The following is a 144,179-nucleotide window of genomic DNA, read 5'->3' as shown; positions in this document are numbered from 1 at the left end:
GCAGCTTGCTATAGTATAATAACAGAAAATCAAGTCTCGGAGGCCATGGGTTCACATGCCATTTTTGCTACTTATTCTCTGTGTGACTCTGAGTTACTTTCTGGGGTTCAGTTCCCTAGTCTTTAAAATAAAAGGATTGGATTAGTTTATTTTAAAGGTTCCTTTTGGCTCCAAATTCTATGTGTTAGGTCTCCTGTCCCTAGTCTGGGTTTACCAGGAACACTGGAATAGAAGTCTCAAGAACTTGGATTTGATGCAGGCTTAACCACTAAGTGGCTATATGACATTCAGCGAGACATTCTGGCTTTCTGTCTCTACTATAAAAAATGAGATAAATGATCTCTAAGTTTCCTCCCAGGTCTAACATTCTCTAAGTCTGTCTAAATTAGCTGAAAATGCTAGGACATAAAACAGAAACACTAGCAAGCTTTAGACTGAGCTGAAAACAGACTATAGGTCCTTATGTCAGAGGTGGACCTAGGATAAAGGTGAGAGATGGTGATCCCCCTGGTAATGGGAATTCAGGAGAGGTGTTAAGTGCCTCAAAAGGTCTGAGGCCAGGGGAAAACCAGGCAAGGCCCTCTGCCCTCATTCCTTCCTGCTCCCAGTTCCCACAGGGGTCTATGCCATCTGCCTAAGCCGGAAAGGAGAGTTTTCAGCTCTGAGGCAAAAGCTCAGGGAGAGACTGGAGCCAGCCCTGAGGATTTAGCCTTCTGCCACTGGGCACTTGGGCATAGGACAGCTTGTTCGAGAAATCACATGGTCCCATGGAATGAGGACCCACTGGAAAGGCTGGAGGTGGGGGAGCCACATTGCCCCTGAGCCATCCTTCAGAACAGACATTCTGCTGTCTGTCACTGTTTGCTGAATTGGGAAAGTTCACCTATTCCCAGGTGGTTAGGGAAATCTCCACTGGACTTGAAATCAGGAGATCTAAATTCTTGAAATTCTGATTCTTGTCATCACTGTGAACAAATTACTTAGGCTTCCTCTACCTCAGTCTTCCCATTTGCAAAAGAGAGATAAATATGCTTCTAACTCCTACCACATATATTGTTGTAAAGAAATTGCTTTGTAAACATTAAAGTGTTAAATACATGTAAATTGTATTATTGCTTATTGTTATTATTTCCAAATGGAATAAGCTGTGATAGTAAGAAAGTGCTCCAGTTGAAGACAGAATGGAAGAGTTGATTTCATATTTTTGCAAATCTTTCCAAATCCTTTGGGGTCCTCAGTCTCTGAGTGCCCATTCATAGTCCAGAACCAATCATTCCTGTCTCCCCATCTCCCTCCTTACTACCCACTCTGGGAACTAACTGCAGAAAACCTCCAGAAAGCAGTCCCAAGCCAAGAGTGCCAAGGTGGGCATGAAGGAGCAACTGGAGAATGTATCTGTGGGTATTTCTGAGGAAGTGGACAGTCAAGGCCATGGCATGTAATTCTATGATCTAGAAACATTCTTTGTATTCCAACTTATACCATCACTTATGGACTGACAGAAATTTGCTCAGATTACTGATGGCTGTAATATATTACACACACACACACACACACACACACACACACACACACACACACACACACACACATTTCTTACCTATCCTGTAAGTTATGTAGTTTCTGTCTCAGTTTCTTCAACTGCAAAATGGGGATCATAATAGCACCTAATTTCCAAGGTTGTTGTGAAGATCACATGCTATAGGATTTGTAAAGCATTTAGCAATAATGATTGACATATACTACTGCCTTAATGAATATTTGTTTTCTATTTCCTCCCCTCCTAGAGATCAAAGTGCTACATTGGAGTCCAAGGACCTGAGCTCAAACACTGGGTCTGCCACTTACTAACCATATGACCCTGAATATAATTTACCTTCTTTGGATCTAAGTTTTCTTATCTGGAAAATGAAGGGTTGGATGACATCCAATCAATTCCATTCTAGTTGAGTAATTTTGTGATCTTCTCCTGGATGTCCTATCAGATGCCACTCAGCTTATCCAAACTGGAGCTCATCATTTCCTTCCCTAAATTCATCGCCACTGCAAATTTAACTTTCTTTCCCTTGAGAGTACTACCCAAGTGGACAAATTCAGAACCATCCTTGATTCTTCTTTCTCCTTTACCATTTCCTACTCTGTTCTCCTCCTACCTATCTCACTGCTCCTTTTTATTTGCTTTTGCTGGATCTTCATCCAAGTCACAGTTGCTAAGTGTTCTATATCTTTTTCTTTTCTCCCTCAACCTATTTCATTTGGTGAAGAGGAAAGAGCCAAGATGGTAAAGTAAAGTAGGAACTCACCTGAAGTTTCGCAAATTAATCCCCAAACAACTATAAAATAATGTTTCAAAATATCTGAAACAGGAGGACCAACAAAGGGATGGGGTGAAACAATTTTCCAGCCCAGAACAACTTTGAAGGTCAGCCGGAAAGGTCTGTCTCACTGAGGTAAAAGGGGAATGTGGTTCACTGTAGATGGTGCCCAGGTAAACCAGAAGCAGGCTACATTCCAGCAAGTCAACAGTGAGGCCCAATCCCTTGGACAGGCCAGCAACAAGGCTCTATGCAAAAGCAAAAGCAGTGTCCCTCACTCCAGGAGCAAAGTCCAACTTAGAAACTAGACTGAGAAAATGAACAAACAACAGCAACAACAAAAAGAATGTGCCTATAGAAAGTTATTATGGAGACAGGAAAGATAAAAACACAAACTCAGAATACAACAATGTCAAAATGACGACATGCAAAGTCTAAAAAAATTTTGGTCTTAGACCTCAAAAGAACTACTGGAGGAACACTAAAAAAATAGTTTAAAGATTAAATAAGAGAGGTAGAAGAAAGATTGGGAAAAGAAATGAAGAGATGAAAGAGAATCATTAAAAAAAGAATCAACAGCTTGGTAAAAGAAGTATAAAAAATGGAAAAAAGATGTATAAAAATTCACTGAAAAAAAGAACTCCTTAAAATGCATAAACTGATCAAAAGGAAAGGGAGGTAGAGAAATTCACTGAAGAAAATAATTCTTTAAAAATTGAACTTGAGTAAGTGGAAGCTAATGATTCCATGAGACATCAAGAAACAATAAAACTAAATATAAAAAAATTAAAATATCTCATTGGAAAAATACATGACTTAGAAAATAAATCAAGAAAATATAATTGAGAATTATTGGACTATTTGAAATCCGTGTTCAAAAAAAGATCCTGGACATCATATTTCAAGAAATTATCAAGTAAAACTTCTAACTCCTACAACTAGAGGTAAAATAGAATCCACCAATTATCTTCTTTTCAAGGTATTGTTTTCTTCTTTTTTTGCATTTGGTCTATTGTAGTTTTTAATAAATTGATTTCTTCAGTGGATATTTTCCTTTGCATTTGGCCAGTTATATTTTTTTTAACAATTGTTTTCTTCAGTCAATTTTTTTCCTTTCTTTTCCAAGCTATTGACTCTCTTTTTCATACCTCTCATTTTCTCACTTTTCTTCTATCTCTCTTATTTGTCTTTTAAAGTCTTTTATGAGCATTTCCAAGAAGCCTCTTTGGGCTTGACACCAATTCATAAGACTCTTTGAGATTTCCTCTGTGACATTTTGTCCTCATGATTTTGTGGTGTTGATGTCTTGGTCTTCCCTGTCAGCATATGGTTATGGTTCTTGCTCATTTTCTTCCTTTATCTTTTTTTCCTCTTTTGTGCCCTTTACAGTCAAGCTCCTCAGGTAAAGGGATGCTGTCCCAAGCTTTCCATGCAGTTCTAAGCATTAGCTTTGAGCAAAGGGTCCTTTGTGTTTGGTGTCTTGCTCACAGCAGAAGGTAGCCCTACCTGCTTTCTGTAGGTGCCTAGCTGGCAGTTTGCCTTCTGAACTGTGACTGTAGGCTTGCCCTACTGGTCTGCTCTGCTACTGAACCAGGGCAGAGGGGCTCAGTTATTGATTTTCTGTGATTAAGTCCTTCTCATTGGCTTTTCCAGACATCATCTGAGCTAGGATGAGCACCCCTTTCACCTCAGTGACACTGACCTTTCTTGAGCTGGTGAGTGGTTTCATTCTTTCAGACACTGTTCAGAGGCTTGATTTCATGTGGTTTTTGAGGGTAAATTGGAGAGTTCAAGCAACTTCCTGGTTTTATTCCATCATCTTGGCTTTGTCCCCAGAACTCCCTCACCAATCATCTCTTGAAAGAGATTCCTAAATGAAAACTCTTAGAAATATTATAATCAAGTTCTAGAGTTTCCAATTAAAGGTAGAAAATTTGCAAGTTATCAGAAATAAATAATTCAAATATCATGCAACCACAGTCAAGATTACCTAAGATTTAGCAGCTTCTACATCAAAGGATCAGAGGGCTTAGAAGATGATATTTCAGAAAGCAAAGGAATTAGGATTACATCCAAGAATCACCTACCCAGCAAAACTGAGCATAATCCTTGAGGAGAAAAAGTGGATATTTAATGAAATTGAGGACTTGTAAGCATTTATGATGAAAAGACCAAAGCTGAATAGAAAATTGACTTTCAAATATGGCTCAAGAGAAGCATAAAAAGTAGAGAAGAAAGAACACATAAGGGATTCAATAATATTAATCTGCTAACATTTCTAAACAGAAAGGTAAACACTTGCAAGACCTAAGAACTTTATCACTATTAAGGCAGTTAGTAGTATACCTAGTCAGAGAGTATAGGTATAAATTGACTTTGATAGGATGATATCCAAAAAATAAAATTAAGAGGCAAGAAAAAAAACACACTGGGAGAAGAGAGAAGAAAGAGGTTGTATCACAAGAAGAGGCGTGACAGACCTGTTTTAGTAGAGGGAAATTTGAGGGAGCAAACAACACTTGAACATTACTCATCATAATTGGCTCAAAGAAGGAATAACATAAACATTCAATTGCATATGGAAATTTATAGAAAAGTGGGAGAGGTGGGGAATAAGAGAAATAGGAGGTTGTTTGAAAGAAGGGAGGGTAGATTGTATAAGGTTGTTGTTAGGAGCAAAACACTTTTGAAGAGGGACAGAGTAAAAGAGCAGGAGAAACAGACACAGAGAGAGAGAGAGAGAGAGAGAGAGAGAGAGAGAGAGAGAGAGAGAGAGAGAGAGAGAGAGAGAGAGGACAGAGAGACAGAGACAGAGACAGAGACAGAGAGAGAGAGAGAGACAGAGACAGAGAGAGAGACAGAGACAGAGACAGAGAGAGCAGGGAACAATAAGATGGAAGAAAATACACAGTAATTATAACTGTAAATGTGAATGGGATACAACTCACTAATAAACCTGAAATGGATAGAAGAGTGAATTTTAAAAACATAATCCTATAACATATTGTTTACAAGAAATATATTTGATGCTGAGAGAAATACACAGCATGTAGATAAGGAGCTGGAACAGAATCTATTATGCTTCAGCTGAAGTAAAGAAAGCAGATGTAGTAATCATGATCTCAGATAAATCAAAAGCAAAAATCAATCTAACTAAAAGAGAAAAAACATTTTGCTTAAAGGTACCATAGACCACAAATAATAATCAATATTAAATATATATGCACCAAATGGTATAGCATCCAAAATGTTAAAGAAGAAGTTAAATGATTTAGAGAGGAAATAGTAAAACTATATTAGTGGAGGTCTCAACTTTCCCCTCTTAGATTTAGATAAATCTAACAAAAATAAACAAGAATGAAGTTAAAGAGGTAAACAGATTTTTAGAAATGTTAGAATTGATAGATCTTTGGAGAAAACTATATGGGAATAGAAAGGAATCTATCTTTCTTAGTGGCATACGGCATCTAAATAAAAAGTAACCATTTATTAGGGCATAAAAACTTCATAATCAATTATAAAAAAGCAGAAATGTTCAATGTTCAGATCATAATGCAAAAAAAAATACATTCAGTAAACAGCCATAGAAAGTTAGATTAAAAATTAATTAGCAACCAAATAATCTAATCTTAAAGAATGAGTGGGTCAAAGAACAAACCATTGAAACTATCATGATAGCATGAAGTAACATATCAAAATTTATGGAATGAAGTCAAAGCAATACTGAGGGGAAATTTATATCTCTAAACATATACATTAAGAAATTAGAGAAAGAACAAATCAATGAATTAGGCATACAGTTAAAAAAAAACTAGAAAAAGAACAAATTAAACATCCCCAATTAAATATCAAATTGGAAAGCCTGAAAATCAAAGGACACATCAATAAAATTGAAAATAAGAAAATCATTGAACCAATAAATAAAAGTAGAGGCTGGTTTTGTGAAAATAACAATAAAATTGGTAAACCATTGGTTAATTTGATTTTTAAAAAAGAAAGAAGAAAGCCAAATTAACAATATCAAAAATGAAACGGGTGAATTCACCACCAATGAAAAGGAAATTAAAGCAATTATTAGAAGCTATTTTACCCAATTACATGCCAATAAAACACAATCTAAGTGAAATGGATGTTTATAAATATATAAAACACTGAGATGAATAGAAGAGAAAATAGAATAAACAACCCCTTTTTAGAAAAAAGAAAGTGAACAAACTATCAATGAACTCATTAAGAAAAAAAAAAACCCAGAGCCAGATGGATTCAAGTGAATTCTACCAAACATTTAAAGAACAATAAATACTAATACTACATAAATTATTTGGGAAAATAATCTAAGAAAGAGTCCTACTAAACTTCTTCTATACCACAAAGATATTGGACTGATATTCTAAACCAGGAAAAGCAAAAACAGGAAAAAAAAAAAAAACAATAGACTAATTTCCCTATTTTGATGCAAAAATTTTAAATAAAGTATTATTTCATTTGGTGATTTTATCATCTTCCATGGAATCAATTATCATCTCTATACAATAGATTCTCAAATCTACTTATTCAGCCTTAATGTCTCTGCTGACCTCTAGTCTCCATATCCATTTTCCTAATAGACATCTCAAACTGAATGTTCTGTAGCATGGGGGGAGGCGGGGAATGAGAAGAGGATAGACTGCAATGGCAAAAGACTTGTGTTTAACAGACCAATCAACAGGCTATTATAATAGTCTAGGTATGAGAAGATAAAGGTCTGAACCAACATGGTAGCAAAGACAGAGGAGAAAAGAGAGCATATAGCATATATGAGAGGTGTTAAGAAGATAGAAATCTATAGAATTCAACATACCTTGACAATAGATTAGCTAGATGGTGAGAGAGAGAGACAAAGGAATTAGAGATGACACTGAAGTTGTGAACCTTTGACAACTCAGAGAATAGTGTTTGCCATGGTTGGTAATAAGAAAGTTTGGAAGGACAGAGGGTTTGTGGGAAAAGATTTGGACTTCAGTTTGGGACAAGCTGAGTTTAAGAGGTCTTACAGAACATTCAGCTTGAGCTGTGCTTCTTTGACTATTTGTTGTTTGCATGAAGTCTCTTCCATTAGTAGTCTCCTTCAGGGAAGGGATAATCTTTTGCCTTTCTTTGTATCCTTAGGACTTAGTACCTTGCCTTGCATATAAGACACTTATTAAAACAAATTTTTATTAATTTTATAATTATAATTTTTGACTGTACATATGCATGAGTAATTTTTTTTACAACATTATCCCTTGTATTCATTTTTCCAAATTTTCCCCTCCCTCCCTCTACTCCCTCCCCTAGATGACAGGCAGTCCCGTACATATTAAATGTGATTAAAACAATTTATTAATTGACTGTTAAGTCTTGTCAGTGTTACTTCCATGATATCTCTCCCACTTATCATCTTTCTACACAAAATTTTCCCTGCCTGGCTTAAGCTCTCATCACTTTTCACCTGGATTATTTCAAAAATCTGTTATTTGGTTTCCCTGCTTCCAGTTTTTCTCCTCTCTAAACCATTTTCCATATGGCTGCCAAAATGGCCCTACCACGTCACTTCTTAATTCAAATAACCCTTTAGCAGTTTGCCCCCACAAAAACCTTCAGACTGGCACCTAAGACCCTCCACATCTGGTTTTGGACTGCCTTCCCATTTCATGCTATTCCACTTTGGTCTCTCCGAACACTCTAGCCAAATTAGATCACTAAGTTATTTCCCAAGCTCTCATCTCTTGCCTCTTGTGTATTAACACCACTTTCCTTCAAGCCTAAAATACATTCCCTCCTCATCTCCGCTTTTCAGAATCTTTGTCTTCCTTCAAGCCAGAACTCAGGTGGTACCTCCTCAAACCTTTCATGTTATTCTCAAGTTTTAATTGTTTTTTCCTCCATGATTGGATTTCAAAGAATCAATGGCTTTAGAGGAGAAGAAATCATTCAATTTTAATGGGTCTTAGTTCAAGCAGTAAAATGAGGGGCGGGGTCATACCAGAGAGTTTCTAAAGGTATCTTCCAACTATAAGTATACAATCCCATGATTTTCAGTATCTGAGGTTCCTTATTTGTTTATCTGAACAAATGAATCAGCATTTATTGTGTTCACTATGTTCTAAGAATTTGTAAAAGATAAAATGGAAGAAGTATTATGTGCCTGGGACTACTTTAATAACTTGTTATAATCATCTAATTCTTATAACTATGCTAAGTAGATGCTGTCATTATCCTCATTTTACAGATGATGAAACTGAGATAGAGTGACCTGTCCAGGGTCACACAACTAGTGTCTAAAGCAAGATTTAAACTCAGATCTTTCTGACTCCTGGCCTAAGCTCCATTCACTGTCACCTACCTGGCTCTAGCTGTTAAATGCTAGAACTACAAGTAAAAAAATCAAGCTTATATTCTAATAGGGGGAAGGCAGCACATAGAAGGGATCTGGAAAGCAGGAGGTGGAGAGTATGCATGGAAATGACGTGGGGCATAAACTGGGCAAGATAAATTGGAAGGTGATCTGTTCGAACCAGGGGTGATTCTGTGGGCAGGTTACAGGTTGCCAGGAGGTAAGTATGAGATAGATAAGGGCAATGATCAAAGTGCAGGCAGCATGATTTGGAAATGATAGCCGTGAGGTTTAGCTCTCCAGTTATTTGTGAAGTACTGTATCCCCCTCCCCAACATGTAATCTCCTCAAGAACAGAGATAATTTGGGTTTCGTCTTTGTATACTCCCTGAACCCAGGATAGTACCGTACATAATGCAGGTGCTTCCTAAATGTTTGTTCAGTGGAGTTGGTGGCACCTGGGACTGTGGGTATTTTTTATTGTGGTCATGGCTGGGACTGTGGTCATGTCTGTGGCAGTGGCTGTGGCTGTGGCCGGAATTGTGGATGTGGTCAGAGTTGGTCACCGTGGTTCTAGTTTTAGCTGCAGCTTTGGGGTTGCCTGTGGTTGAGGTTACCTTTTTGTGTGTCATTGTGTCTGGGGGTGTGATTACAAATTCACAGTTGTATCTCTACTCTTGTATCCCATCAGCTTTCCAAAATGACAGTAAAACTCCCAAATCCAGTGTCAAATGAGCATTTCAGGCCAAGAGAAGGCCCTTGGCTGTGGGGCATTTCACCCTTTTCTAAAAGATCAATATTATCTTCCATTCATTTTCTGCCAGGTGCCTGAGAGCAAAATAGCCCAAAGGCTTTGGGAGGACTGGGGAGAGCAGTGGGGCAAGTTCAGAGATGCTGATGGGAGCAGAAGTTTGATTCATCTTAAAGGGTTGGGAGAGGGGAAAGAGTGGAGCAGGGAGCTCTTGGATTGGGGAAGGCTGAAGGAGAAATGTTCACCAGCATGTGTGGGCATATGTGGGTATAGGGATGGGGATGGGGGTAGAAGGTGTCATAAGAGTATGGACAGGTCCCTGCCAGGCCACCAGGGGATATTGATGAGATTTCTGCTGAGAAGTGACAGAGCTTGTGGGGATATCGTAATGAAGACAGATGATCCTAGACCCAGCTCTGATCTCCATACAGAAGGAGGGAGACGCATAACCCAGCCACCACCCCACCAAGCAGCTGCTGCACCCTCTCTCCCACTGGTACTTAGCTCTTTCACTGAGCTAAGTCCTTTCCTCTCTCCCTTTCCCACCTCTCTTCTCTTTCTACTGCTTCCTCTGTCTCTCTGCCTTATTCACTTTCTCCCTCCTCAGTACTTCTCTTCTCCTTCCTTTTCTTCACTCTATACTCCCATGCACACCCCACTTTGCTGTTTCTCTTTTTCGCTCTTTCTTTCCCCAAGCTTTTGATTTCTTATTTCAGCCAAGTCTGTTTTCTTCACACTCTATTTTTTGTTCTGTTTCCCGGGATGGTGATTTCCCTAGTTCAGCATCCTGCCCTTCCCTGGGGGCTTTCCTGGCCTGTTTGGGAGACAGGCCTGGGAGGAAGATTGCCCTGGAAAAAAGACTGAACAGCAGCCAGCTCCCATTAATCAGTCAAGAAGTAAGGAGTAAACAGCCAATACTGGAAAGGCAAAGGCCTAGACCCAGGCACTGATCTGGTTCTGAAAAGGAACTGGGGGTGAGGGTGAGGATGATAGTGGGGGAAAAAATGGAAGCACATACAAATAATGAATATTTGTGTGTGCATCAAACCAGAACACTGCTGAAGGGACCAGATACTGTAATTATCTCTAAAGGAGAGGAGAATTTCACTGGAGAAAGGCTGGGAAATGGATGAAATCAGTTAAACATGCAGAATTCATGAGCCTGGTTAATTAAAAACCTTAAGTAAGAATCACAAAATCACAGCATTTGAGAGTAGGAAGAGATGCCAGTGGCCATCTAATCCACCCTAGTCATGAAGGGAAGCCCCAATGCAGCATCCCCAACAAGAAAGAAAATGTAGTGTTTTTTTAAGAAGACATATACTGAAGAATATAAACTCTTTTAAAGAGTAACTGTTTCATTGTTTTGTTTGTTGTCGTATTCTCAATGCCCACAACATTATCTGAAACATAGTAATAAGTCACAAATGATTGTTCATTTCATTCAATGATCAGTAAAGCATTTATTAAGAATCTACTGGCACAGTGTTTAACCCCTGTGTTAAGTGCTTGGGATAGAAGCCCCCAAATCATACAATTTCTGCCTTTAAGTCAACAAGCATTTATTAAGCCCCTACCATGTGGCAGGCACTATGCAAAGCACTAGGGATACAAACAGAAGCAAAAAGATAGTCCCTCTCCTCAAAAAGCTTACCCAATTCTGAGGGGGGAAAGAGAACACAAACTTGGAACTGAAAAAGGAAAGGAAAGACAGGGTAGTCATAGGCAGAGAATTCAAAATGCAGCTTGGGAAGAATGGTTGATCTGAGATCCTTTCTCTAAATGGACTCAGAGAATGGCCCAATTCCATCTCCATAAGAGAACTAAGGACTAATGTTCACAGAGAAGCAAAGAAAAGACACATAGAAGATTAAAGCACCATACTAGGGAAGGAGGAGAGTACAAACAACTGAGGGCATCAGAAAGGACCTCTTGAAGAAGATGATACTGGAAAGGAGCTAGAGCAGAAGGGAGGAGTAAGAACTTTTCTGGCATGGGCAATAACAAAGGTACAGATGAATTAGACCCAGTGGGCCTCAAACTTTCAAATAGGGGGCCAGTTCACTGTCCCTCACACTGTTGGAGGGCAGGACTATAGTACAAACAAAAACTCACACTCTGTCTCCGCCCCCTCAGTCCATTGAACACAATCTGGAGGACCTCATAAACATCCTCAGTGGGTTTGAGAACCCCTGAATTAGAGAGTCAGAGGAAAAGTCATTGGGGCAGTGTTAGGGTTCTGACAAAGTGGTAACAGGGTTATTAGCATGGTACTTAGCTGTTCTCTAGTTTAGAGTTCACACTTTCCCCCCTTTACGAGTTCACACCTCCTCCCCCCCCCCCCTTTAAGAGTTCACACCTTTCAAAGAGCCTATAAAAGGACAAGCCCACTGGAAGCTCCAGGAGATTCAGAGCAGGATTCAGTGGGGAGATTCACTGGACCAGGAAACCCACAATCCCACCCTCTTGGAGTCTGATCTATTCCGACTTGTACTTTGGGGCTGGCTGGACACACTGGGAGGACATTGACAGGCTGAAGCTGGCTAGAGGCTGGAGGACAAATCTTTGGATTCGGACACACTCCAAGCGAGCTCTTGGGAACCAAGGACAGAGAAAGGCCTCTAGTAAAGCTCACAGGGCCCAGGAAAAGATTCAGGACTTTGAAAGACAAAATCAAAGATCTGGACTTTCACTCCTGCTTGCAGGAAAGTGGGCAGACTCTTGTTTGCCATTAGCCTGAAGACCCGGTGAGCCTTAGAAGCTAGTTGCTGAAGCAAGTAGAGATCATTTCATCACACTGCATTCATGGAAAACAGACTCCAATTGGATAGTGGTTTGGCACCCCAAAACATTGCTTCTGTGCATCTTCAGGCCTCGGTGCTAAAAGAACTACAGCCACGGACAGTATCCCACATCACAGAAGTGGAGGAGTTTCAAATCAAAGCAGAAATGTTGGAGCCTTGGAGAGATAGGGATGACCAAAAGATTCAAAAGGAGGAGTATCATCGGAAGAAAGGCAATGCTTGTCAGCAAGAAGCCACCAATGCATGGGAAAAAGGAGCTGGATTGGATGAATACCATCACTTCCATCTTTCCAGCTGCCAGGAGTGTTTGGGACTAGAAAGCAGCACCACTGAAGCTGTCAGATTGGCATCTGCAGAAGACCTTGCAGATCTTCCTCATGGTTTCAGCAGCAGCCAAGAAGGCAGTGTTAAGCCAACTTGCCAACCTGGACGAAGGAGAAGAGTCAATATTCCCGAGAAGCCACCGAACATTTTACTCTTTGTGGGCTCTGACTCTCAGAAAGGACAGCAGAGATTCCAGCAGCTCCATTCCCTTCTGATGGATTGTATTGACACTGATTGTTATGTCATCTACCAGCTGAAGGAGAAAAATGTGCTCAGCCATCCATGGCTGCATCACTGTTTATTGTTGATCATTGCCACAGAAGAGCCTATTTCTGAAGCAGTTTCCCAAAAGTTCATCTTGTACCTGTCCCAAGGTGGGAAGGTTTTGGGGCTATCTTCCTCCTTCACATTTGGTGGCCTACAGCTGAAAAGCAAAGAGGAACTGAAGAAGAGCATCCAGACATTGGTTTTTTCCAAGGCTGATGACAGTGAAATGAAACTGAATGTAGTGACAAGTGGGATCCTATTTGAAGAAGGCCCTGGACAGCTGCCTACCCATCCTGGAAAGCTAGAGGGTTACTTAGAAAACGTGCATCGAGACAGGATGATTGTTCACCTGCCTTGTGGAACAAACGGAGGAGAAGCAATTCTCTGTCAGGTGCACTTGGAAATGTCTCCCAGCACTTTGATAGAAGCTCCAGCTGCCTTTAATTTGCTGAAATCAAGCCATTTCACCCGATTGGAAGTCCTGAAGGAGATCCTGAGGGTCCTTGGCCTAAGGTGTGAATTAAAGAAAATTCCTCCCCTGACTCCTCTCTATTTGCTCACAGCTGATGAGGAAGTCCGAACTTCTTTTATGCAGTGGCTGGCAAGAAATGTGGGACCCGAAGGAGTAATGCAATTCAGCAAGCTGACCCTTCAGTTTGTTTCATCCCATCCACCAGAATTGGAAGTGACCCCATCTCATATGCCAGTTATCACTGCCACAGAGGATTTTGCCCCAGAACATTTTCACCTGGAGCTCTATCAAAAACATTTGCACACAAAGCAACTGGGAAAGGTCATTCTGTTTGCTGAAGTGACTTCATCCACAATGGATCTTCTGGACGGCTTGATGGTTGAGGTGCCACCAGACCTGGGTTTAGTAGCGATTGCAGCCCAGCAAACTCAAGGAAAAGGTCGTGATGGCAATGTCTGGCTTAGTCCTATGGGATGTTCTCTTTCCACCTTACACCTCCACATCCCCCTAGATTCTCATCTGGGTCAGAGAATCCCATTTGTTCAACACTTGATGTCTTTGGCAGTGGTGGAGGCAGTTCGATCCATTCCTGACTATCAGGACATCAATTTAAGAGTCAAGTGGCCCAATGATATCTACTATAGTGATCAAATGAAGCTTGGGGGCGTGTTGGTCAACTCAACGCTTATGGGATCAACTTGTCATATTCTTATTGGCTGTGGAGTTAATGTGAATAACAGTCACCCTACTCTTTGCCTCAATGATCTCATCATAGAATATAATAAGAAACACAACCAAAACCTCAGTCTGTTACGTGTGGATTATCTTGTGGCAAGAACAATAACTGTGCTGGAGAGCCTACTGGATGCCTTTCAGGACAAAGGACCTAATGCCATTCTTCCTCTCTATTACAAATACTGGATACACAGCGGTCAGCAAGTCCGTCTGGGAAACGACGAGGGCCCACTGGGATGGATTGTTGGGATTGACGATTCTGGCTTCCTTCAAGTCCATCGAGAAGGAGGGGATGTTATGACTGTGCATCCAGACGGCAACTCTTTGGACATGCTGAAAAACCTCATCATCCCCAAGAATTAATTCAACTGTCCTGAGCAAGAGAGCAGAGTGGGCCATATCGAAGTGAGTTTCATTTCAGGCAAAAGTGCATAGCCACTTGCAAATACATTCCTGCTTTATTTCTTAGCTCTTTCCTACCATTCATCAGAAAGTTCTGTTTGGGATTGGGGATGCTTGAGGTTTTTTCCCTTAATGACTTTTCTCATGCCTTTTTGTTACTTTTTGTTTACTAGGGATTTCTCTCTTTTTAAGAAGAGTGGCCTGAACAAGAAAATGGTATTTACACACATATATTGTATCTAGGTTATATTGTAACACATGTAAAATGTATGGGATTGCCTGTCATCAGAGGGAGGGGGGGATAATTTGGAAAAATGAATACAAGGGATAATATTATAAAAAAATATATAATAAAAATTAAAAAAAAAAAAAGAAGAGTGGCCTGCCTTTCCCTTTTTAGACGGAACTTGGTGTATGTTGATACCTGGAGCTCTTTTATGCCAACAGGACAGGGAAATTTAGGTGTTTCACAGTAGTTAAACCCTCATTATTGCTCCCTTTGAAAAGGGAAAAAAATCAGCTCCCCTTCTTGAGTCATTGCTCAGTTATGTGGGATGGTAATATCCTTTCGACTCAAGCAGGGAGATATTTTGCAAAAAAAACAAAAAAAAAACAAAAAAAAAACACAAACCAAAACAAACAACAACAACAACAACAAAAAATGCTGTGTTTTTCCAATAGAGCAGTAATGAACTGAATCAGCTGCACCCAGCGAAACAACTCTGAGATGACTATGAACCACTACATAGAATTCCCAATCCCTATATTTTTGTCTGCTTACATTTTGGATTTCTTTCACAGGCTAATTGTACACTGTTTCAAAGTTCGATTCTTTTTGTACAGCAAAATAACTGTTTGGACATGTATACATATATTGTATTTAACTTATCCTTTAACCTATTTAACATGTATTGGTCAACCTGCCATCTGGGGGAAGGGATGGGGGGAAGGAGGGGAAAAGTTGGAACAAAAGGTTTTGCATTTGTAAATGCTGAAAAATTACCTATGCATAAAATTTTTGTAAAAATTAATGAAATTAATTTTTAAAAATTTAAAAAGTTGAATGAATTTTTAAGCTCAAATGCAAGATCATTAAAGAATGAAATTTAGTAGTGTTGGTGTTGGGTAACCTGAGATGGAGACACCAAGAGGGGAGATTATCTGATAATGCCATAGTTGTATCTACAGAGTATGTCTTAACTGCAGAATTTTTTAAGCTATTAAAGTTATAGGCTAGTATAGCTGAAGAGTGGAATGGATGAGAGGATATAATGAGCAATGAGCCTGAAAGAATACTTAGTCAATAAACATTTGACACAGATTTCAAGACTGGATATCTGGGACTTTCATGAGTTATAGAGAATAGGAAAGTTAGGAAGATGGTACAGTTTTAGGGAAAAGATAATGAGTTCAGTTCTGAGATGTTGAGTTTAAGATCTTCAATGGACAGTTGGAGATGGGAGACTGGAAATCAGCAGAGAGGTTAAATCAATTAATTATCCAGAGTTCCTGAGGCAGGGTTTGAACATAGGCCTTTCTGATTCCAAGTCCATTGCATCATCCCCTATATAATTTTGAATCAAATTGAATTTTAGCTCTGCTAAACTCAAGGAAAGGCAAAAGACATTCCTTACCCTCAATAGCTCAGTCTAATGGAGAAAACAAAAAGCAAATCATTATGTACAAACCAGATACAAACAGGATAAATTGGAAGAATTCAACAGAGGGAAGATACTAATATTAACATCAGGAAAGACTTTCTGCAGATGGTAAGATTTCAGCTGCAATTTAAAGGAAACCAGGGAAGCCAGGCAGCAGAGATAAGGAGGGAGAGCATTCTACCTTTAGTGGAAATGCCTGGAACTAAGAGATGAGGACTGTGAAAGAAAGAGCTACAGTGTCACTGATTTCCATGTGTCAGGGTGTGAAATATAAGAAGACGGGAAAAGGGGAAAGATTATGAAAGACTTTGGATCCCAAACAAAGGATTCTTTGTTTTATCCTTGAGGTAATAGGGAACCACTGGAGTTTATTTAGTAAGGGAGGTGAGAAGGGAGAGAAGAGGGAATATTCGAGAGATGTTACAAAGGTAAATAAATAGGATTTGGCAATAAATTAGAAATGGGGGTATTGTCATGGATGTGTCATGGATGAAACCTAGATTTCAAGACTGGATATCTGGGACTTTCATGAGTTATAGAGAATAGGGAAGTTAGGAAGATGGTACAGTTTTAAGGAAAAGATAATGAGTTCAGTTCTGAGATGTTGAGTTTAAGATCTTCAATAGACAGTTGGAGATGGGAGACTGGAAATCAGCAGAGAGGTTAAATCAATTAATTATCCAGAGTTCCTGAGGCAGGGTTTGAACATAGGCCTTTCTGATTCCAAGTCCATTGCATCATCCCCTATATAACTTTGAATCAAACTGAATTTTATTCTTCCTTCAGGGTCCAATTCAAGTCTCATCTACTTCATGAAAATTTCCAGAAATTGCTCCAACCCACACTGAGCTCCTTCTTCTCCGAATTTCTTCTGTACTTAAAGTAAGAACCAGATGATTTCTTCAGTTTTATGTGATTGCTCCATTTTATGAGTTTTGGCTTCCGAACTAGATTGTCAAGTCTATAAAGGGCCAGAACCATGCCCTAGTCTTCTGTATTATCCATAGGGTCTACAATGGGAACCTTAGAAATATTTCATAAGTACTCTGCTTATGAAAATGTGATAAAAGAAGTGATCAGGTATTCTAAGACTAGGGTCAATGAATTATTGTAATTTTTCTGTTACTAATTGTTTTTCAATATAGCAGGTTTCCTATGGACTTTATTTTATGGATCAAAGCATTATTCTGAGAGAAGAGCCATAAATTTAACCAGAAGGGGTACCATGACACACAAAAAAATGAAGACAATCTTTTTTTCAGCTCAGGCATTTTATGATTCTTGTACTTTTTTTCCCCCCTGAGGCTGGGGTTAAGTGACTTGCCTAGGGTCACACAGCTAGGAAGTGTTAAGTGTCTGAGACCAGATTTGAACTCCTGAATTCAAGGCTGGTGCTCTATCCACTGTGCCACCTAGCTGCCCCCATTCTTGTACTTTTTAATGTCTGGAGTAATAAGGAAAGATACGATCCCTAACTCCAGAACCTTTTCTCCCAACTCTCACCCCATGTTGTGTGCTGGGAGGTACTAGACAGTTAGTCCAGATCCATAATCTCTCCATCATAGGCTAATCCAAAGAACAACAAGATGGAATCCTAAAAGCAGGATTTCGATTCTGATTCTGTCATTTTTTTATATTATATATTCTTGATCAAGTCATAGGATGCCAGAATTGGAAGGGATCAACATTATAGACTTATCTTATCCAATTGGTTCATTTAAGAAATAATAAAACTTCCCACACAAAGGTAGAAAGTGACTTGCCTATAGCCACACAATTTAAGGCATTTCTGGCTTTGAGATCAGCTCTCTAACCATGATATTAGAGGTGTACAGGACAAGATCCAGATCTAATTTTGACAACAACAATCCCAAGTACGGCCTAAACTAGATTAAAATAGAATTGGGGACAATTTTAGAAAATAAATAAAAATACAACAAAACATAAATAACATTACATTTTAAAACTCGATAATGCAATTCACAGGGATATTTATGTATGGATTAATGATCCCCATTTTTCTAGTCAAGTTTGATGGCACTATATCATCCCATTCTGCTATAAGTAATAGTTATAGTAGTTTTATTTTTGTTGTTATCATTCAATTTCCTGAAGTACAAGAACTTAAAGCAGCAAGATATCCTGAGAGAGAGCCAGTAGGCATTATGTGCCAGGCAAGCCATCACCTTGGTTACTATTTCTCCTAGCCCTTAATGAACCATAAACATAAGAACCTTGGAAAAATCAGGACCCCACAAACTTCTATACTTGCTTCCAGCCCAGTCCTACTCCTAATTCCCAGGGAAGAAGAAATCATCTTATAAAGAAGGGATTCACCTTCCTCATCAAAACCAGCAGCTTCAGACCAATTGCTACTAAGGCAGATGAGCACAAGAGCCTTGGAAGTAGCAATTCACTCCTTTTTCCAGCTCAGCCCCCACATCCCTCATCTGGGGAAGCAACTTCTGTGAGGAAGAGTCCAGCCATTTCTACCAGTCATCACCCACAGGGCAAGCCTAGCTTAGCTGAAGTTGCCAGACCCTCTGGGAGAGACAGGAGGCAGCACAGGCCAAACAAATCAAACTACCACCACCTTGACAACCATCTCCCCTCAGAATCCGTGGAGACAACTCAACCCCAAAATCTTGTTAAGGCAATTCTTCCAGCCCAGTGTCCTCATCCATCATCCTGGGAGGCAACCCCGGTGGAGATGCAGCCTGACAATTGCTCCTGAAGCTACAGTCAATAAACATTTATTCACCACCTACAATGCACCAGAGGAGCAGATAAGCTGACACGCTGGACAGAGCTCTGGGTCTGTAGTCAGGAAAACCTAAATTCAAATCCAGCCTCAGTTATTAACTGTGTGATCCTGGGCAAGTTACTTAGCCCTGTTTGCCTCAATTTTGTCATCTGTAAAATGATCTGGAAAAGGAAGTAGCAAACTACTCTAGGATCATTGCTAAGAAAACTCCAATTGGGGTCATAAAGAGTCAGACATGAATGAAAATGACTTTATAACAACTGTGTGTCAGGGCCAATACTAAGTGCTAGGGATACAAAGAGTAAAAAAAAAACAAACCAGTTTCTGAAGATCTGCCAAAATAAATTGTTGCCATCAAAGGTATTGGTACCTTCAAATGGTTCATCATCAGATGATTTTACCAGCAGAATTGGCATAAAGAAGCATTATCATCTACTTTTGCTACTATACTCTCAGGACCATGGTCACTTTCTCTTCTTGCCTCACATGAAGCACCCCTTCTGTGTTGTCGGCCATTAATAGAATGTAAGCTCCTCATGAGTATGGATTGTTTTATTATTCTGCTCTTATTCCCAGTTCTCCAACAACAGCTTTGTTCAGTCGTGTCCTATTCTTTGTGACCTATTGGGCCCAGTCCTTCTTTCCTCTACTATCTCTCAAAGTCTGTCCAGGCTAATGATCATTGTTTCCATGACACTATTCATCCATCTCATCCTCTGCTGTCCCCATTCTCCTTTTGCCTTCAATACTTTTCACATCAAGGCAGCTAGACATAGCAGCAGTAGATAGAGCACCAGTCCTGAAGTCAGGAGGACCTGAGTTCAAGTTTGGTCTCAGACACTCAACACATCTCAGCTGTGTGACCCTGGGCAAGTCACTTAACCCCAATTGCTTCAGGGGGGAAAAGACCTTTTTATATCATCAGCATCATCATCCATGCTTTTTTCACTCAGTTCCTTGGTCTGTTATTCTAAGGTGCCCCCTGGCCTTTCAGCATTGCCTCCCCACTATGTACCTATGTACCTAACCAAACTAGATGGTTATCTTTTACTGAAACAGCTAGGTTCAGTAGACAGACCTCTGGACCTGAAATCAGGAAAACCTGAGTTTAAATCCTGCTTCAGTCTTGTGACTCTGAACAAGTCATTTCACTGGTCTGCCTCAGATTCCTCATCTATAAAATGGGAAAAATAATAATGCATACATGTCAGGGTTGTTGTAAGAATTGAATAGTATTTTTCCAAATCATAAGGGGCTAGCTAAATACTAGCTATTATTATTATTATTCCCTGAAGCTCCTTCTCCTCCTCCTCCCATTTCTACTCCTTTTCCTCCTTTTGGCCTTTCTCAAATTCTGGTCTAGCAAAGGTTGTGACCAATCCCATGTCCAGCTCTCCTCCCTTTTAAATTTCAGTGGTACCTCTTTCATCAATCTCTTCCTCTCCCCAAATGAAATTCCTCCTCCTTCTTCTCTTCTTTCTTTTCCTCCTTTTCTCCTCTTCCTCCTCCTCTTTCTCCTTCTCCTTTTCCTCCTCCTCCTCCTCTCCCTTCAGGGTCTCACAACACTTTAGGTTTATCATCTGCATTTATAATATTCTAATTTGCTTTGTAGTTATTTTTATGCCTACCTTATTACTCTACTATAGCTAAAAAGGGCCCTTGGAGCACATCTAGTCCTCCCCTTTCATTTGACAAAGGAGGAAACTGAGACTCCTCCTTTTCATCATCTTAAGCAAGGGTGATCTGTATTTTTCAGTGTTCAGTCTGCCACCTTCTCTCTCATCCCAATGAGAAAAAAATTTTGATTTCTCTTTCCCCTGCTCAGCCAGCGGGCTCCCAACTTCCAACTCATCAGATTTTCAGGGCCTCAGGGTGTCAGCGTATCTGGGAAATGATGAGCAAGAGAGCAGAGACACTGCTTTCCCTGCGCTCGGCCCCACTTGTAAGCCTCCTGGGGCCAATTGCATTTTAAAAAAGAGAAATAAAATATCAGAGCAAATCCAAAAACAACATGTTTTTTTGCTTCCCACTTAAATCCAAAGCCCTCCTTTGGGCAATGCTGGGAGCTATGCAGATGAGGTAAGGAGAAACCATTTGAGGTCCTGCTGAGTAGGTAAGAGTAGAAGGACCCAGGCTGGTCCAGCAGTACCTCCTTCTCCCCATTTAAAACTTTGAGTGGGGCAGGATGATATGAACTGTTGTGATTTAATTCATCATTCAGCAGTTAATTTATTTCTGTGTTAATAAGAAGGACTATAAATAGAGTTGACTATTCCCTGAAGGGGAACAGAGGAGCTTCCCGGTTTTGTCGATAATAGCTGATGTTTACATGATGCTTTAAGGTTTATGAAGCACTTCACAACGATGGATTCATTTGATCCTCAGAAAGAAAAGCCTAAGAGAGAGGTTCTGGGGGTATCAATATCCCCATTTTACAGATGAAAAAACTGAGGCTCAGAAAAGTCTGCCATGGTCAGATGGAAGCAGAATCAAATTCTCACTTGATTACATGTCCAGAAATCTTTCACTTGCCACCTGAAATCACCACGGATTCCTAGCAGGGGTAAAGGAACACCCTGTCTAACAAGGTCTAGGGAGAAGAGAGATGGAAATTCAGTATGTGTGCCGAAAGAGTTCTTATTGCTTGGCAGGAGGCAGAAATAGACCCAGACCACTGGAGATATTCTAATGAGTGACAGGTACTAGAGTTTTCTAGTTGGGAGGGAAGATAAATGGAATTAGTGTCCTATTCTGAAATGTCAGTACCCAGAGGGTAACAGGAACTAGCATCTTTAGCAGGTTTGTTTCTACTTTGCATGAGCCAGCATCAGCTGGCTCCCAGATGCAAGAGTGCAGGAACAGAGCTAAGGAAGCAAAGCTAAGGAATTCTATTCTATAATAGCAATAGGGATGCCCTCCCTTAAGTGTAGTTCAGAGCCTGTGTCTCCTCTTCCTTTTCCATGCTCTCTCCCACTCCCAGCCAGGAATACAGTTCCTCACTCTGACTGAGGCAACTAGGTGAGTCAGGAAAACCTGAGTTCAAATCTACCTCTGATGCTTACTAGCTATGTGACTCTGGACAAGTCATTTCAAGTCTGTCTCAGTTTCTTCAACTATAAAATGGGAATAATAACATCTACCTCCCTGTTATGAGGATCAAATGAGGAAATATTTGTAAATTACTTAGCACAGTACCTAGCATATAGTAGGCTAAGCATAAATGGTTATTCAAAGGGAAAGAGTTTATCTGATTATACAAAGGATTTATGATTACAGCGAACTCCCAACAAGAGAACTCCTTTTGCCAACAGAGATCACAGTTCTATGGCAAGTTGTCTAAGACAATTTCTAGGACATTGCCTGGGTTACTTGAAGGTTAAGTGGCTTACCCAGGATATCACAAGATACTATCAAAAATGTAATTAGAACCCAGGATTTACTCATTACAATCCTAGGTCTTTAGCTATTAAGAAAAGAACAAGCTGGCTTTCTTTTTTGAATTATAACAAAGGAATCCTATGATTGAATGATACCCCCAAAAAGCATCTGATAATTATTAACAAATCTAGTAATAAAATAATAAATAAATCCCATCCTAATATTTTTAGGTTGAGAAATTGAGGCCTATAGGAGGAACTCAATCAGTTAGTATTAAGAAGATCTTGGATTTGTATCCAGGACCAGTGATTTCCAATCTAGGTCTCCTTGCAATTCACCAGTTTCTAGTTTTACCTGATATACTAACTGTTATTGGGCATGGTTCTAGAAGGCATAATAAACAGAAAATCATAGGAGAAACTAGTTGGTCTGAGAGGATGAGGAGTTTTGTCTAGGACAGGGAAAGGAAAGAGTAAGGGCTGTTTTTCCCAGACTGGACTCAATATCCAATGCCTTATAATTCTTTGTATCCTCAGAGTCTAGCTTAGTGTTCTACCTGCAGTAAATTTTAGTAATAGCTAATATTTGCATAGTGTTTTATGGTTTGCAAAGGCATTTTACCTATAATATAGTTAGTGTATTATGTGTTATCTTCCCTATTGCCTTGAGGATCAACATATAAGGATATATTTTATACTTACTATATTATAGATAATTTACCATGTTATATTATGTACAGTATGCTTAATACATATTATACATAATATAACATAGTAACATAGTAAATACTGTATTTTGTGTAATATATGTAAAAGATGTTTTTCTAACCATGAAACAGTATATACATGTCAGCTACTATTACATATTATATGTAATAATATACACAATATGTAACATGTAATATTACATGTAATAATATGCAATATTCTTATATAGCAATGTTATATTATATATTATATATACTATTTCTCTAGTATATATATATATATATATATATATATCATATATCTCTCTTTTATATATGTGTTTGCATGTATTTACAGATATATGTGGGTGGATGTGTGTGTGTATATGTGTGTGTATTGTATGTAAAATCTCATTTAACTCTCATAACAGCTAAAGGAAGCATTATTATTATTATCCTAGCCCCATAGATTGAATACTGGACATGAAGTGAGGAAGACCTGAGTTCAAATCCAGCTTTAGACACTTACTAGCAATCTTGTCTCAGTTTCCTTGCCTGTTAAAGATGGAGAAGGAATTGGCAAATGATGTTATGAAGAGTATGAAATGATTGAACAATGAAATTATTTCCTCATTTTACCAAAGAGGACCTGACACTGAAAAAGTTTATCTATTCATGTAACAGTAATTGTGTTAGGATTCTTACAAGGTGCTAAGTCACTGAAATGGATAAGAGACAATAATTATCTAATTTAGCATAGTTCCGTATGATTGATCTGATCCTGCAAGGAGATGTAATGGGCCAAAACTTGAGACAAGGTAATATAATTAGTTCACACCTTTAAAGGAGTTCATATCTTTAAAGGAGTTCACTCATTGGTTCACACATTAGACTTCACACCTTTACAGAGATATATAGGGAGGAAAGGAAAATCCTGCTGTTGAACTTTGGGAGATTCACAACTAGGATTGATTTCTGGGTGATTCACAAGGCAGAAACCCACAATCCCACACTCTGGGAGGAAGATTTAAGATTCATTCCATTTTCCACCTTTGTGCTGGCTCGAGGCTGAAGCTGGAAGAGATAAAGGACTAGAGGCAAGACCCAGAAGGCCTCCAGAAAACTACCTGAGCCCCAAGTGAAGGAAATAAGATTTTGGAAGAGCCAGTAAAGGATCTGGACTTTAACTCCTGGCTGCATTTGGGGTGATTAAACTGAACTGAACTAAGGCTGCTCCCAGAAGCTCCCCAAGAGATCTGCTCACAGAGAACGATTATAATTTAGAGAAGAGAACATTACATAGTTGTCTAACCAGTAAATACTTGGCACGTATCACTTATAGAGTCTTATAATTTAGATCAAGTCCATTTAAGTCTAACTTTTGAATTTTGTAAATGAGGAAACTGAGGCACAGAGATTAAAAAAAAAGATTTATTCAAGATCACAAAGGTAGGAGCAGATGGAGATTTAAATCTTGGTTCTTAGACTTCAAACCAGGACTCTTTCCACTATAACATATTGTCTCTATATCTCAGTTTTTCTTTAAATAATCAAATTATAATTTCTTTGATAGAAAACAATAGCATCCTCTTCTTTTCCTTCTGTATCCTTTCAACATTGATGATCTCATCAGGTCCTGCGACTTCAATTCTGAGTTCTACATTTTCCCCCAGCCTTTCCCCTGAGTTCTAGGAACAAGTCACCAATTGACTACTGAATATTTTGAAATAGCTGTCCCATGTTGTTCAGCCATATTTTTTAAAAATTTATTTATTTTTAATTTTTTATAATTATAACATTTTCTTTGACAGTACATATGCATAGGTAATTTTTTTTTTACAACATTATCCCTTTCCCTTCTGTTCCAAATTTTTCCCCTCCTTCCCTCCACCCCCTCCCCTAGATGGCAGGCATTCCCATACATATTAAATATCTTATAGTATATCCTAGGTACTGTTCAGCCATATGTGATTCTTCATAGCCCAATTTGGGATTTTCTTAGCAAAGACACTGGAGTAGCTTGTCATTTTTTTCTCCAGCTCATTTTATAGAGAAGGAAACTGAGGCAAACAGGGTTAATGACTTGCAAGGGTTACATAGCTAGCAAGTGTTTGAGGCCAGATTTGGATTCAGGTCTTCCTGACTCCAGACCCAGCACCCCATTCACTCAGATACCTAGCTGCCTCCTACATCCCATAGGTATCTGTTACTCAATATGGATAAAACAGAATTCTTGATCTTACCCTTAGAACCTCATCTTCTCCCCACACCCAAACTTTCCTACTTCTATTAAGAGTACCACCATCCTTCTAGGCAACTAGGTAATGAAGTAGAGAGAGCCCTGTACTCAGATCTGTACTCAGGAAGACCTCGAGTTCAAATATGATCTCAAATGTGATCATATGTGATCACACATACTAGCTGTGTGACCCTGTGCAAGTCATTTAATCCTGCTCACCTCAGATTCCTCATCTGTAAAGTGAGGGTAAAATAAGAGCACTGACCTCCCAGGATTGTCATGAGGATCAAATGAGATAGTAATTGTAAAGCACTTAGCCCATAGTATATATGTTAGCTAGTAGTATCAGTCACCCAGGTCCAAACCTTGGAGTTATCCCTTTTGCCTCATTCTTCCTCATAATATATATATGGAATCAGTTGACAAGTCTTCTTGTTTTACTTTGACATCTTTCACATCAATTCCTTTCTCTCTGGTCATATAGCCATCACCCCAATTTCAGCCCTTCTTTAACTCTTAGCTGGACTATTACAATAACTTTCTAATTATTCTCCCTACTTCAAGTCTTTCCCCTCCCCCATTCTATCCTTGACATAACTGCCAAAGTGATTTTCCTAAAGTACAGGTCTGGCCAGGTCACACTCCTGCTCAGTGATGTCCAATGATTCCCTATTGCCTTGAGGATCAAGTACAAATTTCTGTATGTGGCCTTTAAAACCTTCCCAACATAGGAGAAGGAAACAGGCATACTTTTATAAGCATTTTTCTGCATCGGATCATTTCTTTACAGTCACATAATTGACATATCCCCCGCATAAAATCCTACAAAATTCCTTAATAGAGAAATGAAATCACATTTGAAAAAAAATAATTAAAAAAAACTTTTCCCAACTTGGTTCCAACCTGCCTTTTCTGCTTTTTTAGCATTATCCTCCTCCTTACAATCTACAGTCCCAGCCAACTTATAGAAAGTATAATATACATGTATATGTTGTTTCCCCCAATAGAGTGAAAGTTTCTTGAGGATAGGGACCATTTCCCTTTTGCCTGGTACAGTGTCTGGCATATAGCAGATCTTAATAAATGCTTGTTGATTGATTTATTATTATACTGTTGTGTAAATGTGGGTGGCAGGAGATGGAGTTAAGGGAATAAAGAGGGCATACTCCCAAGACAAGATATAACTGCAAAAAAGACCCCCTTCCCCACTCTCTCTCAGATGGCAATTGCTTTCTCATTCCCTGGATAGCCCAGCTCCTCTTTCCTATCCTTCATGAAGGAAAAGAGGTGGTCAGTGAGTCCAAATAGTAACTTTTTAGACTCTTAGATGATTGCCATTCTGGACCTGGATCCTGGTTCCTTTGTCCTTCCCACCTTTGTTTCTTCCTCAAGATCAATCATCCCAATTCTTTGACCTTTTCTTCATAGCTGATTTCTGGTCCCTCTTTGCCTCCTTTTTTCCCCTCTGGGAATTTGTGGGGTTTTGTGTCTCTTATCTTGCCTCTTTAAGCAAGTCACTGGCCCATTTGCCCTCCTCTTCATGCACTGGGTTTAGGGCCTCTTTCTCCATCCACCTACAGTTTGTCCCATTAAAAAATGTGCCTTTCCAATCTCCCACTGGGAAAGGTAACCCAAGTCTCTGATTCTTTTCTCCATTCCCCACCCACCTTCAGGGTTGTCTCTCTGGCCATGAGGCGTGTCTAAAGAGGCCTTGCCTGGCCTTTGTGCTGCTCAGAGAGCCTCCTATTGTGCTGCAAGATGAATGGTCTTACTGTCCCAAGCCGAGCCCTCAATACCTGGAGAGTAACAAGAGAGAGCTCGATCCCCTCTGCAGGCTTGCACCTGCTCCACACCAGGTGTTCTCAGTTTTCCTTGGGGGCCTCTGGATGGTTGGGGACACAGCCAGTCCTCAGGAAGAATGCTAAGGAAGCAAAGCCAGGAGTTTGAGTTCCTGGCTCTCATAACACCCTCCTGGTTTGGTTAGAATACACTTGGGGTCTGGTCCAGATCCTTTGGTTCTGTTCCTATTTCCATGACCCTCTCCCTGCCATCTCAGCTACAAAATTGGTTCCCTTCTGTGTGACAAAGAGCTACAAGCTTAGAATATTGTAGCTGAAAGATACCTCCAGACACCCTCTGATCCCTATCTGTGCTTACAAGCAAACTGGAAAATTGGTGTTCAAATCTTCTGAGTCAAGAAGCTAAGCTCCTTTTTCTTAGAAATCTCCAAAAGAGGCTCCACTATATTCCTCCATAATTCATGGCAGCCTCCTAAACTGTGGTAGTTTTGGTGGGCTTTCCCCCCTCTTTTTTCTTCTTTCTATATTTCTTTCTCTCTCCTTTCTCGCTCCCTCTTTCTTTCTTTCTCTTTTTCTTCTTTTCTCTTTTTCTTTCTACTCTTCCCCTCTTCACTCTCTCCCTTCTTCCTTCCTTCCTTTCTTCCCTCCCTCCCTCCCTTCCTTATCTGCCTTCCTTCCCTCTTTTCTTTATTTCTTTCTTTTTTTTCATTTCTGAACTCATTTCTTTTTTTTTTCCTACAGTGCTTATGGTAGTAAGCAGTGTTTGTTGAAGGCTTCACTGTGTGCGGAGTCATATAAGTGACAGTGTATAAGGAGAGTTGGAAAACAGTTTAAAATACCCAAAGGCTTCTTGCCAATGTCAGTGGAAAGTTCAGTAGAAGTTGAGACCAAGGTTCTGGAGCTGTTTCTGCCACGGACTAAAATCCATGACCTTTGAACTAGTTACTTAATTTCTCCAACCCTAGTTTCTACATATATTAATGGATGGAATCATATAGATCTATAAAAAGGACATAATAAATTTCAGTTAAAAGCCAGTGACAATAAAGATGAAATTTTCAAGTTTATAAATCACCTGAAATCTATCTGTGGACCTATAAAATCTATAATAATAATAATAAGCATACTAATGCTTTATAAATTGTTTTCCCTCACAACAATCTTGGGAGATAGATGCTATTATTATCTCCATTTAAAGATAAGGAAATTGAGACTGAGATTAAACTGAGATTTGCCCAGAGTTACACAAATAGTAAATATCTGAAACAGGATTTGAATTCAGGCTTTACTAATTGCAGTTCCATACTCTTTCCATTATGCCTCTTAATATCATTAATAATAATAATATATGTGTATATATATACATAAATATGTATATACATATACACACATAATATGTATGGATGTGTATATATATATACATATATATAGGCATGTAGATGATAAATGTAAATGCATAAAACAGGAAGATGTGTCTCACAATATAGTTTGCCACTGTCCTGGTTGATATTCTGTGCAAGCCAAAGAGATTCCGTCTAGATAGGTCTTCTAAATCTGAAGTCTTATAGTTTATTAAGTCTTATAGTTTATAAACATAGATGAGAAAAAAATATTCTTTATATTTCTTTATTGTCACTGCTTTTTAACAAATTTGTTATGTCCTTCAACTATGAAAGTAGGCAATTAAGATTATTCTGTGAAGGAGTACCTCAGCTTCTCCAGACTCACTCTCTCTCTCTCTCTCTCTCTCTCTCTCTCTCTCTCTCTCTCTCTCTCTCTCTCTCTCTCTCTCTCTCTCTCTCTCACACACACACACACACACACACACACACACACAGTTACTCCTGCACCAAGTAGTAGAAGATTCCAAATGTTCGCTTGCAAATGACATTGTTAAGGAGTGAATAAAGTTTTGGAATTTTATAGCGGTTGCTGAGTTAAATCAATAATTGCTTAAGGTAATTTTGTTTAACTATTCACACAGGAAAAATCAAGTGGATAAAGAGTGTGTATTATTCAGACTATGACATGAAGTTTGTAGGGACAAGAATTGTTTAGTCAAAGTATATATTTTACACAAAAACTGAAAATGGACAATGAACTAGACCTAGAATTGAATAGAAAAAAGAAAGCTGCCTGAACTGCATTTGGGAAATGGGTGACTTTTTTTAATGACCTCAAGCTTCTCCTGGAATAAAAGCTCACTTTAAAAATATCAATATTTATCTAGTGTTATTATATATCTATGAATCATGGAAAACTATATATAGTCTTGAAGTGTTGAAATAAAAAATCACCCAAACAGCAACGGAGAAACATGTGATAGGTGTGAGACAGCTGCAATAAGGGATGGACAAGGAGAAAAAAAATGTAAAGGATGTTACCCCAAAAATAGGGACAAGTACTGGACCTGTGATTTCACTGGTATGGGAAACTTCCTCAAGCATGTTCTCAGCCACTTAAAGTCTCTTTAGAGAGTTGCCCAAGTGGATCACTCACTGGGGATTGAGGATGATCAGAAACAAATAAGTGTCCATCTGCATCTTTGGCAATCACAGAACCATTTGAGTGTGTGCATATGTATAGATTAACATACAAAAACACATCTACATGTATACATATCTATGCTGCCTTAAGGCTTTGCAATGCATAGAGGCTGCCTGCCATAATGGACAGAGTTCTGGGATTGGAATGAAAATTACTTGAGTTCAAATCCTGTCTCTCACAGGATTCCTGGCTGTTATCCTGGAGAAGTTACTAAACCTCTATGTGCCTCGGGCAATGCCGTAGGATTTATCCACTAATCACAGACAATTTGGAGGAAAGGAATTCCCTATACTGACATACTTTCTATTTGCAAAAGACTTTCCTAACAGTAATTGTTTCAGGTAGACGTTGCATATATTATTATTCTCATTTGGGCCATGAGGAAACCAACGCTCTGGACTCTCTTAGCCAGTCAATGAGCATTTATTTAAGTATTTTCAGCTAGATGGTGCCGGGAATAGAGTGCTGGGTTAGAATAGGCAATACATCTTCCTGAGTTCAAACCTGGCCTCAGACGCTAAGGATGCTGGACAAATCACTTAACCCTGTTTGCCTCAGTTTCCTCAAGTGTAAAAGGTGCTGGGAAAGGAAATAGCAAACCATTCCAGTATCTCTCAGCCAAGAAAACCCCAAATGAGGTCATGAAGAACTGGGCATGACTGAAATGGAACAACAACAAAAAGCACTAAATCTCAGGTCCTATGCTAAGCCCTGTAGATGCAAAGAAAGGCAGAAAACAAAATCCCTGCCTTCAAGGAGCTAACATCCCAGTCAACATCATACAGACTGGATGGAATCCAGGGAATCTGCAAATAGCAGCTGAAGACCAAGAAAGTTCTCTTGAAGAAGGTGGGATTTGAGCTATCTTGAAGAAAGGAAGAGAAAATAAGAGCTGAAAAAGGAGAGGGAATTTTAGGCATAAGAGACAGTCAGTGCTGAGGCAGTCAGAAGATGAGAAGGCATGTGCTGGGAAGTTAGCATGGATGAATTGTAAAGTGTGTAGAGGAAAGTAAAGTGTAAAAACTGGATTAGCAGTCCAACCGTTAGTAGGGGGTTGTGTGTAGGGTGGATGAGAGAACCGAAAGAAAACCTCTGTCTCTTGAGTTCATCCACTTCTATCTATTCTGTATTGATGTGAGGAATTAAGAATAATTGTAGAAATGTTTTGAAAAAATGGAACTAATAAAAATGAAACTAAATGAAAGCCGGAAAATGGAACTAACGTTGGTAAGGTGATCTATTGGAGTACTTATGACCACAGAACAGGTTTACTAGGTTTGCCATTGTGGGTGGCAGGCAGTCGGGGAATAGGATTTCCCAATCCATGAAGTTGTATCTTCCTCATTTGTAGTTCCTCTAAATCCTTTCTCAGTTCCACAGTGGCTCAGAGCTAATTAGGGTTCAGGGCAAGGAGTACAACAGGTTTTCTTAAAAGAAGAGACCCAGCTCTATGTAAATGACTACTGTCCCCTTTAAAACAAAGTTTGGCCACCTTAAAAAAGAAAGAAAAGAATAGTATGACTCCGACAAAGAGCCGCGGTTGAAGGGCGATAAAGTTGAACGAGGCGGGAGTGGGAGAGAGAAGGAGCTCGCTCCCAGCAGGGGTGATGAGCCGGGGCCCGGAGCCGGTGAGGGCGTGTCCCCTAGTTTGGGGCATTATGGGTTTTCGGGAGATGAGAAGGTTGGAGAAGTTGTGGTTGGAGGCCTGGAGAGAGGGGATCTGCTCGCTGAGCATCTCTTTGTTTTGTTGTCTACGCTGAGGGACGGAGGCAGACAGTGAAAAGTGATGATCAGTAGGAGGGGGGACTGTGACTGATTTCTACCGGTGCCCATTAATTCCTCGCCTTTGCCGATGTGAATCTGTTCAAAGTGACTGGTTCCTGAGGGCGGTGACTTTAGCCGGAGAAGGTGAAATCCCGAGCCCCCAGACCTCTCCTTCCTTGCCTCTCCATCCCAAGGACAGTGAGAATGGGAAAGGGAGGTAGGAGGTGGGCGAGCGGGGTACACGGGTGGGAATGACCGTGTGGGGAGGTCGGGAGCCGGGACCTATCCGGGAGAGGGTCGTTTAAAAGCCACATAGTGTCCGAGGTCTGGAGCGGAGGCCCGGGGCTCGGGGGTCCCAGCGCAGAGCCCGGAGCTGTGCAGTGAATGCAAACAGCGTGTTGTTGGTGCGCGCTTTCCATCCCCAGCGCCGCCGAAGGTTCCCTCGGCCACAGCCCAATGAGGAGAGAGGAGATAATTTATTCTCTAATCCCGCATTCAGATTCCGGGCTCCACCACCCCGGCGATGTGGGAGGGAAGCTTCTAGTCCTGGATCTGCCCCGCCCCCCCACCCCTCTCCAACCCAAAGGACCGTCCACCCTCCGCTTTTCCCGCTCCCCACCCCCACCCACCATACCCCGCCCCTTCCCTCGCAGGCGCGCGCACGAAACCACATACATGCACACACACACACACACACACACACACACACACACACACACACACACACACACACACACATTTCCTGACAATTAGGGAGCACACCTAGCCAACCCCGCGTTCAGCCGAGCAGCTTTTGTCTGCTGTCTGGTTTGGTCCGAGGGCCGAGGCTCTGTTAAGTTGCTTTGGAGAAGCTCTCTTTAGGAATGCCGGCTTGGCTGAAGTCTCGAAATTAACACGGCCGCCGGGAACCTGAGAGTGGCGGGAGGGAGGGAGGAGGGGGGCGGCGACGGAGGGAGACTCGGGGAGCTAAAGGGGTGAGGAAGTCGGGGGGCAGAGGTGATACACGGGGGGAGGGGATGAAAAAGAGAAGAAGAAAAAGAAAAGTAAGGCAGTTTTTTTTCCCCCTTTCCTTTGTTATAATCCAGTCTTTTAAAAAATGTGTGGAGTGAGATGAGGAGGGGAGGGGGCTGGTATATATGAGGGAGGGAGGGGGGAGGGAAGGAGGTGGTGTTTGATGAGGGAGGGATGAAGGTGGGATATGAGGAGGAGGTGAGGTGGCTTTGGCTGAATTCGAGTTGAATTGGATTTTTGCTTTTTCTCTAATTGACTGGGACTTCGGAACTGCGGGCGGGTTGCGAGCCCACTGTTGTCTGGGTCCAGAGAGTATCGGGGTACGAGTTGGCTCTGAGAGAAGGTGCAGGGTGGGTCTGAACTGGGGGAGATTGTGGGGACTGAGGCGGGGTACGTGGTGTGGATCGAAAACACCTGGGGGGAGCTTGCTCCCCGGGACTCTCGAGCTGCTGTGTGGTGGGAAACTAGAGCGGTTGTGTAGGGTTTCCAGCAGTAGTTGCCACATACGGAGATGGAAGCCGGAGGGGGATGTGTTGTGGAGCCCTTTTTACCAGCAGGGTGATTGGGGTGGTGAGGGCTGGAGGGAGGCGAGAAGGAAGGCGGAGGGAGAGAGACTGAATCTGTCTAAATGCCAATTCCCTGAAGTTCAGCGCATCGCTTGTCATTTCATACCTTAATACATATTTATGTCTGAACTGAAATAGGTTTCATAATTAACTCCCAGAGTCATCCGCAGAGGTTAAAGGGACCCCAAAGATTTGTGCATTGATTGGGTACCACTGCTGTGTGTGCGTGTGCGCGCGCGTGTGTGTGTGCCCCGTGCTAACCCATTGAGAAGAATAATTATTTTTCTCGACTGGAAGCTACAGCAGAAAATCAGACAAGGGAGAGAGAGCAGAGAAGGGGAGGAGAGAGAGAGAGAGAGAGAGAGAGAGAGAGAGAGAGAGAGAGAGAGAGAGAGAGAGAGAGAGAGAGAGAGAGAGAGAGAGAGAGAGAGAGAGAGAGAGAGAGAGAGAGAGAGAGAGGGAGAAGAGACAAAGGGAGCGAGTGCAAGAGAGAGAAGAGACGACTTAGCATCAGAAACTGTGAGTATCGAGAGAAAACAAGCAGAAAGTGCTGAGAGTCAGGGACTTACCAGTTGAGATTGGGCCGGGGAGGGGAGGGGGAAAGAGGCTAGAAATGACTCTGTGCAGTTGGGGTTTGACTGAGAAAAGGGGAGAGGCGTGAGAGGGTAAAAGGGAATTGGGGATAAGGCGCTCTGAGGCTGTTGATTAGCCCCTCTAGTGCTAGCCCAAATTTCTCTTCAGCTTGCCAGTGGGAGCCGGGAACCTTCTCCCTTCACATTGTCTTTGTTTCCCTTTAAGATTTCTTTGCTAGTGGAATTCAGAGGGCAGTGTGGGAGCGGAGGTAACTGAGTCTCCCCCGGTGAGACAAGTAGCCATGTTTCGGGATGCCGTTGCTCAGCTGGTCTCTACCTTTGCCCCTCAGGGAGGCGGGTGGTGTTGGTGCTGGGTAAGGTATATGGACTTGCTTGTTGATAGGGGATGTGGACAAGACTTTTAGAGAGACTTGCATATAAGCTTCTTTCAAGAAAGGAAAAAGTAGAGATGTCCTTTCTCCAGGGACAGTCAATCAGGTGGTCTCCAGGGATATTGAGAGAGCACTAACAATTTTGTAACCATGCTTAGTTACAAAATTAATTAACTAGGGCTACATAGCAGGCAGCAATATCATGGAGGAGGGACGGAACACAAATGTTCTTCTTGTTGCCTCATCCTAATGTGTCTTAGCCCGGCTATAAGTGCCCAGTCCTCTTCTCCAGCTCCATCCCAACCCCAACCCCAAATATGCTTCATTACATCTCTGGCATTTCAGAGTACTCCCTATTTCAGTATACCTAAAGGGAGGTTTTAGAAAGTTGAGTTTGGGGGTTTCCCCAAAGAAAAAAGAAGCAAGAATACCTGAATGGGTAGAAGTTTGGGATTTAGTAAGGGAAATGAGGACTGGGACTGGCCTACCCCTCTTCCAGAGAATGAGAGTTCATTACCTAGCCTACTACTGACTACATTACCTTGCCTGACTACTGCTGGGCAAAAATTGGCTGGTCATCAGTTCTTTGTCTTTAGCAAGATTACCTGAAGGAGGTGCTCTGGAGCCCAGAAGGAAGAAAATTGTACTTGCCTCAGCCCTGGGTTTCTGTTTTGCTATTGATTTCTTTGCTCTGGGCTCCTCAGAAGCTAGGGATAAGAGAAGGGGCTTTGTTCTTGCAGTTTCTCTGAGGGTGTGACCATATTCTTCCTCACTCAAGAAAGACTAATTTGGATTTGTAGGAGAGATGTCAAACTCTCTGGAGAAGAGGCTTCCACAGCACTCATTTATCCCCTTTATTTTCTGATTCAGGCAGAGGTCTGCCCTTCCCCCAATCGGGAAGTTCTTTCTTATATCTAATTTGAATCCTTCCTGCTGTCTCTGCCTCTGATCCACTCAGATATATTGCAAAAAGTAGGTGCAGAGAGCACTAAAGACTAGAAAGTCCTGACTCTTCTGTCTAGCACATCATAGGGGTGGGGGAGGAAAGAAAACCCCCAAAGTGGATAGGGTTCGTCTGTCTCCTTAGATCAATTCTAACTTCCAGTCAGTCCACCATAACTGAGATTTCATTAGAATGGGGAAAACACCTAGCATGTAAATATGTCTCTCACAGATACAGTTCATCAAATCATCTATAAATTATAGTTTTAGAAAATTGTGACGGCCATTGAGACATTCAGTGATTTGCCCAGATCAAACATTCAAAATATCATCCTGAGGCTGAACTTGAATCCTACCTATTCCATGACTAGCTTTCTATCCATCAGCCCATATTTCTTCCAGATCTGGAGCATAAAGCCACCCAGAACTTATTCCTTAGAGCTTAGAATTCCAAGTTTTCTGGGAAGTCAACTTTGGGGCTCCTTTTTTCCAGAGATAATCCTTAGGACTGCAGTTCCAGGAAAGAAAATGGAATTATGCCCCCAGGGGAGAGGTAGTCAATGCCAAATGAGGCAGAATAACCATGACAAATCATCCTTAGGAGAGTCTCTGCTCAGCTTCCCTACCCACCTTTACTTCTGTCTTCTTCCCAAGGCAGTTTTCTTTTTAATGTTTCTTCCTTAACTTACCCATGTCAACTTCCCCCTGTGGAAAAGAACCCTCTGGGAAGACTTTCAGGCATTCAAGTAAGAATGAAAACCATTCAAGATTACAAGCATTTTATTTTGGGGGGGGGGAGTTCAGGGAGTAGGTGGCATCTTGATGTGTCTGGATATGGGGGCATTAAGAGAAAAGGAAAAAAACCAGGAGAAGAGAGGAGAGTCTGAAAATGGGGTACAGAGATGAGACAACAGATATTGTAAATATTTTAATTTATTTTTACCCAGATGAATGATAACGATATGCAAAAAGTCAAAGACTTTGGGTTTGTTGTTGGATTTTGTTTTGTTTTGTTTTGTTTTTAACCAATAGCTTGGAACTTCTAGGTAACAAAACTGTCTGGGGAAGAATGGAGGAGACAGACCAATGCCAGAGTGACTCCCACTACCATCCTGGAAAAATAGATTAAGGAATAAATAACAAACCAAGTACAGGACTAGAATAGTCTGGGCTGTACAGAATCCCTTAGTTTCTACCTTCCATTTTTTTTTTCTTTCTCTGAGTCTCTTTTTGCCTGCCTTTATCCCCTTTGGGGAAATCTCTTGGCCTTCCCTTCTCCTAAAGAATTCAGTAGCTCTGTTAGCTTTCTGGGTCAGATCAAGCCAGGTATCCTTGTGGGGAATCAGATTGGTAACTTGCCCCTTTGTCCTAGGAAAACTCAGAATCAGGGTGGAGAAGAGGAAGAAGTGCTCATGTAGAAAGGCTTGTTTGATGCTTCCTAGTTTCCTAGAACCCCATTATGGTTCCTAATCAACAGGGGCGTTGAGGAATTCTTCCTCCAGAGATTGTCTTAGATTGTCAGGAAGAATCTTTTTGAATTATTTTCTCCTTAAGGTACTAGTAAGAACCAGAGCATTAGGAAATTTTAAATAGTAGAGGATATTAACCCAATCTAGGCATAGGCACCTTGGTTTACCTTGTCCAGGGTTTTTAAATCATAATGAAGTCCATCTAGTTCCAGTTCATCCTTGGGAATTCACAGGAAATGAACTCTTAAGATTCATCCTAAATGACATCTCCAAACTGAGAGAAAGACAAACAGCACCAACTTGGGCACCTTCTATTATCTCTATGGGGTTGAATCAGAGTCAATTGACTTTCAGGGATTGTTGAGATTTTTACTCTGTCCACCCTTTCTACCACTATTAGCATTAACAAATTCTCTTTCTCTGAATTCTCAGGGCTGGGGAAGAAAGGCTTTAGTATACTTCTGGGCCTTCGTGAGTAAACTATCTCTTGTCACTCCATTCCCTCCCTACCCTCCCTTTGTTTCCTCAGTTTCCATCCAAATAATTTTTAGGTTTCTATCTTAAAGATATTTTTAAAAGGAAAAGAAGTTATATGTACAAAAATATTTTCATTTATTTAATAGATGTTTAGTGCTGTAAGATACTGACTATCTCTCATCTGACATCCCTGAGATAAAATCCTACTAGATTAAATCCTACTAGATTAATGCTACACAATCTATCCCTATGTGCCCCCAGCCCCATATCCTTAGGAGAGACAGTCAGATGTTGGTCTTTGTCACTGAAGTAGAGAGAGCTACCAGGTTAATGCATTCCGGAAGAAATACAGAGGAAAGGATCCAGTTAAGACTTTGAATCACAGAATCTTAGAGTTGTAAGGCACCTTAGAGTAGAGCTTCTTAAACTTTTTCCACTTAGGATACCTTTTCGAGAGAGAAAATTTTACGTAACTACAAATGTGTATGTATGTATGTATGTGTATATATATATATACATATATATATATATATACATATATATATACATATATATAAAACAGGTACACAAATCAAACATTTATTGATAATAAATCATAATTTTGCAACACGCATATTCAGTGATGAATGACTATATGGGATTATGAATCACAGTTTAAGAAGCTAGGTCTTAGAAGATATCTCATACAATCCCCATCCCATGTAGGAATCCCTTCTATGATATCTCTGACAGGGGCCTTTCCTTGCAGACTCCCAGTGATGTTCACTACTTCTTGAGGAAGTCTGCTTGTAATGGATAAAGCACTGGACTGGGAGTTAGGTGCCTGGATTAAAATGTTACTAAAGACATTACCTGGGATAATTATGTCTCCTTTCAAGGGATCAATGTGCTTATCTATAGAATGGGGATAATATTCAGACTAATTACCTTTGTAAATCTTAAACTGCCATACAAGTATGAGGTACTTTGGTAATTTTTAGTGGTTAGAGACTTCTTTCCTTTCAGTGAGTCAAAATCTGTCATCATATACATTTCCTTTATGAGACATGAGAGCTTCGTGTCTGGGAAGAATTTAAGGCTCATTACACTTCTTGTTTCTTTCTCCTTCAGAGATAGATTCCCTCTCTCAGAGCCCCTTCCCCATTCTTGCTTACTCTCCCATTTGGATGACTGGAGTCATTTCTAGTCCTGCTTCATTTGAGATAGGCTTGGGGGTGGGATGAAGGAGCAAGTGTTTTTCAAACTCTAAAGCACTATATGTATGAGCCATCATCAGGAATAATGACAATCAGTACATCTAAGGGCACACTATATCTTAGAGACAAGAAAGCAGGTTACCCACTGAGGCTAGCAAAGGTGAGGTGGAGGACAGCTCCCAGAGAGCTCCAGCCAAGGGCACTTCCCAGACTCTTATTAAAGGATCTTGGGGTTTTCCTATGAAAGAGGATTTAGCTTTAAGGCTGGATCTGAGGGTGCTGGGGATTGACTGCTCTCTGTAGGGTCAGACATAGTCATGATCTTTCTTAGCAGGGGGGAGGAATAGGGGAGGAAGATCACCACTTAGAGTTGTCTTCACAGTCCCTGCTTTGCCATCAGGAAAAAATAACAGCAGTATGAGGTCAGGATCACTATAGCCCTTCCCCACTCCCTTGTTCTGTCTTCTCATTCTCTCCATCTCCCTTCCTGTTTGCTTCTTATTTTTCAATTCCCCTTCTCTACCTCTGTACCTCATATTTACCAGTCTAAATTTTTCTCCTATTTTCTTTTCTAGATATTTTCCTCTGGCAAGCTTTCCTCTTGCTGCTTTTCATCCTTATTTTTCCTGCTTTCCTCTTGCTTGTCTAGGTTTGCTCTTTCTCAAGCTTTATCTATCTAGCTTACTCCTTTTCTATTTTCTCTCTACCTCCCTTTCTATTTTTCTCATTCCCTCCTTCCTCCTTTCCTTTGTCTTCCATCTCCTTTTTTTTCCCTTCTGAGCTGCTCTCTTTCAATCCAGTTTTCTCTGAGCTATCCACACAACAAGCCACACTCCTTCCCTTTCCCCTCCCATCCTTCCTAAGGCAACAGGACTGGGGTTGGACCAGTAGACAGGGCAGTCTGCTATCTCATTAGAGGCCTGAGAATGTGTAGTCATGGAGAACAATAAGAACAAACAGGAGGGAAGAATGGGGCCTCTGTCAAGGCAAGAGAAATTTCCTAAATCCCTGTGTTTAGGCTGAATGGGAGCACCTGAGAGATTGGGAGAAGGAGGAGGAGGGAAGGACAGAGCTGGGAGATGTGGGGAGCAGGCATCCAGGGCCCTCTGTAGTCAGCCAAGATAGAGACCATGGGCATCTGTTAGGATTTCAGGGAAAATACTCAGAATTCTGTCTTTCTATCTCTAGATAGAAAGTGAGAAAGTGGGGATGTGATTCAGGAAATCTGAACAGGGAATGTGCAATCCACAAAGCTGAGAGCTTGCTAAGGGATAAGAAAGAGAAGGAGAGATATAAGTGATCCTGAGATCACTTTCCTATAATTGGTGCCTGTGAGATTTTTTTGAGCTATGTCTCCCAGTCTCCCATTTTCTATTACCAGCTGTGGTTGGGAATCTAGAGATTAATTGGAGTTCCAAGATGGACATGAGGTCAGAGAAAATCATTGTGAACCAAGAAGCAGTGGGGATTAAGCAGACAAGTCATTGAATGGTTTTTGTGAGTATGAACTGTGATCTTAATTGGAGAATCTTCACTTTAACCATGACTTTTGGAAGAAGTAGAGGATACTTTTCCACTGGGATTAGGCTTGAATAACTTCCCTCTGCCAAAGCAGTTCAAGGTCCTCAGATCTAGAAAGAGCACTTGTTGCCCAAGTCCATCTGGTCTCAGGACAGAAAAAAAGAAGCAGCTGCCCATCAAAGGTGCACCTGGCAAATCAGAACCTTGACTTTACTCTTGTCTGAGTGCCATTTCCATTTGCTCAAATACTCCCTTTGGGGAGAAAAGCTCCTGTTTTGTCTCATTTTCCAATTTCAGAATGTCCTAAGATTCAAAGCCAGAGTTCAATAGATTTTTCAAGATGCTTAGTCACACTGAGAGGAAGGGAAGGAACAGATAGAGATGGGAGGAAGGAGAGGAGAGGGTGTGACGCTCAAGACTGGGTGCTCAGAAAAAAAGGATATAATAACAGAGAGAAACATTGATCCAATCACTCCTCAAGCTGGGTGAATGATCCAAAGAAATTATTTAACTGAGCAGAGTAGTTTATTGTGTATCTATTTGGAGCGAAGACTAATTAGGGAAAGGGAAGGAAAGGGAGAGAGGATACAAACTCAGAGGAGTGGAAGCAGGAGGTGGTTTGGGGGAGAGTGGGGAAGATCAAGTGTTGGGGGATACCAGAAAGGTGCCTTAGCTCTTATGCTCAGAATAACCACCATTACAACAAAAAGGCATGGAGGGGGGGAGGAAAGGGGGGAAGAGTAGTTCTGAAAGGAAGAAAGGAGAAAAAAAAATGCCCTCTCCCAATAACATATCAGGGAGAAATGAATACACAGGACACAGAGGGAATGAGATCAAAAGGGAGTGGATACAGGGGTTTGTGCTTCACAGACCAAACAGAAGGCAGCTCAATGAGACCTTTGTTATTGAAGTACCCTAGAATCAGGGTTCAAGGAATACCTGACCAGGGCTCCTCCCTGGTTTCCGCCCCTCGGCTGCTGGAAGCCCAGCTCCCAGTTCACTGGAGGAGACAAGAGGGGAAAGAGTGGGAGGGATCGATGTCTAAAAAATTAGTCAAGTAGTTCTAAGCACTGCTCAGATTGGATGTGTGCTTGGAGGGAGGGGGAAAGGCATGGGAGGTAAAGCAGGACTGGTAGGCCAAGGTCCGCTCATCCCTAGTCCAGACAGAATGTAGAAGTAGTTTGGGATTAAGAGCAATAGAAGAAGGGAGAGCTGAGAAAACTGCTTTAGCAAGTGATTGGAGGGGATCTCATGGAAGTTGTTTCTGTTGCCAGGGGCCAGGTGAGCTAACTGCGGACCCTCGGGACTGTCTGTCTTGTACTCCAGTTGGGAAAAGAAGAAGGAAAGGGAGGGATTAAGGGGACCGAGGGTTGGCTGAAGTTTTCTGGAAAGCCTTTGCTCTCCACTCTGGAGTGAATCTTCGAGCTTGTGAATGCTGAAGCAGTCAGGAAGGGAGAAGAAAGAACTGCAGGAGTGGGAAATCTGTGGATTGGGTTCCTATTCTCAGAGGGTATGAATGAGGAGCAGAGAGTCCTGAGGTCAGCTCTTCAGCCTAAGGAGTCTGCAGAAAACGTGAGATTCCACGAGAAAGGAGTTAGCCAAAGTTTAGCAACTTTGGCAATGAGAGTGTCCCCATGAGTCTAGACATGATTGCAAACCTGGGGACAGGAAGAAGTGTTTTTCTAGGGTAGATGTCTCCCTGGGATAAATGGGAGCCATTTGGTGGGCAGCTGATAAGTGTCCAGGCTCCAGAGGGCATACAATGCCAGGAGTACAGCTGTCTCTGTCTTATTAAGCCATTATTAGGGGAGGTAAGGAGCTATGCCATGGAACTTAGGATCATATGGACACTCCTGGAAATGAGGAGAAGCTGTGTGTGTGTGTATGTGTGTGTGTGTGTGTGTGTGTGTGTGTATGTGTGTGAGTGTGTGTGAGTAGTTTCTGAGAGACTGTTGCTAACAATACATTATCAGGATAAGAAAGAAGGAAACAGCCAAGCTTTCTAGGATGCTGTCCCACTAACAGAGTCAAGAATAAGGGTCTCCCCAGTAATTTTAGATTTAGAAGCTGGTAAGGGCCTCTCTCTCAGTTTTGCCTATTGCTTCAACCCTGATACCATGAAAAAAGAGAGTGGCTTAATCACTCCTACTTGTCAATTATATAATGCCAAAAAGCAAAAGCCCACCACTACCTTCCCTACCATTACCTACTTTCCCCATCACTATTGTCAAGGACCCTTTGGATCCTCTAATATCTCCCCATCACCAGCACCTTAAGCCTTTTAGAAACACCATCAACTTTTCTTCACTTTCTCTACTTTCACTCAAGGTTAGAATAAACAATTGTTCTCTTCTGAGAAGCCCATGAGAGAGTAAAGTTTGCATTTATCTTAATCAAATGGCTAGAAAGTCTAGGGCACGGGTTCTTAATATGGGTGAACCCATATAAAAATATTTTGAGTACTGTATTTCAGTATGATTGATTACCTTTGCAATTTTTTGAATTTTATTTCATGTACTTCAAAACATTATTCTGAGAAAGGAAAGGATTCCATGATACACAAAAAGTTGAGATCTCCTGGTATAGGCAGTCACTCCTAGGTTTCACAAAGCTTGGGAGTCTTGGGAGATTTTGTTGATATCTATAGAACTCAAAAAAGATAAGGGATACTTATTTCTAATTCCAATTATCACTGCCATGGGCTAGAAAGGGTTAATGTGTGTAAGGACCTGTAACATCTGGGGCACAAGGGCAGCCAGCATTGAAAGAATCCATCTCCATGCTCTGGGGGAAAGGGGTGGGGGAACATTGAGGTCTCCAAGGCAGGGGGTTGGAAGCTAATTAAGGGAATTAAAAAGTGTCCTTTATGGCAGGAAGCTACTACCACCACCTCCAAAAGCCCAGAGTGAGTACCATTGTGTGGAAGCTTTTGTGGGACAGAGAACTGAAGACTCATTACAAGACTGGCTTTAGTATTCCTGGGGCGAGGATTGGGGGACAAAGGTGAAGAATAACACTTGGGGGGCCTTGGACTAAAGCCAGGCTAAACCAGCTCTGGGAGGCTGGGGATGGGTGGGGAGGGAGAATTTTCTCAGGTATACCCAGCTCCCCATTTTCTTTGGATTTCCCACCGATGGATCCTCCCTTAGCTCTCTGCTGTGGCTTATGGCTTTTCATTCCTATGTGATTGCTTTTCCCAACTCATGTAGGGCTAAAAGCCATGGGCTACAGGGAGGGGAGAGCCTCCTCTTGCGACAGCTCCTGCGTCTCCCCTTGGAACCCACATTCTGAGCCTCACTGAGAAAAGGACACTGGAACCCCCAGGGTTCTAGTTTGGATGGGATGATGGGACTGGGGCAAGGAATGAGCTATAAAACAGTAACATAAAGAATGCTGGAGTCAGAAGCTCTGAGTTCTAGTACTGTTTTGTCACTAATTCAATGAATGTGCTTTAGCCTCTAGATCTCAGTTTTCTCATCTGTGAAATGGGGGGGGTTGAAGTACTTTTCTTTTTTTGTAAATATTATTTTCTAATTACACATAAAAATAGTTTTCAATATTCATTTTCATAAGATTTTGAATTCCAAATTTTTCTTCTTCCCCCTCTATCCTCCTCCCTCCCCTAGATGGCAAGCAATCTGATATAGATTATACATATGCAATCATAGAAACATATTTCCACATTAGTCAAGTTGCAAAAGAAGAAACAGAACAAAGGGGAAAAGTCACAAAAAAATTAAAAAGTGAAAATAATATGCTTTGATCTGCTTTCAGACTTTACATGAACTAGATCTTTATAGTCCTTTCTACTTTTGTGATTATGGTAAAGGGGGAAGGTATGCTACACTGGGAGTTAAAAGGCCAAAATTCAAATCCTGAGCTCTGTCACTTACTATCTGTGTAATATTGGACACATTTTTTTAACTCTCTGCCTCCTCAGTCTCCTCAATTGTTAAAAAAAAAAAAAAAAAAAGATTAGACTTGATGACATCTAAAAATTGATTTCAATCCTAAATCTATAATCTCCTTTCCCAAATAGAAGGCAAGATTCTTGAGTACAAGTAAAACATTTCTATCATTTTACACTTAGTGGGTGACTAAATGTTTGTTGCGGGAGAGCTAGTAGAAAATGGGACATCTAAAGTGCCTACATTCTAGGATTTCTCATTCATATTATATCTACTAGCAATAACCCAGAACAGAAGTGATTTTTAAAAACAGTCAGGGAACTTTAAAATCAACTGGTATCCTAGACCTCCAAGATCATAAATTATAGGATCATGAAATCATCTCGTCCAACTTGTCCCTAAAGCATGAATTTCAGTGGCATTCCTCAAAAGCAGACATCCAACCTTTCAATAAAGACCTTTAAATGTTGGGAAATAATCATTTGCTGAGTCGGCCAATTCCATATCTGGACAGCTCTAAGGTTTGAGAAAGCTCTTTGTAAATGATGAAGTACTGTATTAGTGAATGAACTACCATCCTCACCATCTTCATCCTCATATTTAGGGCCCAAATTGACCTTTTAACCTATTTGGTCCCAGTTCTGCCTCCTAGGACCAAATAAAATGAGTCATTGGTCAAATGACATCAAAGGAATAGTGTCCAGAAGGAGGAAGATGTAGCATAGAAAGGACACTGCATCGTTTGGAGAGTATCCAGGAGAGAGATTAAGATGGTGAGAAGACTGGAGACTGAGCCACCTGAGGATCTGCTGGAGGAATTGGGGAAGTTTAACCTAAAGAAGAGAAGCCACTAGAGGGAGGGGGAGAATGGTATCCATCTTCCAAGTGTTTCAAGGGCTGTGAGATAGAAGAGAGCTTAACCTTGTTTTGCTTGTTCCCAGAATACTGAACTAGAACCAATGGGTAGAAGGCGCAGAGAGGCAAATTTAGACTCAATCCCTACTAAGTAGAACTGTTTAGCAGTGGAATGGGTTTCCTCAGGATGTAATGGGCTTTCCCCAATGAATCCTACACAGGCTCAATGACTATTTGAAAGCCATGTTGAAAAAAGATATAGATTTTCAGGTATGAGTTAGATTCAGTCACTGAGTCCTATTGAAACTGAGATACTGCAATGTTGTGGCATACTTGATAGTATTTTTCATTTCTTTTCTAAGTTTTTCTTGGCCAAGAATCTTGGTCAATTTTCCCCTAAAATGTAACATTGAAAATTGTATTGGATCCCCCAGACATATTCTGATAGGACAAGGATTAATGAGGCTATCACTGCATTCCTTCTGGAAGCTCTACTTCTTTACAGTTTTTTTCAGATCTGCCAATCCATTAAATACTTATTAAGTACCTAATTATGGGTAAGACATTGTGCTAGACAGTAGACATTAAGAAAAAAAATCAAAGAAAACACAGACCATGTCCAAAAAGAGTTTATATTCATTTAGAGGAACACAACATGTAAACAAATATATTATATTATGTTTTGTCATGCCGTGTCATATTATATTATGTTATACAAACATGCCATAATTTGAGGAGGGAGAAAGCACTAATAACTGAGTAGATTAGGAAAGATTTCCCATTGGCAGCCAATGAGCGAAACCTTGAAAAGACCTAGTATTTTAACAAGGAGAGGTGAAAAGGAATTTGTTGGGTTTTGAAAAAGAATTAGAAGAGTCAATCCAGAGATCAATGGGCCCCATTATTTAGTGTACTATCTATGAGAAGGCCATATTCCTTAAGGCAACACAGAAGAAGATGCAGGAACAGAGAAGAAAGGGTCTTAGTATGCAACATATGTCTACTAAACAAGGGCAAGACTTTTCATCTAGTTGCAATGTCACACTTGTGGACTCTACTAATTCACAGAACATGAAACCCTCACCATACTCTGTTAAACATGGACTACATGCTCAGTTACTATGTTGCTGGCTGTATCTTATCTATTTAGTACAATTGATTTTTTGAACCCAGATGCAAGATTTTACATTTATCCCTGTTACATTTCATTTCCTTAACCTCAGCCTACAATTCTAGCTTGTTAGAATTCTTTTGGAGCGCCATTCTGTCGTGCGTTAGCCATCTCTTCCAACTTCAAATCATCTGAAAATTTGGTAAGCGTGTCATCCACATAGATCTATTTATAGATAAAAATAAGGATTAAAACAGCAACTTTAGCTGACTCGACCGAGGTCACTGACTAGAGTCTTCTAAATTCCTTCAATGTCTTCCTAGTATAGATGAAATACTCCACATTATAAGAGGTTGAAAAGAGAGGCACATAGGAAGAAAGAGAGACCCAGAATGGAATTAGAGAAGTGATTGTACTGAGGGTATTCTGGAAAGACACCACATTCAGCTCTTGCTTATAGAATTGTGGTGTGCTCCATTCAGGGAATTTTCTTTCCTTTGCCCTTCTCATAATATATAAGATGTTCCCCACATAGAATATTTCTGCACCTTAGACAAAACTTGAAAATTTCTGTCCCCATCTCTGAATATATATTCTTTATTGAATGGTTATAACCTTTGTTATATAATACAATTCAATTCACCACAAAATAAAATACCTGCTTGATATAGAAAACACAATTTCTTGCCATTAAAATATGTACAGTTGTAAACTGTAGCAGTAAAGTAGCCCTCCTTGCCCCCTCACTCTCCATTCCCACACCCTCCTGTTTCTCTGTATTTATCTGCATGGAACAGGGATAGATTCCAATCTGAACTCCCATCAGGAAAAGCTGTGTTCAAATCTCACTTCTGCCACTGGTTTTGTGACCTTGGGAAAGCTACTTTCACTCTGAATCTCAGTTTGTTTTTTTTTCACATGTAAAATGAGGATTATACCTGCAGCTTCTACCTTGTAGGGTTATTGTGAGAATCAAATGAGGTAATGTATGTGGAGTGGTATATAAATATCAATATCAATAAATACCAATATTATTATGTTGCACTGGAAACTGATCCCTTGCCCCAGCATGCCTACCATCCAGCCATTCTCTAGGAAATCCCCTTCCTGTTTTGATCTGAGCAACTTTCTTCTCAACCTAGAAGCCTCCAGGAGACAGAAAGGATCTAGGTTACTCAGGATGAGTGACTACAGAAACATTCCTGGCTTTCATTCCCAACTTCCTATTCATCTGTGCTATAAGCAACTGTCAGAGAGAATGTGCAGGGGATATACTTCTCAGGAGATCTGAGGGAAGACATTTGCTCATAATGTTATTCAAAGGATCAACTCCATAGCTCTTCATTTACCATCTATTTCTCTTCTCTGGGACTAGGTATAAAAACAAAAAGGAATTAAAGAGATGCCCCATTCAAAACTCACTGAGATTAGACCCGGATGATGTTCCGCTCCTTTCTTTGATTTAGAGTCTTCCAAGGTTAAATAGTGGAAAAGAGTGAAATCAGTATCCAATAATGTCTCTCAAACTTTGAGTTTCTTCTTTCTCAGAAATCCATGCCTTCCCTTATATGATTGTCTCCCTGTCCCAGTCAAATAGTCTGTTCCATTCCATGAACTTTAGCTTTCTTTTCCTGCACTCTGGGTCTACCTTCCCAGGTAGGCTGAGTCTCAGGGATCTTGTTTCTGAGTTTGCTGGTGACTCTACTAGAATTCAAGGACTGTTCAGGGTCAATACCTGTTAGTGCTCTCAGGAATAAAAGAAGAACCCAAAGCTGAAGGTATGAAGATCATGGTGGAAGGAACAGAGTTGGAAAAAAAGGCATTTGTGTACCCTGGGCAAAGTTTGAAAACGATGTCCCTGGCCCAGGAAAATTGATTAGGAAAAAAGGGTTGGTCTAGATGGTCTTTTAAGCTCTTTTCTAGTTTTAAAATTCCACATTTTATATTCTTAGCTGCAGCTCTGTATCAAGCTTTGATCAGAGCTCAGAAGGGTGTGGCCAACTTTCACTGAGCAGGAAAGGAAAAATCCCAGAATGTCAACATACAAGGGCAGAATTTTCACAGTCTAGGACCCCTGTTGCCTCCCTGTTCCCCACAAAGTACCGAAATAGCAGGCGCTGGCAAAGGAATATCGCAAGGGGGTAGAAGGAAACATAAAGTTCAGGATTTTAGACTGCTCTCTAGTAGAAACAAGAAAGAGAACTCTCCATTTTCTTCTCCATGATTGAGTAGGTGGGAAAGGGGTCCCAAAATTCTGAGAGGGGAAAAGGTGGCTTGCCCTTAAACTGAGTCCAGGGGTCTTTCCTAACCAGAAAGAAACCTGCAAATCCCTCAGGAATTAGGGTGTTTTCAGTAAGAAAGAAGTCAGGGCCTTGTCTCAACTGGGATGAGAAAGAGTTAACCTCTGAAGAGAGCCAGGGCTTCCCTAGACTTGAGCCTGGTGCCCAGCTTCTGCCCCAGCCCCTGCCAACTAGGAGAAGAAGCCTTGGGATCTGTAGTCAGTGCCACCACCCACCCCTGGCCTAACAGTTTATCAACACTGCCTTGCAGACTACAGCTCCCAGAAACCTACTCTGAATAGGCTTTGGGGGAACAAGGTGGGGGAGGTGTATGGGGAGCGGTGGCAGCAGGAGATGAAGGGAGAGGGAGGAGGTGGCAAGACAAAACCCAATTTTCCCCCCTTCCTTTTTAATTCTTTCTTCTGGTGTGTCTGCTCCACCGCCCGGCTAATCCCCCAAATCCGGTCTCCTAAGCTGCAGCTGCTTCCCTGCCGCAGTGATGAATGGCTCAGGGAGGGAAGGTGAATTCATATTTTAATTACCGAGGTGCGGTACCGAGGGGGATCTTGGGGACGTTGCCTCTCTGGAGCTGGGGAGGGGGATAGAGTTAGCACTGTGCATGAGTGCATGACCATAGGGCTCCCTTCCTTCATCTAGGTGTATCCCTTTCCTCTCTGACTCCTGAGAAGGTGGGGAGGGTGCTGTCTTTACAGGGAGCTACTGTGTTTCTGTCTTGAGAAAGAAGTGTCTCTCTTACTTCTCTGCTAATTTAATGCATGTCCCATTACTGGTTTCTCAACATCCCCATCCCCCCCCACCCCCTAACACAGACACACTCAAGGCTTTGAAAGGGGGTATATCTAATATCAGAGAGATCCTGGATTTTAGTGCCCGAGAGTCTGAGGATCTCCTTTCTTTTTGGCTTAGCCTGGAGCCTGTTCAGCCTGTTTTCTGTAGGTTTTCCCATCTGCACAATGGGGGTGGCATACCATCCCCCCACTCACGCCAGAGACAGAAGGAGGCAGAGGGAGGGGGAGGAATGGAGACAATATTTGTCCTGGAAGGGAGAGGTGACTGGGGTGGGCAAGAGAAGGGAGCACCTAGCCCAGCACAGTGCAGTGCACAGAGCAAGCAATCTAATATCTGCTGGATTATATTGAATTGAATTAAATTGCAAGGGGCTAAGGGAGAGAGGGAATAAGTGGTGATTTCTCCTGGCTGTTTGAAATAATGCTTTTCCCATCTTCCCATTCCATCTCTTAGGCTGGACTTAACATAATAGTATATTTGGCAGAAGAGTAATTTAGACCCCCACATCAAAGGCTGCTTTGGTGAAAACCTTAAAGGGAAAACCCGGGAAGGGAAGCAGGGCACAAGTCATTGCTGAGGAGAGCTTATTCTCCACTGCCCAGGGTCATATTGTCTATTGGAGAGATTATCCAGATACCTTCTCCATATCAGTCACACACACCCAACCCACTGTAGTCCCTCAGTCTCCCCTATTCTGGGCTTTGGGGCTATTTATTTGTTTGCGATATGTTGTTAGGAGTAGATTGGAAATTACTGGAGGAAAGGAGATCGTTTTTGATTACTTGTCAATTTTAAATGTTCAGACTTCCTGCCGTATAAGTTCAAATAAATTTTTAAACCCCAGAAAATGTGAGGAGAAATTGAGAGAGATGGAGGCGATGAGACAGACAGACACAGAGAGAGTGAGAGACAGAGAAAGACAGAAAGGAGGGAAAGAAAAAGAGAGAGAACCTTTCACATAGCACCAGAAAGAAACCCCCAGGTTTCTAAGGAATTAGAGTGTTTTCAGCAAGAAGAGTTAATCTTTAAAGAGAACCCAGGCTTCTTTAGGTTTGAGCCCAATGCCCAGCTCCTGCTTCTTTTACTTTTCCACAAATAAAATGACAAAAGAAAAAAAAATTCAGCACAAAGGTGAATATCTCTTGACTTAGAATGATTTCTGCCAGTGGAAACTGGGAAAGAGGTTGTAAATTTGAATTTACATAATACTAAAAAGTTTGCAGATCATTTTATATACATTATCTTATTTGATCCTCCTCAATTCTGTACTATTTTAATCTCAATTTTATAGATTAAGAAACTGAGACTCAAAGAGATTAAATAATATACCCAAGGGCCACAAAACTAATAAATATATGAATTAATATTTGAAACTAAGTCTTTCTAAACCAACTCCCCTGCTGTGAATCATTAAATCCTCAGGGATTCTGTTACTTGATACTATGTTTGAGGGTCAGTTGGAGGGACAAAATAGGTCTTCTGGATTTTCAACTAGGAACTTGAGGATCAGCTGGAGAGATGATTAATGAGGTGGTCCAGTGGTCTGTACCAGGACAGTTAGCATGGATTTTGTGCCTCATTGGGAGTTAAATTTAAAAGGAGGCTTATTGGTGAATAAGGTTTTGTTTCTCATTTCCAGCCTCCTTTGATATAGTGAGGAAAGGACATGTCTAGAGAGGTAGGCAATATAAAAGGAAAAAAGAGGGGGGGGGGGGTAATGGAGTTAGAAAGCAGCTTTCTCTATTTTAGGCTCATAAGTGATATAGTTGGAGATGGGGGAGAGAATCCTGTTTCTCCCTTGACACACATTCACATAATGTCCTAGGCTAGAGACCAGGTCAAAATAATCAGATCTTTTTCATTAAAGCTTCCTTTCCCCCAATCATGTGGGTCATCCAACGAGATGCTCCCCTTCCTATCCAGCCAACAGACCTGAAATTCCTATAGCACAGAAAGTGAACATTGACATTTCAGAAAATGTTGGACCAAACTTCAGGAGCTCCAGCCCAGCTCAAAGCTGCTGGCTCATTGCTTCTTTCCACTGCTATGTCTTATTCCAACTTGCCATTCTAAACCTTCCTAACTGAGTCTTGTGAGATTATTCTTAAAAGGATGAGACTTTCATATTTTGCCTCATGCAAGACCCCAAGGAAGGTACTGTTGTTAATAGGGCAGGATCAAGAAAGAGGTCATATTTTAAGTGAGAAATTGAACTAGCAGAAAAGGGATAAATAAGGAGATACAAGAGAGGGATCAGTACATAAATAAGCAGAAATGTGTCAAAAGAGAGGCCGGGGAGAGTAATGAGGGAATTATTGTCAACACTATTTTGATAGCTAATTGTAGTGGATTTCTATTCCTGGTTTTCCTTTTGTTGTGAGCCTTTACAATTTTAATAATACTTTTTTGTTAGAGATGGACTGGCCCAAGCAGGAGACATAAAAGAATTGAAAGAGTATAGCTATATCCTCATCTAAAAGTCTTAAGGGGACATGGTCAAATCATTTTCCCTACTCCCTTTCCCATCCCATGTGGAGAAAAGTCCTAAAAATGCCCAATGTTAAAACCTCAACAGTCTGTCTGTCCTCTGGCATTTTCTAGCTAAAGAAACCAAAATTCAAAGAAGTTCAATGACAATCCCAAAGTGACTCAGCAGCGGAGCCAAGAATAACTCTCGAGTCTCCTGACTCCTAGTATGCGCGGGTGTCTAAATCAGTGTCTGTCTGTCTGCTTCTTTCTCTCTCTCTCTCTCTCTCTCTCTAGGTTTGTCATGGGAAAACTCCTTAGATAGCTACAGTAGGTACATCTAGAAATATAGTAGTTTTATTTCCACATTCTATATATATCCTGGAGATTGCTCTCTGGTATCTATATTTACTCCAAGTGAGTGGGTGTATGAAAAGCACTAGAAAATGGGTTATTAAATAACTAGTTTCCCTTCCTGGACTCACTAAGACTCAATCGCCTGCCCATCCCAGTCAGCCATTGGAAATTTATTGTACCTATTAATTACAACCATTAACTACAGCTGGTGAAATTTTTATAAGGAGGACCCTGGTGACTCTGTCTTCCCCACAGCAAATTAACTAGGAGAGGGGTGGGAGGGGAAACATCCCATCGGCACCACGGTCTCCACTGTTCCTGCCTCTTTTCATCTGCCTAAAGAGGCATGAGGATTTTTTTCCCTCCAAAAAGAAAATAGACAAGGGCAGACTTGAACTTCTGGACTTAACAAGGGCTCTGACATCAGCTCAGCCCCTGAGACCACCTCTGTAATTAATCCAGTTTGAACCAGTTTCCGGATAATGCCACGAAGTAGGCTCAGTGGGGCTTTGAGGGGTGGTAGCTGGGAGGATTGACTGCAGCCTATGTTATAAAACAGGGAGGTGAAGTTGATAATGGTTAATTATAGGTTTCTGGGAGAGGCAGGATGGTGTAGTAGGCAGTGTTGAACCTGTAGTCAAAAAAGCATGTGTCTGTATCTTACCTCTGATCCCTCTGAAGCCGGTTCTCCATCTGTAAATGTCTCTACAGAGACTATCTCACCGGCAGTTGTGAGCATCAAATGAGATCCTAGCTTTAGCTCTGAAAGGAACCCTAGAGGTTGATCAATTGTTCAAATAATCAATATTTATTAAGCACCTACTGTGTGCCAGGAACTGTGCTAAATGCTTGTCCCTGCACTCAAGGAGCTTATAGTCAAGTGCAAACAATAATACACCTATATACAGATATATGGGAAATAACTAACAGAAGGGAAGGCACTGGAAAGCTTTTGGTAGAAGGGAGCCTTTTAATTGGGAAGTCAGGGAGATTAGTGGTCAGAGTCAGGGAGGGAGAGGGTGTTCCAGCATGGGAGACAGCCAGAAAAAGTGCCTGGAATCAAAAGATGGAGAGCATCTAATGTAGTCTCTCAAATAAGATTAAGTGACTCAGCTGGGGTCATATAGATGCCAAATGGCAGATCCAGGAAAATGGCACATCCTTTGACTCCAAATCTCAAGCTCTTTCCCAGGACATCTCAATAGATCTCAGAAGGCAATTGGCACAATTGGAGTGAGGAAGACCTGAGCTGATGCTCCATTCCCTTAGAAACTTATTCAACTGTGTTACTTGCCAGTGACTTAAGCCCTCTGATCCTTAGTTTATTCATCTGTGAAATGGAGTTAAACAGCACCCCCTTCACAGGATTAGTGTGAAGTTTATGCAAAGTTCTTTGCTAACCTTAAAGCTGCTCATAGAAATGCTAGCTGTTATTATCTAGAGTACTTTGCAAACTTGAAGTTGCTGCATAAATGTCAAATACTACTTTTCTCTCTCATTTATTCCAAGAAGTGTTAGATAGACACCTCAGGAAAATCCTCCAGGATTCCTCCTTTGCATGTATTCGTGAGCACCACAGACCTAGGCTTGGCAGACCACTGGTAGAGGCAGTGGAAAACCACTCTGGTGGAATCACAAAATGATCAAGGGTTAAGGGAGCAGTCCTGTTAAGTTGATTCACAGAGCCATTTATTAGGTCCAGGAGAAAGTGACATTCCTAAAGTGAGCAGGCTGATCTGTGATGGCTCCTCATCCATCACTGATAGTGAGAGGAGCACAAGGATTCTCCAGCTTTTTGTATTGAAGACCCTGCCAGGTACTCAAGCAGAGGCAAATCTAAATGAAGCCTTGCTTCCCATTCTGCTGGGAGTTGGGATTACTCTTCTGCTGCTGGAGGAAAGAGACCTTTGTCTTAGTCATTTTGTCTTGTCCACAGCATGGAGTCTTATCTGGAGTGGGTGGAGGGGGGGAGTCAGCAAATACTTGTTGAATGAACAAATGTTCTTCCAGGTTTATATCAAGATGGTGGAGGAGGGCAGCATTTACTAGAATTTATGGGAAAAAATGTTCCAACAGTAATTTTTTACTAGCTGCAATTGTTGAAATTGGTGGGAAAGGAAGGTGAAAACCAATTTGTTTACACAGCCAATTACTCACTTCTGGGCCAATGACTATCATTTAACTTTTTTGTCTTTGTAACCTAAGAAACAATAACAACTTTCATGGATATAGCACTTTCTTGTTTGTGAAACATCTTCACAATAGAAATAAAAGTATTATTATTTTTATTTTACAGAGAGGGAAAGCAAGTCTGAAGGGGGCATATGGCCACACAGTATTGGAGGGAATGGCTCAAACTAAGGTTTTCGTACCTGACACCATTCATTAAGCCATGTTGTTTAAAACAAAAAAAGGAAGCAGGAACAGTATCACCAGCTTGTGTAGGTCTTTGCAAGTCAAAATTAATTTTCTGTCAAGTTATTTCTCCATCACCCAATCACAGATACACACACAGATACTATGTGTATCAGTGAGCTAGTAGAAGGAGATAGAGGTCTTTCTCTTGGCTATCCCAGATTTATTCAGGATCTAACTGGAAATTAATATTTGCTGGCCTTAGTGTTCTAGTTTTTCAGCTAGTACCTGCAAACAGACTCAGGTTTCAGAGGGTTCCCCTCACTCCTCCCTTTGTTGGGTCTGAAATGCAAGAAAGTACCAGGTGAAATCCAAATGCTCTCATCTGAGAATAGTAGGAGTGCCCCAACCGGTAGGCTTCTAGGAACATTAATCCCAGGCTGCATTGTGTCTTCCTGTTCTTCCATTCCTCCTTCCCCCTACTTCCCTACAGATCTCCAGTGAATGGCCCTCAGCCAGGAGTAGGGAATGCCCCAGTTCACCTTTGCCTGCTTCTGTGGACTCCATGGCTTCTGCAAAATGAAGAGGAAGAAAGAGGATACCCACAGACAGCGAGAGACAGCAGTGTGAGCGGAAACAGGGACTGTACCATTTGCCTGGTCAGGTTACCCCCTCGTTCCTTCCTGAGGGATTGTTTCACTTGGCGCCTTTTCAGATTCCAGATGTTAGGCTCCCACCTGGGGGTTGGGACCTTGAAGTAGAACACATAATTTGTGACCTCCATATGCTTTACATCCCCATGCTTCGTCTCATTTAGCCCTTGAATGGATGTTGGGTTTTTTCTGGAGGCAGAATGGGGATGTTTGGGATGGTCCCAGGTGATTTGAGAAGAAGTAGATGCTTAGCCCAGAGACAAAGCCAGGGGGTCCTTTCCTGTTCAAGATGATTCAAAACATAAATATCACCCCAACTGGCCCCTCTCCCCTTGCTTTTCCTCTGTACCCTCCAATCCTCCAGCCCCTACCCAGGAACCTCCCTGCTTCAGGGTGGTAGGGCAAAGATAGGATGAAGCCAACTGAAGCATGGGAACTTCATCAAGAGCAGAGAAGACTTTACAACAAATGGAATTCTATGAGAGCTCATTGGAGTTAACCCATTTAAGACTGAGTGAAGAACATGCTGTCATAGGCTGGGACAATTATTGTGAAATCAAGAAGGTGGGGAGATGGGCGACCAACTTCTTTTGATTAGAAACATGGAAATGACCCTTATCTACATTGGGGAAGTTGGAAAAAGAGGGAATATGTTGTTTGGTGGGCTCTGGTGGGACCAGTGTAGAAAATTTTTTTTCCAAAACTTGGATGGAAATTGGAGCTTAGAATTTTAGGGAGGAGTTTCAAAGGACAGATAGGAAGGTAGTAGAAGGGACTGGCCCGGTGTCTGTATTCCCATTCTTCTTTTGGAACTATCTGTCCCAAGTCCTCCTGTTTTAGGCTCCACTGGAAGTTAGAGTAGTCAAATGTGGGATGAAGGAATTAAGGAGCTTCAGTTGGAGAACTTCTGGCAGAGAGTAGGGTCTGTCCTTTCTCTCAAGATGGACTCTACTCCTTCAGGATTCTTTTTCTCTCCTCATCTTTTATTGAGAATTTGGCTTCTCTCTGGAAGGCAGGAGTTTCTTTTTTTTTTTTCCAGCTAAGCCAATCAATGTCATCATCCAATTCCACAATTTCCGTGCTTCCAGGGCAGGGATATGATCTAAGCAATTCTGCCTTCCCATTGAGCCCTTCTCCCCTCAGGTGGCTATCTATCAGGGGTTGGCTGGGGACCCCTCTTGCTTCCTAACCTCATCTGTTTACCTTTTCCATTTTTCTTAAAGCCATAGGAAAATGCCTAAATGCTGTGCCTTTGGGAGATCTGGGGAATGAGGAGGCATTGAAGATACCTTGCGGTTCTTGATTTCCTTCCCTTACCTGGGGCTTAGTATCAATCCTTCTTTCCAAGAACGAAGGAGGGAAAGAAGGAGATAATCCCTTCTTTATATTGTTTTGTATGCAAATAGACTTTTGTCACTGTGCCTGATTCACCTTTCTAGATGCTAAGAGGGAATGAAAGAAAAAAAAAAAAAGGAAGGGAGGGGAAAAGAAAGGAAGAAGGGAGGGAAGGAAAGAAGAAAGAACAGGAAGGAAGGAATGAGAAAAAAAGATGTTATAAATAGAAAGATCTTGTTTTTGAAAGAATGCTCTTTCTCACTATAGGAAGTAGCCCAGTATTTCCAAAAAAAATCCAATGAGGGAAAAAACCCTCCACTTACCAAGATAAAGGGTAATTCAGCCAAAGGAAGCATTGCTTTGATTTCCCATCCCTTGATAGTAGGCCAATCTCTTGGAGTTCTTGAACAACAGGGAGCAGAGAGGGATTATGTGCTAGACCCTTAAAAGGTAAGAGAAGTAAGTAGGGGCAAATTCTGCATAATTTGCTTTTATCAGGTCTGAGCATTCCCCCTTCAGGAACATTTGGAGGCAATACTTGGATTGCTTTCATGGACCTTAGGCTGCCTTTGTGAGGGTGGGGCAACTCCTGAAACCTCCCTTATTTCTATACCCATGTTCTCACCCTGCAATACACTCTTTCCTTTAGACCCAGATAGTTTAAACTGAGGCTGCTCCCCAAAGAAAAAGCAAGAAGCAACATTTAAAGGATACCAAAAAGAGAAACTTAAAAGTTCCTTCTTGCTTTTAGATGGCGAATAAGCTCTGAATATGGGAACATTCGCAAGTAGGAAAATGAAACTTTCCGTAGGTCATCACACCGTGAAACCAGACAGAGGTCTTGTATGTGCAGCAACTTTAAATGTTCTCATGAATAGATTGTCCAACCTCCCCTCTCCTACCTCTAAAACACAATTCACCTCTTGGGATTACTTGGGCTTCAGGAGAATACCTGCAGAAGAGTTAAAAGGCAGATTTGAGATACATACACTGATTGTCTCTTGAATCCCAAATCAGGGATAGAGGGAACAGAGGTTCCCTAAGGTCAATAGTATTTCTGAGACAAGGCCTAGCTGGCAGTTATAGAAAGCAGTATAGTACTTTAGCTTCCAAGCCTGAAGAGAAGCATCTAGCAGCTCTGTTCCTTTTTCAGAGCTGGGGTGAGAATAATAAGAAGGAAGATTAAAAGGCCAGTTTGGACTTGCTCTTGCTGTTGCTGCTGAAGTTGAAATGAGAATGAGCCACACATAGTCTATTAGGTTATTCTGCCCACCTAAGATTTCAATTTTTAGTGGCTCTTCTGGACTTTGGTTTCCCTTCAGTGAAAATAGGGGGACCATTCTCCTCCTTTTACTTGAAAAAATGGTGGAATTGAATGTACAGCTCTTGATCCATTGGGAGACTAAAGGAGAGAAGATTAGAAGAGTAAAGTATAAGTGGTCCATGAAGATGATGGGAATTTTATTCTGTTATCACCCTCAGAAATTTCACTTCCACCTTTCAGGAGATAGTGTCTCTGGCCAACTTGCCACCTGCTCCCATGCTCTGTCTCTCACTTATTCCCTGACAGTGAGGTGAAACTGTTTGATTGATTCCCTTTCCTGATTGAATCACTACCGTAAGTCAAGGTCATCCTCCAATTATGGTCTCCATATTAATGTTTGTACTTTGTTCCAGATTTATCCCATGACTAAAGCCAGGGTCAAAGGGGTTATGTGGTAAGAGTCTTGGGAACCTGAGGGAAATCAAACCTTTCAGGTTCTATTCATCTGATTCATTGTGGGAGCTGAAGGGATTCCCTTAGTCTCCCTGTGCCTTGGTTTCCCTATATGAAAGAAAGGGAAAAAATTGACTCTGCACACTTTTCCTCTTCCCTGTCCCCCTCCCTGCTTTCCGCAAGGGTATGCATGATTAGGATTTTAAGTATTTGGAATTCTTAGAATCTGATTGCTGTCCAGGGTCTTGGCTCAGGGAACAGAGGGGCAAAGGGACCTTTGGAGATCCCTAGCTTCTATCTCAGGTTGAATTTCCTAATATTTACAAAGTATTTTCCTTTCCAGTTTTCCAGGGAAGGAATTCTGAATGTAATGGACATGGGAAGAGAATATGTATATATTATATATGTATATATGCACACATATACAAACTCATAATGCAATAATTTAGTCAGCTGCAATATGAAGATAAAGATTTAGCTATACTTAGTTCCACACATCCCCTGTACTGTAACCAGAATGAGTGCTGTTCTGTGCTACTTTGGCATGGTGGATTTGTGGGAAGGAAATTATATTAGCATCTGTAAAAACATGGTAGGGGGTAAGGACACAGCGAACTGGTGCTCCTGTCCATAGAATGCCTCCAAAAAGATTCATGCTCTATACTATTCTATCATTCCTTTCTTGCTATAGATAAATCCCTAAAAAGCTCTTATGGCCGGTTTAGACTGCCTTCTCTAACTTTCTCTCTATCTTTGTCTCTCTGTCTCTGTCTCTGTCTGTCTGTCACACACACATATTTATATAACACACATTTACATGCTTAGGTACTTTATCCTATCTAGCCTACTACTTTCCTCACTACCCCAGAAACAATCTCTGCCATATTTTAGGGTCTTTACTGAATATGCTTAAAAGAATAAAGAATTATTCAGTTCTTTCCCTTTGCCCCATCTGAGTAAACTGCTAGTGAACTACATAATTGCTAGTGAGTTCCTACCCAAAGTGATTATACAGATTTATGGTAATATGAAGTCTGAGAATCTGCCCCCTCTACTGACTAAACATGCATTTTGCACATGGAATTCAGGATTCCACTGATGGGGTTACAGTGTGGCAGGGTTGTGAGAATAGAAGTAGAGAGACTGCAATGACATGAAATGAACTTGCAATCAAAATAGCTCAGTTTCCAAGGTGGTACCATTCCTGACTCTCCTGTGGAGTCTGGGAAAGTCATTTCTCTAAGTCTCAGTTTTCCCCATCTGTAGAATGGGGGAAATGATTCTCATTCCCTCTTTAACCAGGCAAGGGATGTGAGTTTGAATTTGAACAGATTATTTAAAATAGTATGAATTAAGAGTCTGAAATTAAGAGTGTGAAATAATTCATAGACTATCATTGGATTTAGTACAAGATGGGACGTTGGAAACCATCTAGTCCAAACTCTTCATTTTACATGTAGAGAGTATAACCAAAATGACCCAGATAGTTTTGTAGATTTGGGGGATTTGAACCATATGCCTTATATATAGGTAAAGACAATGAGTAACATGCCATATAGGGGATAAGTCAGAGACTTACAGAGATGGAAGGGACCTTTGAAGTCCTCTAATTTTACAGTTGAAGAAACTGAAATCCAAGTTAAGTAGCAGACCAAGGACTTGCAGCAAGTATTTCAAATCTAAATCCAGTCCTTTCCCTCCATAACAATGGAATAAACCCCAATTTATAACCTTGCAAATGGCCACTAAAGCCTTGCATTCTTTGAGCTACTTTACTAGTCCATGAAGTCTTAATATTCTTTGGAGAGGTAACTGTTTTTATAGCACAATATATATCAATTACACGTAAGATAATTAACTTGATGTGACTGATTCAAGAAATACTCAGTTTCTTGAGCCATGGAGCCAGGGTTAGTCACAGCTGTCATCTCCTTGCCTACTTAAATCCTCTGATTCCCCATTCTACATCCTTATCCCTGCCAACTTCGGGAAAAGAAAGAGGGTTAAAAAAAGAAAAGAAAATGTAATAACCCACTACTTGTTAAAGATCCAGGACTAGAGCATTGATCTTTTGAAGAAAATTCTATCTTGGACCACTTATTGGAATATGCTACCTATACCTGAGTCCTCTTCTCTAAATTGCTTTTTCATGCTCTTAATTTCAGGAGCTATAAGTCTGAAACATGAGGAATAGGGACAGATTATTCTGTGAAGTACAGAGTTGCAGCCCTGGCTGATGGTATCAGCAAGGCACTGGGTGGCAAATGGTGGGGGCACGAGTTCAGGGTCTTTATCCTGGCTAGGGTCTGTGAAGCCTATTTAGACCTAATGGTATCGTTCTGAATAAGGATAATCTTACTGTTCCTATATAACATTTCCTCAGGAAGCTTTTGTATTTTGCAAAAACCCTGTAGCTCTGTGAATTTTCCCCAGTCTTCCTAGTGGGGCACCTGGCCACTCCCTGCTCTGTTTTGAGGCAGTCCCCTCTATGGCAACCACTTTTTCTATTCCATCTAAGATTCAAGGTGCAGGGGGGAGGAAGAGGCAGAAGGAAACAGTTGTCAGAGAGAGATGGCTGGACTCAGGCGAAATCCTCAGGACTCTCCCAGCCTCCGTCACCATGGCAACGTAGTTATTTTTAGCCAGTTACTCATGATGCTAGGAGCACTGACTCTCTCTGCTCCAGAGAGGCCAGACTGGCCTCTGCCCTCATCCTTCTGTGTTGTCCCTCCTTTCAGAGACCTGAGGTGGAGGAGACAAATGGAGGGACAGGAGGCCTGCTAGGTGACCTCCCAGCTGGGCATCCTACTCCAGAGGGATCCAGTTCTAAGGGCTGTCAGCCCCCACACCTTCGGTTTTGTGTCTGTCTTAGGAATCTAGTTCCTAAGTGATCAAACGTTTTCTCCTCTCTCTAGGCAGTTACCCCAGAGAAAAACAGCTGTCACTCTAGGAGAGTTATCACTCGGGGCAGTGAATCTGAGGAATCTTTTCCCTGATGGTTAAACAAGCAGATTCTGAGGGAGTTTGTTGCCAGCCCTAGGGAATACATTGTCCTCATCCTGAAAGGACATAGAGAGATTAATTTGGATGATTAGTAGTCAAGTAGGTTGTTACTGGGAACATATATTTGTTAGTCCTCCAGAATTAAAAACAGGTAACAAAGAGGACTTTGAGCTTCCTAAAACCCAAGCTTTTAGTCACCCTTCAGGCTATGAAATGGAATCATGGGTTCCTCTCCTTCACAAGAATAGCCATGCTTCCATTTCCCTTTCCTCCTCAGGACTGAAGGTATTCTTCCTCTTCCCATTCACTCTCTCACTCTCTTCATCTCTTCTAGACCCCATCCTTCTCCACTCTCCCCTTTTTCCAGGATGGCAGGGAAACCTTAGGGAGACAATGGTGCTACTATTTCCCCTCATTATTTATTCCAATATTAGTCAGTAGCCCTTGAACCCAGCGCATGGAGCTGGGGTAAGGATGCTCTTATGCAAACCCTCTCAAGTCCTGGCATTTCTGTGAAGCCACAGCCTCAGAGACAGTTCCTGAGCCAGTACAGTAATAAACTGGATCTATCTCTTGCACTGAAATCTTCCTCTACCAAGCTGCCTCTCATTATTCATTTTCCTGGGGTAGCAGGGACCCATTTACTTGGCAAATAATTGGTTCCTTCTGGCTCAAGTTGTCCCTTTCCTGAACCTATGCACCTGGAGTAAGCACTTTTCTCATTCATGCTGAAAAACATGCCTGTAAATGCTGCTCTGTTAATTGCTGTAATAAATGGACTTTATTATATCCCTTTGCAGTAAATGGATTATGGTGTCATTGTGGATGGGGCCTCCATGTTTATTATACAGGGCGACCCTTTGCAGCAGGAAGAGCATAATATTAAAAGCTACAGATGCTGTTGGAGAAAGGAGGGGGGGGGAAGAGAATTGGAAGAATCCAAGAGGTTGAATTGAAGCCCTGGCTGAGGTGCCAAGAGACCTGCCCTCTGTGTGGCCTTGGGGGGCCTTCCCCTCTACAAGCCTCATCCTCGCTTATCTTTGATTGGAGGAGAATCAATCTTTCTGTCTCCTTTCTTCACAGAGAGGAGCAGCTGGATGGAATTGACTGCTCTGGGGAAGAAAGGCATCTTACAGGACATGATTGCATGTAATAATGAAAGATCCTTTATTTTCATAAAAAAGAAAAGACTCCAGGCTGAGGTATTCCAAGTATGAATAGCACAAGGGTCTAGAAATGGAGATTTTCAGACCCAGAGTTAAAAAGAAAAGAAAAGGGGAAATGTTTCTAATTGAAAAGAGTTTCAGAGAAAGTAAATTGGAAAGTTTTGGGAACAGTATAGGATAAAGAACTGACTATAATACATGTTAAAAAACCATGACAGGAAATAAGGAACCCAGTCTACACAAGCACACACACACATAGAGTTCCTTCTCCTAATCCAGCATCTACTAATCCTTCAGGAAGAAATTGAGATCATTTGAAATGTCAAATATGGGCGAGTCTCAAGTCCCTTTCCCCTGAATAAGTCATGAAACAGAGACAGAGATCAGTTCAGTAAGTTCACATCTATGAGTGTATAGTTCAGCAAGGAAGTATGACTTGCATTAATCTATTATTTTATTAAAATGAATATTCCTTCCATTAACATAGATCCCAATCTTCCTATGTCTTGGTAGGTGGTTTAATGAATTTCATTGACCCAAACTGTAAAATTAAATTAAATAACTTAACCTAGCAGCTAACCTTTGAAGCTCTTTGAACTTACTAGTCTAGTCCATTAGGCGGGCCCTCACTCAGCAGGCACACAGCCTTCTAGGATACAGCACTATTTCTATGTCACAATTACATATCAGAGGAGGATTTAAAATGGGAGATACTGAACATTAGTAAGAAAACTATAAAGTGATACAGAATAAATGCATAAGGAACATGCAAACAAAGGATTATTTGAAGTCCCAGGGTGGAGGATGGGACAAGAAATCTCTAGCAACTGGGAGGATGGGAAGACATTTCCAAGAGAAAGTAGCATTTGAACTTAAACAAGGCCATAAAATCAACTCATTCAAACCTATCATTCCAGTGCAAGTGACATAAATGGCCCAAGGAAGTCTATTCCAGGCATAGGGAACTGCTGTGAGTAAAGGTTTGCAGGTAAGAAAGTGTGGTATTTGTATGGGAAAGCAGTCTAGTTTAGCTGGAGCTTATAGTACTTGTAAGGAAGTGTTGAGTTTTGGAAAATTGACTAAAATCATCAATTAAGAGACTCTTGGTAATTTTGGAGAGAGGAGTTTCACTTGAATAGGCAAATCACAAATCAGTTTGCAAGGGGTAGAGGAGTTAGTGAGAGAACAGAAAGTAAGAGGAGACAAAAGGTAAACTTTTCCTAGAAATTTAGTTATGAAAGAGAAGACACAGTATGAAAATTTGAGAGAACTATAGGATGAAATGAGAGGTTTTGTTTGATTTAAAGGTAAGGGAGACCTAGGCTTGTAAGCCACTAAGGAAAGAGGTAACTAAGAAATTGGAGAAGGGGGGAAGGGTCTCAATTATGGAAAGTTAGGCAGCTCAGGTCCAGGGGATAGAGTAATGTGTCCAGAGTCAGAAAAAAATGAATTCAAATCTGGCCCCAGACACTTACTAGTTTGTAACTCTGAGCGTTACTTAATTTCTGTCTGCCTCGGTTTCCTCAATTATAACATGAAGATAATAATAGCATCTACTTCCCCCTAATTTCAGTGAGGATGCTCAAAGGAGATACTTGTAAATCACTTAGCTTTGTATCTAACCCATAGTAGGTGCTTAATAAATGCTTCTTCCCTTCCTTTCCCTTTGAATACTTAGCTAAGGAATTTGAATGTGAATACACAAAGAACAGTCTCTTAATGGTTTTGAGTTGAGGATTAACACGATTAGACCTAGATTTAAAACTAGAAGAGATTTTGGAGATTAAATTCAACCTCCCTTCAGTGGCTTGGCCTTCAGAGGTAATCCGACTTGCTCAGGTCACATAAGACTCATTTCATCTGAGTCAGGATTCACATCCAGATCTTCTGGATCTCAGGCTCAGAGCTGCAAGTCTGGCAGCAGAAGGGAAGGAGGGAAGGGGAGAGCTTCGGAGATAGCTAGACTGGGCGGGTGGCAGTGGGAGGATGGCTAGTAGACATAAAACAGAGATAGAATCATCTGCTTAAATATGAGAGGTGAGGGACAGGGAAGAGTTGAAGAGAGGACTGAGCTTTAAAATGTAAGACGTGAGGGAAGACAAATAAAGGAACAGGATCTGGGGTAGAAATGTTAGATTTAGATATATTTCATTTAAGATGCCAATGGATAGAATTTCCAGGGGAAAAGAGTAATTTTTATAGATAGCTGAAGATACATGTCTGGAGTTTGAGAGAGAGAGATGAGAACTGAAATCATCAACATAAAGATTATAATTGAAACCCTAAGAGTGATAAAATGTCCAAGAAAGTGAAGAAAAAAAGGCTAAGGAGGGAACCTTGGATAATATCCTCTGTAAGGACTGGGGAAGAGGTTAAGAAGCAGAAAAGGAATGAGTTTGATGTCTCTGGAACCACAAGAGGAAATTGTAAAGCAGGAGTCCTCAGCATTTTCAAATGATTCAGAAAGGTCAAGAAGGATGAAATTTGGCCACTAGTTTTATGATTAGGAGCTTCTCTATGACCTTTAAGAAGGCAGTGTCTGGTGAGGATGGAAACTAGGTCACATGGGGTGAGGAGAGAGTAGATGATGAAGAATTAGAGACACTGGGTATAGATTGCATTTTTTTTCTAAGTTTGATTATGGAATTTAGGAAAGAAATTAAACTAAGCAGAGGAGAACTAAATTAAACTAAGAGGAGAGAAAAGTCTTCATAATCCTAGGGTAGAGTTTAGTATCAGGTACAGTTTTTTTTAATTAAAGCTTTTTTATTTTCAAAGCATATGCAAGGATAATTTTTCAGCACTGACCCCTGCAAAACCTTGTGTTCCAAAATGTCCCCTCCTTCCCCCATCCCCTCTCCTAGATGGCAAGTAATCCTATATATGTTAAACATGGTAAAAATATATATATGTTAAATCCAATATATGTATACATATTTATACAATTATCTTGTTGCACAAGAAAAATCAGATCAAAAAGGAAAAAATGAGAAAGAAAACACAATGCAAGCAAACAACAACAACAAAAAGAATGAAAATGCTCTGTTGTGAACCACACTCAGTTCCCACAGTCCTCTCTCTGGGTGTAGATGGCTCTCTTCATCACAAGACCACTTGTATAATCTTGTTGTTGCCGTGTACAATGATCTCCTGGTTCTGCTCATTTCACTCAGCATCAGTTTCTGCAAATATCTCCAGGCCTCTCTGTATTCATCCTGCTGATTGTTTCTTATAGAACAATAATATCCCATAACATTCATATATCAGGTACAATTTTTAAAGCAACTTGTGATATCATCAAAGAATGGAGCTCATACTGAAGGATTTCTTTTATCAATACAGCTTGGCATCCCTTCTATACCTTAGAGTCTTAGAGAGTTGCCTAGGACATAAATAGGTAGAATAGACCCAAAGAAATGGCATTTACTAGGGGTGCTAGGGGTACAAGGCACTGTGCTAAGTGATGGGGATACAAATATAAGTAAGCTTGCATTCATAAGCAGCTTGCATTCTGACAGACAAGAACACATAAAGGGAAATTGGAAATGTAAGGTAGGAGAGAGTATGCAGACAGTGACACAGTTTGGAAATAATAGTCAGGAAGTGCAGAGTCCAAGCAAAACACCAGAGCCCTAGGTGGATGGATCCCAGAGCAGAAAACAAAATTCTTGTGGGGGGGGAGGGAGAGGAGGATGCTCAGAATACCAGAAGTGTGAAAATGGTAGTCAGAAAGTGCTTGGGATCCTTCAGGCAGTCTGTACCTGAGGAAGGACTTGAACCTAGTTGTTCTTGACTTAGAGACTAACTCATTATGCACAATTCCAGGCTGTCTTTCACCTTTGCTCACTTGGAGTTTGATAGATGCACATTTTTTGGCTCGGCCAGATGGGCTAAAAGAATTTAAATAGACATGTATACACAAATGAGAGGCAACATGACATAGGAGGATAAAGGAACCTGCTTTAGAGGCAGGGACATACATGCTGGCTATTTGACCACCAGCAACTCATTAACCTTCTCAGTGCTCCCAGGTAACACCTGAAAAGTCACAGGTAAGGTTAAAAAATGTGGTTTATTTGATCTGCAATATTTAAAGGTGTTTCCATAGAGGAATCACGGGTGTAGACTACCCCAAAGTACATATATACACATGTACATGCAAACACACAGATACACATCCCTACCTATATGTACCAGCCTTGTGCTAGGTAGACTAATGTGGTGTCATAGGTAGCATGCTTTCAGAGAAACCTGTAAGTGTCAAACCCCTTAATTACCCAACTGTCTTATGCTGAGATCCCACAATTAGAGCTTAATTTCTTTGACAGGAGTACCATTTTCACCTTTTTCTGTCATATATATTTCAGTGCGAATGAACTCATCACACTTTCTCCTGAATATAGATTTTGATAGGAGAAGAGAGAGAAAAATAGAAAGATACTGAGCATAATATCGGAAGAGCAGGCATATTGAAACAGGCAAAGGTTGGAGAAAGGGAAGTGGAGATTTGAATAATGATAAAGAATTTCCATATTCATTATCTCATTTGATTCTCACAACAATACTGCAACATGCCTAGGGTAGGTAGTAATTGTCTCATTTTATAATTTAGAGATGTGGTGTAACTGTTCCAAGGTCAGTCAGGAGCTTAGTTGGGTCTGGAACCCAAATTTTTTGTCTCCTCAGTGATTGTTCATTATATTACATCAAACAAGTAATAATAACCAGCTCACATTTATATAACACTTTAAGCTTTGTTAAAAAAAACAAAAAAAAAAACAAAAAAAAAAAACCTTTACATATGTTATCTCATAATCCTGCGAAGTCCATACTATTTTTATTCGTTTTCTGGATGTGGAAACCAAAACTCAGAGAGCCTGCTAATTCCCAGTGCCACACAGCTAGTCCCTGAGGCAGATTCAAACTCAAGTCTTCTCACATGTAAGCCCAACAAGCTCACCATGAACCTTATGGCCCACAAAGTAGGAATGGGCCCCACTGGGGAGTCCTGACAAGAGGTAGGTGGAAAAAAGTAGGAAGATACACAACATCCCACTTTCCTCACATAAGCCAATACAAACTCTAATATTCTTTCACTTTGCCCCTTTCCTTCAATACACAAGTTTTCAGCCCTTCTCCTTTTGAGCTGGAATTGCTGCCAGGTATTCATAGCAATAGCTGCCCCAGACAGTGGGAAAATTCTACCCTCTTATTGTTACCGCTCCTGATCATATCTTACCCTAGATGGCAGAAATCCTCCTCCTTTTAAATTTGAGGGGAGCAGAATGAATTTTAAAATGGATGGAACGTTTTACTCAGAGTCTTCACAAATTACCTCTTCTTCCCTCAAATCGTTACTATCCTTATCACCCTTTAGTTGGCCCCCAAATTGGTCTCCCTTTTTCTCCTCCTTTCCAATCTATCTTCTACATAGCTATCAAAATGATTTTCCTGAATCAGGGCTGACTATTTTACTCTATTACTCAATAAATTGCATTAATTCCTTACTAAGCATAGGATCAAATATGATTTCTTCTTTATTTCTTTTTTGAAAAAAAATGTACAAAGTTTATAATTTCCATAAATTATTAGTATGATAACACATTTATAGAGATAGTAATAGGAACTGGTCCTGGAATTTCTTTTGTATGGAGAATTCTCTGCAACTTAGATCCTTAGATTGGTGAGAACTTGAGAGACTTGCCCAGGCACACTACCAATATATGCCAGAAGTGAAATTTGAACTCAAAACATTGTTTCAGGTTGGTTCTCTATCCATTATTCTTCTCCACATATATAATTTATAAATAAACAAATATATGTGTATTGGGAATGTATGCACGATCAAAAGTCTGGAGATCTCACAATACAAGGTTTACCCAGTACAACTAAGGTCTTTGAAATTTTGTCCAAGTCAGCCTTCACAGAACACAGATGCACACTCACTCCAACCATCCTCCCCTACTCTTGGGCACAGTTAAAGCCATGTCCTCCCCAAACTCTCCAAAAACTCCTTTTCAGTGTTGCCAAAGGTTAAGTAGAATGAAGCACAATATCTGAACTTTAGGGGTGAACTAAGTGCCATGATTCATTCTGTTTTCTAATTAATCAAAGGTGCTCTGCAATAGCTCTTTTTATCTCCTCTATCCCTTTGGAAGGAGGAAAGGAAGATAGCTAGTTAGATAAGTAAGAAGTGAGCATGGGCTTTGAAACATGGCTCATCAAGGAGAATGCACCATGATTTGGTCAGATAGAGGGCTAGACCTGGTCTCATTTCCCAGCTTAGATATTTCCTAGCTGTGATCTTAAGCAAATCACTTAATTTCTCTGATTTTCAGTTTTCAGCCACCCAGACTCCTGGTTTGAGTTTGGAAAATGTGGTTTAAATCTCACCACAGACAAATCAGTGTCCCTTGTTTGTAAAATGGAGATAATAATCCCTCTAATTCTTACTTAGTAGGGTTCTTACCACAGTCAGATAAGATATGAAAAGTGCTGTTAACTTTATTTTTTTTAATGGCAATCAGGAATAAGTAACCTAACCTGGGTCACACAGGTAATAAGTGATATCTGAGCCATATTTGAACACAGGGTCTCCTAATTCCAGGGCCAGTATGCCATCTGCTGCATAACAAAGCTGCCCCCCATCCTGAAAATTTTAGAAGGGCTACATAAATGCTATACTCGTTCCCCATTGGCTGAAAATGAGTCAAGTATAAACAGAATAAACTAGGTCCTTAAGGCCTCTGTGTAAGTGGTACCATCCTTTTGGATGGATTGTAAAGTCTATGGATGCACGTTAAATCAAGGGTATCCATAACTAAATAGAGTAGGTTAGGAATTTTTCCATTCAGTCGGAACTCTCCAGTCTGAGCTAAATAAAATCTTCCACATGCATTTCTAATTACCCTTTTCTGAATTGAATTCTTTTACCATTTAAATAACTATCTTTGCCTTAGAACAAGGATGAGGAACCTTTTTTCTACCAAGGGTCATGTGGATGTTTATAGCATCATTTATGAGCCATACAAATTTATCAACTTGTAGAATTCAAATAGTGGGAAGTTATTGTAACTAGCTTTCAGCTCATCATCATCACCTTAGCAAATGATTTTGCAGACTTTATATGTCCACTGGCCAGTTGTTCCTCACCCCTTCTTTAGACTAAAATTGCTTGGAGGTGGAAAGAAAATGGGTTATAAACATTTAACATATATGGGACCACCTGCCATGTTGGGGGCAGAGGGTAGAAGGAAGGAGGGGAAAATTTGAAATAGAAGGGAGTACAAGGGATAATGTTGTAAAAAATTACCCATGCATATGTACTGTCAATAAAAAGTTATAATTATAAAATTAATTTAAAAATAAAGTATAAAAAAAAGAAAACGGGTTATAAAAGTAAAAACTAGTGAGAGCAGCAATAAAAGATAGCAAAACTAATAACAATAACTAGTATTTACAATGTGCTTTAAAGTTTATAAAGTACATTATATGCATTATCACAACAACCTTTGAGATAGGATTAAGAATATTCTTATCCCTGTTTTACAGATGAAGAAACTGAAGATTAGAGAAGTTAAGTAACTCTCTTCCCACCAATCTTTCCCTCTTTCCCTTTCCCCCTCTCCCCTTCTCTCCTCCTCTCCTCCTTCTCCGCCTCTCTTGGTCACATAGCTAGTGTCAAATACAGGTTTTAAACCTAGAGTTCCTGACTCCAAGGTTATGCTATCTCTAAAAAATGAGCTGAACCATTAAAAAAAAAAACCCAAAATAATCAAGAATCAGATGCAGTACATTTATGAAACCAGAAGTCATAAAACCACAGACTAAACTAAAGAATAATAGAGGTCAGGGGGTCCTATCTCCCATTTTATAGATGAGGAAATCAAGATTCAGAAATATGAAGTATCTTGTGGTAGTCACATGGGGAGTCAATTGCAGAACCAGGATATAAAATCAGAGTCTTGTTGCCTGTGTGAGACTAGATAAATCCAAGAATCTTAGTTTCTGGAGCCAAGGTCCAGAGATCAGCAGTTTAAAAAGTAGTGAACCTGGGGACAAAGGGCAATAATTCCCTCCATAAGAAAGGAGGAGCCTGGGGCCTGGAAATGGCCAGCAGTGTCTAAGGCCTAGGGTCTAGATTCCTTGTTGTAATTGCAGAGGCCGAAGACACAGGACATCAGGGCACGACAAAGGTATTGTTGGAATTCGTACCCTGAAATGCTGGGCATCAGAGAAAGACCTCCTATACTTATTTGCCTTGGGCTCTTAGATTCATTATTGTTCTTTTCTGAGCTAAAAAGGCAGGATCATTAAGAGCTCAAAGGGACCTAATGCTGTTATCCAGTCCTACATTCTCATTTTACAGAACAAGACTTGAAAGTAAAGTGATTTGCTTAAAGTCATGGGGTAGATAGATCACAGCCAAAATTTGAACCCAGGTCCTTCTTACAATCAATATGGGATTCCTTCCTGGCAGACAGCAGGTGATGAATAAATTCATGCTGCTTGATTTTTGTGGATTTCTCTGTAATATATTGCCCTTTTATCTTAGTTTCTCTATTTACAACATGTGGAAAATCTTTTTTCAAATTAGAACAGAAAAGAGATGGAAAAGTATTTGTAGCCCTCACTGTACTGGGCAATAAATAACCTCTTGATTAACTGAATTGAACATAGCATGGGATAAAAAGGAATTCTTGTGGGTAAGTTTCTAACAGTCTAAGTTGCTGAGGTGCTGACCTGTATTGTTCCTCACTGGAAAATTCCTTTTGCCATGGAAATCACAGATTCAGTCCCCAGTCTCTATTTTAGAACCCTAGTCATCGAATGTTAAGTCTAGAAAAGGATCTTAAAGGATCCATGTCCTAGAAGAAAATTTCTCCATGGTACCCCCTTTCCTAAAATAGGCAAGAAACTATGAAATGCGGCTGACTGGGCCTGGCTGGCTGTTCCCCAGGCAGGGGCTGGCTGGTAAAACTGGATGAAACAAAGTGGGGAATAACTGGTAGAAACTCTGATTAAGGGAGCACCCTGCAGATGGCAATCTCTCCCACCAACTCAGCTTTGGCACATGAGGGGCTGGAGAAGGGTGGTGAGTGGAGGGGGAATGTGAAGGAAAAACAGCCCCACACACCACTCACATATTTACATCTGAACTGTCAAAATAGTTATTTTTAAGTGGAGTCCCGTCTGCTGCCAGTTTAAAATTAAGTAGAGCGACAGCGGGGGCGCCTGCTGAGACGTGAGGGCTGGAGGAGTCACAGAGAGCCAGTGGCTGCTGGAATCTGCCTGCATGGGAGGATATACGTGAGCCTGTTCTCTGCACGTGTATTCTTGGCTTCTGTACGCATGCATGCATGTGAACATGTGGCGTGTGCATGCGTGTGTGTGTGTGTGTGTGTGTGTTGTCATTTTAGGCTACTGAAACTTCTGGCGTTGGAGAATTTCCTGATTTGTCTCATTCACCTAATTGAATAGGGGTACTGGGGGAATCAAGTTCATTCTTCTTTCAACTCAGCTCTTTCTCTACTCAGCTAATGTGATCTTTCTAAAGTATTGACTGGGGGGCAGCTAGGTGGAGCAGTGGAGAGAGCACCAGCCTTGAAATCAGGAGGACCCAAGTTCAAATCTGACCTCAGATCCTTACTGGCTGTGTGACCCTGGGCAAGTCACTTAACCCCAATTGCCTTAGCAAAAAAATAGAAGAACTGACCAAGTCAGTCAGTTAGGGGGATGTCTACCCCAAGTACCCGCCATCTTTCCTGATAGAATGGGTGCAAGAGAACAATTTGTTCCAACAGCCATGAAGAGGGCTGGTTGGACGTTGAAGACGCGGAACTATTCATTAAGCTCCAGTGACTCCCATCACTTCCACAATCAGATATAAACGACTTCATTTGTCTATTAAAGCCCTTTGTGACCTGGTCTCTTCCCTCCTTTTCAATCACCTCACACCTTACCATGTTCCACAGACTCTACAATCCGGTGCCACTGGTCTCCTTTTTGTTCCTCGTCTCCTAACTTTAGGCACTTTTACCGGCTCTCCCCATTTCTGGGATGCTCTTTCCTTCTCATCTTTTGCCTCCTGGCTTCTTGCAAATCTCAGCTCTAATCCTCTGTTCTACAAGCTGCCTTTCTTTAGCCTCTTAATCCTTCAATTTTACACACACACACACACACACACACACACCATGCACATTTTTTTTTAACATAACTGTTTGCATGTTGTCTCCCTAATTAGAGAGCAGGAGCTGTCTTTTGCCTTTCTTTGTATACCCTCTTATGTCTTTAACACAGTACTTAGCACATAAATGCTTAAATGTTGACTTAATCTACACAAATATGTCTTGGTGGTTGAGAGTGGAGATTTCTATCTTATTTAAAAAGATTTCTAGGGAAGAAAATTGCACAATTTACTTTAATCCTACAACAGTAGAACACAGGAATTTCTTATTGGAACTCAAATATCTCTTATTGCACTTTATATCTATTTTTTCTCTTGAATCTGTAGGAAAGATCCCGGACGGTGCCTGGAAGTGAGGGTCACTGCCCATTTTAACAGTCTCTCCTTACCCTCCGCCTCCTCCCCACACACATTACCTGCCTTTAGGGTTCCATTTCCAGAGTCCTGGGAAGCTTGGCTTTGAGAACATTTCATGGGCTTGTCGATATTTTGATCATCCTAAAAATATTGAATTCTGTCTGCAAAGGCCATTAGGGTCTGAAAGCGGTGACCTCGGGTGTCAGAGTTATTATTTTCTTTTACAAAACCAGAGAGGGTGAGGGGGCTTTTGACACTAGTGGCAATCTAACTGAAGACAGAAGCTGGAGGGCTCTGGTGTAATCAATATGTCTCCCCTTTCCTGTCCAATCTTTTCTGGGTAATGAGCAGTGAGTGGGAATGTCACCTCTGTTAATGGGGGAAGATGCCACTGTGCACAGCTAGAAACGCCTCTCCGTCTTCATTAAGCCAGTAACAGCCCCGACTGCTTTTCCTCCCACGCTGGGTAACAGATGATTCCCATTGAAGAGTGATCACTATCCCACCGTTCTCTCCTCAGGCTTCAATCCCAAGCAATGACCCGACACCCATCATCAAAAAACACTGCCTAGGAAAGTGCCCTTTGAGGATAAAACACTGAAATGACAGGTTTAAAAAAAAAACAGATAAAAACACAGCCAGGAGGGCACATAAATACAATTTTATTTTCCAGGAACAGACACCAGTCTCCACTAGGGTTGTCTTGAATTATGTGACCCCTTCTTCCTCTTTCCCTTCCACCCATTCACCTCAAACTTAAAATGAGAATCCTTGACCGTCAATAGATCCTTCATAATCTCTCTGGACCTCAGTTTCCTCATCTGTATAATGAGGGGATTTGGAGACGGAAAAGTCAAACTCCTCCCACTGCTAAGAAAACTCCAAATGGGTCACAAAGAGCTGGACCTGACTAAATCAACTGAACAGCAACGTCATGAGGGGGTTGATCTAAATGATCTTTAAGGTCCTTTCTAGTTTTAAATCTCTTCCAAACTTCCCAGTTACAGTCAAGAACAGCACCATCCTTCCAGACACCTCTGCAGCATTCAGCGCTCCTCACTCCTCTCGCACGGGTCCGGTCTTCTGCCCAGTCTTTGTTTCAGGTTTCATAAGATCTCCACTCAGCCACCCCCTATTCAAGCCTTTATCAACTCTTGCCTAGACTACTGAAACGGCCTTCTAGATTCCTCTTTTGTGGTCTGCTATGTACATGGCAATGCTTCCCCCCCTCCCCAATCTTATATTTAAGTGTAATTACCCCCCCTGAGGCCAGGGGTAAGTGACTTGCCCAGGGTCACACAGCTAGGAAGTGTTATGTGTCTGAGATCACATTTGAACTCAGGTCCTCCTGAATGCAGGGGTGGTGCTCTATCCACTGCGCCCCCTAGCTGTCCCAAGTGTAAAAATTTTAAAATAGAAAAAGAAATGGCTTTCTATCTGACTTTCCCAAGTCCTTCTTAGTCTAAGCTATTCTTTGAGCAAGTACCAAAGGAAATTTCCTAAAACAATGTTCTGCTCGTGTCACACATCCCCCACTACATAAACGCTAATGGTTTCCTTTGGCATTTAAAGCTCTACAACATCTGGCTTCTTCCTACTTCTTCAGTCTTCATTCCCCTCCATTCAATCATTTCACACTGAACTAATCTCCTTCACAAATCCCTATCTTCCATCTCTGTGCTTTTGAACTGTCAGTTTACTATCAAGGATAAGCATTTATTAAGCACCTACTGTGTGCCAGGCACTGTACTAAGTACTATTGATGAGGGTACCGCAGAAGAGGTTGGGTCAGGTCCAGCTGTAAAAGGCGCCACTTTGCTAAACCCAAAGTTCTATGGCAAAAAGCTTTATTGTTAAAGAAGCACCAAGAGGGATTCTCTTAGAGGGCATACCATTCTCAAGAGAGAAGTGATCTGCAGAGTCATTTCTGAAGACCCATTTTATGTAGGAGTCTAAGGGATGTCTCCAGTGCATGTGGAATCTTGCGGGGGTCGTGGCTTCCTCCAAGAAAGCTTCGTCCGAGAGGATGCAAGACCATTTGGGTTTGTAGATCAAAGGAGACATTTTGTTGGTTATTTTACCTAATTTTACAGGGCTCACTCAGATCAAGCAGAGTTTTACTCTCATCACTATAGGAGTGTACAAAAAGAGAAAAGAGGGAAAAGTTCCTCAGGGAGCTTACAATCTAGTAGTGGAGAAAATGTGCAGGATGAGCAATCAATCAAGAAATCGTGATTAAGCACCTACTATGTGCCAGGCACTGTGCTAGGTGCTGGGTATACAAAGAAATGGTCCCAGGTCACGAGGAGCCCCCATTTTGAGGACTATTCCCTTTGCCTACAAGATTTCCCCTCCACTTCCTCCTGTGAATTCCACCAGACTCAGCTCAAATGTCCCCCTTTTCTTCCCGGAGAGTTAGGGCCTGCTTGTCTTCCAGGAGAGGACACCAGAGACTTCTCATCGTCTCCATGAGGCTGCTTTCCTGGATGCTCATCATTCTGCACAACACAATCTGCCGCACCTCGCACCCTGTTCGATCATTTCCCACCTCCGTGCAGGACTTCACGGTACCCCCCCCCACACCCAGTTTCTCAGTGTACTCTCCCCCATTGGACGGAAGTTCCTTGAAGGCGGGGCGTCATGCGTAGCGCAATGCCTGACACATAGTAGGTGCTTAATAAATGTCGGTGGACTCCAGCGCGCCCCCTAGCGGCTAGTTTTTTCTCCCTTGCATACCCTCCATTTTGTGTGTGTCTAGCTTGTATGTACAAGTTATTGACGGGCTGTCTCCTTACAATGCGAGCCCCCCAGAGCAGGCCCCGCTTTGTTTGTTTCGCTTTTTGCGTTTCTTTGTATTCTCCTTGGTGTTTTTGATACAGCAAAGACTTAATAAATGCTTGATGACTATCGGAGTCCGTGGTTCTTTTCACTTTCTAATAAACCTCTCCAGCACTCAGATTCCGAAGGGAAAAGAGCACGAGTCACAGGACGCGGAACTCAGTACCAGCATGGAGCACGTGTATTTAAATCTCAATAGGTCTCAGTTTCCTTGTTTGTAAAATGAGATGAGGGAATTGCAAGGCCCTCCTCATATCTGAAATTCCCCCACGCACGCAGTACGTAAGCACGTAGGCACGCACCCGCACCTTCTCTCTTTCCCCCTAGTGGGAAAATCTAGGGTTTAGCGTTGGAAATATTGTACTGCCTCTTTAAATTTAGGCCCCTCCTAAAGGGTGGCGATAGGAAAGTGAGACATACCAAGTTTAAAATAGGGAATAAATAGCATGATACCGAAGATTCTTGTTTTGCTTTGATTAATAAACCTATAATGGTAATGCTTCCTAAATTCTCTAATTAAATAAAGATAAAAATATATCTCCTTAAATTAATAATTTTTAATGAATGGGTGGTAAGATTATGCCTTTCCATTCTATCACCCCCTCACGATTGACCCTAGTGGTAGCGTCCCCTAGAATCAAGGAGCGCTCTTTTGTGAGACACCACTCGTCCCTCGGCGGTGACTTGGTACGGCCTAAGACGGGGATAAACGGGGAGGTGCACGTGGTCTAAGGAAAAAGGGTAGCTCTCCTCTCTCCCCCCGGAAACTGAGCCCCAGTCGGCCGGACCAAGATTCGCAGGAAGCGTGACGTGATTGGCTGCGGCGGCTGTTTCCGCTCCCGGGGAGTGGGCTCTCAGACGCCGGTTTGGGCCGGTACCGGACCCTGTTTTCCAGCAAGTCTGTCAAATGCTGTCAAAGCTGGGAGGGATCTGGGGAAGTGCCTGGTCCAACTGTCACCCTCCAACCCCCTCATTTTACAGAGGAGGAAACAGGCCCGGGCGAGGGAGTGACTTCAGGTAGAAAGGATCACAGTCTTAGTAATAATAATTGCTAGCGTTTGTATTGTGCTCTAATGCAAAACATTTTAGATGTGGTACTATTGCATATGTCCCTCACCGCCGCAGGAGGGCAGTGTTGTCGCCATCCCCCTATCTCACAGAGCGGGAAACTGAGGGGGACTTGATTAGAACTCGGCTCCCTGACTCCCGCTCCTGGCGCTTCTCATCAGTCACTGAAGGTTTATTTGTCAGGCCCCCGAGCAAAACAAAACCCCGCTCTCTGGGAACTTAGTTAAGTACTGAAAAACAATGTACAAATGAGCTACAGCCGGGGTGAACGGGAAGTAACAGAAAGTACTAGAATTAGGAGGGATTGCGGGAAATTTCCTGTGGAAGGTGGGATTCTAACTGAAACAGAAGTCCTGTCCAACCTGTCCATTTTACGGAGGAGAAAACTGAGGCGCAAGAGGTTTAAAGGCTTTCCCAAAGCTACTCAGAAGTGACAGCGGAGTTCTCAAACTCCGTCCCCCCTCCCCCGGGACGTTTATGCGGTTATGCGCCCGGTTATATAGCAAATGGGCTGAGGGGCGGAGACTACAGTCGGGCCCTCCCACAGTCTGAGGGACCGAGAACTCGCCCCTATTTAACAAGTTTGAGGACCACAGCAACGTAAGAGTTGGAAGGTGCTTTAGGAGCCTCTGGTCCGGCTCTGTGGAGTCTGTGGAGCTCCGCCGAGGGTGCGCCCAGAGTCCCTCAGGCGGGAGCGAATGCACAGGCCAAACCAGCCTTAACCATTTGCTGTTGTGTGACTCTGGAAAAGTCACTCATCTCCTGTTTACCATCTGTAAAATGGGGGTAATTGTGTGAAAACCAAGTGGGATAATAATTGCCACAGTAAGCACTGTGTAAGCGCCACCTATTATTAAGCAAAATGTGTAAGTAAAAAAAAAACAAAACAAAACAAAAAAAAAACCGTTACATGTGCTCCATAATGTGGACACAAATATGCTAGATTTAATTTAGATTAATTAAATAAATTGAATTAAAATTAATTAATTAATTTAGCATCTGTCTTCTGGTTAGATTACCAGGCCTGGAGACAAAGAAGATAATTTCAGAAAATGGCTGTGTGACCCTGAGTAATTACCCTGTTTGCCTCAGTTTCCTCATATGTGATATGAGCTAGAAATGAAATGAACCATTCCAATGTTTCTGCCAAAAAAAACCTCCAAACAGGGCGCGAAGAGCTGGCACGACTGAGCAGCTAGACGCTTTTAGCTTGTAGACTGTCCAGATGGGCACAGTTCTCCAGGCCTGCAGACGGGGCTCTACCTTTTAGGAAACACTTATAGGATTCTTTATCAAGAAGTGTAGCATACTAAAGTACAGGGGCAGGTTAACATTTCAAAATAGTTAAACTGGTATCACTTCTCCTTAACCCACTTTCCAGTGATGGAGCCTAGAATTTTCAAAAGAGGAGGCTGCTATCCCCAGGTGGTTCAGTGAGAAAGCAATAATCCTCCCGAGACAAAGGTTGGTTTTGATTATCCCTCTTAATTCCATTTCAAAGGAAAACGCTGCTTTTGTTCTTCCTAAAGGGAAAAATCTGGAACAGGTTTTAGGTGGAAGAAAATACTGTTTTTAATATGTATCCACAAACAGGATCATAGATTTAGAACTGAGTACCTCAGAAGCTATTAAGTATGACTTTTCATCTTACAGGAAAGGAAACAAATCCTAGAGGATTTAAATGATTTGCCGAGATTCCCTAGGCAGAATTTGAACTCAGATCCTCTGACCCCAAAGGATGCTCTATCCTATGATAAAAGGTGGCTGGGGTAAGTGGGACATCTTCAGGAAAGATTTTATTCCATCCTTCTGCCCTCAACCAAATCATGCTTTAAACTTTTTAAATAGAGGCCAGTTCCCTGTCCCTCAGACTGTGGGAGGCCGGACTATCATAAAAACAAGAAGTCACACTCTGTCTCCGCCCCTCAGCCCATGCCATAACCCCGCGGCCGCATAAACATCCTCTGTGGCTGCATCTGGCCCGAGGGCATAGTTTGAGAACCCCTGCAAGTTTTCAAAAAGGTTGGTGCGACAAACTCCCCATCGCAACTATTCTCGTGAACAATATTATATGCTACACCTGTTGAAATCACAGATCCTGCATAGTTTAAAATTTCTAACTCCATCCGTCTTGTTGCAATGGAATTGCATTACCTCTATAAGTATCTTAAGAAGTTGGGAGAAAAAAAATGGCACGCTCTAAAATTGTATCTAGCACCATTGTGCCCAAATTACAGCATTTTTTTTATTTAGACGTTTTGCTCAATAAAAATAATAACACTTACTATGTGCCAGGCTCTGTATTAGGCACTTTGTAATTATTCTCGCCTTTGATCCTCATAACTACCCTGGGAAGTAGGTAAAACTATTCCTGTTTTACAGATGAGAAAACAGAGGCAAACAGGTGTTTGCTCAATTCAGCCTTTTTATGATTTCCTACTGAGAATCCTAAAAGAGGAAAAGGGTTCAGATCCCATGTGACACTGCTGTGACTATGGACTCGGCAAGTCAAGAGATCACCTTATAATTTATTCTTTGAAAAGGAAGGATGAACAACAATTTGTGAACATGGGCAAAATCATTTCAGACCCTTTCCTGGGCCGCAGGTGGTTCTTCTATAAAATGAAGGCAGTGACTTAAATGGTTTCTGAAGTTCTTCCAATTCTAAATCTCTGATTCCACAATCTCTTCCAAATCGAATGTTTAGTCCTAACTAACTGGTTGGAGATACCTTGTTTTCTTGTTGTTTGTTTGCCTTCCCATAATGGTATCTGCCATCTTAATGGTGTTAGTACTCTCTACCTCTAAAAAGACACGGAATACTTAATAAATACTTATTCCCCTCCTGCTACATCCCCTGCTCCTTGTTCTATGCCAATTCATCTCCAGGTTTTTCTGGAGATTCCCAGAGAATATGCCCAGTTTATTGGAAGCCTTATTTTTTTAATGTCTAGAGAGTACCACTGAAGTGCTCAGTCTACCCATCTATTGCCTTTAATTCTCAATACATGACTAGCTAATCCTCTTTTCTAGTTATCCATGCATCGATAACTTATCACCTCCAATAAAAGTCCAAAAAATAGATAATAACATAGGAACATACTATTGTAAAACTGTTCATCTGGGACCAAAAAGTACTGACTTTTGTGGCAGCAATAAGAAAGCCATATGTTAATTTTCAAAAATAATCATGAGGATAGCCCAGAACAAAGGCTTTGAGCTAATAAGATAATATTTGTAAAGTGTTTTTAGCACCATAGTAGGTGCTATATATTATCTATTAGCAGCAGCAGCATTTTTATTATTACAAATACCTAAACTTGAAAGGAAAGGTGATATAGGAACCAAACAAGTCAATGAATTTTACAACCAATATTTATTTTGTCTTCTCTAGCAACAGATGTGTGTTTAACATTTAGTGCATCATGAACTCCATCTAGGAAGGAGAGGGAGCATTAAGATGCTGATTTTTAGAAAGACATCACTTCATGAGAAGAAATGTGTCAAAGTAGATATCATACTCTCTTGGACGAGATTCTATTCTAAATCCATAGTTTCCTTGCCATTCTGATGACCACATGGTAAAGTAGAATGAGCAGTGGTTGCCAGAAGGGATCTGGTTTCCAATTCAGCTTTTAGGATGACCCCCTTATGTGACGCTAAAATGAATCATTTCATCTCACTGGGATATTAGTTTCTTTACCTGTAAAATGAGAGGGTTGAAGGAGAGAACCTTTAAGGTCCCTTGCAGGAATTATTGTCCAGCTTTCTTGCTCCAGGCTTTGCAGCCTCATATCTGTTGCAGTAATGGTCTCCCAGCCTCTACTCTATCCCCAGATCATCTTTCAGGTCACTTGCCAGATTTATCCTCCTAAAAATGCGCTTTGCTCAGAAACCTTCACTGACTCCCTCTGGTCTACAGCATAACAATCATTCCTGAAAGTTGTAGTTTTATCTGGATTAGCTTCCCTTTTCTATGCAACGTTCCTGAGCAAAACGCCTTTCAGTTTGGTTTGTACCAGTAGTTGTTATTTAATTTTGTGTCATTTCCCCAAGTAGATGTAAGTTAAGGGCAGAAACTATGTCTCATACATCGTCATATCTTTTGCACAGAGTAGGGGCTCAATCTTTGTTGAATTAAGGAAAGAAAAGATCCGTGTCTTGTTAAACTTTGCGGTATAGTGGCCAATAAACTAAATTAGGGGGTTCAGTGGATAAAGTACCAAGCCTAATATCAAGAAGTCATCCTGCTGAGTTCAATTCTGGCCTCAGATACTTACTATTTGTATGATCTTGCACAATTTACTTAACCCTGTTTGCCTCAGTTTCCTCATCTGTAAAATGTTCTGGAGAAGGAAATGGCAAACCATTACAGTATCTTTGTCAAAAAAACAAACTCCAAATGGGGTCATGAAAATGGACTAAGTGAAAAAATGAACAATATCACTACAAAATCTCTTGAGATTGTAATAGAATATGATGGGGCCAGAGGGCTTGGATCAGGTACCGCTGGTTTTTCATAATATTACAATGAAACCCAGAGAATTGAGTTGATAATATTTTATGACTCTGCATAAGAACTGAACAGTATTTATTTTATCCCCCTCTAGGATTTGACTAATTAATTATACAGTCAATTCTAAATTATCTGAATCCAGATTATCTCCTTTGTGGATTATCCATGGTGAATTTTTAATGCTGGACTGGCTTCTTCTTCTTGCCTAGCCTGAGCCTGAGCTGCTTCCCTTCACTGCCCAGCTGGTGTGAGCTCAAAGCATATGAACTCATTTCAATATTGACCCAAACAAAACATAATTAGGAGGGCATATTTTTCACAAAAGGGAGAATGTAATGAATTTCAAAGCCAAATATAAGTGAATTTTGGTTTGTCCACCTTGCTACTTCCCTTAAGTAGTATGTATAATCAAGAGCTGTATGTACTAACTGGTGAATAATAATTGAATGCTAATATTATATGAGACTAAATTCAACCTAGTTCTTACATAAATGATTATTCATAGAACAGACATAAAGGGTAAGAATACTATATTGCACATACTTTGCCTGTTGCTAGCAGAAGAAAGAGGAAAATTGGTTAACTAGTTCAAATGATGTAGACAACAATTTTAGATAATTCAGACAAACCGTTTTTTTAATGGCTTATTTTCATTTGGCCCGAATTATCTAGTTAATTACTTCAATTCTCCTCTTTCCTTTGCCTCAGATTTCAACTCTGAGGCAGGTGGTAGTTGTGAGTTCATAGTAAGGGGGAAGTTCTTTGGAAATAGTGATTGATGCAAGGAATTCAGCCTGACAGCTGCTGATTTTTGGTTCAGTTGATTTCCCTTTGCAGATGGTTATTGGCAGTTGAAACTGAATCTCTACTGTTGCCTCCCCTATGTAAATTGCATTTACATTTAAATTGTGCATTCTTCCAAAGGACTGGGTAAGTAAATAACTGCAGATTAAAGTTTAGTATTAGAAATTGTGCGGTATCAAACCTATAACTGAAGTGACATCTGGCTTTTACTGTTTCTGTTATTTAGGTTTAATAACAGCGCTTGGCATTAAGGGAGGAAAATTTTTATCTACATTTTAATGAAAGGAGGATGCTTTCTGTGTTTGGATACCTTATCATGTTGAATTCTTAGTAGATTGGCAATTGAAATACCACTTTCCAGTGAATAATGTGAGTAAAACACCTCTATGAGCCTTGGGAAAAATAAAAAGCAACCTACGGCCCATGTAGACACAGTCAAACATAAGTGGAAGAAGCAATTTACATGGTGAATATGGAGAAAATAGAGAGGAAATCCAGATAATTCAGCACCATCAATACAAAATCTTCCTGTGAAATATCTTAGAATCATAGACCTGGAGATCAGTATATAACACATGCCTTCTCAGTCCAGGAATGCCCAGGAGATATTCTTTTAGGTAAAATAATCTGTTTAGCCCTTTATATTCTTGCTTGATGTGTCAAACTACATATTTTTGCCAAGAAAATATCTTGAAAATGTTTGAATCATCTCAACAGCCCAAGTATTTAATGAAAGCATTTCCACCTGGCAAGTAGCTTTTTGTTAGGAGCACTGCTTGGAAATGTAAACAAATTGCTCATGCATCCTAATAGCTCAAACCTATCATTTATTTGCTTTTATTGAAACAAATGCGATAATTTTGTAAGTCTTTGTCTGGTGAAAATCAATGTTTGACTGTTATTAAGTGTTCACACAAAGAATTTGTTTGTAAACAACCATTTTATTTAGAAACATCCTTAGCCATATCCCTGAAATTATGGTTGGAATCACCCTGTGAACATCGTGATGAAGAACTGAAGAATATTAGTTCTTTTGGTCTCTATGTAATAATAAATGACCAAATGAGGTGGTGAAAATTCAAGTAGAGGAGGATATCTATAAAAATAGTATAGACTCTAGCCTGGAGTGGATCAGTGGAAAACATAATTAAATAATTTCTTGCCACTCTACTAACATTTATATTTGTATTTATTTGATCTGTACTTTCTTTTTTTTTTCCCCTCATGCTGGATTTTTTGTTTTTTGGAGGTGTTTTGATTTTGTATTTCTTTGTTTCTGTTTTTGTTTTTTGCCTTGTGATTTATTTTTGGTTCAGCAGTTTTTCTTAGAAAAGACTTGTCTAATGGTCCTGATCATTTGCTTGCTTGTTTGTTTTTTAACTAGTTGGTACAGTAAAACCAATCCTACCTGTCTGTAGGGATATGGCTGAGAGATTGTAGATGTAAATTTCTGATCAGAAACAATTGAATTTGAATACTGTCTCTGACAATTAAGCAATGGCATGGTACTTAACACTATTGAACCTCAGTTTTCTCATTCCTAAAATGGTACTAATTAATAATAAATAATAATATCTTTATTACCAATCTTAAAGCATTATAATAAAGGAAAGAGAAATAGCATTTAAATAGCACCTTCTTATGTTTAGCACTGTGCTAAACACTTTTCACAAAAATCTCATTTGATCCTAACAACACTGTGAGGTAGGTGCTATTATTATCCCTGTATTATAGTTGAGGAAACTGAGGCAAACAAAGATTAAGTAACTTCAAATCACATTTGAATTCACATCTTTCTAACTCCAAGCCCAATGCTCTTTTCACTGCCAGGTATAGCTGACAAAGAATGTTTTAATATTTGCAGAACTCTTTACCTATATTATTTCATTGTTCCTCAAAGTAGCCTTTGTGTTTAGTTATTTGTTCAGCATTACAGAGCTGGTAAGCATTTGAGATAAGATTTTAGTCTGAGTCTTCCTGATAAGCATTCCTGTACTTCAACTACTGTGCTGTTTATGTTTACTTGTTTTTCATTGTACTAATGCAAAATATTTTCCTCAGTTTTATTCCATTGTAATCAGAGAGCAGCCAATGAGTGATGACCACTCTATAGACTTTGCCAATCTCGAATCCATTGGGGGGAATTTGGCAAATCTGATTCCTGCACTAGTCTGTTCTTGGCCAGTCCCGTTAAAATATCATGTTGGCTAATTCTCATACTAGTGTGAGTGCTTATGTTTAAAATGTTTTCCTTTTCTTCCTTCTTCTATTTCTATACCACATAACCAAATTACTCATCCACTAGAATCCCTTATTGATTCTCCAGCCCTTTAGGCTTTTTTGATCATTTCTTTCTTCTGTATTTTTTTATCCATTTCAGTTAGGTAATGTTTCCTTATTTTCTACAAGTCATATTTATTGTTTATATATGTATGCACCTGGGAATTTTGTTTGTTTCCCATGAGAGAATGTAAGCTTCTTGAGGGCAAGGGCTATTTCATTTTTGTCTTTGTATCCCCAGACTCTAATACATACAGTAGCTATACTTATTTAGACAATTAAATGTTTGAGTGATTGATTGATAAGGGATGATGATTTCTCTGTGGGGTTTTTTTTTTGCCTCTTTGTTTGCCTACATTATTCTAAGAAATTAATTTCTCCTTCAGTTGGAACTTGAAATGAAATTATAAACTTATTTTCATATCAATCTGTTGCTATGGAGGTTACTGATGTCATACTGTCAGTATTATGACTATCATAGTGTCTAAATAGACAGAAGACATGGTTGCTAGTAGAAACCCAAGGCAAAAAGTCACATAGCTTTGGTGCCTTTTAGGCGTTATGAAGGGGTAAGTGGATTAATCATACAATTGAATTCCATTTTAATATTTCCTTATGTGTTTCATTATTTCCTCTAGGCAATTATCAAGTGTTGCTTTAAATTTCTTTTAGAGTCTGTTTTGGGGGAACAGGTAAAATATCAGAAATTGCTTTGCAAAAATAAATGTCCCAAGTCATGCTTGAGCTTATTTTATATAAACTGATTCTTTAGTATCCTGTTTTACTTTTTCTTCAGAGCATCTCCATGATTGGTAATAGCTCACAGTTAATAATAGTGGACATTTTACCCATTCTTTTCTAACAACTGGGGTGGTACAAGTATCATTTTGTCCATTCTGTAGTTGAGGAATCTTAGGCTCAGAAATGTTTGGATTTGCAAAAATCATGCTGGGACAGTGGTGCCAGGTCTCAGTTGAGATCCTTTGATCCATAAGTCAGAGCATTTGATTTAGCTTCTCTACAGTACAAGTTAAGCACAGGTTCATTGACATAATTCAACAATAATACATATCAGGAACTCAAAGGTCAGTGATTTCTTTCTCATGAGAACTCCAGCCATTGATTGATTACCAGTTGCATCTTATGTTACTTACACTCTTTGAATAACCTAGGCTCAGAAAGTTTTTTTAAGTGACTTGCTCTTGGATCACCAAGATCTCCAGCTCAGAGAGGATTAGATCCCAGAACTTCAAAGCAGGCCTTTCTGATTCCAAGTCCAGTAACTCTCCTAGATTGCCTTAACAATGAACAGTGATCAAATGTATTTTTAAACTTTTGCCATATGAAAAGCATGTGTTAGCCTGAGAAGATTCAGAAGCAAAAATAAAACAATTGTTATGCCCAATAGCTTTATATTCTACAGGGAATAAGAAGTCTGGATTTGGGATGTCACTGATCCAAGGAACTCCCAGTGACAAAAGCTTTTTTCTAGTGTTGTTTGGTACCTCCCTTGCACCCCAAGAGTCTCAGATAATTGTTTGGATCACTAAGAAATTAAATGACTTGTTCAAGATTAAATATCCAGAAAGGAGACTTGAATTTACATCTTACAGGCTCCAAGGCCAATTTGTTCTATAGCTCCATGCTGCTTTTCAATGATAATAACATTGAAGTGAGGTTTAAAAAAAAAAAAAACTAACATGAAGTTGTGAACTGATCCAGCCATTCTAAAGATCAGTGTGGAGCTGTTCCCAAACAGCTGTCAAACTGTGCATACCCTTTGATCCAGTGGTGTCCCTAGTGGGCACCCAATATCCCAGAGAAATCATAAAGAGTGAAAAGGACCCACAATTGCAAAAATGTTTATAGCAGCTCTTTTTGTAATGACAAAGAATTAGAAATTGAATGGATGCCTATCAGTTGGGGAATGGCTGAATAAGTTATGGTATATGAATGTAATGGAACATTACTTGTATAAGAAATAATGACAGGCTGATTTCAGAAAAACCTGGAAAGACTTACATGAATTGATGCTGAATGAAATGAGCAGAACCAGGAAAACATTGTATACAGCAACAACAATGGAAGATTTAGAATCCAAGGCAATTCCAATTAACTTTGGATAGAAAATGCTATCTGCATCCAGAGAATGAAATATGGAGAGTGAATATGTTTTGAAATATTATTTTGACCTTTTTTTCCCTTTTGCTTTGTTTCTTTTTCACAACTTTTCCTTTTTGTTCAGATTTTTCTTTCCCAATATGACTCATGTGAAAATATGGTAAATATAGTGTTAAAAATGAATGCACATGTATAACATATATCATATTGCTTGCTAGTATGGAAAAGAGGAAGTTAGGGAGGGAAGAAGAAAAAAATTTGGAGCTCAAAATCTTATAAAAATGAACATTGAAAATCATCTTTTCATGTAATTGGAAAAATAATATATTTTTAAAATAAAATTTTAAAAATAAATTGAAGAATTAACATTTTCTTCATTTTCTAAAGTCTAAATAATAAAAACAAACAATAAAGTTTAAAAAAATCACCAACAAACCACCTGACTTCAAAAAAGAAAAGTGATAAACTTGCTGTTCCTGAAGTATTGGCTCATTATGCAAAATAGCTCATAAGATTTTTAAAATTCTTTTTAATGTACTATGTTCCTCCTAGTTGGATAATGATTGAATACTTATGAAGGCAAATCCTCTTATGGTGCATCATTGTCTTGCAGTGATTTTCACTTTAATGTTAAAATGCTTTGTAATCTGATAAAAAGAAGTGAGTGGATGCCTACAATAAATTAACTCAAGGTGGATTTTCTTTCTTCTTTCTTTTAAAAAATTATATTGCTAATGGGTTTTGCCTTTTTTTTTCTTCAGGTTTTTGTTAAATGGGTAGAGATTTTAGTTCTCTGATGAAGGGATTATCTCAATAAAACTGATTGAACCTAAGACTGAGGAGTTTGGAATACTGAATCATGACTTATATAAATCTATATAAATCAATTTCTCTGCCAGAAAATGAATAACCAACTTCATTCAAATGCCAATTCAACAATTACAAAGTCTGCTAGCGGTTAATTAAAAGCTACCATCTCATTATATTCAGAGGTAAATTATAAGTGTGAAAAACACTACTGTTCAGAATAACTTACTGTCCTGTATTTTCTTTAGAAGGTCAGAAATAAATAACTTTCATTCAACTAACTGAAATTTCTTTCTCTTTCATATTTAATTAGTTTCTTATCTCTCTTTTCAAAGCTAGAATCTACTCGAGGTTTGCAGGCAGTTCTCATACCAATTTGTTGGGAAAAATTAGAATTCATTGAATAAGATAATAATGGGAAGGATGTCACTTCAAGTTCTTTCTAATTTACAACTGCTAGGTTTTGTAAAAGAGGGAGCAAAGATAAAGATTTTAGTATACCTTTGTAATAGTCATTGGCCACTCCCTCATGGTGAATAGTAATTCTTTATAATAAGGCAGAAAGAAAGACTTCATTCACTGGCTTATATTCTTGCCAGAATAGGAGAGGCAGACTAACATACATTCTTATGGACTGATAATTTTTTGGTACTTATTTGTAAGACTTTCTTAATTGATTGAATGTTTTATTATTTCAAAGGTTCCATGACTAAAGGAGCAAGCCAAGTTTCCATTGGCATGGTGGATATTAAATGTCTGACAGACAATGAATTGCAGCAACAGCTTATCAACCACGGATATAATCCAGGGCCCATAATACGTATGCATACAACAAACAAAAACAGAAATTAGGGGCTAGTGAAAATTTTCATATCAAAGAGGGAGATTAAATTTCTTCATCAATAATAGAATCAATATACAGGAGTTATATAGTTGTGGGGTCACAAATTGAATCAGAAGTTCATTATATAATATAATTTTATTAGACAGTAAAACTTATTTTAATAATTTCACTAAATCAACATTTATTTAGTGCCTACTATGTGCTAAACTTTGGAGATACAGAAAAAGGAAAATAATCTAATGAGGGAGACAATATTTAAATAAATACAAAGCAAACTATATGCAGTATAAATAGGAAATAATAAACAGAGGGAAGGCACTAGAATTAAGAGGAAGTAGGGAAGGCTTCCTGTAGCAGGTGGAATTTTAATCAGAACTTAAAGAAAGACAGGCAAGTCAGTAGTCTGAGCAAAGGAGAGAGAGCATTCCAGGCATTGAGGACAGCCAGAGAAATACTTGGAAGCAAGAAATGAAGTGAGTGGAATAGCCAGGAGGCCAGTGTCACTTGATTTGTTGGAGAGTAAAGTGTAAGAAGACTATAAATTTAGGAGAGGCTAGGTTATGAAGGGCTTTGAATACCAGAACGTTTTGTATTTGCTCTTGTAGACAATAGGGAGTTACTGGGGTTTATTGAGTAGAGAGGTGACTTGATTGGACTTGTCCTTTAAGAAAATCATTTTAGTAACTGAATGGAGATGGATCAGAGTGGGCAGAAACTTGAAGCAGACAGACTAACCAACAGATTTTTGCAGTATAATCCAAGAATAAGGTGATAAAGTTGTTGGCAATACCAGAGGAGAGAACAGGGTTGAGTATATGAGAGATTTTTGCAAAGGTATAAGTATGTTGACCTTGTTAATACTTTGGATATTGGGAGGTTGGTGAAAGACAATAAAAAGTCAAGGATGATTTCTGGGTTGGGAGCCTAAAGGGTTAGGAGAATGCTATTACCATTTAATAGGGAAGATAGGAGATGGGCAAGATTTAGAGGGAAAGATAAGGAGATCTCTTTTGGACATGTTTAGTTTTGATATCTACTAGATATCCAGTTCAAGTTGCCTGAAGGGCATTTAGAAATATAAGATTAGCAGTCAAGAGAGACACTGGAGCAGGATAGGTAGATTTGAGAATCGTCAGTATAGAGATGGTGATTAAATCCATGGGAACTGAGTTCATCAAGTGAAGTAGTATAGAGGAAGAAGAGATGAAGGCCCAAGACAGAATCCTGCATTGTTAAAGGGCATGATCTGGAAGAGGATCCAGCAAAGGAAAAAAGGAATGGTTAGATAGGTAGGAAGAGTGCCAGGAAAGAGTGATATCCCCAAAACCTGGAGCTAAGTATCAAGAATAAGATAGTGCTCAATTGTCAAAAGCTGCAAAGTGGTCAAGAATAATGAGGATTAAGAAAAAAACTAAAGGATTTGGCAACTAAGAAATCATGAGGAAATTTTGGAGAGATTAGTTTCAATGAAATGATAAGGTTAGAAACCATATTGTAAGGGCATGAGAGGAAAGAAAGAAGAGAAACTTACTGCGTGGTCTTTTTGAGTATATCTAAAAGGCAAAAATAGATTTGAAAACAATAGTAGGATTGGATGAGGAAGGGAGGGTTTTTTCAGGGTAGAGGGGGACTAGGACATATTTGTAGGCAATAGAGAATGTAGACATACAGTAGATAGGAAGAAATTGAAAATAAGTGAGTAGGGATGACACAAGGGACAATCTGTTAGAAGAGGTGGGATGGAATGGGATGAACTGAAAAAGTAAGGAATAAAGGATCATGGCATGAGACATGAGTGAGATGATACAGTGGCAGAAGGCAGTTGGGTGCTGGGAAATGAGAAAGAGAAGTGAAGAGGGAACTCATGGCCTTTATTTTTTCTATGATAAAAGAAGGCAAGGTTCTCAAGTGTGACCAAAAGGGGAAATCATGGGAGGTGTGAGAAGAGATGAAAAGATTTGAAAGAACTGCACTGAACAGTGAGATAGTAAGTTGATATGGGATAATTTAAACTTTTTTTTAACTTTCTCAGCTTCTACAAGACAGGTTTATGAGGATAAACTACAAGAATTAATAACACAACATAAGGCTAAGAAGAAAAGCGAAGAACTAAATAAGGATCTGGAATGTGTGGGAGATAAAGGTACTATGGTTAATCCAAAATTCATTTAACTTAAAAATTCTTATTTTAATGTATTTGTCTAAAGCATTTCAGTATGTATCTTAAAATAATTATACAAAGTGAGCCCTTAAATAACAATTGGGGGGAACACGATTTTCACTTAAGTCCTCCAACAGGTCATGAAAGCCAAGGACCATTTGTTGTTCAAGGACTTGGTCCTACAAAGGAGAATTAATGTGACTGTTACTATTGGGCAGCATACAGATATCTGGAAAATTTTAATTTACTTGTAAATTATATATATATATATATATATATATATATATATATATATATATATATATATATATATATATATATATATATATCATCCATATATGACCATACCAAAATTGGTATTTGCTTCCTAAGGTCAAAATCTACTACAGGCAAATTTCAGAATCCCTCAAGATTACATATCTGATAAAAGGTACTTAAGAGAACCAAATGGATTTTCATTTTGGCTCTCATACATGTGGCCTCACTGTCCCAAACAATAGCTTCTAAATAGTCCTTTGGAATTTGTGGATTAAGGATACCCTTTGGAATTGCTAAATGTTTACTTGTAATGGCACATCCCTTCAGAAGCTCCAGAATTTCTGGGCCCCAAAGCATACCATTCAAAGCAATCAAGATTAGCAGCAATAAGAGATAAATATATTGGAAGAGAGGATATGACATAATTCTCTACCAGCAAGTGATGAGAATGCTTTGAGCCACCTAAAGGTCTGCTATTCTTTTCTTTCTCAGGAAATGACACTGGGTACTAGAAGATTCCCTAATACATCTGCAAAGTACATGTAACATATGATTGTCCTTCCTACCTCTAAAGAGTGTAATTCATATGAAATACTTAAGTTGTCCTATGATGGCAAAGGGTTTGGTGTTTTGTCAGAATCCAGGCATTTTTTTGGAAATCACAGAATGCTATATAAATGTTAACTATTATTATTCATAAGATACCTCAGGGTACTATGATAGCCCCTGTAACAACTTTTTGTGATAACCAGATAATGAGACCTCCAAATTTCCATTTTTTGCAAAAAGCAACCTTGTTAGTCAATGACCTTTGATTGAGTAATCCTCTTCCTATAAAGAGAAGCTGTATAGACAATCAATTTGGTATAGTACCCAAGAGAGAACAGTAATGGGCCTTTGGTAATTCTTCCCACTAGCAGGCACTGGTAGGTTTGTACTTGTTCCTCGATGACTATCAATGCAAAAAATAAACTATTCTCATAACTCAGTAATCTAGAACATTGATAATTTTAAAAATAATAATAATTACAAGCTAATTTTTTAAGTTGTGAGAAAATTGGATTTGGTAATAAATGTTCATTCCTTTCATAGTTTTCACATTCTTATCTAAATTTTTATTATGTTTCCTATGATTTAGAGAATCTTGATGATCACATTTTGGAAAGAGCTATCACAACATCATCAAGAAGAAGTAAACAATGCAAAAAAGTAGGTAGCTTCCCCTCGTGTTAATATTTTACAAATTATTAAGAATGGTAAATTTCAAGTCACTACTAATGATCAGGAAGAAAAAGTATGTGTTAAAAATGCTATTTTGATGTAGAGTTCTGTAATACAAAGCCATTTCCATGCTTTGGAAGAATTCATAGAAAAGGTGCTATTCTTACTATATTTAAATAATTTTAAGTGTAGGTATGGTGGTTTCTGCTTCGGGGAGGCTGAGGCTGGCAAATCTCTTCAGCTCAGGAGTTTGGAACTGCAGTGGATTAGTCAGATTCTAGCCTATTAGTATCTGCAGACACTAAGTCTGCAGACACTGTATATCAATACAGTGTAACTATCAGAGCACCTAATACTTGTCTTTGGTGGGGATGTTGTGAATGATTGCATGTCCAACTTGATGGAGTTAAAGTCCCTTTTCCCACCCAAAATTTATTAAGCAAAAAATCCTATAGAACAGATACAGTGTCAAATTCATATCTGTGGATCAGTGAGACTGTTGTTTAGATTCAGCATTTGGCCTTTCCACTTGTACTATATTTGCAAAAGTTTCAGGTGCCTGCAGATTTAAGGAAGCTGGGTAGAGGCAAGAAGCAATCAAATGAGAGAAAAGATGGAGTTTGATGAGAGGTAGTACAGCAAAGGGATTAGTAGATTAGTGAAAAGCAAAATAAAAGAGCAGGCAATTAGCAGATCAGGAACAATAAAATGTGGCAGTGGAGAAAAGGAGGCTCAGAGACTCAGATTCTATTAGGTACAGTTAGAATAGAAGTCATGAATACAGATAGAATAGTATTTATCCTTTCAGCTCCTACTGCTTTCACTTATTCCTGATTTTCAATAAGCCAGAGAGAGACTCTGAATTCCGCATGCTGAAGAATCCATACAAATCTGCTAATGTACTCCCCCCCCCAAAAAAAAAAAAAAAGTTGTTGCAAATAGTTCAAATGTATCATCTAAAGTAGTTATTCAGTATGGGAAAGACCTCTTGATTTAATCAGTATGATTATTTGTACCAGTGCTGATCACAACCTTTTCTTGCCTGAATGTTGTTCCTAATTTTCTATTACTGGAAAATTTTACCTAATGGTCAGCCTTTTGTGGATAATAACATCTCTTCTAGCCTGCGTCAAATTCCAGACCTTTGCCAAGTTCAAACCATAAATCCAGCTTGATATAAAACTTTACAGCATCTGGAATAACCTTTGAAAAGCAGATCATCATCTCCATACCACAGTAAAAAATCAAAATGGAATTTTAATGGGAGTTACTATTACTTTCTTTCTTTTAAAAAAAAATCTACTTAATCACAAACTTAAGAGATGGAAAAGATTTCAGATTCAATCCTTATTCACATCATGAATATTCTCTACAATATTCCCACACTCCCTGACTACTAGAAAACCTCTAGTATTGTGGATAAATGTCATCTTTCAATGAAATTTATTCCATTTTAGAACATGTGTAATTTCTTTATGAAATCCCTTCTATAGCTTCTACCTTTGCTCTCAATTCTATGTTTTGAAGCCAAATAGAATTCAGTTCAACATTTTAAAATATTTACCATGTACCATTTTAAAGGCTCAGGAATGCAGGCGTCTCTTCTGTGCGTCAAGATGTAGATCTTGAGTTTTTGCTTCTCCAAACTAAGCATTCCTAGTTCTTTTTCCTAGTACTTTTTGGTATGGTTTCAAACTACCCATCCTCCCCATCCTAACTGCCCTCTTCTGGACAGGCTACAATTTATTAGATGTCTTTACAAAAAACCCAGCCATTACCCTGAACCAGATCTAATATTCCAGATAACCAGGATAGTGTCCCCACTCTGGAGATTACATCCTTATATTAATATAGTTGTAAGTCATGTTAATTTGGGTTTCATGCCATATTTCTGGCTTATTGAGCTCTTAAGTCTCTTTTAAAACTATAAATCAGCTAATTATATCTATTTCATACTTAAATTTTTTCATACAGTTAAATTTTTTAATCCAATTGGAAAACTAAACTTATCTCTTCTAAATTTCATCTTGTTAGCTTTAAGTCTGCCATTCTTTGCTGTCAACATATTTTTGAATTATTTGTTTTTTTTCAATGTAGTAGTGGTCACGCTTAGCTTTATATATAATTCATAATCTTAATAGATGTGTCATCTCTGGCTTTTTTCAAACAATAGATAATACTTTATGTTATAACAATAGGTTTGTATTAAAATATAACTTAGATTTATTAAAGTAATCTTGATTTTTATTAAGTTAATTTAAAAAATATTTTACAATGTTTTGAAAGGGCTCATTAAAATTTTTTCCATTTATTTAATTCCTGTTTTGCTTTTCAGATAATATTTTTCATATAAATCATTTAAAGATATTCCCAGGAGAAATTGGCAATCTGTGATATAAAACTGTGTCAGCTGAAAAAGATGCTTTTCATCTTTCAATTTAAATATATCTTGAAAATCTCAGTTTAAATCATAATCTAAAGAAGTAGGCAATCTGAAGGGTATGATGGATTAGTAGATTTTGAATCCAGAGATCTTATATAAACCATTCTAATTTGACTCAGGACCATAAGACTTGAGAAGAGATGAAAAAGACCACCTATACACTTCCTTGCAGAAGTGGAGAAATATGGGTGTAGAACATCGATATACTGTCATATTCTGTTGGCTTGTACAAGGCTTTTGCTAAACTATAGTTTTTTTTCTCTTTGTTGTAAAAGATGGCTCTTTGGATAGGAAGAGAGATTTATAAATGGAAGTTTTATAAAAAATAATATAGCAATGCATTTAAAAACAATAAGGGACTATAAAATATCTTAAATTTTAAATTCAAAAGTAGCTACAACTTTAAGATGTTATTTTAAAAGTGATAGCCAAGTGTATTTATTAATATACTTATCATAGGCTATACACTTCAAAATTCTCAAAAAACTCTTGCTTAATCCATCTATCCATACTAACCATTGTCCAATATCTAGCCTCTCTTTTGTAGCTAGTGTTCTTGAGAAGGCCTTCTAATAATCAATGTCTCCATTTCCTTTCCTCTCACTTTTCTTAATTCTCCACAATCAAGCTTCTGATCTTACCATTCCAAACTATTCTCTCCAGAGTTACTAATGATCTCTTCACTGCCAAATCCAATGATCTTTTCTCAATGCTCATTTTCTTGACCTCTTTGCAGCCTTAAATCAGCCATGCCTTTCTTGATGCAATCTTCTCCCTGGGTTTCAGTGTCACAGAAACTTAGTATAAGACTTCTTGACAGTATCATCAGGACCCAATCTTCTCTCTAGGTTTCTGTGACACTGCCCTATTTTGGTTCTCTTACATATCTGACCATTCCTTTTCTCCTTTGTTGCATCTTCACCTAGATGTTCTCTACTAGCCATGGATGTCCTATGGGACTGTGTCCTGGGCCCTCTTCTCTTCTCTCTCTGTATGATTTCTCCTGGTGACCCCCATCAGATGCATGGGATTCAATTGTCATCTCTATGCTGATGATTCTCAACTCTACTTACCTAGACCTGACCTTGCAGCTGATCTCCACTCTTACACCTCTACCAGCTTATCAGACATATCAATTTAGATGTTCTGCAGACTTCTCAGTCTCAGAAAGTCCCAAGTTGAACTCATATTCATTCCTCCAAAGCCCTCCTTTCTTCCAGATTTCTAAATCATTATTGAAGGTAGTCACCCAGGCTTCACAGCATCATCCTCAGCTCCTCACTTTCTCTCACTCCCTTATCCAGTTTATTGCCAAGGCTTGTCAGTTTTATCTTCACAACATCCCTGACATAGCCTGGTTCTCTCCTCCAACACTGCAAATACCCTGGTTTGGGTCCTTTTCTAGTGCCAGAAGTCTCACAGTAGCCGCCTACTTGGTCTATCTGTCCCAAGTCTTTCCCCATTCTAGTGTATTCTCCTTTCAGCAATAAATATGATCTTCTTTAAGCTCAGGTTCCTTACAATAAATTCCCATTCAATGAACTCTACTGATTCTATATGATTTCTAGGATAAAATATAAAAATTTATTTGCCTTTCAAAGTCCTTTGATCTAGCCCCCCCTCCTTTCTTTCTGGTCTTGTTATCACTTGTTCATCCCCAGATATTCTATGACCAAGTTTCACTGGCTCCTTGCTGTTTCTCAAACAAGTCAATCCAATTCCTGATTTCATCCCTTTTTACTGGTTGTCCCCCAGCATGGAATGTGTACCTCCTCATCTCTGCTTCCTAGTTTTCCTGTCTTCCTTCAAGTCTCATCTGGAATCTTCTGCAGGAAGCATTTTCTGATCTGACTCAATGCTAGTGCCTTTCCACTAATAATTGTCTTCTAATTATCCTATCTGTAGCTTCTTTGTACCTAGTCCATTAGACTGTGAGCTCTTTAAGAGCAAAGATTCCCCAATTCTTAGCACATAGTACCTGACACATTATAGGTGTTTAATAAATACTTCTTTACTGACTGAGAAATAGAGTAATACTTAATAGTACCCAGAGAAGTATTTGCATTTCTTTGATCAGGGCACCAGAGAATATTATTTTCTTATTCTAATAGTTATATAATAGAATTGAAATTACTTTAAGATTAGGATCTTGGAAATATCTACAGTAAATGTCCACTGAGTCAGAGAGGCAGCAGCATCCACTGCTTGAAATGCCAACTCTGGGAAGTTTATGGTGTAATTAATACACATTTGCTGCTGCATCAGCTATGCTCAAAGACAGGAAGATGGGCTAGACCATCTCCATATAGGCCAGGATTTTCATGTTTCCAAACATTCCTTGTTCTTTCTTATCTCCATATCTTTGTTTATTTTATTCTTTTAGTTTGGAATGCTTTCCCTGTTCTTTACTATCTATCAAAATATGTTCATGTCCACCTCACTGAAGACCTCTGAATATAATACAAAACAATATTATATAATGTTATACAACAACATAATATAACAATATAAATTAATATAAGGGAGCAGCTAAGTGATATAGTAAATAGAGTCCTGGATCTAGAATAGAGAAGACTTGTCTTCCTAAATTCAAATTTGGTCTCCCTTACTAACTGTGGGATAATGGCCAAGTTACTTAATCATATTTGCCTCATCTGTAAATTGAACTGGAGAAGGAAATGGTGAACCATTCCAGTATCTTTGCCAAGAAAACCCCAAATGGGTTCGTAAAGAGTCAACAACAATATATTATAATATAGCATAATATAATGGAATGTAGCAAAACATAATATAATGTAATAAAACTTAATTTAATATAATAATACTGAATATAATATCTACAAAGAAAAGTATATATACATGTGTGTATATACACACACATACGAATTTTAAAGGGAAGAGAATGCTGAAAACTAATGGTAAGTATAAGACTTCTTAACAGTATCATCAGGACCCATGTGAGCATCTCTGCTTATCTTTCAAGCCCAGGTAAGTAACCAACTGGGGAGAACACAAAGTAGTAGTGGAATTACTGGCATGTACAGTTTCATGCATGTCACAATGACAGCTCACCCCCAACTGTGGTAGGAAGTCTGCTATGGAATATATAGCATATATGATCGTTTCTTTCCTCTTCTGGTTTCAAAAGGAAACTGTTGGCATATAATTGACATTTTTAAGGGCAATATGAATTTATGCATCTATATTCACCATTATTGATCCATATTCACCATCTTTTTCTGTAGGAATGAGTATAATATGTCCATTACCATGGAAACCTTTGTGGCAGGGATTACATATCTACATAATTCTGATGACAATCTAGTGACCCTTGCCATCATTTGCAACTCTTGTCCATGTCTCCATATGGGTTTGCTTGCTACAGGAGAGCCATATCACAAGGGAATATCAGTGGAATGCTCTAGTTGTCCAGTCAACATCCTTTACTTTTTTCATGTGACCACTACATTTTCTCTTCCTATAATACATTTTTCTCTTTGATATCTTTTAATCCCATTGTTTCTTTTGAAATTCCCAGTAAAAATGCAAATTATTTCTTAGGCTAGTGCCATCTCCTTCTGCCACCACAATCATGGTGACAGAGGGACAGGAATACATACAGAGATGCTAAGAATCCCAGTTTTTAGACTGTTGATAAATTTTAACTTCACAATTACTACTTTAGATGTATCATTATTTGTCCAATGACCAGTATAGACATATGGCTGGAGAGATACTAATCTTGACATCCTCACTATAAATGAAATTCGGAAGAAAGAAGAAAGTTGCATCCCATGTATACATATACTGGATTCAACATATATTTTAACATGTATTGGAATATCTGCCATCTGGGGAGGGAGTTGGGAGGAAAGAGGGGAAAATTTGGAACAGAAGGTTTACAAGGGTCACTGTTGAAAAATTAGCCACACATGTGTTTTGTAAATAAAAAGCTATCATTTTAAAAAAAATATGCCTCAGATACTTAATACTTATTAGCTGTGTAACCCTGGGCAAGTCACTTAATCCCAATTGTTTTACAAAAAAAAAAAAAAAAAAAAGGCACAAGGCATAGAAGTTTCAAATAAAATTACCAAAAAAGAAATTAAATAGATTGCATTTTAAAAGCAAGAAAGAGATTTATTATTGATGTGAAAGTTATTCCTGAATCAGCTCTCTGGCTATATCTCTTTATTAAAATAAAGATCAAAATGAGAAGAAATCAAGAAAGACAACAAGAAAAGGAGATGTAATGCAGTTAAAACAATTAAACCCCAAACTACACAACAAATTGACAAAGAAGAATAAATGGACAACAGAGATGATATAAAATCTTATGTGGAAAGTATTTTGTTTTGATTGGACAAGACTTGTGATTTTATCAGCATAAGGAACTCTGGTGAATACTTTCTCCCACCAATACAAATCTGTATTTTGAAACCTGAACAAGTGGTGTCATGGGGAAAAGAGCTTTAAAAAAGCATACTAAACTCGTGATTTCATTGGCATTGGAAGCTCTTGATAAGCAAAATCCTATCATAATTGCTAGTTGACTTTAGAGTTGGAGGAAAGGGACTAACATATGATAAGTATCATATTCATATTTTTCTTTTTCTTTTTGGAGGTGATTGAGATTAAATGACTTGCCCAGGTGAGTGAATGTCTGAGGCTGGATTTGAACTCCGGTCTTTCTCACTCCAGAGATGTAATTTCCATGCACCTTCATGCTCATGTTTTTCAGTTCATTGATCTCCATATGGCTTTAAGCAGTGGTCCTCAAACTTTTTAAATAGGGGCCAGTTCACTGTCCCTTAGACTGTTGGAGGGCCGGGCTATAGTAAAAACAAAAACTCACATCTGTCTTCGTCCCTCAGCAGGCCTCATCTGGCCCACTGGCCGTAGTTTGAGAACCCCTGCTTTAGAGAGTTCAGGACAAACTGTTCTTCAATTCCCATCTGTTTCTAATTCTCTTTAGTCTTGGATTACCAAATAAAATCACTCATTAGATTAAGAATAGCAGCATAATTCTTTACAAATTTATAGCAATGGCCCTCCCAAATCCTAGAAAAACAACTAAGTCTCTGAGATTCTTTGGACATGGACACTTGAAGAATGATCTTGTCTTCTCTGAGTCAGAGCTCACTTCTTGAGATACTATAAGACCCAAATACTTAACTGGAATTCTGTAAAATGGTACTTCTTGATTGACAGCTTCAAATCATCAAACTCCAGGTGATCTAAACTATCAGTCTTTTCCCATGTTCTTCTAGTTCCAAAGACTTATGAGCACCTAGACACATCAATATGTCTATATATTTTATTTCTCCATAAACCACAGAAAAACATTGTGTCACCAAGATGATTTGCGGATTACACTAAAATTGGTAAAAACTGAATAGATTAAAGCTATCTTCTTTTTATCTTCTCCCTTTTGTCTCTAATATTGTTTTCTGTGCAAGTCCAATAATGAAAACCACCAACTTCATAGCAAACAATCCAGGACATCTTAAAGTCCTGGAAAGGTAATCCATTTTAGTTCTCTTGTGTGTACTCTGCACACATTTATATTTTACTCTTCTTTTTCTGTATGGCATCATAGGTGATACCTACAGAGTGCTGAATTCTGTGATGATATTTTTTTTTTCTTTTTCTGAGGCGGGGGTTAAGGGACTTGCCCAGGGTCACACAGCTAGGAGGTGTTAAAGTGTCTGAGATCAGATTTGAACTCCAGTCCTCCTGAATTCAGGGCTGGTGCTCTATCCACTGCGCCACCTAACTTGCCCCCTGTGATGATATTATTGATGAATAGTCTGCACATGGTTTTAGAATTTATTATCCTCAGACTGTACAGATGAGATGCAATAGTAGACTCTTTAATTTTAAAAAATTATTTTTTTTGTTCTAGGTCCTATACTTGCTCACACTTATAGTAATTCAGTTACATGGCTGATTCAGATGTAAACTCTGCTTTTCCTGAGAATATTTCTGTCTTGGGCTTGTGACTTACCTATAAAATGGTCGGTCTGTACCCAATATTATCTGCAGGCAAAGCATCTTTTCCTAACTTAAGTAAGTTTCATCACTGGTGTATAAGCTGGTAAACTTTCTTTGCACTAGAACTTTTACTTTTTAATTCTTCTCTTTATTGAGGGAAATAGTGATTAGTTTCCTACAATCACTATACTATGAATTTTTGAATGATTATCTGTGTTTTTTATACCACAAAAAAATTACAAAATAGACTGAATTGTTTCCCACTTTGAATTTTATATTAATCACCACACATTTCCCCAAATCTTATTAGCTTTTTTTCAATTTTTTTAAAATGTCCTTTTCCCCCATTTCCTTTCTTTTGTGGTTGTTGTTTACATTCAAGGTCTACCCCTATTGTATTTTCAATAACTATTGTTTCACATCACTTTTCTGTGCTTTTGTTCTTGTTCAAATCTTAAGTTAAAATTGTTTTCAATAAATCAGAAGTCCCAAAGTGATATGCCATACAATAACAAATCAATAAACAAATATGCTAATGCAATCAATAACATACACTGTTACTATGGAGCAACATAGAAGCCGTAAACAATAGGCACATGAAGAGGTAAGCAGCATCAATGAAATCAGTGCTACGTATAAATAAACAAAATGTTATTAATCGTACATAACTTTAAGTAGTGTTGATTATCAGTAGAACAATACTGCTGTGTGTAATAGGCATGATTCCTTAAAAATCAATAGCATTCTGTACAATGTACTTGCAATCCAATGAAAAAAAAATTGGGTTAATGAGAGAGTACACTCCCAGAGAACAAAGATTTTTTTAAAGTACCATTCAGTACTAGAAAAGAAATATCTTGATTAAATTGAAAGGTTAGAATATAAAGAAAATTTATTATTTTCATTGAAAATAAAACAGAACTAGGAAAGGAGTGTCTTTAAAATAAAGAAAACAATATAAAACTCAAGCACATTTTCCCAGGACAAGCATCCTCTGAAGTATCTACATCTTGGCTCAAGGATATTAATATTTCCTACAGTGCTAGGATCTGGTCATTTAGCTCATTGTCCATTTCCATCACCCAGATGAAAATATGAAAGTTTTAAGGGCAGCAGAGGAAGAGAAGAAGCCAACACTGAGCTGTTAAGTTAGAGATCCATGTAATTTGATTCTACATTACAGCTCCCTGTGTCAGCAAGCACCCAGGACAGTTGTTTCCTCTGTCATAGAGAGGAAGATCAGGGACATATCATTTCTGTTGAGATGTCTCACAAATTCTGTTCTGCTTCTTTCGCTCTATGGAAATATTCTGGTCCCTTGAATCTCCCTAGAGATGAAGAGGCTATACAGATATATTGGCTATACTATCATTATTTTTATAATTAGCTCAACAGTCTACTATATTGGAATTTTTTGCATTTCAGATCTCACATCCAACAGATTAACTATCTCACTCACATTTTAGGTAATCTGAAATTTCATAAGCATGTCATCTTTTCTATCATTCAAGCCATTGGTAAAAATACAAAAGAATCATGGGTCCCTGGGCTTCTCCACTAGAGACCTCCTTTAAAGTTGATCTCAAGTCAGTAATTGTTTGACCATTTCCAAATCCACCAGTGTGTATTGTCTAGTACATATATCTTGTGCACAAAATGTTGTGAAAGACTTTGCAAACCATTTACCTCACTTCACTAATATATCACTTTTGAAGCATTGTTAAAAAGGAAAATTAGATTAATTAGACATGATTTCTTCTTCCATTTTTAATTGTTTATTAAACATCTTTTTAGAGCAATTAGGGGACACAGTAGATAGAACACTGGGCTTGAGACTCATCTTCCTGAGTTCAAATCTGGCTTCAAATACTAGATGTGTGACTCTGGGCAAGTCACTTAATCCTGTTTGCCTCAGTTTTTTCATCTGTAAAATGAGCTGGAGAAGAAAATGGAAGACTACTACAGTTTTCTTTGCCAAGAAAACCCCAAATGGGATTACAAAGACTCAAATACCCCTGAAACAACACCAACAAAAATAATTCCAATAATGAAGTTCCTGATTCAAAGAGTATTGATATTTTAGTCCTATGATTTGCATGCTTCCAAATAACTTTGCAAATTACTTGTATCATTTCAGAGCACTAGGCCTGAAGTCAAAGTCCTGAGTTCGAATCCTAATACCTAAGACACTTGCTAGTGATGTGTGCTTCAAAGCAAGTCACTTCAGCTCTCTTTGCCTCGGTTTTCTTAACTATAAAATGAGGATAATAAGAGCACTTAACTATCAGGATTGTTATGAGGATCAAATGAAAGAATCTTTGTAAAAAGCACTTAGCACAATGTTGGCACATAGTAGGTACTATATAAATGCTAGACAATTATTACTATCCCTATTTTATAAATGGATAAATTGATGCTCATAAAAATTAAGCTATTTGTTTATGATTCTATGGCCACTTTCAGAAGTGGACTAAGACCTCAACTCTCTTCTGATGCCAAATCAGCCCTCTTATTATATAGTTTTGCCTTGAATTCACCATGTCTAGATTAGATCCAGAGATGAATATAATACAGCATTCTATACTTGTTATGAGTACTTCAAAAATTGGATTGATGGCTAGAAACTGGAAAATGAATGGATGCCCATCAATTGGAGAATGGTTGGGTAAATTATGGTATATGAATGTTATGGAATATTATTGCTCTGTAAGAAATGGCCTGCTGAATACAGAGAGGCTTGGAGAGACTTACGTGATCTGATGCTGAGTAAAATGAGCAGAACCAGGAGATCACTATACACTTCATCAACGATATTGTATGAAGATATATTCTAATTGAAGTGGATATCTTCAACAGAGAGAAGATCTAATTCAGTTCCAGTTAATCAATGATGGACAGAAACAGCTACACCCAGAGCAGAAACACTGGGAAAGGAGTGTAAAATATTTCCACTATTGTCTTTCTACCCAGGTTACTTATATCTTCAGAATCCAATTCTTACTGTGCAACAAGAAATTTGGTTTTACACACATAATATTGTATCTAGGATATACTGTAACACATTTATTATATATGGGATTGCCTATCATCTAAGGGAGGGAGTAGAAGGAGGGAGGGGAAAATTTGGAAAAGTGAATACAAGGGATAATGTTGTAAAAAAAAAAATTACCCATGCATATGCACTGTCAAAAAATATATAATTATAAAATTAATAAATCAAAAAAAAATTGGATTGGCTAGTGCTATTCCAGTTCTGTTGTAAATACATTAATCATTATCAATGAAGTATTCTCAGGTCTCCATGTCTTGGTGTTATCTTCTCCCATTGGACATGAAGCCATTTGCACAAGATCATGACAAATTCTGTTTCTGTGCTCTAATTCAGATTTTTTGTGTGTGTATTCTTCAAGTTGGGGAATTGTTCCTTTTACTAGATATTCCTCTCACCAGTTTCTGTGTTTTAGGGCCTAAAGGATTAAAAAATCAATCTGATATATATATCAGGATGCTCAGGGGTAGTTATCCCTGCTGAAAATTAAGTCACTCTAATGTTTCCTGGGCATGACTAATTTTTCTAGACAGTTTGTTCCAGGCTACTTCTAGCTTATGGGGCTTTTCTCATGGTTTCCTATAGCTAAGAACAACTAACCTTACATTGTTCTTTAAAGGTTTACAAAACACTTTACAAATGTTTCCTTTTACATATATTGTATTTAATTTATACTCTTAACATATTTAACATGTATTGGTCAATCTGTCATCTGGGAGTGGGGAGGAGGGGAAAAATTAGAACAAAAGGTTTGGCAATTGTCAATGTTGTAAAATTACCCATGCATATAGCTGGTAAATAAAAACTATTATTTTAAAAAAACACAAATGTCTCCTTTTATCCTTACAAAAACCCTGGGAGTTAAGTGCCATTTTCCCAGTTTTCAGATAAGCATTCAGAGACAGACATAACTTAAGTGACTTGCTGAAAATTACTCAACTACAAAGTCTGAGTTTGGATTTGAACTTGAGTCTTTTTAATTCCAAATCCAGTCTTCTATCCATTGCCATTAAAAAAAAAAAGGAGCCATCTATTTATTTTTATTAAAGCTTTTTATTTACAAAACACATGCATGAGTAATTTTTCAACATTGACCCTTGCAAAACTTTCTATTCCAAATTTTTTCCTCTTTTCCCCCAGGGAGCCATCTATTTAAAAGAAGCTGAATGGGGCAGCTAGGTGGCGCAGTGGATAGAGCACTAGCCTTGAATTCAGGAGGACCTGAGTTCAAATTTGATCTCAGACACTTAACCCTTCCTAGCTGTGTGACCCTGGGCACGTCACTTAACCCCAGCCTCAGAAAAAAAAAATTTTAAAAATAAAAGAAGCCTCATGAGAAGGGGTATTTATGCCAAACTGGCTATTGTCATCCATTCCATTGTGAATCCTCTGCCCAGAGATGGCTATGATCCATTTAAAATATCAATTCAGAATTGACACAATGCCAGAAGAGGGAGGGGGATTAAAACTAGAATCAGTAAACATACATATATTGCTGAGGCAATTGGGGTTAAGTGAATTGCCCAGGATCGCACACAGCTAGGAAGTATTAAGAGTCTGAGATCAGATTTGAACTCAATTCCTCCTGACTTTAGGGCTGGTGCTCTATCCATTGTGCCACCTAGTTGCCCCTGATAAATAATATTTCTTAAACAAAAAATGAAAAAGAGGGTAAAAATTGGTATAGCTTATCAGTATATTGAAAAAGTGTGTAATGTACCACACTCATCCACCTTCCATCTCTGCAAAGGGATGAAGTGAGGATGTCTCTGCATATCTATAAAGTTATATTTGCCTGCTGTATTTTTTCATCATTCATATTTAATTTTTTCTGTAATTCTTTCCAATTGCATTATTGTAGCCATTGTATAATTTTTTTGGTTCTTTTTACTGTGCAGCAGGTCATATAGATCTTTCCATGCTTCTGTGTATTATTCATATTCTCATTTTTTTTAGTACAGCAATATTCCATTATATTCCTGTGCCACGATTTGTTTAGCCATTCTCCAACATTCATTAAAGATCTTGGTGTGCAATTCTTTTTTCTGTCGCTTATTCTTCTCTTGTTTAGATATTATAATTATATTTATTTCATAAAGAGAATTTGACAGTATAGAATAATTTGTGTAGTATTGGTAATAGTTGTTCTCTCAAAGACTGACAGAATTCTCCTATGAAACCATCTGGTCCAAAAAGTATTTTTTAAAAATTTTTCTTAACAGCTAATTTTTTTCTTTTTTCTGAGATGGAATTATTTAGATTAGTTAGTTTATATAATTTATATTTTTAAAAATATTCTTCTGTTTCTTTTATATTCTCACTTTTAGTAACATATAGATTTCACTAAATTTTTTTGCTCTGATTTTGTTGAGATTTCACCTTGGTTATTTGATATTTTGTTGATTTGATTCTCTGACTTCTCTTTAACTTAATGGACTAAAAGCTTATCAATTTTATTAGTATTTTCAAAGAATCAGCTTTTAGTTATATTGATCATTTTTATAGATTTTTTTTGTTTCTAGTTTCTATTCTCTAACTTTTAATCTTTTTTTGTGTTTATTTTAGGTACATTTAACTTTCTACTTTTAAAATACATACTCAATTCATCAATCCTCTTCTTTCCTGTTTTGTTAATGTATGTTTGTAGGGATATTTTTCCCCCAAAGATTATTTTGGCTGCATCCTAGAATTTGGTGTGTTTCATCATTATCATTTTTTTTCCTATACTAATATTGGTTGTTTCTATGATTTGTTCTTTGACTTCCTTATTATTTAGGATTTCATTGTTAAGTCTCCATTTGAGTCTGTGTGCTTTGTTATCTCTAAACTGATTACTAATTTTATTTTGTTATGATCTGTAAGGAAGAAACTAGGGATTCTAAGAGGCATGAAGGTGAGAGATGGAGAGTCCTGTGTGAGAAACAGCAAGAATGTCAGTTTGACTGGACTGAAGAGTGCATGAAGGGGAATAATATGTAATGAGACTGGAAAGGTAAGTTGCAGTCAGGTTGTGAAGGATTTTTAGTGTGAAACATTGCAGTTTGTCTTTGATCCTAGAGGTAAACAGAGTTTATTGAATAGAATCAGTTGAGTACTTTAAGAAAATTCCCTTTGCAGAAAAATGAATTGGAAAGGAGAGGAGAGAGTATTGAATCCTATCAATTAAGTTCTTCCAATGGTCCAAGCAAGTGGTAATTAACTGAACTAGGACTGAACTAAGATAGTGGCTATGTGAGTGAAGAGATGGGGATTAATGCAAGATTCAGTTTTGGAGAGAGAACCTGCAAGATTTTTGGATATGTGAAGTGAGTGGGAGAGCAAGGATTAAGTGTAACCTCCTACCTTTAACTTTTGAAGAAGCCAGAATAGAAGTCTTATAGGATGAACTATCAACCACCAATCATTGGAGGCTCTGGAAAAAAGTTTCCTTCTTTCATTCTGAAGGTGGGGATGATGGCTGAAAGTGGAAGAATTGAGCAATAGAGTAGGATGTGATTTGCTCAGAGGACTAAACTATATAGAGCCAATGGAAAAGACTAGCTATTTTTATTTGCTAAGAAGATAATAATGGTATTGTTTCTCTCTTTTTTGCCATCACTTTTCTCTTCTAGGGAGAGCAAATACCCATTACAGCTCTTTCCTTTGTTTCTTTATAGTTTATCATTTATATTTGTTATTCATTGGTATTAAAATAAAACTATGTAAACCAAATTTTCATTTATTCAAGGGCAGTGCAGAGAGGATGATAGCTTTGCAGAATGTATGAGGGAGACTCTTGTCTTAATTTTTGGTTTCTTCTCTGATGGGTGCTCAAAGAGAATCAAAAAATTTTATTGATAAGAATTATCATAATTCCTGGTAATCATGGATTTGAGATTAAATCATATGAATCTAAATTGTTCTGAGTTTCCCTGGGTACAGATTACTAAAACTTGTCATTAGGAGAGAAGAGGCAAAATAAGAAGCTTTCTCCCTGAGCTCCTCAGAGGCAGTTGGCCTTGGGCCACTATCCTCCTTAGGGAGTCCTGTCTTCCTCTGAGGGGGAAGTCATGCTTCCAGGAACACATAAAGGAGGGACTGGGAAAGAGTAGCCTCACTCACATAGAAGTAGGAGCCATCTAAGAAGGAGTTAATTTTCCTATTAAGCCAAACTATTCTAGTCCTGAGAATGATATAAAATAAGAACAACTCAACTTGTGAACTTGGATTGCTAGAGGTATGTTAATGCTTTTGGCAGAAATAGGGAGCTTTGGATAAGAGAGGAAGGTTTAAAGGGAAAGATAATGAGTTCTGTTTTTGACATGTTGAGTTTGAAATGTTCCTTGGATAGCCAATTTGAAATATTCAGTAGGATCTGGTAAGGTTGGATCTGAGTTTTGTAAAGTCACTGGGACTGAAGGCAGAGATCTAAAGTCATTTGTGTAGTGATAATAATTAAGCCCCTAGAAGTTGATGAAGTCATTAGAAAAACATGCAGAAAAAGGGACCAGAACAGAATCTTTGGAATTCTGACACTGATGTAGAAGATAGTGATCCAGCAAAAAAAGACTGAGATGGAGCAGATGGAGAAGGGGAACTAATAGAACAATGTCACAAAAGTCCCAGATAGAAGAGATTCTGCAGCAGGAGAGGATGATCAGCTGTGTCACATGCTGTAGTGATATCCATAAAGATGAGGATTGAGAAAAGGTAATCAGATTTAGTAATTATGGGAGGATTGGAAATTCTGGAGAGGGCAGTTTCAGGGGAACTATGAGGTCAGGGTCGGATTGCAAGGTTTTGAGATGGATTGAGAAGAGAGAAAGTGAAAGTAAGTAGATAGCTTTTTTTCCCTTCTCATTATGAATTTAATAAACGACGAATGCTAAAATGTATACAAAAAGAAGAAAAATAGATGGTATGTGAATCTTTGAACTTTTCTTGCATACAGCTTATTTTTGAAATTTAACAAGAAAGTAATAAAATCCCCCTGCTTTTGTTCCTTTCTGAGTTTCATTTTCTTTTGTGTTTTTTAATATTTTATTGGTTCTCTGGTTTTCTGTCTCTGTCTCTCTTTTATATTTCTATCTCAACATAACAACTTGTCTTCTAACAAGTATCAAACCAACAAATCAACATATTAGTCATATCTGAAAAAATATGAAATGTAGATATTACTAATCCATGTGAGAGCTGAGAATAGTTCTTCATCCTGTAAACATCCTAACCCATCAGTAAAGTAATTAAAGGTGAAATAGGTATAAGTAAGCCATAATGTATATAACAGAGGAATCCAAAATGAAAATCACACTGCCCACATCAGGCAGGCCTTTGTCCACATTCAACCCAGACTATCTCACTTCTGCCCAAATAGAATTATTTTCTACTTGATCTAGGAGATGTTTTTATTCAGTTCAAGTTATTTAACTCTTTCTCCTATAAATCAGTCTTAAACTGCTAAGGAATACTCAAAGTTACATGAAAGGCTTGTGCTTCTAGGAGTAGAAATCATCACATTGTCTCCCTGTGCTTCATGCTGAAAACTGAATGCATCTGTTGTTTTTTCAGACTGACCAGTTTCTCCCATCCTACATCAGTAATGCAAGTAATAATGATACAGCATGAAAAAGTAGCCACTAATAATTTTATATGAAGGGAATTAGACAAAACAATCACTGGGGAAAGAGAGCAAAGGGGTATAGCAGAGACAAGTGCCAAGTGCTTCTAACCCACAAGAGGAACAAAGCCCTGGGCCTGGAATCAGAAAGATAGGAGTTCAAAAGAGCCTTAGACACTTATAAACCGTGTGACCTTGGGCAAGTCACCCACTGTTTGCCTCAGTTTCCCTAACAAAAATGGGACTAATAGCAGCACCTACCTCCCAGGGTGGTTGTAAGAATTAAATAAGGCAATATTTGTAAAGGACTTAGCACTGTGCCTGGCACACAGTAGACTTATTTATTTCCCCTCACCCGCTTAGACTCCTAACCTCCTTATGGGAAGGAAAGAGAACAAGATCTAGAACATTTGCTCTCTATTAGAAGGGTAGCATCTTTTTCCTTCCTTGGAAGCAAGAGAGAAAATTAATGTATCTGAGGAGATGCTTGGGTTAGCTCATCAATCATTATTCTGAGCAGTGAAAAAAAAAAAATACCAGCATTGATCTAAATCACTATTGATCAGAGAAATGCAAATTAAGACAACTCTGAGATACCACTACACACCTGTCAGATTGGCTAAGATGAAGAGATAATGATGAATGCTGGAGGAGACGTGGGAAATACATTGTTGGTGTTGTTGTGAAATGATCCAGCCATTCTGCAGAACAATATGGAACTAAACCCAAAGGGCTGTTAAACTGGGCATACCATTTGACCCAGCAGTGCCATTACTAGGTCTGTGTCCTAAGGAAATCATAAAGGAGGGAAAAGGACCCACATGTGCAAAAATGTTTATAGCAATTTTTATGTCAAAGAATTGGAAAATGAATAGGTGCCCATCAATTGAGGAATGGCTGAATAAGTTGTGGTATATGAAAGTAATAGAGTATTATTGTTTATTTTTTAAAATGAAGAACAAGCTGATTTTAGAAAGGCCTGGAAAGATTTATATGAACTGATGCTGAGCAAAACAAAGCAGAACCAGGCATATATTGTACACAGTAACAACAAGGATATGCAATGATCAACTATGAAAGATTTGGTTCTTCTCAGTGGTTGAGTGATTCAAAGCAATTCCAATAAACTTTGGATAGAAAATGCCATCTGCATCCAGAAAAAGAATTATGGAGATCAAATGTAAATCAATACATGCTATATTTACTTCATTTTTTGTTTTTTTTTCCTTTCCTGTGGCTTTTCCCTTTTGTTTTGATTTTTCTCTCCCAACATGATTCATAAAACAATGTATATTTTAAAAAACAGATAAACAAGCTGATTTTAGAAAGGCCTGGAAAGAGGCTGAGTAAAACAAGCAGAACCAGGAATACATCGAATATGGTAACAAGATTGTGGGATGATCAGCTATGACAGACTTAGTTTTTCTCAGCTGTTCAGGGATCCAAGGCAATCCAAATACATTTTAGGATGAAAAATTCCATCTGCATGCAAAGAGAAAAATATGGAGACTGCATATAAATTAACACATACTATGTTCACTTTTTTCTTTTTCTTCTGTTTTCTTTTTTTCTTGTAGTTTTACTTTTTTGTTCTGATTTTTCTCTAACACGATTCATAAGAAATATGTAAAAAAAATGAATGTACATGTATAACCAAAATTAATCAATTAAAGAAAAAAGAAATAGCAGCATTGGTCTCAACAGGAGCTCATCATGACTTCTAAAAGGAAGACAAAGGAGTGCAGTATACCTGAGAGTACACAGTATTTCCTTACATGGCACATATATATAAAACCTTGAACTCTGAATGCTGCTTTTTTACTTCTTTTCCCAGTCTTTCTCTTCTAGAAGTCTATGAAAAATAGTCCTAGAAACCATCACCAGCCATTGCCAGGAATCCTAGTTAACAAAACTTCAGTACTGGTAGATTCTAGAGCACTTTGTTCATAGCAACATCAAGTTACAGATGTCTTTCTGCATCTTTATTCCATAACCTCTTTTCTAAGAGGTAGGATATATGTTTCATCATGTCTTCTAAATTCACAATTGGCTATTGCATTGACTGGAGTTCTGAAATCTTTGCAAATACTTTTCCTTTACATAATTATATCATTTTCCAATTTGTTCCACTGGTTCAATTCATTTTACTCTGTATCAGTTCATTAAAGACTTCCTAAGTTTGTCTGAAGCCTCCATTAATGGTTCTTAAAGAGCAATAATATTCTTTTACTTTTGCATGTTGCAATTTGTTTAGTCATTTGATGATTGATAGGCACCCACTTTGTTTCTAGTTTTTTTCCTACAACAGAAAATCGCCACTATAAATATTTTGTTCATATGATAGACTTTTCTAGGACTTCACAGCAGAGAAAGAATCAGTAGATAAAGAGAGATTGAAGATTGAGGAAGAGGATGATTTTTGGGGCAATCTGATGGAAGAGGTAGGGAAATAAGATCAAAGGTCAGAAGGGTTTGTCTTAAAAAGAGATCAACTTCTTCAATCTGAGGTAACTTAATGAATGGATGGCTAGTGTTGTCAACTGATACCAATAGATAAATAATACTTCAATTGGCAACCAAGACTATTTTGTGGAGTCTTAAAAATATTACTTCAAAGGAATACAGTTATAGTCATAATGGACCATAAGAATCTTTTATACTTCAGAAACCAAAATCTTAGAGTCACCAAGCATGATGGATTCTGGTGCTCTCCCAATTCTTCCTGCCCATGACCAAGAATAAATTGTCCACATAAGACAGCCTCTTGTTCATTGTTAATTCAAGCTGTCTAACATGTGCCTCAAAAGGATTATAGCTGCACTCCAATCTAATATTTTTTCCTGAATTTTATTTACACCAAATAAAATAAGCATTTCTTATATGTAGCAGAAGATAAAAAGAGAATTGTACATGAAACTATGAAGGTCTCCAAGGAAAATCTCTGATATTCTTTTGAAGCATATAATAAATACAACATGTAACTTTCAATAACCCTTTTGTCTGTGGTTCTTTCTGGTCTATGTTCTCTGCACTTTAAAAAATGCTTTAGTGACCTCTTTTATTTGCTAGTCCTATTGTACCTCTCCTTTTTACCACCTCTTCGGCCCCCCCCCAAACAAAAAAACGGGGGAAAAAACCCAAGGCTAGTACAAGTATGCATAGTCAAGCATGACAAATTCCCACATTAGTCATATCTGAAAATATATGTCTTATTTTTCCCACATTAGTCATATCTGAAAATATAGGTCTTATTCTGCATCTTGAGCTATCGCCTTTATCAGACAGCTTGCTTAATCATTGGCCCTCTAGAATTATGGTTAATCATTTATCAGAGTTCTTAAATCTTTCAAAGTTTTTTTCTTATAAGTTCTTGTTATATGAATTGTTCTCCTGGTTCTACTTATTTTACTCTGTATCAGTCTATATAAATGTTCCCATATTTCTCAAACTGCACTTCTCATTATTTTTTACAGTACAATAATATGCCATAATTTGTTCAGTTATTCCCCAGTTTGTAGATACCCCCCCATTACTTTCCATTTTCCTACTATAACAAAAAGAGCTATTTATACAATTGTATACTTGTGACTTTATCTTTTTTGACATGGTTAGCATGTTGATATAGTAGTGATAGAACTCAAAGTTTACAGTTTAGGGACTTTGGAAATATATGAATTAAGGATTTATTTTGCTACTTGTTCCCATGCCAAAAATTGCCACCCATTCCACAGACATCTTGATGATTTTGGAGGCAAATTTTCTGGCTCAGATAATTTCTGAAGGGGCCTGAAATTCACAGTTCAATTGTGGAAAGATTTGCAGCAGAGTGATAGCTCCCATTTCTGTATCTTACTATAAAATTTTTTCTTATTATAGAATAGATTAAAGGAAATGACAAGGAGACCCCACCACGTACACTTATGATCAGATCAATTCTGTTAAAGAGTTTATGCCTTCAGCAATATTCAAGCTCACCAATTAATTGAACAACTTGATTCATAAGGACATGTAGGATTTACCCAATTTTCCATATGTTCATCAAACACTTACACTAATGGAGTTTCTAAAACAAATGACAGTATGAATAGCCATTATAGTGTATATATCTATATCTATATCTACATATATATCTATTATAATATATGTGTGTGTGTATGTATAAATCAAACACTGTTAGAGGTAGAAGTGGTTCCAACTCATCATCTGGGAAAAATACAACCTGAAAGTTCAGACCTAAGGAACAGAGGATGGCTACTTCCCAATCTTGGGAAACTGCTTCCATCAAATCTTATAAAGAACACAAGAAGAAGAAGAAAATGATGAGCACTGGGATGGAAGGCAAGAAAAGTAGTCAGCAATTAAATATTTGATGCACAGCTCCTAGATCAGGTACTCTAGAGAATAATAGTAGGAAACAACTCCAATTGCCTCAGCAGAAAAAAAAAAAAAAAAAAAAAAAAAAAGAATATTGTATATTTTTTTGAGGCTGGTATTAAGTGACTTGCCCAGAGTCACACAGCTAGGAGTGTTAAGTGTCTGAGATCAGATTTGAACTCGGGTCCTCCTGAATTCAGGGCTGGTGCTCTATCTACTGCACCACCAAGCTGCCCCTTAATGTTTTAACTAATTTAAAAAACCACTCTATTTCCCAATGGTAGCTTTTCACTTAGTCCATTTTTATCAAAGAGGAGTAAAATATGTATTCTGATAATACTTAGGAAAACTATTTTCTTACTTTTGTCATGTGCTAATGGGTGTTAGATGTCATCTTTACCATGGGAATGAAATAGCAAGTGAATAAAGAGTATTTATGCAGTGCTTACTATATACATTGTTCTAAGTACTTTCTACTAATCTTATTTGATTCTCACAATAATTCTGCAAGGAAGATGCTGTTAATATCTTCTTTTTACAAGTGAAGAAACTAAGGCAAATAAAGGTGAAGTGATTTGCCCAAAGTCACACAGCTAAAAAATATCTGAGACTGAATTTAGACTCCAATCTTTGTGATTCTAGGTCAAACACCTTGACCTCTGTATCACCTAGACCTCCTGTAGGTGGGAACATAATTTTAAATTCTTCCTGAAAAAAACCTTGAACTTAAGCTGTCTACATCATATTAATTTTATATTGACTTATTTCTTAGTAAATTTCTTGTCAGTGAAATAAAAATATGGCACACAAATATCAGAGCAAGAAGTTATATATTTTTGAATTAATGATAAATTATTTATTAGGTCTCAAATTTGAAATGTATACATAAATATATTGATCTAGAGGGATATTATTAGTTTCTTCAGGAATTCACATTTTTTTAAATTTCCCATTTAAAAGCATAGCCTTAATACCCACTATCATATTCATCCTAATTATAATATAATGCTGATAAATTGATATGCTATTTGCTTTATTGGTGTGTATCTTCTTAAGAAAAAGTAGGTTGCTAATCCATTACCATTATGAAACACATTTTTATGTTATTTTCTAAGGACACAGAAGTGTGACATGAATTAAAAGTATAGATTGAGCTCTTCATATTTTTCATCCACTTATAACAGCTCAGCAGAGTACTTGGTGAATTCTGTTACCATGGAAGTTTTTCCTGAGCATAAAGCCAACTAATCTTATTAGAAATGTTGGTCCCTTTAACATTACACTCGAATCATCTGAGTTAATGAGCCTAGACACCTTTTTAGAAAATCAAATAATTTTTAACTGAAAAATATTTTGGGTATTTTAATTTAAAAACAATTAAATGAATTAGAAATACATTAGTTTAAAAAAACAAGAATTTTTTAAAAACTTGAAATCAGTGATGGCTTTTCACTTAATTTTTTAACTAAAAACTCTGAGTCAAAAGATTCTTCCACATTTACATATCTCTCTGTAGTTAGTTTGCAGGTAAAGTGGGCCACTGGCAACTGGATCGATGTCTACAAATGGGTTTTACATGTACACAAAATTTCACAATTGCATGGGACCTCAGACATCTAATCTAATCCTTCCTAAAGAGAATTCTGAATCTTTTTTTTTAGTTTTGATTTTAGTAGTGCTAACTTCTACTAACTAACTAACCAATGTTAGTTGGTAACTAATATTACCAACCTGTCCTTGAAGACCTTCAGTAATTCCTAAGCTAGTTCGTTCTACTTTTGGGTCACTCTAATTATTAGAAATATTTCCCATTAACGTTGAAATGATCTTCTTTCCTGCAATTTCTATCCACTATTCCTTCTTTTCCCTTATAAGTTGAGCATATACCTGAAGCCAAGAAGGGTAGAACTAAGGTTCTTAAGAGTGGTCTGGTGCTGCGCTAGGGTCAGACCCTACAACTTGGAGATAAAAAGACTTTGTCAAAAGAGAATGTCACCTTTCCATCCCCTGCAACGAGGAACCTCGGACATAAGACTGAGCTTGAATGCCAAGAGGATCAAGGCCTCTGACACCAGCCAGAGTAAATGGTCCATTTGTGACGGATCTCTATGGCATGCCTCATTTCCAACCATCTGGGGATGCAATTACTAACTGGTAGTGATGTGTGATATCAGTCTGCTCTTTGATACTATGTGCCAGACACTACTAAACACTGGAAACAAAAGGGTAAACAGTCTATGCCCTCGATAATCTTACACTGTGTGTATTATAGATTGGGTATTGGGGGGTTATGGGAAAATAGGTCAGGGGCAATATAAACAAAGTTTATATAGGATATGATATATAATATATATGAGATATTGGTGTCTATATATGCATATATTCATACATTCACACACTATATATACTTATATTCATAAATGTATTCAAATATATGTATATGTGTATGTATGAATGTAACCCCAGTCCCCAAACCCAGTGGTATGGGACTTTCTCCTCATTGAAGAAAGGGAGGAGGGGAAGGGAAGGAGGAAGGGAGAGACAGACAGACAAAGAGGCAGAGAAAGAGAAACACAAAGATAGAAGCAGAGAGAGAGAGAGAGAGAGAGAGAGAGAGAGAAAGAGAGAGAGAGAGAGAAAGAGAGAGAGAGAGAAAGAGAGAGAGAGAGAAAGAGAGAGAAAGAGAGAGAGAAGAGAGAGAAAGAGAGAGAGGAGGGAGAGAGAGGAGAGAGGAGAGAGAGAGAGAGAGAGACAGAGAAGAGAGAGAGAGAGAGAGAGAGAGAGAGAGAGAGAGAGAGAGAGAGAGAGAGAGAGAGAGAGAGAGGAGAGAGAGGAAAGAGGAAAGACAAAGACAAAGCAGAGAGATTGATTCTACAGAGGCTCTTCCTCAGGTTTCTTTGGGCTTTACAGTCCCTTCTGGCTTCCAGTTTTGAGAGAGAGAGGCAATGGAAGATTTCAGCCCTATTTCAGGTTGCTGGAAATGACTGAAAAGACACAATAGGAGTTGCTAGAATTTAGAAGTTGTTTCACTAGGAACTAGAAGAAACTTCTTGCTAAAATCTAGGATTCTCTTGCTCGCTCTCTGTCTCTTACTCTCTGTCTTTGTCTCTGTCTGTGATTCTCTGTGTCTCTGTATTTCTTTTTTTTCTCTTTTTTAAAAATAATTTTATAATTATAACACTTTTGATAGTACATATGCATAATTTTTTACAACATTATCCCTTGTACTCACTTCTGTTCTGAATTTTCCCCTCCTTCCCTCCACCTCCTCCCCTAGATGGCAGACATTCCCATACATATTTAATATGTTATAGTATATCCTAGATATAATATATATGTGCAGAACCAAATTTTTTATTGTTGTTGTTGTTGCAAAGGAAGAATTGGATTCAGAAGGTAAAAATAATCTGGGAAGAAAAACAAAAATGCAAACAGTTTACACTCATTCCCAGTGTTCCTTCTCTGAGTGTAGCTGATTCTGTCCATCATTGATCAATTGGAACTGGATTAGATCTTCTCTATGTTGAAGATATCCACTTCCATCAGAATACATCCTCATACAGTATTGTTGTTGAAGTGTATAGTGATCTTCTGGTTCTGCTCATTTCACTCAGCATCATTGATGTAAGTCTCTCCAAGCCTCTCTGTATTCATCCTGCTGGTCATTTCTTACAGAGCAATAATATTCCATAACCTTCATATACCACAATTTACCCAACCATTCTCCAATTGATGGGCACCCATTCATTTTCCAGTTTCTAGCCACTATGAAAAGGGCTGCCCCAAACATTTTGGCACATGCAGGTCCCTTTCCCCTCCTCAGTATTTCTTTGGGATATAAACTCAGTAGTAGCACTGCTGGATCAAAGGGTATGCACAGTTTGATAACTTTTGGGGCACAATTCCACATTGCTCTCCAGAATGGTCGGATTCTTTCACAATTCTACCAACAATGCATCAGTGTCCCAGTTTTCCCACATCCCCTCCAACATTCATCGTTATTTGTTTCTGTCATCTTAGCCAATCTTGCAGGTGTGTAATGGTATCTCAGAGTTGTCTTAATTTGCATTTCTCTGATCAATAGTGATTTGGAACATTCTTTCGTATGAGTGGAAATAGTTTCAATTTCATCATCTGAAAATTGTCTGTTCATATCCTTTGACCATTTATCAATTGGAGAATGGCTTGATTTCTTATAAATTATAGTTAATTCTCTGTATATTTTGGAAATGAGGGCTTTATCAGAACCTTTAACTGTAAAAATGTTTTTCCAATTTGTTACTTCCCTATGGCTTGATTTCTCATAAATTATAGTTAATTCTCTGTATATTTTAGAAATGAGGGCTTTATCAGAACCTTTAACTGTAAAAATGTTTTCCCAATTTGTTACTTCCCTTCTAATCTTGTTTGCATTAGTTTTGTTTGTACAAAAGCTTTTTAATTTGATGTAATCAAAATTTTCTATTTTGTGATCAATAATGATCTCTAGTTCTCCATTGGTCACAAATTCCTTCCTCCTCCACAAGTCTGAGAGGTAAACTATCCTATGTTCCTCTAATTTATTTATGATCTCGTTCTTTATGCCTAAATCATGGACCCATTTTGATCTTATCTTAGTTTGTGGTGTTAAGTGTGGATCCATGCCTAGTTTCTGCCATATTAATTTCCAGTTTTCCCAGCAGTTTTTGTCAAATAATGAATTCTTATCCCAAAAGTTGGGATCTTTGGGTTTGTCAAACACTAGATTTTTATTCACTATCTTGTCCTGTGAACCTAACCTATGCCACTGATCAACTAGTTTATTTCTTAGCCAATACCAAATGGTTTTGATGACTGCTGCTTTATAATATAGTTTTAGATCAGGTACAGCTAGGCCACCTTCATTTGATTTTTTTTTCATTAATTCCCTTGAAATTCTTGACCTTTTTTTCTTCCATATGAATTTTGTTGTTATTTTTTCTAGTCATTAAAATGGTTTCTTGGGAGTCTGATTGGTATAGCACTAAATAAATAGATTAGTTTCATTTCTGTATTTCTTTGTCTCTCTGTCTCTGTATGTCTGTCTGCCTGTCTCTCTATCATGTATAGTCTAGGATATATCTCCATATGGATACTTTCTCTGACTTCCAAATTTTACTACCAATTTGGATAAATGGGCTTCTTGGCTATATGTTTGTTCACTGGGAAGCTGATATTTGGTGATAAAAGGGTCAAGCCTTGAATATAAAACTTGAGACTCTATTTCTCCTATTAATGAATATTCCAGTGATCAGAACTTTAGCTTGAACCTAAAAATCACATCCACTAAACTACCAAAGGGTAGCTAGGTGTCTCAATGAAAAAATGCTGGGCTCAAAGTCAGGAAGACTCATCTTCATGAGTTCACATCTGTCCTGAGACATTTAACTAGATGTTTGACCCTCAGCAAGTCACTTAATCCTGTTTGCCTTAGTTTCCTCATCTGTAAAATGAACTAGAGAAGCAAATGACAAACCAGCCCAGTATCTCTGCCAAGAAAACCCCAGATGACAAAAGGTCAAGAATGACTGTAACAACAAAGACTAACATTATTTAAGAGAACCGAAAATTATAATTCTTGCCTGATGAAAACAGAATGGTAGCTGTCTCTGGAGAAAGGTGGAGTAAGAAGAGACTGGTAATATGTATTTTGCCTCCCTTCAAACCACACAGTGACGTCCCCATGCCACACATGGGGAACAAACTCTATATGATTGTTTGTATGTACGTATACACATACATCTATATATTGTTCAGTCATTTCAGTCTAACTCTTCATGACTCCACTTAGGGATTTCTTGGCAAAGATACTGGAGTGATTTGCCATTTGCTTCTCCAGCTCATTTTACAGATGAGAAAATTGAAGTAAACAGGATTGAGTGACTTGCCCAGGGTCCCTCAGTTAGTAATGTCTGGGTTTAAAATCAGCTATTCCTGACTCTAGGTCCTACACTCTATTCATCTAGCTGAGTGCACAAGCGCGTGCCCGCGCGTGCACACGCGAACATACACACACACACACACACACACACACACACACACACACACAGAGTGATAAGATGGGTGTGGGGGAAGACTGCAGAGGTCTAATTACTGGAGAAATCAGGACTAGTTTCTTAAAGTTAATAGAATTTAATCTGAGCTTTAAAAGGAGCCAGGAGTTCCAAAAAAATCAATGGATGAATAAAGATTTATTAAGTTCCGACTAGGTACTAAGTAATGGAGATACAATTTAAAAAGTAAGACAGTTTCTGCTCTCAGTCATTCACATTCCACTGAGGGAGACAACAAATATGGGACCTTAGGATATAAGAACAAAACCAGTTTTAATGCCTATTCTTTAATGTCATTTCTACTGATAAAGAAGTTTCTTGTATCCCAAAGATATCATAAAAAAAGGAAAATGTACAAAAATGTAGCAGCCCTTTTTGTAGTGGCAAAGAACTGGAAATTGAGTGGATGTGCTGAATGGCTGATTAAGTTACGGTATATGAATGTATTGGAATATTATTGCTCTATAAAATATGATGAGCAGGCTTATGTCAGAAAAACCTGGAAAGACTTACATGAACTGATGCTAAGTAAAGTGAGCAGAACCAAGAAAACATTGTATACAGCAGCAGCAAACTTATATGATGATCAACTGTGATGGACTTGTCTCTTTTCAACAATAAAATGATTCAAGGTACTTCTAATACACTTGTGATGGGAAGTGCTGTCCATAGCTGGAGAAAGAACTATGGAGACTGAATATGGATCAAAGTTTGTTTTCCTTTCTCATGTTTTTCCCCTTTTGATCTGATTTTTCTTGTTCAGCATGATGAATACAGAAATATATCTAGAAGAATTACATGTGTGTAATCTATATCAGAATTGCTTGCTATCTAGGAGAGAGAGGAGATAGGGGAGGGAAGGAGAAAAAATTTGGAAAACAAGATTTTGCAAAGGTGAATGTTGAAAACTGTCTTTGCATGTATTTGGAAAAATGAAAAGCTATTATTTAAAAAACAAACATGTTCTAATGTTGTGCCATTTGACAGTACCAAGGACTTTGGTGGGAAAAATTTTCCTTTCTAGGTCTTCATTAGCTGTGGCTGTAGCACCCGTATAAGCAATTTTGAGACCATACCTCCACAAGGGCTGTTTCAGCCAAGATGATGACCATGAGGACACTGCTCAGGAAGCATAGTTATTCTCACAGCTTTTGGATTCTGGGTTCTGGGATATCTCCCTCAGGGTCTGAGAGAAGATGGTTGTCCAGATGGTAGTGGTAGTATGATTTTTCCTGCAGAAGCTGACTCCTTTTTCCTGAAGATTGCCTTGCTGCTTTAGCTGAGCTGGTTTGCCTGTTCTTTGGGTGGCAAATTGATTGGCAATTGGTTGGGATGGCCAGCCCCACCTGCACAGGAGTTGTTTCTCCAGATGATGACAGTGAGGGCTGAATTGGAAGCAGGGATGGAGATCTGGGAGGAGCTGCTTCTACCAGGGTTTTTGTGTTTGTCAGGTGAAGAGGAGGAGCATTCCAGGCAGGGAAGACAGTTTTTACAAAAGCTAGGGGAGATGTGCAGGGATTAAGCAATCTAGTTTGGATAGAAAGTCAAGTATATCAGATGAAGTTAAATGTGATTGGCCTGCAGAGACTAGCTGGATCCAGATTAATTGATTGTTGTCCTTTGTTCTCAAAGAGAACCAAAATGACATCATTATGTTAGAATCAGGTTACAGTGTGTCCAACTGTGACTCATCAGACCAATATGAGCTCGGAATATCTTTGCTACAAGTTGGATACAAATAATCCCAATGAACATTTGGGGTGGATTCTCTAATTTTGCATATTTTGTGTTTCTTCTGAGCTAATTCAATTTTGTTTTGCTCATAAAGCACAGCACCTTCTCTGAGGAGGGATGCTATGTTGGAGCTTCCTCTGCCAGTGTTTTCCATGTCATGCAATCAATTCTAAAGTTCTTATGAGAGATCTTGAAAGTGTATCACTTTTTCTGACCACTTTGTGCATGCACTTTGTCCTGAGTTCTCCCATAAAATAATCTTTTTGGTAAGCATACATTTGGCATTTAAACATTGTGGTCAGCCCAATAGATTTGTGCTTTTTGCAGTAGAGTTGGAGCCCAGATTATGAAGCACTTTAAAATGAAGCACTCTAAATGCCAAAGAGTGAGGTAATGGGGAACTATGTGTTCCCACATGTGCTTCAAGAATAGCAATCAGGCAACTAACTGTGTGGAGGATGGATTAAGGAGGGAAACTAGATGTAGAGATAACAGTTAACAGAAGGTACCAGAAATAGTCCAAGTGCGAAGTGATAAGGACCTAAGTGTAAGCCTAGTGTAAGAGAAGGGAATGGCTATGAAGCATGATGAGAAAATATAACTGACAAGATTTGACCACTAGTTGGCCATGTGGAAATGGAGTAGGAAGAGTTGAAGATGATTTCTTGATTATAAATCTTAGTCTAGGATAATGATAATGCCCTCAATAGAAATAAAGAAATTTGGAGGAGAGGTTAGTTTAGAGGTGAAAGATGAATCTTATTTTGGGTTTGAAATGTTGAATTGGATATTCAGTATTGAGCTAGAGGCAGGTAGATGCAAGATTAGAATTCAGGAAAGAGATGAATATAATGTAGATTTGGGAGTCATGCTGTCTGGGGGTTTTTTTGAGGAGACGTCCCATTAGGGTGGAGGGCAGCTCCAGTATTATCTCAATGAAAATTGAATAATTATTAGCAATTAGAATTTATAAGTCTGCCCTAGTCCATGGGCATGCACACACACACAAACACACACAGTTTTTCTAATATAATCATATTGAATGTAATAAAATGCTACATTAATATTTTAGTGAAAGGAAAAAAGATTTTGTACTAGTCATAAGAAAAGGTTAAATATTTCATAACTATCTCACTTTTAAACTACACATGATTTGTCATGTAATTTTCTTATATAATAGTACATATGTGTAATTTATAAATAAATATGTATATTAAAGATGCATGCTCAATTTAAAAATTTACCATATCTTACATATTTTACATTATATTTTTACATATTTTTTTTTAATTTGGAGACTGTTGGTCTATAAGGTAAAATACAACTTCTTCAGCCTGATTTCTATTTGCCTTTTTTCTATATTATTCCATTTCAAAGCTCTATATTCCAGATAAACTATATTAGTAGCTATTGTCTAAAATTTTTTTTTGCTTCCATGAATTCACACAAACTTCTTCACACACACACACACACACACACACACACACACACACACACATCTGGAACTCTCCCCTCTCATCTCCATTTCTGAATCCTTATCTTCCTCCAAGGCTCAACTTAGATGCCATATCCTCTTCTGATGCCTTTCCCAATCTCTCCACTTGTTAGTGAGGTCTCTTTCCTCAGTTTTCCTTGTGTTATGTTCATTGGTATGCAGATTACATCCTCTTAGTAGAACATAGGCTCCTTAAGAGCCAGTTATAATTTTTTCAATCTTTGCATGTTCAATGTCTTGCACGGAGTAGGTACTTAATAAAGGATCTGTTGAATTGGATTCGATTGAAATACTTGAAGGCAATTATCCCTTCCCACCCAAGTTTTCTTTTTCTCAGTTTCTTCAACTGTTCCTCATATAGCATGGTGGTCTTCAGTTCTCAAACTGTCCCTTAGTCACTTCCTTCAATTTTGTTTCAAGTTGTCAGTGTATTTCTAAAAATGCCATTCCAGAACTGGAAAAAAAATTCTTGAAACATGGTTTGTCCAGAGAATGGTATCATGTCACTTTAAATTCATTCCCACATACATCTTTTCACTGCCTATCAAATACAATATCTGACATGAAGGCAGACTACAAGCACTCCACAAGGATATCTCTGATCATGGTTTCCCTAAACCTAAGTTTAGAGCTTTACATTTGTCATGATTTTTGGTCTGATTAGTTTCCACTAGCCCACCAATAGCTTTTTGCATCCTGCCCTTGTTGTCCCATAGGCTAACTCTCCTTCCCAGCTTTGGGTCATCTGCACTTTGATAAGCTTTTCTATCTAAGTCTTTTTATGAGTCATTAATAAAAATGTTAATGAGAACAAGGCCAAGAACAGAACTGTGAGGCATGGAAACATTATTATAAATGGGAATTAGGGCTCTATAAATACTATTACTACAACACTTCAGGTTTAAACTCGGTTAACTATGCTTTTGTGGAGCAGAATGAGAAAAATTAGATAATAACACTTTCAATACCTACCTTATAAGGTTTATTGTGAGGATCAAATGTGTTAATATATGTAAAGTGCCCTGCAAATCTTAAATTATTACATAAATAATAACAACTGACATTTGTATAACACGTTAAGGTTTATATAGTACTTTACATATATTATTTCATTGGGTCCTACAAATAATGCTTTGAGGGAGGTTTTTTAAAGTAGTATTATCCTTGTTTTCCCAGTGAGGTCATCACAGTTATTAGGTCAGCTCCTCTTTATTTATGATCTTGTTTCTATGGGAAAATGCATTCTGAGTTCCAAATAGCTGGCTTATAAACTTTTGGAATATTGCTTGTGGGTAAGTTGGTGACTGCTTATATATTATATCACATTAGGATCTGTTGTATTCTATTATAAATTGCCACAACACTCAGTGCCCTGGGTCACCTTGTGTTCCACTAGATAGTCTTCCCAAAAAGAAATTAAGGGGAATTCAGAAGCCCACAGTTACCATAGATACCTTATGAGAAATTGAATCTAATCTCATTCTTTTCATCATTGCTCATACCCTCCTAGTATCTAGGGGTAGAGGTAGAGGGATGATGGACTACACTATTATCCAAGACACAGTACAATCCTTATACACAATCTTTCTTATACCTAGTCTGGTATTGAAAGCCAGGACTCCAAAGGGTAATATATGCTCTGAAACTCACTCACAGCTAAATACTACAAACAGCTAAAACTTCACCCTTTTACTCTCCAGTCTTAACTGATTAATCACTTTAAGGTTTGTCTTTCAAACATTTAACAACCAATATCAGCCCTAAGTTTATTCTGTTCTCAAATACCCACGTGGAATTTTAGGCACCTTCTCTATAATATAGTATTCTAAAAAATCATCCAGCACATTGAATAGTTAAGTGACTTGCCCAAAGTCACAGAGGTAATACATGTCTGAAGTATGACTGGAAGTCAAATCTTTCTAGCTGTATCATGCTACTTTTCTCAATATGTAATATGGTACAATGTAATTCATTGTAGCATAGTGGATAGAAGACCAGCTTTGAAGTTTAGGTTCAAGAGCTAGGTTCAAGTGCTGCCTCTGTGCGTGACTACCAGTTGTCCATGAATAAATCATTTAATTTCTCAGCATTCTAGCAACTCTCTTGATACTCCAGGTTACACATCCTAATTAATTGGAGAAGTTTCTACATTGGGAATTTATTACATTTATAAAATCACAGTTCTGGACAAATTCTACATTTATACAAACACAGAAGTACACAGAACTCCGCATTAATATTAATGCATATAGCCTATATATGTAGAGAATGAGTATCTTTAAAAATTTCATCTTTTTTAATTTCAAAATATTATTCATCATTGTATGTTAATGGACTATACTCATGCACCCAAATGTCTACAGAAGTGAACAAATTATCATAATTATTGCTGTCATCACCGGTGGCAGAAAAGGGGTAGGTGGTGTTGTTTTAGACTTTAGAATTAGCAAAATGTTTTTTAAAGTGTTTCCCTCTGATATTTTCAGTGAGTATATCATAATGGAAATATTTTTCTGTCTGATTGTTTTGTCCATCCAGGCAATACAAACATTTTAATAATCAAATGTTGCTGGTTGAACTTAGTTGTACAACTCTGAAATATTTCATTTGCTATTGTAGACATGACCTAATTTGTACTTAAGCTTTCATCTTTCCATCTTCAATTAATATCCATCTTTTCCTGACAGGATAGTTGTGCACTTGAAAAACCTGCAAAACAAAAGAGTTTTGAATTACAACAGTGTGCCAGTCCTTTACTTCAACGTGGCAGAAAGGTAAATTGTAGTGTTTGTATCATTTCTTGAGTTGCTTTACAATAGGGATTTCTCATCCTTTCGATGGAGTAGTGAGAGGGACAGATTTGGAACATACTGTCATTTGATTTTCTAATACACTTCTCCAAAAGTAAAATCCTTTATTTATATTAAAATGCAAGTGGATCTCTTCTCTTGGGAATCACCGTAGAAAAGAAATCAAAGTGGACTATTTATGTAGGCTGTGATATACTTGAGAAGAGAGAGCAGTGAACTAGTTAGATAGAAATGGCATCGCTCATTAAATGCTGAATTGTTTAAAGCATGCTCTTTAAGAAATCACACTATAGTTGAAGAAATAGAATCCACATAAAAGAAATTGAAGTATGTTTACAAAATAATATCTCAAGAACAAATGAATAAACGAGTTAGTCAACAAGCATTTATTAAGTACTTACTATGTGTCAGACACTATGCTAAGTGATATCTCCCTTGAATGATTATTATTAGTCTATCTTCTCTACTATGTTATAGACCCCTTGAGAACCTAGTTTTATTCATCTGTGTCCTCTAAAATGCCTTGCAGTTAGAATGTGAATCAGAACCGCATTTATTAAGTGCTTAGTATCAGCTAAGCACTATATTAAGTATTGGAGATACAAGTAGAAAAAAACAAGACAATCCTGCTCTGAGCGAGTTCACATTCTCATTAGGGAAGTTAATACATATTAGGATTGTTCTACTGTCAGGCAAATAGAAGGATCCAATAAAATTTACAGTGCTAAGACTGGAAAAATTAAAAAACAACAACAACAACAACAAAAAAAAAAAAAAAAAAAACACCCAGGAGTCCTTGGGATATAATAGCAAGTCCGATGGCCATACCTGAATATCAGAAAGCCATAGTGGCAGGCCAGATTGTAAGACCGGGTAGACCTTAGGAAATAATAGTATATTCTTGAGAGTCTCTATTAGTTATTAGTTGTCATAACATTTATATTTAAATGATCCATATATTTTATGTTAAATTTTCAAGTCTATGCCTTCCCAAACTATATCATGAACTCCTTGAAGCCTAAGGCCTGGTTTTAAATTTCTTTGTTTGCCTTACGGTACACAGCATAAAGCCTAGTATAGAATAAGTGTTTATAAATATTTGTTGATTGAGAAACCTCCTGAAAAATAATACACAACAAAGAAAAACAAGATATTGACCTAGTTTCTGTACTATTTTGCTACCTTTCCTGTAGAGCTCTAGTAACATGCCAATGTAGGATTCATATAGACAATTCTCTATATCACATGAAAGAATATATTATACAAATTAACTATTTTTGCACTAAGAACCCAGGCTTCCTAATCAGATCTAATTCAGTGATTTACATTTCTCTTCCTATCTGGACCAGATTATATAGGAAAATCAAATATAGTGCCAGGCCGGCCAATGGGCAAAAGCAGTGCTATCAGGCTCACATATAAAGAAGTCAATTTGACTTATGTTTATGTTTTTTTTTAATTAATGTGTCAACACATTAAAATCACAAATCCATTTTAATCTGATTCCCTGGCACTTGAGAGCGCTGTGGATTCCATTTAGCCTGCAGGCTGTGTGTTTGACACCTCTGGTCTAAAGTATTATGAGGAGGCCTTGCCAGGGCTTTTACTCCTCCATGGAAAGTAAAGAGTACAGAATTCAAGAAATATTTAGTCCTGTAGGGTCATCTTTAGAATCTAAGGGATTTTTTGGACAGAATATTTAAGAATAGAGCTATACTTTGCCATCCTATTCAGTGGTTTATTTATCTTATGATAAGTATAATGATGCTACACTTGAATGTTTTGTGGACTATTAAATAAGAAAAGTCTTTGTAGACTATTAAATAGGAAGATAGTGAGGATTACAGAACACTAAATTAATCTTTAATTTTTTAAAGCTTTTTTATTGAATTGTTTTCTTTGAAGACTTAAAAATATTGAACCACCCTCTTTTTATTTGAGGGTACTATCTTGTTTGAAAGCAAGAAGATGGCATAAGAAGATGCTACATCACTCCTAAAGATTCTGTCAGCTTTTAGGTTATTTACAGACAACGTCTAGAGGTGGAATAGTACAAATTACAACTAAAAAATAATCCTCATTGTAATATATCCAATGAGCTGTCAATCAGCCTTTGCTTGAAGATGTCCATTTATGTAGAACTCATTACCTCCCAAGGCTGGTCATTCTATTTTTGGATAATTCTAATTGTTAGAAAGTTTTTCCTGACAGTAAGCTTAAATTTACCTCTTACTTTCCACTAAATTCTAAAAAGAAATAAAATCTAATCTTTTTTTCTTATTGACAAGTCTTAAAATAAAAGAATATGGCTATCACATCCCCACTGTGTTATATATTGGTAGAAACCTGTATTCATGGAGGAATTACCCTTATATAATTATAGTCCATGGGATCCTATTAGTCTTTCCTATGAACATACTAAAATTTACAATCTGTGCATGTGTGGGATCTATGGGTTCCAATGTTTTCTACTCTTTTATCATAAACTCTAGAAGGAAATGATCATTTTCTCTCCCAAGATTCCCATTAGTTCCATTCCAGCAATCAGTTTCCCTCTGTTACTGAGAATCAGAGTCTATATAGAATTTCCTCTTATTGATTTATCTACAATAGACATCAATTTATTAAGCACTTAATATATATTAGCTACTGTGTTAAGTGTTGGAAAACCAAAGAAAAGGGGAAGCTTGTTTCTGCCTTTAGGGAGCTTACATTCTAAAAGGAGACATACACATAAATGGGTTTATATAAGATATATACAGAGTAGATACAAGTTGACATCGTAGGGAAAAACATCAGCAACTGGAGTGGGTTGGGGGACTGGAAAGGGTCTTCCAGTGAAGAAGACCATGTAAGCTGCATCTTGAAGGGAGTAAAGATTCTAAGAAGTGAAGATGAGAAGGGAGAGTTTACCATACATAGGAGACAACCAATATAAAGACACAGGAAGGGGATTATTTGGTGTTGGGAACAAAACATAGGCTGTTTGGACCACAGAGGGAATAATTTAAAGACCTAGAAAGATAGAGAGGGACTTGGTTCTAGAGAGCTTTAAATGCCAGTGTTTTATATATTCCTAGTGGAAATGGGATGTTCAGATCTGTACTGTAGGACAGTCATTTTGGCAGCTATGTGGTTGGTGGACTGAAGTAGGGAGACCCTTGGAATTTAGAAAATAATTAGGAGAGTATTTGGAGGCTTAGAGGTTAAAATTCTGAACTAAATAGAGTAGTAGAAATACATAGAGAGAGATTTTGTGGAGATTGTGACTGCTACAAGATTTAGCAACAGTGATTAGCTATAGAGTGAATGGGACTAAGATCAAGATTGTGAACCTGGATGAGTAGAAATGTGATGGAGTTATCAATAATAACTTGGAAGGGGAATGGGTTTAAGGTAAAGATGAGTTTTATTTTGGACCTATGAAGTTTGAGATACCTGGGGGATGTATAGTTCAAAAGTCTAGTAGGTAGCTGATAATCAAAAAGTAGAAGAGTACAGAGAAAAAAAAAAGAAGAAGATAAAACTTTAGGGGACATTCTTGGTCAGTAGGCATGCTATAGAGAAAGATCCAGCAATTGAGAAAGGTCAGGCAGGTCAAAGGAAAATGAAGAGAGAGAGAGAAAGAACATAAGAACCCAGAGAGCAGCGAGCACTTAAGAGGAGAAGATGGTCCACACTGTCTGATGCTGTAAAAGGATTGAGGCAGGGACATTAAACTTGTCCATTAACAGACCTGTGGTAACTTTGAAGAGAGAATTTTCAGTTGGATGATGAGGTCAGAAGCAGAATTAGAGAGGGTTTTGAAGAGAGTGGAATACATTGAGTGTAAATGGCTTTTTCAAGGATTTTAGCTTTTAGAAGAGGAGAGACATTAGATGATAGAAATAGTAAGTTCTTACAAGGGCTTTTTTAAAGTTGGGGGATACTTGGATTTTATGAAAATAGCAGGGGAGGATTACAGTTAAGGAGAAATTGAGGATTAGGGTCATGTTTGATGGTGGTGGTAACCTTTTGCAAAAGATGGGAAGGGACAAGATTAAGAATATAGGAAAAGGGGTTGACCTTGGCAAAGAGAAGGACTTCACTGAAGACTAGAATTTAGGAGAATACAATAGAGGATGATGTCAAGGGGAACTGACACGCAGAGGGAAGAAGAAGGAGCTTATAGAAAATGGCATTATTTTTGGAAGGGTGAAGAATAATGGTTTTTGGAAAGGAAAATAAGGTCCTATTTAGAGGGCATAGTAAGAAAAACACAGACCTCATGAAACACTCTCTTTTAGTTATCTTCAGATTATACCTCGGATGGTGATGTTGACATCTTTTACGCTGATCCCTGCTCTCACACAGGAATAAGGTACTTCTTTGAAATATAGGAAAGTACTATATGGAGGGAATATAGGAAGATCTAATTATCTTCTATCATGTCTCTCTTATTACCAGTTTCTAAGGTCCCCAAAGTTAATCAGGTCCCTTGGATCCCTGAAAGAGAGGTTGGAAGGTGAGATAGTGCCATTTATTGTTAGCACCTACAATTTCAATCTGGGATATTAAAGGTGCCTTCTTATAGGAAGAACTAGCAAAGAAAGACAGACCAGATGTCCTGAATTTTCATCCTTGAATTCATGTCTGTAGTATTCCAGATGTAGCCATATTCCCAACCTGATTCTATAATCCCCACTAATATAATAACCAAGTCTTTCTTTCCTCCTCTGTCATTCCATCCTACTCTGTGTTAAGAAAATAGCCTGAGACAAAGCATCCTTTTTTGGGAAGAGTTCCCAAGCACTTATAAATTTATAGTTTTTAATACTAAATTAATTAAAATGTATTTGTCCTAAGATCATTACCTAATTGAATTACTGCATTTTCTTCTTCTGTCTTTGAAGAAGGGAAAATAGAAAAGTGTTTAACTCAATAGAAAGGTCAGATTGACTTATTTTTTTCATCAGTGTATGGCATGTATGTATGGCAAAGCTTTATGGTTTCTTGATTTCTGAACAAAATATGTAAGGCATCTTGTATGTATATAGTCCACTCCTTTGTTTCACTACAGAATATTATAAATCAAAGGTACTTAGAGGCTATAGCAGCAGAGCACAATGGTTGCTAGTAGGGTCCATAAAGCTTCAAGAATCATACCTATACCAAAGATTCTACCTACCAAGAACTGGCCTACCTAATACAAAGATGCCAACCAGTAAAAAGTTGAATAACAGAAAATGAATTCTTTGGCCATGACAACCTATGAATTAACTAAAAAATGCTCCATTTTTATCATCACATACCTGTATTGGACATATGCACTGATATAATTAAAAATATGGAGCCCTAAGGAAAATGTTTAGAAAAGACTACCAACTCTGGATAAATATAAAATAAACAGGCTCAAATTTCCCCAACACATTCTTAATTCCAATACAGGAGGTTATTTGGACAGATTAATTTTATTTCATTTTTACCAATGAAAGGAAAATGAAGGAGCTCTCTTCCTTTCAGAGATATTCTATTGGTTTTTATAGTTTTTCCATAGGAAACAGTGTTCTCTAAATAATAAATTGTTAATGTGTTGAATGATTGATTATCAGCAAGTATAATTGTTTGTAATTTCTAGAATTTAGCTAAGGTAAGTACTATGTGCAAATTATATGTTTTGGGAAATCTTAACTATCCGATAACACCTTTGAATAATTAAAAATTTTAAGTAGAAAGCAGTCTCTCAATATCCCTTCAATCTCTAGTTCCAAAGCTTTGCAGAGAATGTTTATGTAGTAGCCATATATTTAGATAGATATTTAGACAGACACATAATATAGAGATGTAAATAAATAGATTGATAAATGATAAATGTATAATGGATAGATAGATATAGACAGACAGATAATAGATCTATACATGTCACAGAGATCCACCAACATTTTCACAGGATTACAATAAGAAGACCATTAAATACCAAGACAGAGGATCCACAAAGACAGAAAATGTTGGAAGATATGAAAACTGTAGAAAAGAAAGTAGGAGTGATTTCAATCGCCTTTATAATTACTGTGTTACTCATTTTTGCCTTTATAATTTTTGTCTACTTAACCATGGAAAAGAAGGTCGCAGGCTAGTTACATACAGTAAGACTAGCATGAAGACAACAAGCAATGGGCTCCTGACTGAGTAATGTACCATTCTCTCTTCCCTTAGTAAATGAACTCAGAACAACTTTGGAATTAGTATGCTTAAGTAAAAAGCCAAATGCAGTGACTATGTGGTCTTCCTTTGAAAGAATACTGCTTTTAAAAAAAAAAAAAGAAAAGAAAAAAAACACACTAGTAGGTAATTTATCCATATGCCTATCTCAGAATACAAGAAAGCAAATGGCACAGAGTAACCTTTTCAAGATAGAGAACATAATTAAGAAATCTCTGTATTCGTTATTTTACCCACTTAATATGCTTCTGAATTTTGGCAGACATATAAAAAGCAGAATACTGTTTTTAAGTAGGAGAATAAGTTATAGATGATACTTCCTTTACTACTCAAATGATCTGGTGAAACATATATCTTTTATTAAGAGCTAATTGTAGAATTCTTAGTCATTTGATCACTAATAGTAATAAACTTTGATCTGCTTAAGGCAATAGTGATCACAAAACATCCTTAGAGAGAAATTACTAATATCTATAGTTTTTGCTAATTTCTTCTTACAATTTAGAACTTTTATGGCATGAAGAGACATTTGAAATGATAACATTAATACCCAGAATAAATTCCCCAAATCAACAATTGGGATTCCCATTGAAATTTGTATAAGTATTTTTGCTTAGTTATTTCTAGGTATGTGGGCATTGACTTTGTAAGTATCCTCCTTATTTTACAGTAAATCTTCCACTAAGAGTTTTTCATCATTTGATTGTCATATGTGTAAATACTGCACATACTACAGTAGTTAGGATCCATCCTTTTATATTTACTTTGGTGCATTTTGTTTAACTTGCTTTGTATATGGAAAGATGAATAACATTCTGTTGTGTGTATGTTTAAATCTTTACAAATAGGCTAATAGAAAAGAAAATTTTTAAAACTCTGTTTTTTGGGGGGGTTTAATTCAGAGAAGCACAATATACTATTGCAAAATGGCTTAAGTATCAACTTATTGCCGTTCTCTGAATACTAATGGTAAATAAAGAAATACCAACCTTTATTTATTACAGCCAATAGCAGGACTTAACACACACAAAAGAACTAAAGACTATTGATGCTTCGACTTTTATTTAATGGAAGAAAAAAAAAGTCTAGTTGATTAGAGAAATGTCTTGGGATTGAGCCTTAAGGAAAAGTTAAAATTTATACTTTCCTGAAACAAGAATTCATCTCCTACTCTAATTTAAGAAAACAATTTGTCCAGAGGCAGATTTTGAAAAGAAAATTCCCAAAAGACAGTAGATAAGTAGAAAATAAAGGCTTGAGTATATTAATTGATCTAGTTCTGGGCTAACCTTGTTAAGGATGAAATGAATTACAAAGAAGTGAAAGCCAGCTATCAGCTCTGCCTTTTTTCAGAGTACATTTCCAGCAAAGCAGGTAAAGGAAGAGAGAGAAAAACGTGTGTAGGTGTAGCTACAGGAAAAAACAATATGAATAGGCTGAAATTTCTGCTGTTGTACAATCTCATTCATAGAAAAATGATAGCTACATTGTGTGGGCAGTTTCCTTGTGTGGGTAATAACCTAAACACAGCCCCTGACTAATACAACCTCCTCTGAGGAATTAGAAGGGTACTATTCTAGGTATGATGCAAAAGTAGCTTGAGAATATTATTACTGTATTCCTAGGCAACCAGAGAATGGCTTTATTAGTGAAATTCCAAGGAATCCCATAGTAAAATTTTCCTTGAGCCAGAGCAGGGATCATCTGTAAATATATATATGCACTTCTCTAGGGCAGAGACAGTCCTTTTTGTTTTTGTTTTCTGTTTTGTGTTTTGAATTTCCAACTTAGCAGAATGCTTGAACTTAAATAGATACTTAATGAATTGAAATGAACTAAATTCAGGTGTTAGTTGTAGATAAAGATTTATAAATAAAGATTTATATATAAGCATCTAGGTATATGTTGATAAACATGGTTTTATTATCTGTGTGTATATGTGTGTATGCATATATATACAAATATAATTTTTATTAGAAAGTAGACTTTTTCTCTTTCATAAGATTGACAGATGGGATAAAGGATAACCCACTATCAAACAGAAAAGGTAAGAGCTAATATTTATATATAACACTTTAAAATGTATAAAGCTTTTGTTTTTATTGTTATTGTTCAGTCAATTTTCAGTCTTATCTGACTCTTCATGATCCCATTTGGAGTTTTCTTGGCAAAGATACTGGGGTGATTTTCCATTTCCTCTTCCAAGCTCATTTTATGGATGAGGAAACTGAAGCAATAAGGATTGAATGACTTACAGCTCATGAGTGTCTTAAGACCATATTTGAACTCAGGAAAATAAGTCTTCCTAACTCCAGGTCTAGAACTCTAGCCACTGATATACCTAGATGCCTACAAAGCTTTATTATATGCTTCTTTTTAAATTATTTTTCTCAATTAACAATCTATTTTTTCCAACCCACCTTCCTCCACTGCTTTAAGGGGAAAAAAAAAAGCTATCATTGTAATATATGTATGGTCAAGCACAGTGGCCATGTCTAAGAAAATAAGATTCAATCTACACCTTGAGTCCATCCCTTCTATATCAGCATCTTCCTTCATGGTCTTCTGGAATTGTGTAATCATTGCCCATCAGACTTAAATCTTTCAAAGTTATTTGTCATTATATATATTGTTTTTGTATAAATTGTTCTGATTCTTCAGAGTTTACTTTGCATTAATTCTGTCTTTTGCATATTACATATATGTGTACATGTATATATTATAAGGAGTTTATTTTTTTCAATGAGAGGAAGGTAAAAAGAATAAATTTATCTTTTAATGCTTTATTTTTCTCTCCTACCTTTTCCTCCCTATTCTCAGGGAAAGAGAAAAAAGAAAAAGAAAACAAAACAAAACAAAACAAAACCCCCATAACAAATATGTCAGGTAAAACAAATTTCCACGTTGACCATGTCCAAAAATGCGTGACTTATTCTACAAATTTGTTGTTCAACTAGGTGAAAAGTAATATCAGGAGGTGAGCAATATGCTTCATCATGAGTGCTCTAAAATCATAGCTACTCATTGTGTTGATCAAAGTTCATAGGTCTTTCAAAATTGTTTGTTGAATTGTTTTATCTTTTTCTTTCTTACTACACAACAGCATTTCATTTCATTCATATGCCATAATATAATTTAGCCACTGATATATTCCCTCTTAATTTCCAATACTTTGGCAATACAAAAATAATGGTTATTAATATTTTTGTACATATGAGAACTTTATCTCTTTCCTGGTCTCTCTGGGATAGATGTAGAAGTAGAATCTTTGGTCAAAGGGCTTACACAGATTAGTAACCTTGGGGGCATAGTTTCAAATTATTTTACAAAATGGCTAGACTAATTCACAGCTCTACCAATAATGTATTAATGTTTTTGTCCCCCCCATCCCAATATATTACCTTCAACATTTATTATCTTCATTTTTTATCAGCATTTTATAAGGTAGAATCCCAGGGTTTCAACATTTTGCATTTCTCTTCCAGTGATCTGGAACACTTTTTCATATGCCTACTGAAAGCTTAGATTTTACATAAATAATCCTATTTGGGCCTCTTAACTCCTCCAGGAATATATACTATTGGTATTCCCCATCCTTTAAAGCTGAAGAAATTGAGGCTCCAAAAGGTTTTTCTGATTCCATGGGTAGCATGCTATCTACCACACCAGGCTGCCTCTCAAAAAATAAGGTAATTTATTAAATAAGGAAAGCTTTGCCATTGAAAAGAAATGGTTTCACTTAACAATATCAGAAAGACTGACTTCCTACCAACTCTATGAAGATTAAAACTGTGTCTATACAGGCAATTTCTGAGGGATATTGATGAAGAAAAACCACTAGACTGAAAGGAAGTGGGGTCTGTTAACTCTGAATCTATTCGACCTTAGGCAAGGCTTTTAAGCAATTTCCTCTTAGAAATCAAAATAATATGCTGATCTCTTAAGGTCCTTTCTATCTCTAAAATTCTTTGATTCTATGATGTAGAAAACTAAGCAACTGTCTACTAATTTTGCTCAGTATAGGTTATTAATCTGTCATTTCCTCTGGAACAGTTTGCACATGTCATAATGCTTGGATAATTCCCTCAATTTTCTACTTCATATTGCCTCTGAATATGACAAGAATTTGACCAGTAGTTCCATTTATAAAGCACTTTAAACTTGCAAAGTGTTTTCCTCACAGCAACCCAAGGTCGGTATACAAGTATTATTCTTTCATTTTTACAGATGAAAAAACTGAGACTCTGATAGGGAAGAGACTTTGCCCATGATCACCCACCTAATAAGTATCTGAGGTGGAAGTAAACTTACTCCAGATGGCCTAACTCCATGCCTGGTATTCTATTTCCTTTGCCACACTGGCAAACTTTCCTGGCAAAATCAGTCAGAAAGTTAAGGGAATTGTCAAAACTGAAAACTTACTTCTCCCTCCATGAGTTTTAATTCTTTCAATTGCTTACTTGTTTCTACTACTTAGTCAAAAGTACTTAAGACTGAGCACACTTTGTAAAACGTTTGTGTTTTGATTCCTGTTTGGAAACCAGTGTATTATAACACTAAATGCACTGGACTTGTAGCCAGAAACCCCATATTCAAAATCTGATAATGACATTTATAAATTGTGAAATTTGGGGCAAGTCACAACCTTATATTCCTCTGTGACCTTGTTTGCAAAGCAGGGCATTTGTACAAAAAGTTAACAGCTTATAAGGATAGTGCTACATAAACCTTATAATTAGTGCATAAATATAAATTGTTATTGTTACCTTCCAGGGAATTTGCTACTCCACTTTGAGAAAACACCTTGCCCATAATTCAAATGATATCAGGCATTTTTTCTGGACTTTGACATGAATAACTATAAATATATGCAGGCAAATGAAATCCCAATATAAAGTGATTTAACTTCTTCACAGCAGTAGCAGCTATAAAGAGGCTAGAGTTTAGGCACTGAGGTAAGTTCAGTTTTCTGAAATTAATTCTAAGTGTCAGCACAGATGTCTCCTGCACATAAAAATCCATTATCAATAGGGTTTTTTGATGTGCTATGTTCTTCCAATGTGGAAATAAATTGATAGTTTTTGTTTTTTTTTGGGGGGGGAGAGGAATTGATCAACAGATTTGAAACCTCAGCAAAGTACTTTTGGTAACATGAATATTGTAAGAATATAGTCTATATTTTATTTATAAAGAATTCTACAACTTATAGGATCTTTTGTTTGATATGTTTTACCTATTTCATTTAGCTAGTTAGAGAAAGAAATTTGCCCTACAAAAGTAAATATATCGTATTTTTAACCTCCTTTCAGTGTTAACAGTTGGGAGAGGCAGCTAGGTGGCAGCTAGGTGGTGCAGTGGATACAGTGCCAGCCTTGAAGTCAGAAGGACCCAAGTTCAAATCTGATCTCAGACACTTAACACTCCCTAACTGTGTGACCCTGGACAAGTCACTTAACCCTACCCTAAAAAAAACAAAAACCAAACAAACAAACAAACAAAAAAAAAAACAGTTTTGGAAATATTTTTATAATAAAAATTAAAATTTTTTCACAATACTTTAAAACATTTCTCTTTTACATAAAATAGAATATACTGAATAATTTGCCTTTTCTTGGTGACTCAGGATCATAATAGACATTGGTTAGACATCTTAGAAACTATAGACATAATATGTTTTAACACTTTTTCTTTTTACAATATTGCCCAGAGAGGCTTTGAAATTATGTAGAATCCCATTTGCCCCAACACTAAAAGGCCCCAGATTCCTATGGGTTAGCTTTCGCTTTTTAGGGTTGCCTCTCCTTTTTTTCTTTGCTGCTTGTATTCTACAGGTGGCTACCAAATAAAGTAGCAAGTCTGTTAATATTGTATTGAAAATATTCTGAGTAAGGACCTGAAAGAATTTCCTAAAACATGTAGGCTTTTGTGGAGTTTTCTGCTCAATGTTTGGAGGGTTTTTTCCGTTTTAAAATAAAACAACCAACCTTTGAGTTCTCTGTTATTTTTTGGATAGTTGAGATTTCTGCATAAGAAACCTCCAGATACATGTGATACTACTATAAATGCAGGTATGCATATTGAAGTTTTTCCCCCATCCCCTACAAATGATGGCTATCCTAAAGAGTAAGAAGAAAATATTTACAAACTACTTTTAATATGGCGAGGTCTGAACCCCATGATGAAATATTTTATTTTAGCTGCTTGACTCAGTAACTCCTAATAACTCCTTCTGTCTTTGGTTTTGATGTTTCTCATCCTTCCTTCCCCAAAACTGAATGTGATTACTCCTTAAATTTTCTTGGAATACTTTGTTTAGATCTCTTTTGTTCCTGTCACATTCAAGCTTCTACTTTCTTAAGAACATGTCATAATGCTAATAATCCATTGTAAGCTCTTTGAGGGCAGAGGCTTTGTCATATTTCATCTTTCAGTCAACTAGAATGTGGTACTTTGTACTAATAATATAAAAAAAATTAAATAAAATTAAAATTAAAAATAAGCATTAATAAATGCTTATTGAATTGAATTGTTTTCTGAAAGTAAATGGATTCTTCTAGTCTCTCTCTTAGGTGGCATGCAGGAATTGGCTCCCAGGATACAGCATACCAGCCAAAGGAGAACAAGGATGCCCAAATTAGCATCTTTGCCTTTCAGACTACATACCAAGTACTGGATCAGAGAAGGGGTTCCTTGAAAATCAAATTCCAGAAACTAAAGCAATGGGACATTTTGTTCGCACACCAACTCAACTGGTTAAACAACTTTTTATGACCCCAGGATCGCTGGTCTGGAACCAACATTTAGTCCATACACTTTTTTTTTTTAACAAGGTTTTAAAAAGCAAGAAGCCTTGCCCTTGATCACTTTCAAAGTTATAAAGGAAAAAGGTGGTTCTTCCTTACTTCAGAGCACCTTAAGGGAAGACTTATCGATGAACTGAACCACTAATACAGCCAACTCTTGATTAATCAGGTTCCCAATCGCCCTTTCTTCTTCCTCCACACCAACATATTTTTTGGGTTCTGCAGCATAGGGTAGTGGAAGAAATATGCATCTCTGTGTGATTCTGGGGAGTGGCTTCCCTTCCTGGACCTCCATTTCTTTATCTCTAAAATGAAGGGGCTTGACTCTTACATGGCCTCTAAAGTCCCTTTGCTCTCTAAATCCATGATTCTATAAAGGGTCAGGAAATAAGATGAAATTCACATCAGTTAACCTTGATACTAGACCAATAGTTCTTAGTTTAAAAAAATAAATAAATAAGCAGCTAGATGATAGAGTGGATAGAGTCCTAGGCCTTGAGTCAGAAGAAATCCTAGTTCAAATCTGCTGTCAGACATGTACAGATGTGTGACCTTGGGTCATTCAGTGAATCTCTGTCTATCTCAGTTTCCTTATCTATAAAATGGAGATAATAGCATCTACATATGAGGATTATTGTGAGGACCAAATGAGATAACATCTGTAAAATATTTAGCACAGTGCCTGGCACATATTGTTCAGTTGTGTACAACTCTGTGTGGCTCCATGAATCATTCTCTACTATCTCCCCAGGTCTATCCAGGATCATATTTGTTGCTTCTATTACATTATCTATCCATTCATTCTCTTCTATCGCCCTTTCCTTTTGCCTTTAGTCTTTCCCAGTATTAGGGTTTTTTTTTTCAATGAGATCTGCTTTCTTAAATGGCCACCTGATATGGAGAAGACCATTAATGAATTGTTTCTTTGTCTTTTAAAAATTAAAAATAAATGAACAAAGAAGATGAAATAGATAATTAAATTGTTTTGTATTTTTTGTGATGTTAAATTATCTGTTTTACTTATTTTTGTAACTGACCTTAATTCTGATTGTACTTGTTTAGCTATGCACATATGGAAAAGACAAATGTTTTCAAAAACTCCTTATATTTTCATAGCTGTTTCCCTTCATATCTTTATTACTTCATACATAGATTTCTTACAATAGCTTCTAAGTTGATTTCTGACTCCAGAAAGTAAATGAGAACCTGAGAGATACTGCTAAAAGATAGTCCTAAACTTTTTTTAAGTCTATTTATTGAGGGGTTTTTATTTACCTCTGGGTTCTCTGAATCCCTCTTCCAACTCTGCAGTCAGATTAATCATCTTTTTAAAATTTCATTTTACTCCTAAAATTATAAATCTTCAATAGATTCCCCACTTCCTTCAAACAAAGAAAAATTTAGACACCTGATATTTAAAGCCATCTTTAATTGGACTTTCATTGGTCTGTCTGTTCTCACCCCAATTTAGATACCTCACTATTCTCCAAAAAAATGAATCTTAATTTTCTTCCTCTGTACTTATGATTATGTCATCCCCTGTACTGGAATGCCAACCCTCCCCAATTCTTTTCCCAGTGAAGTCTTACTCATTTTTCATGATCCAACATGGAAATTATTCTTCCTCTATGACATCCTTATGAATCGTGTGTGTTCTATTTATGCAGAATTGTCTTGAATTGTAGATATTTGTTGTTGTTAATGGATCATATACTCCAGAAGGTACTTTGAATAATGCTTTACCTTTAAGAGATGTGAAAAGGAAGGAAGGAAGGAAGGAAGGAAGGAAGGAAGGAAGGAAGGAAGGAAGGAAGGAAGGAAGGAAGGAAGATAGGAAGATAGGAAGGAAGGAAGGAAGGAAAAAAGGAAGAAAGGAAGGAAGAGAAGAGAAGGGAAGGAGGGAAGGAAGGAAGGAAGGAAGGAATGAAGGAAGGAAGGAAGAGAAAGAAATAAAGAGAGAGAAAGAAAGAATGGTTGAATGAATGAATGGTTGACATATTACAGCTACATTTCCTTAACCTTTTTGAAGTTTCTTCACTCTGGAACCATTTGAAGGATCAAATCAAATAGGTACCATGAGCAAATCAGTTGGCATTTAAGAACCATAGAATGCAATTTTTTTATTAAGGAGAAGAGCAAGCAATGCTAATCTTTCCTGCTCCAAAGAAGAAAAAAGGGAATTTGAAAAAATTGCTAACCATTGCTTTAAAAATATATAGGGCTCTAAATGAAAATATTTGCATGAGCAAACCTGAGTTTGTTTGTGTGCAGAAATAGACAGATGTCTTTCAGCATCTGTTTGCATATTTGAAAGAGTAAAATGAAACCTGGGATGCACTGTTTGCTGAGGGATTTGATCCCCTTTTTTGTATGTTACAGTTAATCCTAGAGTGACTTAAAACTGCCTACTTTTTGCCTCCTGATTCAAGGAGATGGGAAGAATCTGAACCAGTCACATGATGATTATCTAAAAAGTGGCTTCTGGAGAGTACAAATGAACCTTGTGGGAATTTGTATTAAGGGCATTGAGGTTGGCTGTACTGTGATTTTGAATGCATCTGCTCTTTTCATTTGCATATCTGATGATAATCCTTTATTGATCTCTGTTTCTGCTCCTCCTTTTCCACTTGTGTTATTTCTCTATGATGTCAGACCTTTTTTTTTCCCCCTCAAGATTCTAATTCGATGACTTCTAATTGAAAGCTCTAGCCTCCTTTGTGAAGAGAGCTTAAATTAGGCAGGATCTCAGATCCAATACTTTTTTTATATATTTTAGCTTCAGACTCCCCCTCCTTTTTTTTTTTTTAACCAAATAGAGAAAGGCCTTGGAAATATGCTTTTGAATGATAGCTCCTGACACCTGCAGATCAGTACAGCTCTGCTTCCCAGGATCCTAGCTAACTCTGAGCTGTTTTTTCTTTGGTTTTCATCTTGGACCTGAGCCTGTTGGTATTAGATTAAAAGAAAAACTTTATTCTTGTCTAGAAATATCACTACCAAAATATATATTATTACCTTTTATAGCTGAGAAGGTTCTAGATTAAATATTGAATCCTTCTATTTCTAAGAAATCGCAGGTAGAATTTTAATGTTGTACTATGACATTGTCATTAATGACAGTCTTAGTTCTCTCAAAAGATAACTTTTCCATCATGCTCTCATTCTTCCCATCCTAAATACAGATATGCCCCTTTTCTGGAAACAATGGAACTTACTGAATGGATAGCAGGATTGAAACATCTTTCCTTCATGAAAAAGGACTTCACCTCAGCATTTGCATCTTTAACAAGGCTTTTAAAACAATAACAAAAGTGCCTTTTTATATAGTATAATTTAAAATGTAAGCCAGGCATGCATAAACTATTTCAAATTGCTTACTATCTCAGGGATGGAGCAGAAAAAAGAATGAGAGTTTAGAATTTGGAACTCAAAACACTTTTAAAATGTTAAAGATTGTTTTAATGTATAAATGCAAGGAATAAAATAGTATTTAAAATTAAAATGTAAGCCAAGAGCACATCTAATTCTGCTCACATTGTTATTGATTTTGTTAATTTGACTTTGTTCTTATCACAAATGAGGTAAGAACAACTTGAACTAACTTCTTTGCAGTAATCTATTTTATGCTATTTTTTAAATTCTTTAAATTAAGTCACAACCTCCCTCCTCTATACTCTTTTTTTTTTTTTGGTCCTATTTACTTTTTAGGTTGAGTATTTTTCTTCACTTCAGCCATATTTCCAGCTTCACCCATATCATTTAGAAAGCTATTATGTTTGTGGCCTTTAATCTTTCTCCATGGATCAGTTCCACTTGCCTCTTAATTACATACCCTTTTCTCCCTTCCCCCATTTCTGCTTTGCTTCAGCTGTAGCATTTTCTGCCCTTGCATTCTTAATATGGCTCATCCTTGGGCTGCTCTGATGGATATTATCTCCCAGGACCCACAGATTGCCTATTGAAACCAACAGCCTCCCTTGGCTCCTGAAGCTGAAACATAAGCCTAACCAGGGAGGATCTGAGAGACAATGACATAATACAGAGATAGAAATGGCAATGAAAATGGAATACACACCTTGTCTCAGGCACTTAAATGATATCTATGTGACCCTGGGTTAAGACTCACTTAAATTTTCCCAGCCCCAGTTTCCTCATCTGTAAAAAGGGAATAATTACAGCACTTACCTCAGAAGGTTTATGTATCAAATAACGTGGAAAATGCTTTGCAAACCTATATAAACGCTAGCCGTTATTGTTATTACTGAAACTCGGCATTCTAAGCCACTCTCATTAATTACAAATTGCAGAGAAAATGCTGACCTGCATTAACAAAGGGAGTTTCCTCCCAGGAGCTCCTTATTGCAATAAAATCTTAAATCCAATCCTGTCCCTTTAAAAGGGTTACAAAAGACACCTAACTTTGCCAGATAGGTGTGCTGAGCTTTTTAAGATAAGTTGTTTAACCCTACTGACCTTTCTGTATTGTAAACTAAAGAGACATGAGACAAATGGGGATTATTTGCCAGGACAGAAAGGAAAAACCCACTCATTTTTCTTTTACACATACTCTTAAAAATTAAAAATTAAAAAATAGAACTATTGGCTAGAGATGCTCTTTGCATGACTGGCAGTCTCACAAGTAATTGCCCCTTTCTCCCCTCACTCTTCTCTTTTCCATCTGCCCGTGAAGTCCAGCTTCTTAAATCTTTTTTGTTGGTTAGTTTCCATGGCAGTTATTGTCTGTGTATATGTGTGAGCTCGTCCGCCCCCTCACCCTCTCTCTGTTCAGAGAGGGCCCCTTGCTGCTGGATTAAGGGTGGAAGGAGAGACCGGCTCAGGCATCAGGGCTCCGTCATGGCAGCAAAGGCTCTCCCTTAGTGTGGTGGGGGCAGAGAGCACACCTACTTTAGCTTAGAGGTTCCATATTCAGAGGGGCTTGGCTGTTTCCCAATTCATCCAGCTAGAGACCGGCATTTGGACTCCCCTGTCATGAAGAAAGCAATCCGGATCACCCTGCTGCTGCTTTCAACCTGTTTCTGAGATGTAGCCTGCTAAACGGAATTGGAGCCTCCTTTCACTCTCTGGGCCTCTCCAGCTGTCCCTCCTCTCTTCCCCTTTGTCTTTTACAGATGATCACCTGATTCCCCATTTACTCCCCTGGACAGGTAAGCCTTATTTTGATGCATCTACTCTTGAGTGTAATCTTATATCCATTCTCCTGCCTGGCAAGGAAACAAGGATAGTTTTAATGTGGGTACTATTCTGGAAGAGACATGATGATCTGAACCCAAGCCAAATATAGAAAGGTGGTCTACAATACTTATCTTTGTTTCTACCATTGTTGTCCTTTGGACTTAAAATTTCCATGCACCCGACTTTAACTCAGTCAATATTAAAGCTCTGTCTGTAATCCAGATATTCTACATGTCCGGCCAATTCAACTGTAGACCACCATTAGGTTTCCAGTACCACCCCCAAAACTTTTGGTTCTACTCAATGAGAAAATGGACAATAAGGAGCAGCGAAGCATGTCCTTTTCTTTTTTCTTTTTTCTTTTTTTTTTTTTACCATCAGCCATTCTCACAGAGCATTTGTCTAGGGTAAGCTCATGTTTGAGGGCCCACCAGGTTGATGCCCACTCTAGTGTAAGCTCCTTGAAGGCAGGGTCTAGGCTTTTCTATATTTATTCTTTCTATTTCCTTCAGCCCCTAATAGTGCTCTGAATAGATTCAGTCAAGCATTTAGGATAAGGACTTAAAGTTTGTTGAATGAATGAATGGGATGCTTTCTCAAGGGCCTTTTCCATAGATGATTTTAAATAGGCACTTCTGGAACTCTTAATATCTGTACTAGTCACAGCAACCCTATTCCAGCCCTTAAAGTCTTTAGACTTTAGTTTCACCCACCACCACCACACAATGGGCACAATGCAGAATGTTTTTCTCTTGTGAATCTTTTTCATTGTGCACCTCAATTTCTTTAACTTTAAAAGGAAATACTGATCCCTATCCCATCATTGCTTCAAGGGAATGGTCTTCTTGTCTCCAAAAGAACTGAAAAGTGGAGGGGAAAGGATTAATAAAATTAAACTGCACTGAGATCATCTATTTTCATTTCACCTATTTTAGATCATCATCCCCCTGAAGGGGGGACTAAAGAGCAGGATTTCTCTATGTTTAGGTCATCACAATGAATAGTGAAGAAATCAGCACAGATTGGGATTTTATTCAGTAAAAGAGGTCTTGATAACAAGGTTTCTTGTGATTTTTTTTCTCTTTCATTCACCCTCAGAAAGTCACCTTTTTAGTGTTTCACTTTTCTCTTTTGCAAAATGGTATTCTGAACAAGTAATTTTCTCTAAGCTTCAGTTTATCTTTAAAATGGAGTGTTTGGGGATAATCTTTAAGATGCTTTCTTTGTCATACTATAATCCTATGACAAAGAAGACGATATCTATTTCAGAGAAGAGGTTGTGATAATTATATGTTGGATGTGAAAATGAAAAGTTTAAATCACTGTGAAAAAATAAAACATCTGAATGATACAGATCAAAGATGTTTCAGGCAGGCAGTTGTATAAAGAATGTTGTACTAAATATATACTATTAAAGGAAGATGTTGCCCTCAAAAGACATGTGACTCCCTGAGTGACATAGAGTAACTGACTGAAATATCTCAGTTTCCTTATCTTTAAAATTAGGAGAGTTGGGCCAAATCACTTCTAAG

The 144,179-nt window shown here is 38.4% G+C and overlaps 2 protein-coding genes and 1 pseudogene across 7 annotated transcripts; all 3 read left to right on the top strand.

The window, feature by feature from the left end:
- The first annotated feature begins 12,134 nt into the window (after window positions 1–12,134).
- Window positions 12,135–14,386, top strand: LOC141541040 (biotin--protein ligase pseudogene; annotated as a pseudogene).
- Window positions 14,387–33,265: 18,879 nt separating this feature from the next.
- On the top strand, window positions 33,266–76,777 carry BLACAT1 (BLACAT1 overlapping LEMD1 locus). The gene is made up of 2 exons (XM_074308956.1): window positions 33,266–33,358; window positions 54,043–76,777. The coding sequence occupies exon 2, from the start codon at window positions 54,078–54,080 to the stop codon at window positions 54,177–54,179; it is 102 nt and encodes a 33-aa protein (XP_074165057.1). The 5' UTR covers window positions 33,266–33,358; window positions 54,043–54,077; the 3' UTR covers window positions 54,180–76,777.
- A 149-nt stretch (window positions 76,778–76,926) lies between these two features.
- On the top strand, window positions 76,927–142,608 carry LEMD1 (LEM domain containing 1). 6 transcript variants are annotated; one of them, XR_012489073.1, is made up of 11 exons: window positions 76,927–84,041; window positions 86,355–86,585; window positions 87,101–87,220; window positions 89,277–89,387; window positions 90,802–90,872; window positions 124,328–124,414; window positions 128,737–128,810; window positions 132,655–132,698; window positions 134,705–134,843; window positions 135,425–135,606; window positions 137,209–137,619. XR_012489073.1 is itself a non-coding variant. In XM_074308954.1 (9 exons), the coding sequence occupies exons 3-9, from the start codon at window positions 87,106–87,108 to the stop codon at window positions 137,343–137,345; spliced, it is 627 nt and encodes a 208-aa protein (XP_074165055.1). In that variant the 5' UTR covers window positions 76,927–84,041; window positions 86,355–86,585; window positions 87,101–87,105; the 3' UTR covers window positions 137,346–137,619. The 6 variants fall into 6 exon arrangements, 5 of the variants coding, with proteins under 5 accessions (XP_074165055.1, XP_074165053.1, XP_074165052.1 ...); XM_074308954.1 differs by lacking the exons at window positions 134,705–134,843; window positions 135,425–135,606 and having other exon boundaries at window positions 137,221–137,619; XM_074308952.1 differs by lacking the exons at window positions 134,705–134,843; window positions 135,425–135,606.
- The last annotated feature ends 1,571 nt before the right edge of the window (window positions 142,609–144,179 follow it).

The sequence above is a fragment of the Sminthopsis crassicaudata genome, chromosome 4, assembly GCF_048593235.1.
Source record: "Sminthopsis crassicaudata isolate SCR6 chromosome 4, ASM4859323v1, whole genome shotgun sequence".
NCBI lineage: Eukaryota > Metazoa > Chordata > Mammalia > Dasyuromorphia > Dasyuridae > Sminthopsis > Sminthopsis crassicaudata.
This window is presented reverse-complemented; position numbering and strand designations above follow the sequence as displayed.

Excerpts from the sequence above, each read along its gene's own strand:
- BLACAT1 (XM_074308956.1), top strand. The coding sequence starts at position 54,078 with ATGCCCCAGTTCACCTTTGCCTGCTTCTGTGGACTCCATGGCTTCTGC.
- LEMD1 (XM_074308951.1), top strand. The coding sequence starts at position 87,106 with ATGACTAAAGGAGCAAGCCAAGTTTCCATTGGCATGGTGGATATTAAA. Across the intron at positions 87,221-89,276 it reads TAATCCAGGGCCCATAATAC|CTTCTACAAGACAGGTTTAT; the intron begins GTATGCATACAA and ends TAACTTTCTCAG. Across the intron at positions 128,811-130,379 it reads TGCTCTCACACAGGAATAAG|GATTACAATAAGAAGACCAT; the intron begins GTACTTCTTTGA and ends ACATTTTCACAG.